This window comes from Megascapheus bottae, chromosome 6, assembly GCF_031878675.1.
Source record: "Megascapheus bottae isolate mThoBot1 chromosome 6, mThoBot2.hap1, whole genome shotgun sequence".
Classification (NCBI taxonomy): Eukaryota; Metazoa; Chordata; class Mammalia; order Rodentia; family Geomyidae; genus Megascapheus; species Megascapheus bottae.
Window position 1 is genome coordinate 39,226,466 of NC_143514.1, and position 144,179 is coordinate 39,370,644.

The 144,179-nt window shown below is 41.4% G+C and overlaps 2 protein-coding genes across 5 annotated transcripts; one reads left to right on the forward strand and one right to left on the reverse strand.

The window, feature by feature from the left end:
- Positions 1 to 35,330: 35,330 nt before the first annotated feature.
- Serbp1 (SERPINE1 mRNA binding protein 1) lies at positions 35,331 to 50,958 on the forward strand. 4 transcript variants are annotated; one of them, XM_090334637.1, is made up of 8 exons: positions 35,331 to 35,760; positions 39,253 to 39,403; positions 39,875 to 40,015; positions 40,125 to 40,214; positions 40,899 to 41,018; positions 43,976 to 44,153; positions 48,628 to 48,801; positions 50,353 to 50,958. In XM_090334637.1, exons 1-8 carry the CDS (start codon positions 35,448 to 35,450, stop codon positions 50,407 to 50,409), a joined length of 1,224 nt encoding a protein of 407 aa, XP_090190763.1. In that variant the 5' UTR covers positions 35,331 to 35,447; the 3' UTR covers positions 50,410 to 50,958. The 4 variants fall into 4 exon arrangements, with proteins under 4 accessions (XP_090190763.1, XP_090190764.1, XP_090190765.1 ...); XM_090334638.1 differs by having other exon boundaries at positions 40,143 to 40,214; XM_090334639.1 differs by having other exon boundaries at positions 35,332 to 35,760; positions 40,944 to 41,018.
- Positions 50,959 to 60,719: 9,761 nt separating this feature from the next.
- On the reverse strand, positions 60,720 to 120,600 carry Il12rb2 (interleukin 12 receptor subunit beta 2). Its single transcript, XM_090334641.1, has 15 exons — positions 120,503 to 120,600; positions 118,208 to 118,477; positions 109,229 to 109,343; positions 107,993 to 108,177; positions 106,453 to 106,595; positions 102,438 to 102,588; positions 92,987 to 93,066; positions 85,152 to 85,371; positions 79,630 to 79,833; positions 78,506 to 78,604; positions 78,257 to 78,415; positions 71,999 to 72,136; positions 70,308 to 70,398; positions 66,883 to 66,979; positions 60,720 to 61,822 (listed from the first exon to the last, which is right to left on the reverse strand). The coding sequence occupies exons 1-15, from the start codon at positions 120,576 to 120,578 to the stop codon at positions 61,286 to 61,288; spliced, it is 2,565 nt and encodes an 854-aa protein (XP_090190767.1). The 5' UTR covers positions 120,579 to 120,600; the 3' UTR covers positions 60,720 to 61,285.
- Positions 120,601 to 144,179: the final 23,579 nt, after the last annotated feature.

Consider the following 144,179-nt stretch of genomic DNA (forward strand, 5'->3'; position numbering starts at 1 on the left):
ACAAACTTTGAAACCATTATTTAATATTACTGATATTATTTAGCTCACTGTGGAGTGTGTATAACCTTGACATCCAGTGTTTCTTTCTTCTTTCTTGTGGGTTGAATACAAGGGCCTAGGCACTATCTGGGAGTTTCACCCTCCCCACCCTCCTCCCCATAGGATAGCCATACTGCTTGAACAACAGTTCCACTTCCATTTCTTTGGTGGCTAATTAGAAGTAAGAGTCTTGTGAACTCTTATGTAATCAGGTTACCATTGTATTTCAGTCCTCAGATCTCAACCTCTAGAGTAGTTAGGAATACAGAAATCTGCTCCCCCCTCCCGGCCTCACCCCTTCCCTCCCCTCCCCTTCAGGGACTAAGTGCTGTCCCATAGCTTTAACCTTAGATCTACTTCCTGTTTTTATAATCAATTGGAGATAAGAGTTTCTGGGAATTTCCTGCCTGAGGTAGCTTCAAACTTTGTCCTTCAGATCTCAGCCTCCTGAGTAGCTAAGATTACCAGCTTGAAGCCAGGCATGGTGGCTCACCCCTGTAATCCTAGCTATTCAGGAGGCTGAGATCTGACAATCGAGGTTCAAAGCCAGCCCAGGCACTAAAGTCCGAGAGACTCTTATCTCCAGTTAACCTCTTGAAGACAGGAAGTGGGGCTTGGCTCAAGGGTAGGGCAGTAGCCTTGAGCTGAAGAGCTCAGGAACAACACCTAGGCTCAGGGGTAGGGAGGTAGCCTTGAGTTAACAACACCTAGGCCCAAGGGTAGGGAGGTAGCCTTGAATTGAAGAGCGCAGGGACAGCACCCAGGCAAAGTTCAAGCCCCAGGACCCACAAAATAAATAAATAAATAAAAAAGATTACAGGCTTGAGCCATCAACAGGTAGCACTTGATAGTTACTAATGACAGCAGTTTCTAAGCACCTTGAGTGAGACTATAAAGATGTCAGCCATTAGTTCTGCTGACTTAGAAATGGGAAGGTAAGCCCTCTTGAGTCAGCCATTTTTTGTGGGCTCTGGTTCTCCAGAATGGCCCTTCTAGTTAGGTTTTCCGCAGGCCTGATGATTGCTCTGTCTATAGTCTTCTTGCTTTGTAATGATTTAAAAGGAAAATAAAAGTGCAGGGAAAAAATGTTGGCATATAGTTATTTTATTATTTCATTTTAATTTGCATTTTAATTTTTTTGTCAGTCATGGGGCTTGAACACTGGGCCTTCAGCTCTTCAGCTCAAGACTAGCACTCTACCACTTGAGTCACAATGTTACTTCCAGTTTTCTGGTGGTTAATTGCACATAAGAATCTCACAGACTTTCCTGCCCGGGCTGGCTTTGAATCATGATCCTCAGATCTCAGCCTCCCAAGTAGCTAGGATTACAGATGTGAGCAACTGAACTTTTATTTTTTGGTCATGGGGCTTGAACTCTGGGCCTGGGTGCTGTCCCTGAGCTCTACAGCTCAAGACTAGCACTCTACCACATTGGGCCACAGCACCACTGCCATTTTAGATTTTTAATGGCAGGCTTAACCGAAGTTTAAATCTTCTCAGCATTGTCCCAGAGAGTAGAAATGAGATTGCTGAGAAAGGTAAAGAGGCATGTTTTAGTATTTCTAAAGGCATCAATCAAAGACTGAAAGAGAGCTGGAGATATGGTTCAATGGTTGTCTATTAAGCATAAGGTCATGGTTTTGATCCTGGACTGGACTCTCTCCTCTCCTTCCCTTCCTCTCTGTCTTACTCTGTCTCTGTCTGTCTGTCTGTCTGTCTGTCCCTCCACCCCATCTCACTCTCTGGCTAGGCTATTTTCATCTGAATAAAAAGACCTGAATAATGTTGTCTTATTTGGACCAAGCAAGCTGGATGAACATCGAGATAATTAACCAGGACATGGCATTATGTGGATACTGTCACTAGACATTTAAGGATTATCCACTTTGAAAGCTCATAAATTAAATTACAAGTATACCAAGAGATAATCAGATGCTAAGAGACTAATATACCCAACTCTCAAGAGACAAGAAACCTAGACAGTTTTTTTTTAACTCATTCCCTCTGAGAAATATAACTCTTCAGCCAGCTAATTAACTCCATTATAAATGGTAAAGAGAAAGAACAGGAATTAAACATGTCTAAAAATCCCGTGGATACATGTGTACTGTGTATAGATCATAGAGATTTTGTCAGACTCTTATTTTAAATTATATTTTATTTATTTATTACCAGTTCTGGGACTTGAACTCAGGGCCTGCGCGCATTGTCCTTGGACTTTCTCAAGGCTAAAGCTCTACCACTTGAGCCTCAGCACCACTTCCAGTTTTTCTGTGTATGTGGTACCGAGAAATCAAACCCAGGTTTTCGTGCATCCTAGGCAAGCACTCTACCACTGTACCACTAGGCCACATTCCCCGCCCCTTGTCAGATTCTTAGTACCATACAAACAGAATTGACCTCAAAGCATATAAAACTAGTGACATCCTTTAAGCATAGTGACTTTTTGGAACATGTTTCCAACTTTGATAATAGCTATTTTATTTTGCTCTTCTAGAATAATGCCTGCCTTAATGTGTTTCATAGAAACATTTCTTTTTTTTTTTTTAGTTGATCATAGGGCTTGAATTCTGGGCATGAGAGCAGTTCCTGAGCTCTTTTTGTGCAAGGCTAGATTTCTACCACTTTGAGCCACAGTTCCACTTCCAGTTTTCTGGTGATTAACTGGAGATAAAAGTATCATGGACTTTTGTTACCTGGGCTGGCTTTGAACCGTGATCTTCAGATCTCAGCCTCTTGAGTAGCTAGGATTCCAGGCACAAGCCACTAGCAAGCACCCTGCTTAGAAACATTTTTCATAAATGATCTTCTCAGAAAAATCTGAGTTCAATCAATTCTCCAGGAAAAGCTTGCAGCTCAACCCTGTACTAACTACAGGGTATCAAGTTATAAAGTAGGAAGCTGTACCAGAAGACCCTAACAGTCTTTCAGGACCCAGATTTGATTATTTTATAAATAGAACAAGTAAATGAAATAGCTACAGAAAAGCCTGGGAGTTTTTTCCAAGGGAAGAGAATAAGGAGAGAGCTGGACCTGATTTACTTAACTAAAGAAATTATGTTTACTGAGGGGAGAATCATGGCATTCTGTCCATTGAATTTTCTGTTTTCATTGTTCATCAACAAATTACACATTTTGCAGCTGTATATCCAAAGAGGCTCCTTGGTGAAATAGACTAGGAGCTGCTCATAGCTCAGGAACTGCCTGTGGCCTGGGCCTCACTGGCAAGGATCCGCTCACCCTGCTTCACCCCAAAAGTTCGCTTACTCCACACACCAATGGTTTGCTCTCAATTCCATTTAGCTATAGCACTTGCTCTGGCTAGTTATTAATTTGGTCAAATGATTTTCATTGAGAACTAAAACAGTTGGCAATGTAAAAAACAAGTAAGAAATTGCTTAGAAAGAAGAAAGATCAGATGAAGTGTTGTTTTTTTTTTAATATATATATATTTTTTGCCAGTTCCGGGGCTTGAACTCAGTGCCTGAGTGCTGTCCTTAAGCTTTCTCAAGGCTAGAGCTCTACCACTTGAGCCACAGCACTGTTTCTAGCTTTTTCTATCCATGGGGTACCAAGGAATGGAACTAGGGTCTTCGCACATGCTAGTCAAGCACTCTACCACTAAGCCACACTCCTGGCCCTTAAGTGGTTTTAAAACAGGACAGTCAATGTTTTGGGAAAGGAATAAGTAAATGCCACGGAATTCGAAAAGACACAGCAGGGGCCAGGAGTGTGGCTTAGTGGTAGAGTGCTTGCCTAGCATGCACAAAGCCCTGGGTTTGAATTCTCAATACCACATACACAGAAAAAGGCAAATATGGCGCTATGGATAAATTGGTAGTACACTAGCCTTGAGCAAAAGAATCTCAAGGACAGGGAAGGGTAATGGGTACCAAGACATGTGAAAGGGTATCAATGTATGTGAATTAATGCACCTTCTATCTGGCAAATATGTAACCCTTTTACTAATTACAATAAAAAAAAAGAAAAAAAAAAAGAATTTCAAGGACAGTGCCCAGGCCCTGAGTTGAAGCCCCAGGACTAAAAAAACTCACCAAAAATAACACCAGAGTCTTCAAGCACTGTTTTAGTTGTATTCCACAAATTTTGATACTTTTATGAATTTACCTCCCTCCCTTCCTTCCTTCCTTTCTTTTTGATCTATCTTGATAAGTCATGTATACTTAGGAAGCATGTGTATTTTCCTGTTATGGAGAGGAATATTCTACTAATATTGATTAGTTCCTGTTGGTCAATGGTGTTGACCAATTATATGCTTGATAACTTTTTGTCTACTTGTTTTAGTTGGTAAGATAGATATATTGATACTTCTAACTATAACCATTTTCGGTTTTAGCAGTTGTGTTTTATGTATTTTGCAGCTTTATTGTAGGTTACATATGTATTTAGTGTTGCTATATTCTCATGGTGCAGTGTCCTTTAGTCATTATATATTGCAGCCCTTCCCCATTTTTGATAATTTTCTTTGTGCTGGAGTCTGCTTTATTAGATCCTAATCTGTGCCCTTATGCCTTCTTTCAATTAATGTTTATATGATATCTCTTTCTAGTCTTTGAATTTTAATCTTATAAATTGCAATATTAGAAAGGAATTTCTTATTAACATCATTTTGTTGGATTATGTTTTTAGAGTCACTCTTCCAATATCTGTCATTTGATTGGCATATTTAGACCATGTATATTGAATATAATTGTATTTTAGAACTTTGGGTGCTATTTATTTCTGTTTTGTTTGTTGTTTGTTTGTAACAGGATCTTGCTATGTAGTACACACTGGCTTGGAACAAACTATGTAACTAAGGCTGGCCTCAAATTCATGACATCTTGGCTCAACAGCCGGAGTGCTATGATTACAGGAATGAGACACTAGAACTGGCTGCTCTATTTTTACTTTTTTATTTGTTTTTCTTTTTCATGCCCTCCTATTAGTTAGTTGAACACTGTTGTCATTCCATTTTAAATAATGTATGGCATTTTTTCTTTGTGTGTGTGTTTGTAATACTAAGGGGCTTGAACTCAAAACCTATGCTCTCAGCTTTCTTGCTCATGGCTGGCCCTCTACCACTTAAACCATGACTCCCTCTACCACCTTAAACCATGGTTAATTAGGTCATATGTGACTCACATTGGATGGTCAGACAGCATTCTCAGAAAATTGGTATGAACTGGATGTTTGGCTTTAGGGAAGATGATGAGATTTTTGTTGGTTTGTTTTTGTATTCTGTGCTAATACTAGGGCTTGAATTTCAGAGCTTTGGGCTTTTGTTCTCTACAATAGGCTGGTGTTCTACCACTTGAGCCATGCTTACTTCGGATATTTTGGCTAATTGATTGGAAATGGAGTCTTACAGGCTTTTCTGCCCAGTCTAGCTTTGAACTGAGATCCTCTAAGTCTCAGCCTCTTGAGCTTTTAGGATTACAGGTGGAAGTCACTGGCACTTGGCAAGATGATGACGTTTAGTGTCACCAAGCTCTAGCTTTGCTCTTTATTAGTTATGTGGCATCAGATAAGTTGCTTACCTTTTTGGATAGTTTCTTTTTAAAATTCTTCCCTTGGTAAGTTTCTGTTGACTTCCATGGATTAAACCAAATACTAGGCTTCTCTTACAACCAAAGGTTATATTTATATCATCTTGACTTCTAAGTATAAGGTTGCTATCTGCGAGCAGAAAATATATTGATACATAATATGTTCGGAATATTAAAGAAGACATTTTTTTTGGACAGTCCTGGGCTTGAGCTCAGGGCCTGAGCGCTGTCCTTGGACTTTCTCAAGGCTAGAGCTCTACCACTTGAGCCTTAACACCGCTTCTGGCTTTTTTCTATGCATGTGGTACCAAGGAATCGAACCTGGGTCTTTGTGCATGCTAGGCAAGCACTCTACCACTAGGCCAAAGTCCCAGCCTAAAGAAGACATTTTTCTAAAGAATGAATTTCTTAACACCAGCATTTACTGATCACGTGATAGCAGAAATGGCACTTCAACATTCACCTTCATGGTTTCCTTGGATTTTGCATGGCACATCACTTCTGATATCCAGGAGGACAGCCAGGCAGGCACAGAAGAAACTGAACCTGAAAACTAAAGTCTGAGATCCAGACCAGATTTGCTTAAATAATCATTTGACCTGGGATGGGTTAAGTAAGCTTCTTTATGCCTCAGTTTCCTGGTTGTTAAATGAGGCTAGACCTGTCTTTGGGGGAAGTTGTGAGGGTGAGTTAGGTCACGCCCATAAAACACTTGAGATCCTTGGAAGAAAAGCATTTACAAACCAATAAATAGCATAATGAATGTCATCGCCACCATTAATATTGTTGATGAGGGGGAAGAGTTCAATGCACATGCTGACTTCAGAGTTGGGAATATTTGTTACAACGAATGGGAATCTGACTGTGCAGCATCTTTTTCCCACTCTCTTGCGTGCTGGACTAAAACATCCCTCTCCCACAGAAATACTTTGGCTCATAGAGTTGGCATTTTATTTCCACCAACAAAACGCGAGCGTACTAAGTCCCCTGAGTCAGCACTCTATTTCACAAGGCTTCAGGGTCCCTTAGGAGAGTCGTTGGTGAAATGAGACAGATTCTTAACCTGTTGCAGTGTTGTCAACAATAACCCAGAATTCCTTCAGGACTGACACATACAGTATGGATCCAGAAGCCAGTGTATTCTAGGTGCTAAAATTTTTCCTGCATTGTCTCATTTAATTCTTGACAATCTAGAGACTTTTCTTTTAGATATTGTGCAGAGGACACCTAATTGTGGAGGATGTTAGAGTCCCTATATAAAAGAGTAACTGCACCAGTTGTGGTGGCTCATGCCTATAATCCTAGCTACTCATGAGGCTGAGATCTGAGCATCCTGCGGTTCAAAGCCAGCCTGGGCACTAAAGACCCTGAGACTCTTATCTCCAATAAACCACTAGAAAACAAGAAGTGGCACTGTGGCTCAGGGGTTGGGTGGTAACCTTGGGCTGAAGAGCTCAGGGAGCATGCCCAGGCCCAGAAGTAGGACGGTAGCCTTGAGCTGAAGAACTCAGGGACAATGCCCAGGCCCAGAGTTCAAGTCCCACTACTGACCAAAAAAGAAAAAGAAAAAAAAAGAGTAACTGCTCCCTCACTCCCTTATTTTTCTCCATAGCACTCTTCACTCTCCAATGCACTCACAATTCCTGGTTTAGTCTCTCCTCTCACATTAGAATGCAAGGTCTATGAGAGCAGGATTTCTTTCTTGTTACTTCTGTCCCCAGTGTCTATCAGTACCTGGTGTATGATGGATGTCACAAAACATCTATGAGCTAGGCTCAATGACTAACGCCTGTAATCCTAGCTACTCAAGAGGCTGAGGTCTGAGGATCGGTTCAAAGCCAGCCCAGCACTAAAGACCCAGAGACTCTTCAATTAATCACTAGAAAATGAGAAGTGAGGCTGTGGCTCAAGGGGTAGGGTGGAAGCTTTGAGTTGAAGAGCTCAAGGATAGCTCCTAGGCTCCAAGTTCAAGCCCCATGACCCTCCCCCCAAACACACAAATCGTTGAGTAAATTAATGACTCTGTTGAGTTAGGTAGTCATATGATTTCACGGATGATCAAATGGAAACTCTGAAATATGCCTATGGCAACATAATATGTGTGGAGCTAGCCTCCAGGTCTACTATCTTCAGAGAAGATTGCAAATCTGATACTTTCTGGCTGTGGCATGTTTCTGTCAGAAAAGTTGTGAAGGTAATGGGACTTAAATAAAGGCAAGGGCTGTGACTTAAGTGTCAGATAAGCTTGAGGAGATAAGTTAGATTCTTTCATATTGTCCTTTCCTCCCCTTCCAACATTTTTCATATCTAAAAAAGATATCGCAGTCAGCTTGCTCTTCAGGTTTAGTAAAGGAGACCTGTGCTTTCAAATCTTTCTCACCTTTCTCTACCTTTTGTAACTTCTGTACCAGTTTGCTGATGCCACAGTTCCTATAAGTAGAAAGAAATAACTTTAAAATATTTTTCATATATTTTTATTGTAATTAATAGAAGGGTCACATTATATTCACCAGATAGAAAGTTCATTACTTCACAAACATTGATACCCTTTCTCATGTCTTGGTCCCCATTTCCCTTCCCCCACCCCTGTCCCTCATCTTGTTTCCCCCCCTTCCCTGTCCGATTTCAAATAACCAAATAAAAATATATACAATATATCAGATAACAAGGTAAAATATCGTAAAAATATGAGATAATCAAGGGACAGCAAAAGAGATGAGAGATAACATAGTATGGCTTTTGTTTCTATATCCTGGAGGTCCTTTCATTTAGCGTCATACTATATGGCCTTATATATCTAGGTTTTGCTCTATTGTAAATCTCTGCTAGGAGAGCCCAAGGTTTCTACTGATTATGACAAATGAGGGAAACCATTGAGCTTCTGTTCCTTTGAGTCTGGCTTACTTCACTTAATATGATTTTTTTCTAAGTCTTTCCATCCTTACAAATGGGACAATGTTGTTCTTTTTGACAGCAGCTTAGAATTCCATTGTGTATAAATACTACATCTTGTTGATCCACTCAACAACAGAGGGGCATCTGGGTTGGTTCCATATCTTTGCTATGGTAAAAATTTATTATCTGTAAGTAGTTGTAAAAATGAGTTGTCTTCAGCAAAGTTAGTTCTAAGGGGCAAATTTATCGCACTAGGAACGCATATTAAAAAAGACAGAAGAAGAGTGTGTAAACAACCTAAAAAAGAAACTGAAACACTTAGAGGAGCAAGAAAAAGTCAATTCTAAAACAACTAGAAGGACAGAAATAACAAAAATAGAATCAGAAATATCAGATTGAAATAAGATCTAGTATACACAAAATTAATAAATCAAAAAGTTGGTTCTTTGAAAGAGTCAATAAAATAGACAGATCCCTGGCAAGATTAATCAAAAAAAGGAGAGGGGAGATGCAAATAAACAAGATTAGAGACCCCACGGGAACAATCACAATATCAGAAGAAATTCAGTCCATAATGAATAAGTACTACAAAGAACAAGAAAATCTAGTAGAAATGGATGATTTCTTACATAAATATAGGCTACCCACACTGAACAATGAAGAGGTAAACAAATTGAACAAACCAATCTCTTACAATGAAATTGTGGAAGCAATCAGGGAAATGCCAACCAAAAAGAGCCCAGGTGCAGATGGTTTCACTGCGGAATTCTACAAGACATTTAAAGATGAAATAACACCTATTCTCTTGAAACTCTTCTGAGAAATAGAAGCAGAAGGAGCCATACCAAACTCATTTTATGAAGCTAATATTACTTTCATCCCCAATCCAGGGAAAGACCCAACAAAAAAAGAAAACTACAGACCTATTTCTCTAATGAACACAGACACAAAACTTCTCAATAAAATATTAGCCAACATAATTCAGAAACAAATTTTAAAAATTATACACTATGATCAAGTAGGCTTTATCCTACAGATGCAAGGCTAGTTTAACATTCACAAATCAATCAATGTAATACATCATATCAATAGAGCTAAGGATAAGAATCATATGATAATTTCTCTGGACGCAAAGAAGGCATTTGACAAAATACAACATCCATTCATGTTGAAAGCACTAGAAAAAAATAGGAATAAGAGGTACATTCCTCAAAATAGTGAAAGCCATATATGAAAAACCTACAGCCAGTATTATACTAAATGGTGAAAGACTGGAACCATTCACCTTAAAATCAGAAACTAGATAGGGATGCCTACTCTCTCCACTTCTCTTCAATATAGTGCTGGAACCCTTAGCCAGAGCAAAAAGGCAAGAAAAGGACATCAAAGGGATCCACATAGGTAAAGAAGAAATTAAACTATCCCTATTTGAAGATGACATGATCCCCTACTTGAGTGACCAACAAGCTCCACTCCCAAACTTCTAGAATTAATAAACCACTTTAGCAAAGTGGCAGGATACAAAATTAACCTTCAGAAGTAAGTAGCCTTCTTGTACACCAACAATACACAAACAGAAGACCAAATCAAGAAAATGATTCCATTTGCAATAGCCCCCAAAAGAATAAAATATTTAAGAATTAACTTAACCAAAGATGTAAAGGAATTATTTAATGAAAACTATAAAAGCCTAATGAAAAAAATTAAAGAGGACACTGGGAAATGGAAAGACATCCCATGCTCATGAATAGGGAAAACCAACATAGTGAAAATGGCTATACTGCCAAAATTGATATACAAATTCAATGCAATCCCCATCAAAATCCCAAAGACATTCTTTACTGAAATAGAAGATATAATCCAAAGGTTCATATGGAACAAGAAAAGACCTAGAATAGCTAAAACAATTCTAGGCAAAAAGAGCAATGCTCGTGGTATTACAATACCAGACTTCAAGCTCTACTATAGAGCCATAATAACAAAAAACACTTGGTATTGGCACAAAAACAGACCAGAAGATCAGTGGAATAGAACAGAAGGCCCAGAAATAGAACCACATACCTATAGTCAACTTGTATTTGACAAAGGAGCCAAAGATATACAGTGGAACAAACACAATCTATTCAATTATTAGTGCTGGCAAAACTGGGCAGCCACATGCAGAAAACTAAAAATTGACCCTAGCCTTTCACCATGCACAAGCATTAACTCAAAGTGGATCAAAGACATCAACGTCAGACCAGAAACCATGAAACTGCTACATGATAGAGTAGGAGAGACACTGGAACTCATAGGCACAGGCAAAAGATCCCTGCACAGAATCCCAGGGTCACAACAGATTGGAGAGAGACTCGATAAATGGGACTACCTAAAAATAAAAAGTTTCTGCACAGATAAAAGCATATTTACTAAAGTAGAAAGATAGCCAACCAACTGGGAAAAGATATTTACCAATAATACATCTGACAAATGCTTAATATCCAGTATCTACAGGGAACTCAAGAAACTACCCCCCCCCCTCAAACCCAACAAACCATTCACTAAATGGGCACGGGAACTAAAGAGAGACTTATCAGAAGAAGAGATTAAAATGGCAGAAAAGCCTATGAGAAAATGTTCATCATCCATGGTCATAAAGGAAATGCAAATAAAAACAACCCTAAGATACCACCTTACCCCAACAAGAATGGCCAAGATGTTGAACTCAGACAATGACAGTTGCTGGCGGGGTTGTGGAGAAAAAGGAACCCTACTGCACTGCTGGTGGGATTGTAAACTAGTTCAGCCACTCTGGAAAGCAGTATGGAGGTTTCTTAAAAAACTGAAAATTGACCTTTCCTATGAATCTGCCATACCAGTCTGGGCATCTATCCTGAACATCATAACCCAAGATTTGATAAGGACACCTGCTCATCTATGTTTATCTCTGCACTATTCACAATAGCCAGGCGATGGAAACAACCCAGATGCCCTACTGCAGATGAATGGATACAGAAAATGTGATATATATATATACAATGGAATTCTACATAGCTAACAGACAAGATAAAATAATGGCATTCGCAGGGAAGTGGATGAATCTAGAGTGAATCATGTTGAGTGAGACAAGTCAAGACCAAAGGAACAAAAGGCACATGGTTTCCCTAATATGTGGCTATTAGATCCAAACAGTACAAGAGAGAGGACCCAATATTTGCATACCCAATGCTATGGACATGGTATTGGAAATATAAACATAACTAAATAGACATAAAAACCTATGACTCTATAGACATAATGTTTTATTTCATAAATTAATATGTATCTATGATATACAAACAGCCTAATTTTGATTATGTTCTAAAAACTAAATGCCAGTGATTGTATATAGAGATTCCCTTCTTGAATATTCGTTTGTTAAACATGTCATTTGAAATATGATGTAAAAATCAATGTTAATAAATTCTTTAATAAAAAAATGAGTTGTCTTTCAACAAAACAGTTTATGAATAGAATATGACTTGAACAATGTTACCCCTTTCCTCATTCTCTCCCACCCCTCCAAACCCATCCCTTCCCTCACTTTTCTTAATTTTGTAGAATATACATTGAATTTGTTACTGCATTCTTCTCCTACTTTACTCAGCACTTGAGTCAGGCAGCAGTGGCTCATGCCTGTAATCCTAGCTACTTAGGGGGAAGAGATCCAGAGGATTATGGTTCAAAGCCAGTCCAGGAAGAAAAGTCCATGAGAATCCATCTGCAACCATTCAGCAAGAAAAGCAAGACTGGAGGCATGGCTGAGGTAGAAGAGTACCAGGCAGAAGCAAGAATGCTGGGCAATTGTTAGGCCCTGAGCTCAAACATCATTGCTGGAAAAAAAAAATTATTTGGTATATACCTCTACTGCATTAGGAAATTGCTCTGTGTGTGTGTGTGTGTGTGTGTGTGTGTGTGTGTGTGTGTTGATTCTGGGGCTTGAGTTGGGGGCCTAGATGCTATCCTTTAGCCTTATTTTGAACCAGAGCTCTCTTTCTGGCTTTTCGGTAGTTAATTGGAGATAAGAATCTCATGGACTTTTCTTCTATGGCTGGCTTCAAACCTCAATCCTCAGATCTCAGCCTCATTAGTAGTTAGGATTATAGGTGTGAGTCACTGGTGTTCAGCACACATTGCAATCCTTGTCTTTATTATTCACTGGGTAGATTTGTTAGCAGCAAATTATTTATTTATTTAGTCGGTAGTGGGGCTTGAACTCTGAGCCCTACACAACTTAGGCGCTGTTCCTGAGCTCTTCAGCTCAAAGCTAGTGCTCTACCACTTGAGTCACAGCACAACTTCCAGTTTTCTGGTGGTTAATTGGAGATAAGAGTCTCAAGGACTTTTATGCTGGGACTGGCTTTGAACTGTGATCCTCAGATCTCAGCCTCCTGAGTAGCTAGGATTACAGGCGTGAGCCACCATGCCCAGACAGTTTTCTCATAGTTAATTAGTAAGAGCTTCATAGATGTTTCTGCCCAGGCTGGCTTTGAGCATCTATTCTCAGATCACAGCCTCCAAAGTAGCTAGGATCACAGATACTTGCTGCCAGGCTGCAGCAATATTTTATTTATTTATTTATTTATTTATTTATTTATTTATTTATTTATTTTTGCCAGTCATGGGCTTGAACTCAGGGCCTGAGCACTGTCCTTGGATTTTCTCAAGGTTGGAGCTCTACCACTTGAGCCTCAGCACCATTTCTGGCTTTTTTTCTATGTATGTGGTACTGAGGAATTGAACCCGGGTCTTCATGCATGTTAGGCAAACACTCTACCACTAAGCCAAACTCCCAGCCCCCAATCTAGAGATTTTTATCTGTACAGATTAGAGAAGACACACACTGGGGATGTTCCCACTGTAATTCTTTTTGGTCTACTAGGGTTTTGTTGACCAATGCCAGTTCTTAGGTATGACAAGTACTTTAGATCATAGAGATTCCAATGCAGAGTCACATGACAAGACTGCTATCTTTTTTTTTTTTTTTTAAGATTGCTATCTTGATACTTGGTTGAGATGTGCCATTCTTATCTTCCATGCTTTGTTCTCAGGTGCTTCTCCACCTTGGGGGGAAAAAAAGCCATCTTGGGCACTTGATGCTTTGTTCTCTTCAGAGAGGATATCTCTGTTTAGGATGCTTTTCATTAAAATAAATTATAGGAGAAATGGCTTTGACTCTGGAACTCAAATAGCCAGCCAGAGTGGAGAGGAAAGGTGACACTACGAAAAGTAACCAGGACCCAGGAGACTGAAATGAGAGTGAATGCTTTCCTCCCCATCTATCACTCATTTTCCCTGCTTCCTCTCCTGATCTCTTCCTCTCCAGAGGGAAACAAGTGTCTGGGGGTAATACAATGAAAATATAAGAAGAAAAGTTGTCAAACCTCTCTGGAAACCTAGGAAATAGAACTTTAAAGAAAAAGATAACAAACCTTGAAAGAGGAAAACATCTTACAGATGATTAAGTCCAGCACCTTTTTTTGTTTTGTTTTTAGATGCTTGGCTTTTTGTTTTGTTGTTTTGGTTCCAGAGCTTTTGTGCTCAGGACTAGTGCTCTTGTTGTTGTTCTTGGTTTTTTTTCCCCCCCAGTCCCTGTGCTTGAACTCAGGGCCTGAGCAATGTCCTTGGACTTTCTCGAGGCTAGAGCTCTACTACTTGAGCCACAGCACCATTTCTGGCTTTTTCTATGTATGTGGTACTGAGGAATCAAACCCAGGTCTTTGTGCATGTTAGGCAAGCACGCTACCACTAGGCCAAACTCCCAGCCAAGGCTAGTGCTCTATCACTTGATACTCATGGACTTTCTTACCCAGGTTGTCTTTGAACCATAATGCTCACATGTTAACCAACTGAGTAGCTAGAACACAGACAAGCATGAGACATCAGAGCCCAGCTTCTAAAAGTTTTTTTTTTTTTTTAGGTGAAAATTAGTGTCCATGGATTAAGAAGCTCACAAATGGTGGCCAACATCTTCACACCATCTCTCTGATTCTGGAGAATTTAATTCAGGAATGGTACCTATACTGTCTGAGCCTCATCTACCTTCTCTCAGAGGTTGAGAGGTCATGTGTCATGTGTGAACTTGATAATCTATCCATCTATCCATCCAGCCATCACTGGACTACCCCTGGATCATTTGCTTTCCTATTTTAATGCTAATCTGTCAACTACACAGAGCTTTGTCTCTGAAGCTGTCCCAAGTTGAGTCCTTCAAACACAGACCTTCCCTACATTACATAGTTCTATTTCTGAATGTGTATTTTTCATGAGCCTATTAGAAAAAGAACAGTTATCAGGAGTCATGACTCTTATTCCACTTGAAATCTCTCTAAAGGATCTAAGAATCAGTGACTATGTGTGTCACAACTGAGACTGAAACTCAGGGCCTGGATGTTGTCCTTGAGCTTTGTCATTTAAGACTGTTATTCTACTACTTAAGCCACAGCTCTGATACTGGCATTTATTTTGGGTGGTTAACTGAAGGTAAGAGTCTCATGAATTTTTCTCCCCAGGTTGGCTTCAAACCTTGAGCCTTAGATCTCTGCTTCCTGAATAACTAGGATTACTGGTATGAGACACAAACTGCTGCGCTTCACTGGCTCTTTTCTACCTCACAGTGGGAAGATGAGCTGTTAAGACCTTTGTGTTTAAATCCCATTGGAACTGGGTATGGTGGTGCTGTCTGTTAATCTTACCATGTAGGAGGCAGAGCAGGAGAACTGTGAGTTTGAGGGTTGTTCTACCTTATATAGCAAGTTCAAGGCCAGTCTGAATTACATAGTGGGTCTTTCTCTCAAAACACCATGAGCTAGAGATACAGCTCAGTGGCAGAACATTTTCCAAGCATGTACAGAGTCTTGGGTTCAATCTCCATACCTCTATGTGGTAATGGTAAATGTGGTGTGTGTGTGTGTGTGTGTGTGTGTGTGTGTGTGTGTGTGTGTGTGTGTAATATATATATATATATATACTCAAACATATGTATTTATTTAAAAATAAAGGGAGAAACAAACAAAAGCCTCTCTCCTGGGCCAAGTGCTGCCTGGGAACTCTTCTTTTGCTCAAAAAGCTTTTCCTTTTGGCTGTTTCCTGCCTCTTACTGTTATTGTCTCCCTGGCAGAGGAACCACCTGCTCTAGTTCTCTGGGGAGTGAATATAGCCAATTGTCCTAAGGTTTTCCATGTAGCTACTCCATGCTTAGCCTTTATAAGCTGTGGTTGAGAGAGGTTAGGTGATTTCCCTAAAGTGATACCACCAGCAGGTTGCAAACCAGTGCCACCAAAATCCATTCTTCATTCCACAGTACTAAATAATTCACTAAGTTTTGGCATGGTTTGTTGCGTAACAATAGTAATTGGAATATCACACAAAGCTGCTGTTGCAACTCCAGACCAGAAAAGCTGCACAGCTGTGAAAGAGATCCTGTCTAAGCATATATATCAAGAATGCTCATTGAGTGGGCTATTCCTTCTGACTTTTTGTGCTCATAATGATTTACTTAGTTACACTACAAAACACCTAATGTTACTGACCTGTGTGTGACCCATGTAACTTTTTTTTTTTTTTTTTTGCCAGTCCTGGGCTTGCGCTCAGGGCCTGAGCACTGTCCTTGGACTTTCTCAAGGCTAGAGCTCTACCACTTGAGCCTCAGCACCACTTCCAGCTTTTTTCTATGTATGTGGTACCTAGGAGTTGAACCCGGGTCTTCGTGCATGCTAGGCAAGTACTCTACCACTAAGCCGACTCCCGGCCCCCATGTAACATTTTTTCCTTGAGAAATTTGTGAAATGAATTGTTGAATGCCATGAATTCCTTATGGAATGTGGGATAACACCATAAAAAAGATATATGACCAAGCATAATGGTTCATATCTATAATCCTGTACTCAGGAGAGGCTGAGGAAGGGTGATTGTGAGTTCTAAGCTTTTTGAAGGCTAGCACTCTGCCACTTTTGAGGCACAATGCCACTTTCAGTTTTCTTTTCTTTCTTTCTTTTTTTTTTTTTCTGTATCCTGGGGCTTGAACTTGGCATGAGCGCTGTCTATGAGCTCTTCAGCTCAACGCTACCGCTCTACCTCTGGACCTAGTGTTGTCCTTGAGCTCTTCAGCTCAAGGATACCACTCTACCCTTGAGCCAAGCCCCACTTCCCATTTTCTTTCTTTCTTTCTTTCTTTCTTTCTTTCTTTCTTTCTTTCTTTCTTTCTTTCTTTCTTTTTTTTTGCCAGTCCTGGGATTGAGCTCAGGGATGGAGCACTGTTTTAGACTTTCTCAAGGCTAGAGCTCTACCACTTGAGCCTCAGCACCATTTCTGGCTTTTTTCTATGTATGTGGTAATGAGGAATCGAACCTGGGTCTTAGTGCATGCTAGGCTAGCACTCTATCTCTAGGCCAAACTCCCAGCCCCAACACTTATGTTTTCTAAAGGTAAATTGGAGATAAGAGTCTCAGGTACTTTTGTGCCGGGGCTGGCTTTGAACCTTGATCCTCACATCTCAGCCTCCTGAATAGCTAGGATTATAGGTATGAGCCACCATGCCCAGCCAGTTTTCTCACAGTTAATTAGTAAGAGCTTCATAGATGTTCCTGCCCAGGCTGGCTTGAGCATCTATTCTCAGATCACAGCCTCCAAAGTAGCTAGGATTATAGATATGAGCGACCAGCACCCAGTGACATTGTCTTGAGGGGGTGGAGGAAGAGAAAAGAAAGAGAGAGAGAGAGAGAGAGAGAGAGAGAGAGAGAGAGAGAGAGAGAGAGAGAGAGAGAGAGAGAGGGAGGAAAGAAGGAAGGAAGGAAGGAAGGAAGGAAGGAAGGAAGGAAGGAAGGAAGGAAGGAAGGAAGGAAGGAAGGACGACCAAAAGTGTGGCCTAGTGGTAGAGTGCTTGCCTAGCATGCACAAAGACCCGGGTTCGATTCCTCAGTATCACATACATAGAAAAAGGCAGAAGTGGTGCTGCAGTTCAAGTGGTAGAGTTATAGCCTTGAGAATGTCCAAGGATAGTGCTCAGGCCTTGAATTTAAGCCCCACAACTTCCAGAAAGGAAGAAAGAAAGAGAGAGAAAGAAAGAAAGAAAGAAAGAAAGAAAGAAAGAAAGAAAGAAAGAAAAGAAAGAGATAGAAGCCAGGTATCGTGACTCATGCTTGTAATCCTAGCTACTGAGGAGGCTGAGATCTGAGGATTGTGGTTCAAAGCCAGCCTGAGCACTAAAGTCCATGAGACTCTTATCTCCAATTAAACAGGAATTGGCTCTGTGGCTCAAGGGGTAGGGCTGCAGCCTTCAGCTGAAGAGCTCAGGTTACAACACACAGGCCCAGAGTTCAAGTCCCATGACCAGAAAAAGAAAAAAAAAAAGGAAAGAAAGGAGGTCAGGCAAGCTGTGCTGGAACAGGCTTATCCCAGTCCAGCAGTTACAGAAATAAAAGTAGACTCTACTTCTACTTGTGGTTAAAGCCAGCCCAGGCAAAAGGCATGTGCCCATATCAAAATATAATTAAAAAAAGGACTGGTGGCATAGCTTAAGTATGAGATTCTGCATTCAATCCCTAACAACACACCCACACCCACAAGACAGAGATAAGAGAGGGAGGAAGGGAGAAAGGAAGGAAATAAAGGAAGTATTTTATAAAGGAAGTATTTTTCTAATACATACTGTGTGTCAAACCCTGTTTCTACCAAAATTTATGTTTAATATAAGATGTTAGGGTATCAGTGGCTCATGCTTTTAATCCTGGGTACTTGGGAGGCTGAGAACAGAAGGATCACAGTTCAAGGTCAGCCCAAAAACAGAAGTTCAAGAGATCTTATTTCAAAAACTCAAAAGGAAACAAACATAGCAAAAGATAAGATCACTATTCAGGAGGCTGAGATCTGAGAATCACAGTTCAAAGCCAGCCTGGACTAAAGTCTGTGAGATTCTTATCTGCAATTAACCACCAGAAAACCAGAAGTGGTGCTGTGGCTTAAGGCGCAGAGCATTAGCCTTGAGCTGAAGAGCTCAGGGGCAGTGCCCAGGTCCAGAGTTCAAGCCCCAGGACAAATAATAATAATAATAAAGTCAAAGGTGTGGTTGAAGTCATAGAATGCCAGACTAGCTAGCTAGAGGCTCTGAGATCAAACCCTATAGTACCACAAAGAAAAGATCCCAGTGATCAACTCCTTACTTAGTAATTCACAATTGTTCTTTTGGCTCACTGCTCCAGAATCTTGTCTCAGATGCATATTGAAGTAACTCAGGTGTCATACAAGTGTCATATATAAATAATTTTTGTGTGTGGGAGGGTTATGAACTCTGGGCCTGGGCTCTATCCCTGAGCTCTTCAGCTCAAGCCTACTGCCCTACCCCTTAGCCACAGCCCCACTTACCTTTTTCTAGTGATTAATTGGATATAAGAGTCTCACAGTCTTTATTGCCCGGGATAACTTTGAATGGAGATCCTCTGATCTCAGCCTCATGAGTAGCTAGGATTACAGGTGTGAGCCGCCATGCCCAGCCTAAATTAAATTTTTGGTGCCTTTGAGAAAATAAGACTGTGAACAACCTCCTTTTCCCTGGTACTTGAAAGACATAATCAAACATTCCCAGTTTTTTTTTTCCCTGTTGCTCCAGTGAATCTAATTCAGAGTATGACTCCATTTATACTTGGAATTTTTATTTCTAGAGGTAATGTCTCTTCTTGTAGCTAGTTCCGAGGACAGTTCACTGCCTCCCTCTCTTGTAGTATCTATCCAAACGAGACTGCTTCAATGAAAGCCCTACATATGAATCTGGGCTTTATGTGTTTCACTATGTATAGGCAGGGGTCCTTTTCATAAACTTGTTCATTTTTCTGGGTAGGGCTACTTGCAAGAGTCTCATGGCAACGTTCTGGTTATCTATTGCTGCCATTAAAAAAACCACCCCAAACCTAATGGACTAAAATAACTGTGTCATTGTATCTCACGGTTCTGTGGGTTGACTGGTCTCAACTGGGAAGGTCTCTCAAGTATCTTCTCGGGCCTGAGTTGGCTTTATGGCATGTTGCCTATTCAATCCCTCAGGGCCCCATGCTTCAAAAGGTATCATGCTTGACTCAATGCTCTGTTGTTGATGTTTAAAATCATTCAAATCTCTGAATTCAGAACTCCAAATTCTTGTTTTGCACTGAGCCCTGAAAATTTTGTTGTTCCTCCTGACTGAGGCTGCTCTCCTTTGAAGACCTGAGTAGAGTGGACATCCAAGATGGCCAGCTCACAGGATTGACAGCTGAGGTTAGCTGTTGACTTGGAGGTCTCCCAGGGTTGTCATTTGCTGACTCCATATGACTTGTATATGAGTCTTGAATTTCTCACTGAGAGGATCTCAAGGAATGTTCCAAGAGCCCAGAGCAGAAGCTGACCCCACCTCTCAAGATCCAGAATGTCACTTGCAACACATTCTATTGATCAGGCAAGTCCAGATTCAAGGATAAGAAAATGAGATGATGCCACCTCTTTTGTTTTAACTGACAAACAAAATTTGTATGCATTTATTGTGTAAAACATATTGTTTTGAAATATGTAAACACTGTGGTAAGTTGAATTTACAAATCTACGTATTACCTCACTTATAGATTTTACCTTTTGATGGAAGATTTGCAAGATCACATTTCAGAAGAGCATGTGGGATGAGCATTGTTGTCTTTATCTTTAGATAATACTTTCCACCAGGGGGACATTTGGGGCGTGTCATTGCTTGATTGGAAGCTGTGCTCCTCAGGGCTTCTCTATAAGCTCTGCCCAATCTGTAGGCATTCGTTGTCACGTGAAGGATAAGACAGCTTGAGAGTATTGGTCCTGTCTTTTGATTTATTTCCTTTTGGGGGGGTGGGGAGTGGAACAATACTGGGGCTTGAACTCAGGGCCTGGGAGTTTTTCCTTAGCTTTTCAACCAAGTTAGCACGCTATCATTGGAGCCACAGCTCTACTTCCAGCTTTTTGGTAGTTAATTGGAGATCAGAGTCTCACAGATTTTCCTGCCAAAGCTGGTTTGAATCTCAGTCCTCAGATCTTAGCCTCCTAAGCAGCTAGGATTATAGGCACAAGCAACTGGTATCCAGCTTTGGTTTCTAATAGGATGAAAAATAAGTCTTTCTCAGAATATCTGCCATCTAAGCATGTGCTATATTGAGAAGAATGATTAAGGAAGACATATCTCCAGATGGGGTCAAGGGGTACTAAGGAAAATTTACTATTTGAGTTCTTACATAGATGCATGTTAGGAAACAATACTGAGTTTTTCCAGATTGTGCTGTTTAATCTTGAAGATTTTATCTCCAAGACTCCAAAAAAAGGAAGTTTGGAATTTGGCAATACTAGTAATAAATCCTACCCTCCACTTTCCTCAGTAGGTAAAGCCTTTGAGAGTCTCAGTTTCTATATAAAATAGGAGTAATAATATTCCCAGGGGTAATGCATTTACTTAGAAAACGATAGATACTATGACTAAGTACATCACTTACCTGATTGTAATTATTTACTTTTAGAAACTAATTTTTCCTTCCCTCTGAAACTGGTTGAGTTCCAAACCTACTGTTTCTCTGGGGGTGATTTATTGTTGTAACCAGAACAGAAATAAACTTATAATAGTCCAGAACCTTGTGCTAAACATTGTAGAAAAAGGGGTTGATCTTTTGCCTGTAGATGTTGAGAGCTGGCAACACTTAAGATAACTAACATTTACTGAGTAAACAGCTTATTCTTAGTTTTTTTGTTTTTTTGCCAGTCCTGGGCTTGAGCTCAGGGCCTGAGCACTGTCCTTGGACTTTCTCAAGGCTAGAGCTCTACCGCTTGAGCCTCAGCACCACTTCCGGTTTTTTTCTATGTATGTGGTACCAAGGAATCGAACCCGGGTCTTCATGCATGCTAGGCAAGCACTTTAACCACTAGGCCAAACTCCCAGCCAAGCTTATTCTTAGTTTTACAGACAGAATATATAGCAGGCACCAGTGGTTTACAACTGTAATCCTAGCTACTCACAAGGCTAAGATCTGAGGATCATAGTTTGAAGCCAGCCCAGGCAGGGAAATCCAAGAAACTCTTATAGCCCCCCCCAAAATAAAACAGAAATGGGGCAGTGGTTCAAGTGGTAGAGTGCTGGCATGGAGCAAAAATGCTCAGGGTGGCACAAGGCCCTTAGTTCAATCCCCAGGATTAGCACCAAAAAACAAAAAACACACCACAATAATAAATACAGGGTTAAGCAGGTATAGTGGCTCACACCTGTAATCCTAGCTACTCAGGAGGCTGAGATCTGCAGATCATGGTTCAAAGCCAGCCCAGACATGGAAGTCCATGAGACCCCTATTTCCAATTAACTACAGAAAACTAGAAGTGGCACTGTGGCTCAAGTGGTAGAATGATAGCCTTGGGCTAAAGAGCTCAAGCACAGCTCCCAGGCCTAGAGTTCAAGCTACATAGCCAGAAAAAAAAAAGAAAGAAAAGAAAAGAAAAAAGAAATACAGGGTTCATGGACTTGGATGTAGCTCAATGGCAAAACACCTGCATAGCAAGTGCAATGTCTGGGGCTTGATCCCCAGTACCAAACAGAAAAGCCAAAATTATACAGTTTAAAGAAATACAGGATTTGGATTCAGCTTAGAGCAGAGCAATGTCCTGATGGCAAGATAGAGACAGGATAGATAGATAGATAGATAGATAGATAGATAGATAGATAGATGTAAGTTTGTATTATATAAGCAATTTATGCAAAATGACCAAGGTGGTAAACAATGAATCAGGATCCAAAATGACAGATGCTTCCTCTTTTTTTTTTTTTTTTGCCAGTCCTGGGCTTGAGCTCAGGGCCTGAGCACTGTCCTTGGACTTTCTCAAGGCTAGAGCTCTACCACTTGAGCCTCAGCACCACTTCTGGCTTTTTTCTATGTATGTGGTACTGAGGAATCGAACCCGGGTCTTCATGCATGCTAGGCAAGCACCTTAACCACTAGGCCAAACTCCCGGCCCCCAGATGCTTCCTCTTGATGCTGTGTGGTCTCCCAACTGGATGAAAGCATTTGTATTATCATGTGATCTAATCCAATAGGCTTTTTAGGGACTTATTGAGAAGTGTACAGCTCTAATATATCACCAGGTCTGCTTGTAGCACCTTGGTAAGGAAGAGTTCCTAGAACCAGGCTATTCTTAGGCTGTGGTCTCATACCAGGTTACTCTGTGATGGGGTACTTCCTTTCAGCATGACCTCTACCATGTGCCATTTTTCCTGGCTGGCAGCCAAAGGGACTGAATATTTCTCTGTTTTCTTTTATTTTCATTCTTAGCCATTTCGTTGCAAAATAAACTAAAAGGAACTTAAGGACTTTGCTAGTGCATTAAAAAAAAAGTTGTTTGTGGGGAGATAGCTGGAGATAGAAGAGGGGAAAAAAAGACTGAAAGGAGACAAATAAAGCCTTAAATTGTCCACAGAATTTCCTCTGAGCCGGAAAGGTTCTCATTTTAAAGGCTATTTAAATTCCTCATAAGAGAAGTGTTCCTTAAGCATCAGAATATGGTGAGGTATTTTTTAGTGATCTGGGGAGAATCTCTGAGGTGGTTGGTTGTATTTGATGTCCTCAACATTTCATATTAGTGTTTCCTAACTGAATTTCAAGACTTACTGAAAAATTACCAGGAGTGGCTTAGACCCTTTCTTCCTTCTCTTATATTTGTCTGTCAAAGGTCCTGGCAGATACTGAGACAGTCTTTTGGCTCTGGTGCTCTTTCCCAAGTAGAAAAACATTTTCCTTCTTTTTCTTTGTTTTTCCTTCCCTTCTCATTTCCCTTTTCTTTTCTTTCTTTGTTTTTCTGTCTTGATTTCCTTCTTTTTTTCTCAGACCTTAACTATATGCCTGTTTGTTACACATGTTGTAAATGTGCTAACTCACTGCATAGTCACACAGTCTTAATTACACCCCTACTTAATAGATGAGACAATAAAGCTTGGAGATATTCAGAACTTTACTCCAGGTCATATGGTTACAGAGTAGGGGATAGTTTGATAGGAGTCTCTTTATCTTGGTAGCCAAGGAAGTCTCTATTTCTTAGGAGAGCCAAGTTTGCATCACCTCTTCATACAGACTAGAGGCCAGTGGTGTGGCTCAAGTGGTAGAGCATCATAAACTATGGGCAAAAAAGCATGAACCTTGACATCAAGTTTTGGTTTCAATAAAATAAAACTTCCTCTGTGTATAGATGAGGCTCTGTTATCTCTGTCAGAAAAATCCTAAATAAGGTAAGATTATTATACTTTTGAAATTTTATCCAACAAAATATTAATCAAAAAAATAATCTTCCTTTATTTAGGCTTGTTGGGGGCCGAGTAATGCCATGCCTAATAACTTTCTGCTCAGGCTTGTAGTAAGGATAAAACACGTGGATCTCTTTGTCCTGTCCATCTTGTATACTGATGGGCTCCCTCACCCAATATAAGGAGGAGGGATTTAGGGAATAAAGGAAGAGACAGATCTTCCTGCCTTGATGAAGCTGCGTGGCGTCTCTGTTCGTGCTCCGGGGTAAGAAGGCTGGGTGCGGGAGGACATTGGGCCCCTTCCTCTCCTGGCTTGGCCTGGTTGGGGTGTGCTTTTCCCCATCTCCCTACTAGTAGAGGGGGACCGGGGATGAAGGACCCCAACATACTGGCGCCCAACGTGGGGCACGAAAGTGGCACAAAAGAGGCATGAAAGGGCACGAGAGTGCTTAAAAAGAAAAACCAAAAACTTCTCCCAAACCTAAGACTAAAAAAAAGACTGAAAAACCAGAGAAACCTGAAAAAACCCATAGAGAAGGCAACCCCCCCCCAAAAAAAGCTGCAGCTAAAAACTTTTAACAGATTTTTCCCAGTGACCTCAAAGTGCAGGTCACTTCGGGTATGGTTGGGAGGAACCTTGCGGGAGTCTCTGGCCAGAGCAGTATAAGGGCGAGGATGTTTTGAAATAGGACCAGATGGGTTCAGACCGGATCGAACGATATTTTAGAATAGAACCGAATGGGTTCATACTGGAACGACCGCGAATGTGTGTGTGAAAGGAGTTTTGATTTAAAAAAAAAAAAGCCGAAATAACGGGTTCAGATGTTTCTAAGATCCGAATGGTTAGAGTTATAAAAGATTTACTTAAAGCTAATGGTACTGCAGTAAAAGAAGCCACGGTTGAGGCTTATGTGGCTATGATAGCAAAAGTAAGTCCTTGGTTTTTAAAGGAAGGACTTCTTAATGTGCCACAGTGGGATTTACATAACTTAGATTTGGAGAAAGCATTGAAACAGGGAGACCTCCCCCGAGGAACATTTCTTATGTGGCAACTAATTCGGGAATGCTTACTTTCGCCCAAAGAAACAGCTTAAGAACAGGTGAAAAGAAGCGCAGAGACACTTGGAAAACTACTTGAGAAAGAAAGATTTAAGTGGTAGTGATTTAGAAAGCCTGTGCTCAGGTTCAGAATAGTTGAAAACAGGTTAAAGCTTTTTAGGGTCCCTGGCAAAATATAGAGACAACGCCCCTGAGTCAGCTTGAAGAAGTTACAGAAAATGGATCTTCGCCCATAACCCCCTTAAAATGAAGGGACCAGAGTCATTTTTGAACAGTAGTTTAAAGCGAAGGGACCAGAGTCATTTTTGAACAGTAGTTTAAAGCAAAAAGGGGGAGATTGGAAGATTCCCAAGGATAGACTTGCTATGGCCCTTTTTAAACTTTCTAACTCTTGATGCTGAAAGACGTTCTGCAGGAGATAGACATTTTAATCCTTCTAGAAGTCATAAACCTTTAGTATTGTGGAAAGATATTCTCTCTGGAAACTGGAAAGGACCAGACCCTGTCCTCATGTGGGGGCGAGGAAGTGTTTGTGTTTTTCCACAGTATGCTGACAGTCCCATTTGGGTGCCAAAGAGACTGATATGTCAGAAGGTGGAGACTGCTTGGAAGCTCGTCGGTCAAGATGAAGACTCTTCTACGAGTGCGGTTCCCCAAATGAATCCATGCGGCAATGACGACCCTATCAACATCGCTGAGGACCACGCTGCTGGGACCTGAACAGCCTTGGCCACTTCTTCTAACCAATACTTCTTCAGTATTTCTAATTCTTCTATTGCTTTGCTATAGTTTGCTTGTGTGGTAGTCTTTGTTTTTCTATTGGTTTCAATCTCTATTAATAATGTTGTTTTCTTAATGTTGTTAATAATGTTGATGTTGGAATGCATCCCTGTTTTCTCTGGCTATTGTAGTCAGAGCCCCTCAGTATATACCAGTGCCTGTACAGGTGGAGGAGAATGCTTTCCCGCTCATCAGTAAAAGAGACTTTGGTATTTTCCTGACTGTGGTGGTGGCGGCCATTGCCACATCTGCAGCTGCTGTTCCTGCTGCGAGTATTGCCCTAGCCGCTGCAGTTTCTACAGAGAGTGCTTTGAATACTGCGTTGTAGATCTCAGAAGCCATTGATCAGCATGTGAGGACTGGAATTGTTCTGCTTGATCAATGAATTGATTTATTGCAAGAACAATTGAATATTCTGGAGCAGGTGATCAGCACGTTTTGTGTAGCTGCTTGTTCCAGATTTTGCTTGATGGAATTGCCATATAACATTTTCAGTTGAGCGATTAATCTGTCTAATGTTTAGTTTGACAACTTGATGATTTCTCTACGTACACAAATAATTATTGTTAATCAGATATATGTTGAACTTTAAATGATTGGTTATCTTTACTAGAGACTATTTTAGGACTTGATCAAAGATGGGCAGGACTGATCAGTTTGGATTTGTTTTTGTGTGCTATAATTATAATATGTCTGATATTGCTTGCCTAAAATAATACAAAGTCAACACAGAAAGTGAATGCTAGTGTGACAGGTGTTTGCTCCAATGGAAATAGGTGCATCCCCTCAAGTCTGGTTTGCTTAAATAGAGGGCTAGTAGTCAAAGATGGGAAAGTCCCAGCCATTAGCCTATCAACCTAAGACAGGAGCCACGTAAAAAGGACTTGGTGATCCCATGACGGGTAAGAAGACTAATGAGCTTGGAGACACCCAAGGCAGGTACAGCTGATCTAATATGGTGGTAGCCCCACATATCCTAAGTTTTGTCTTTTTTAAGATAAAAACGGGGGAGATTTTGGGGGCCGAGTAACGCCATGTCTAATAACTTTCTGCTGAGGCTTGTAGTAAGGATAAAACACATGGATATCTTTGTCTTGTCCATATTGTATACTGATAGGCTCCCTCACCCAATATAAGGAGGGATTTAGGGAATAAAGGGGGGAGAGATCTTCCTGCCTTGATGAAACAGCGTGGCATCTCTATTTGTGCTCCGGGGTAAGAAGGCTGGGTGCAGGAGGACATTGGGCCCCTTCCTCTCGAGGCTTGGCCTGGTCGGGGTGTGTTTTTCCCCATCCCCCTACTAGTAGAGGGGGACCGGGGATGAAGGACCCCGACAAGGCTATACCTTCCAACATCTACAGTAGATGCCTGAAACCATGGATAGTACTAAATCTTGTATATAATCATTGTAATAGTCATTCAGGTAACTGAAAGAACTTCTAAATGACTAATAAGAGGCAGGTAGCACACACAGCATGGTTACACTGGACAAAGGGATGACTTATATTTTGGGTGGGACAGGGCAAAATAATAAGATTCCATTGTATTATTCAAAGCATAACAATGAAAACTTATGGGGGTTGGGGTATCATTTAGTGTCAGGGTAATTTCCTAGCATACCTCAATGTAAAACAAAGAAAAGAGGAAAAAGAAAAAACAAATTGTGAATTGTTTTCTTCAGGAATTTTTCCATTCAATATTTTCAGAATGTAGTGATGGAGAATTAACTGAAACCATGGATAATTGGGGGTATAACAGCTAGCCAGGTAGACAAAGGACAACCATTGGCTGTAATACTGAAAAAGCATGAGTTTTTGGAGCTCCATTCAAATGAATTCCAATTGATTCTCTACCACTTGCTGGTTATGTTTTCTGTGGATAGCAATCCTCCTTTTTAATGTGTGTGGCGGGGGGGGGGGGGGCGCGTGGGTCATGAGGCTTGAACTGGGCGTGAACATTGTCCCTGAGCTTTTCAGCTCTACTGCCCTAATCTTGAGCCAAGCCCCACTTCTTGTTTTCTAGAGGTTAATTGGAGATGAGTCTCTGGTCATTTTGCGCCTAGACTGGCTTTGAACCTTGATCCTCAGATCTCAGCCTCCTTAGTAGCTAGGATTACAGGTGTGAGCCACCTCGCCTGGCTCCTCCATTTTTTTTATGATCTATTATCCATAAAGTACTTTTATAAACATTTAATATGGGAGTATGGTGAGATTTGAAAATAAACCATGGTCAGATGTTCATGCCAGAGAGCAGGTGGGGTTTTGAATGAGGTGCTTTTGTTTTAAAATCTTTCATCAAGATAGAGTTCACACTACATATAACTCGCCCATTTGGAGTTCAAGTCATTGTTATTTATTGTATTCAGAGTTGTGCCATCACTTTTACAATCTAATTTTAGAACAGTTTCATCACCTCTAAAAGAAACTCGAGGGGCCGGGAGTTTGGCCTAGTGGTTAAAGTGCTTGCCTAGCATGCGCGAAGACCCGGGTTCGATTCCTTGGTACCACATACATACAAAAAAAAAAAAAAAAAACTGGAAGTGGTGCTGAGGCTCAAGTGGTAGAGCTCTAGCCTTGAGAAAGTCCAAGGACAGTGCTCAGGCCCTGAGCTCAAGCCCAGGACTGGCAACAATCAGCAGACAATCTTCCCCAATGACCCTCCACAGTCTTTAGTCATGGGGCTTTAATTCAGGGCCTGGGCACTGTTCCTGAGCTTTTTTTGCTCAAGGCTAGCACTCTACTACTTGAGTCACAATGCCACTTCCAGCTTTTTCTGTTTATGTGGTACTGAGAAACTGAACTCGGGGCTTGAAGCATGCTAGGCAAGCACTCTACCATTACTCCACATTTCCAGCCCTCCTAAATTTTTTTAAATCCGGGTCTCACTAAATAACCAAAACTGGTCGAAAACTCATAATCCTCCTGCCCCAACCTCCCAAGCAGTGGAATCACAAATATGCATCGCTGTCACACCTGACTTAAACTATCTTTCTCTGTAGATTTGTTCTTCTGATGAAAGTAACTTCCTTCCTGAAAACATGCACAAATCTGGGGCGTAATTTCTATGTAGGAAGCCTCAGATTAAAATTTACAAAATAATACTTGAAATACTTTACTGAATTGGTCCCAAAGAGAGGAATCTTTGTGCTGGTGTAGGGGGCAACAGTGAACCTTGGTAATTTGCATATGCACAATTTGCTCCCAAGTTTCCACAGATGAATCTCCACTCTGGATGTCAGCCATGGGACTCCATCTCATTTACCTTAACCATCTGTTTCTTCTGAAAGCAGCAGAAATTTAAAGGATTCTGGCTAGCAGTTGATACAATGTTACTCCATGCTTATCACTAGTAAGCATTGCGCTTACAATTATTGATTCTGTTTTTCAGGTCTAGGAACATTTCATATCACTATGAAGGTAGCTTCTGTCAACCCTATTTTGTATTATTGTTTCTAATTCATTTAACAGAAGCCAAGAGTATAGAGAGTAAACTCAACCTTAAATAGTTAAAAACAACAAAAAAAGAAAGCAATGTTTCAGCTCGTGTTGGAAGAAGTAGATTTGTCTTTACATTTCCATTACTTAAGATCTCAGATTTGCACTTTAAGAAGTCATTAATCTGGTCTCTTTTAGAATAAATGAACATTTGGGTTACAACATGATTTCTCAGTTTAGATTTTCTTATCATTTAAAAGTTCTTTTTTTTGAAAAAAGAAAAATAGAAATAATGTGAAGCACGTAAGGACTGAAGTACCTTGGTTTACACATGGTCTCTCTTCCAGCTCAACTTCTCCAACCCCAAAGTCTTTACAATCTTTTCACTAGAGGCAAGAAAAGAGTTTTGTTTTGGTGTTTTTACTAATCTTAGAAGGTGCAAACTGCTTATTTAATGCTTTTTTGCTTGATTTGATTCCCTTGCTTTTTTCTTTTCTTTTTTTGTGAATCATGGGGCTTGAACTCTGGGTCAGGGTGCTGTCCCTGAGCTCTTCAGCTCAAGGCTACCACCCTACCTCTGGGGCTGGGTGTTGTTCCTGAGCTCTTCTGCTCAAAGCTATCACCTTACACCTTGAGCCACAGCTCCACTTCCCATTTTCTAGAGATTAATTGCAGATAAGAGTCCCAGATCCTTTTGTGCCTGGGCTGGCTTTGAACCTTGATCCTCTCCAATGAACTACCAGCTGGAAGTGATGCTGTGTCTCAAAATGGTAGAGAACTAGCCTTGAACAAAAAGAGCTCAAGGACAGTCTCCAGGTCCTGAGTTCAAGTCCCATGACCAAGCAAAAACAAAACAAAAGAAAAATCTTAACATCCATCATAGTGGCCAGATTATTGTATAGAATATAATGAGTAATAATAATAATCCTTCTCTAAAGTTGTTATTCTGGATACAACAGTCTAAAATTAAGTTAGAGTATATGGAACACAAAAATTAATTTAATATAGAATATAATCCCAATTATAAAATCTTAAATTATAAGAATGTTGGGTTTTTTTTTTCTTGTTGCTGTTTTTGCTTCTGTGATATGGATCAAAGACAGGGCTTTCTCTGTGCTAGGCAAGCACCATATCACTGAACTATGTCCTCAGCCACTGGCTCTTTGAGAAAGTGACACTGAAAAAAAAATATATGAGAGAGAGAGAGAGAGAGAGAGAGAGAGAGAGAGAGAGAGAGAGAGAGAGAGAGAGAGAGAGAGAGTTTATATAGCCTTGATCATCCTGCATCCTACTTCCTCCTGGTGGGATTATAGGCCTGTGCTATTAATCCTTGTGATATAAAAAGTTTCGAACAAAACACAGAGATAAATCTTTGTGAATTTGGGTTAGACAAAATCTTGATTAGAAGCTAGATGCTGGGGGCCACCCCTAGCACTCAAAAGGCTGAGATCTGAATGAGGATTGGGATTTGAAGCCATTCCAGTCAAGAAAGTCCAAGAGATTGGTTTGTTTTTTTTTTTGGTGAGTCATGGGACTCCGCCTAGGTGCTGTCCCTGAGCTCTTCAGCTCAAGGCTACCACCCTACCCTTGCACCAAGCCCCACTTCCCATTTTCTAGAGGTTAGTTGGAGATAAGAGTCTCAGGTCCTTTGGTGCCAGGACTGGCTTTGAATCTTGATCTTCAGATCTCAGCCTCCTGAGTAGCTAGGATTTCAGGCATAAGCCACTGCTCTCAGCTAGTCCAAGAGATTCTTATCTCCAATAAAGTGCCAAAAAAAGGCCAGAAATGGAGCTGTGGCTCAAGTGATAGAATGCTAGCTTTGGGGGGGGGGGGGGGAAGGACAGTACCTAGGCTTTGTTTTCTTGCTCCCAAACCAGGAAAATAAAAAAGTTAAACATAGTTAACATGTAATCCAGTAATTCTCCTCTATCTTCTTCCCCTGTTCCCCCTCTCCCTGTCTATCTGTCTATTTATCTAGTGCTATGTCTCTGAAGGAATTGAACATAGATACATACATTTATAAACCAATATTCATATCATTATTTCTAACAGTTAAGACATGAAAATAGCCATCAACTGATGACTGTATAAATTAAAGTAATCTAGGGCCTAGAGTAGAGTGCTTACCTAGCATGCACGAAGACTGGGTTAGATTCCTTGGTACCACATATAGAAAAAGCCAGAAGTGGTGCTGTGGCTCAAGTGGTAGAGTCCTCAACTTGAGAAAGCGCAAGGGCAGAGCTCAAACCCTGAGTTCAAGCCCCAGGACTGGCTAAATAAATAAATAAGATGTAATCTATTCAAGCAATGAAACATAAGAAGCAATGAAGTATTGACTCATGCTACAAAATGCGTGAACCTTGAGAACATCATGACATCTGAAAGAAACCAGGAATAAAAAAAAATCACATATTGTGTGATTCTATTTATTTGAAACTTGCAGAATAGGCAAATGCATGAAAAAGAAAGTACATTAGTGGTTGCTTAGGGCTGTGGAGGGAGAAAAAAAGAGTGACTGTTAATGGATATAGATTTATTTTTTTGGATGATAAAAAGCATTCTAAAATCAGATAACTGATGGTTGCAAAAGTTTGTGAATATATTAAAAACTACTGAATAGTATTCATTAAGTAGTTGATTTGTATATCTGAATTATATCAATGGAATACTTTAAAATTGTTATTATAAAAATGTTACACAGAGGAAAATAACTTTTATTACTATTTTTAGGGTTTTTTCTTTTTGTTTCAAGAGAGCCTAGAATAGGAAAAAATAGAGGTTTAAAACCAAGAGGCTCAGGCTTCAAAGTAAACTTGAGATAGCAAAACAGCATGCAGTATTTCTATATTTAGCTTTGATATTCTAACTTTAGCAAGAACCCCAACCTGCAATACTATCCTTAGCATTCCAATCTGAGGCATAGAAGGTCTGCACTCACTAGAAGCTGAACCATTTTTATTTATTTTTTAAGTCTGCTAGGACTTCCTCCCTTGAGGATTTTTCTATCAATATTTTCCTATTGAATATAGTAGGAAGTTGTTAATATTTTAAACACTATATTTGGACTAGGGTGTGTGGCTCAGTAGTACAGTGTTCAATACCTGAATTCAATCCCCGGTTTCACTAAAAAAACATTGTATGTTGTGTGTCTTTGTGTACTGCTTGTGTTGTATGACTCTGGTTTTAAACCAAGGTCTGATATATATATTAAGTAATTACCACTTAGCCACTTCTTCTGCCCTAAACACTATTTTGATTTCTTAGAATAAAGAAAACATTAGTAAGAATAGCTACATACAATAATACCTCAATAATTAATAACATGTAAAAGGCTTACCATGTGTAGCTTTACTTACATACCTTAAAAATGCATTTTGAGCAGGTGTGGGTGGCTCACTCCTAGCTACTGAGATGGCTGAGATCTGAAGATGACAGTTTGAAGCTAACCTGAGCAGGAGTCTGTGAGATTCTTACATTCAACTAGCCACCAAAAAAGCCAGAAGTGGAGCTGTGGCTTAGTGGTAGAGCAGAAGCCTTGAGCAAAAAAGCTTCAAAGGCAGTGCTCAGGCCCCGAGTTCAAACTCTATGCCCCACACAAGGGCTTTGAATATTTTTCTGGATTTCAGAATTTCAGACACACAAAAAAAGGAATTCGAAAGTTCTTACAGTATTCTTTCCTGTTCCTCATATGTTTACTTCTAACATTCCAGTTATCTCAATGGATAAATTCTCTGAGAAGCTAAATTTAATCTTATAAAGTCCTAGTCAGCAAAATCCCAGCTTATCTTCACTTTTTGTTGTTGTTGTGTGGGACTAGAACTCTGGGACTGGGCACTGTTCCTGAGCTCTTCAGCTCAAGGCAGCCCTACCCATTGAGCCACAGGGCGAATTCCGGTTTTCTGGTGGTTAACTGGAGATAAGAGTCTCATGGATTTTAGAGTCTGGGCTGGCTTTAAACCTCCTTCCTCAGATCTTAGTTTCCTGAGTAGCTAGGATCACAGGTATGAGCCACCATGCCTAGCCACACTTTTTTTTTTTTTTTTGCCAGTTGTGGGGCTTGAACTCAGGGCCTGAGCACTGTCCTTAGGCTTTCTCAAGGCTAGAGTTCTACCACTTGAGCCACAGCACCACTTCCAGCTTTTTCTATGTATGTGGTACTGAGGAATCGAACCCAGATCTTTGTGCATGCTAAGCAAGCACTCTACCTCTAGGCCAAACGCCCGGCCCCAACAATTTTTTTTTTTTAATTACAGTAATGATTGTGAAGATCTGTTTGTGAAAACCAATGCTCTGTGATGGATGAGAAAAACTTGCTACAGACAAGATCTCTCCACTCCCTCTACTATAGTGTGGATGAGTACACTTCACAATTTTTTTGCTTCATTTTTTTTCACCTTGAAACAGCAGTAACTTCTTTATGATAGAGTTGATGTGAGGATCATGTGAGATCATGCATACAGTGCAGTTAGCACCTGGCTTAACTATCAATATTGTTTTAGTGCTAGTGGTCTGAAAGAGTTAGGAAGAGGAGCACACAGCTTAGAACTGCAGATACTAATAACCCTTATTTGGTGAATAGGAATAATTTAAGTATGATCTTGTAAACTGTACCTGAACTATTTTTTCTATTAGCATACATGGGGACCTTTTCATATAAGTATACAATCTACATCAATGTTAACTCTCTCATATCCGCAGATCTCAATTTCAATGTTCTCTTTTCATGCATACAAACTATTTGGTTCATATTCATTCTCATTCACTCCCGTTTTGACCCAGCCCCTTTCCATGTCCCTGGCTCCCCCAACAAAGCCTGTTTTACTTTCCTGTATTAATTGCCCCAAAAGTTTTCAGCATGGTATTTCAAATGACCATTTTTTTGCTCAGAATAACATTTTCTATTGCTCAGAGCTAATTTCAAAACACGGGAAAAGAATCGTGAAAAACCCAGTCTCTTGGTAAGAGGCACAAGAATGAGATCCTCCAGAAGGGAGGATGAGGGGCGGGGGGTGAATGTGGAGAGGCAACAGAGAATTTGAGGAGTGGGAAAGGACTCAGAAAGAAATTTGGAAGACTTTGCTCCTTCATGCTTGCAATGTGTCTTCTACTTTCATTAGAAATTTGCTCAGCATTGCTGGTGCAAACCCTAACAGACTACCAATAATGTTTACACTTGTTAGCTACTGGAAAGTAAACAATTGTCCGATTTCCATCTGGGCAGTGTCTGGATTAGAGGCCCTGTTCATGCCAGGCTGGAGCATCTTCAGAGGGTGTAAACCTGGTAAGTGATTTCGTCTCCGAAATGGTTCCATCACCTGCGGAGAGTAGTATCTACCACTCAAGAGACACACATTTTTTCTGCCGAGGCAGAGAGGTTTTAAAATTAAGACACATCAAATGTGCTTAAACATTCGTCGACACCGTATTGCCTCAACGGGACTCACATTCTCAACTAAATCATTTCTTAGGTCTTCCCTCCTTCGAGGCCGCACACATAATTATTTCTCCGCGCATTTCACGCACACCACCAGCCACCTAAGCGCCGGGTGGTCAGGGACGGGTGGCCAATTAGTTGGAGGGAGTCTAGAAAACGTTCTGGAGACCTGCCCAGAGTCTGGTGTTCGGCAGGGATGGCTCCATTTGGCAGACTGATTTGTCCCGCTCCCCCAGTGCCCGGTCCCCGGGAGAAGACACCACGCACTCCGCCTCCCAAACTGAAGCCCCGCGACTCGTGGTGCAGGGCGGCCGCTCTTCCCGCCTCCGGCTCCGGCCAGCGCGCCGAGCCGACGCAGCCTACCGGAGGCCGGTGCGGCGCCTCACAGCTCCCACCCCCGGAAGTTTGTCTCCACTCGTGAGGTTTCCGAGTCACCTTGACTCTCCCCCAAGAGGTGGAGAAAGTTAGCCCCGGTCTGACAGGGCCGGCTGAGTGAAACCGAAGACACACAATACTTTCATAAGCCAAAGCTGCCGTCACGTTTTCCGGTGTTCACCGTCAAGACCTAGCGAGTTTCAGGGTGACAAGAGCAGGTGGCAGGACTCCGCCCACCATCAGGCTTTAACCATCCCCCCCCCCCCCCCCGCCTCTTCCCCCCCCCTCCGGCCCCCGCTTCGGCTCGCACGCTTCAATCGCTCCCTAAGATCCCGCCTCTCGGGCGCGCGCGAAGAGTGTTCTCTCGGTGGGCGCTGGGAATTGTAGTTCCGTCTCGACCAGTGGCCTCAGTACAGACGACTGCGGCCTACACATCCCGTGGTGCAGCGCGGCACTGGCCGCTCCCGGATGTGTGCCTGGCGCCGGAAGAGAAGACGGTCCCCCTCTCTCAGCCCGGCCATCTTGTGGGAAGAGCTGAAGCAGGCGCTGTTGGCTCGCGCGGCCCGCTGCAATCCGTGGAGGAACGCGCCGCCGAGCCACCATCATGCCTGGGCACCTACAGGAAGGCTTTGGCTGTGTGGTCACCAACCGATTCGACCAGTTATTTGACGACGAATCGGACCCCTTCGAGGTGCTGAAGGCAGCAGAGAACAAGAAAAAAGAAGCCGGCGGGGGCGGCGTTGGGGGCCCTGGGGCCAAGAGCGCTGCTCAGGCCGCGGCCCAGACCAACTCCAACGCGGCGGGCAAACAGCTGCGGAAAGAGTCCCAGAAAGACCGCAAGAACCCGCTGCCCCCCAATGTCGGCGTGGCTGACAAGAAGGAGGAGACGCAGCCGCCCGTGGCGCTTAAGAAAGAAGGTAAAGCCGGGGAGGCAGGCAGGGAGCATCGGGGGATGGAGGGAAGGAGCCGGGGGACCCCAGCCGCCACTCGCTTGTAAGACCAGTCCCGAAGACCGCTCGGAGAGACCCGGCCCTCCTCTCCGCACGTTTCCCCCACGCGACAAAAGCCAGGTCCCGCGAACGTGCTGGCAGCGTGGTGGCCGGCCCCAAGTTCACGCCGCCGCCTGCAGGACTCGGGGAGCCACGCCGTTCCCGCCTGATCCTGGGCGAGGAGCCGGGTCTTGCGGGCCGGAGCCTTCCCGCCGATTCCCCGCGCGGGCGGGCGGGCGGGCTCTTCCTGCAGCCTTTGGTTCCTAGGAGGAGTCTCAGTGGCCACGGCTTCTTCCCGGTCAGAGAGCTCTTCCCTCGGCGTGGTGCCGGGAGGAGTGCTCTTGTTTGCTTGGGGCTTCTAGCTCTGCCATCTTGCTCCCACGACGGCGCGGGGCGCCCTAAAGTAGAAAAACTGGGGTTCGGAGTTGACTACACCTGAGGTTGTCAGGTGTGATCGGAATAGATGTTGTCTGGAGCACCACGTGTGCTTTGTTGTCCCCACTCCTAAGTCCCCTGACTCCTGGAACCTTGTTTTAGCTTGCTGAAGTGGATTAAAACTGTTGAGAAGGAAGGGATTTGGCTCTCTTTGGTGAAGCGGGAGTTTCCAAGTTGAAGATTGGTGACATTACAGAGTCGTCTCGTGGCCCATCCTTTCTCTCGGTTTCCTGCGTTCACGCTGGTCTGGCCTGGTCCTCGTGGGTGAAACGAGGGCCCAGGGTGTCAGTGTCCCCGCAGCAGAGCGGGTATAGTCCCCAGCTTGCCCTCTACATGTGCGTGACGCGTGGTCAGGACTTTGCTAGTGCAAGTTTCATTTTTGCATTCTTGCTTGTTACTGGTTAGTTGTGGATGAAAAGGAACTGAACAATTGGAATAAGAAAGCATGAATAATCTGTAGCAAGTAGATGTGGGACCTAAGACCTAGGCTCTGAATGTTTGAGAGTGCCATTCATTATACATTGAAAGTTGAAGTTAGCCTATACTACCACGTGCTCATGGAGGGACTTGTTTCTCGATAGCTTGTGTTAGGCCTTGGTGTAGGGAATTTTTTTAAAAAAAGAACTTAACTGAGGCTTGGAATACAAAAACCTTGGATCTAAATGATGAATTAAACACAAATTCTTGAATAAAATATATTTGGAGGGGAAACATTGGAGCATTGGGAAGAATTTATACAACATTAAGGATATAAAGTAGTCAACCGATACCACACAATTGTGAATAAAGCGTTTAATTTCTGTGTTTGAAGGAGCGCACTTGATGTAATCATTTAAACTGCTTAAACTTAACTCTTTGATCACACTAATTAGAAAAAAAACATGAATGAGTTGGATCTTAAAAATCTAAAGTACTAGGTAGACATGTTCACTTTTAGTGTTTAAAACCTGAAACATGGTTTCCGTGTCCCAGTTTTGGTTATGAAGTCCATCTCTGAAGAGATCTGCTGTTGTAAATGTAGGGAAATAATTTATAGATTGATATAACTTGATATAAGGATTAAAGTTTGTCATTTACATAATATTGTGTTCCTTAGTATTTTAGAGACTTCCCTACACCTCCCTACCCCCCAACGTGTTAGCTATTGAAACCAGTGTTAGGCATGCAGCAGTTCTCAACTATCCCCCCCACCCTCAAAACACTTTTTAACGTGAAGTTGAAAAAAAGGGCCCACTTGAATGGAAAAATAACCATTTTGGGATTTTATTGCCTGTTAGTGGGTGAATTGGGTGACAGACCTGTAAACAAAGTTGCTTTATTCTGTGCTGTGTCTTTGGTAATAGGGCCCTGTCACAGGGCCCTAGATGTTTGGTATTTGTCTCACATGAATTTTGTATTATAGCTTGTTGCTAGTCAGTTGGTTTAGAATGTCACTGAGTGCATAAAAATGTCAAGTGTAAGTACCTCAAAATAAGCTTAAAAATTTAGTCACTTTTCATTATGAGGTTTTTCCTGTGGTTCTAATGATGGAACTCAACAGATTATATGGTAGGTGAGTACTTGACTGCTGAACTATATCCCCAGTCCCATGCTGAGTTTCAAGATTTTTAGATACTGTAGGCCTAATGTTGTATATTGGGCGGGGAAGCAAGCCATTGTTCATTGGGTGTGTTTGGCTTGGATATTATTATGAGGACTGGTTACATAGCTTCTCCCTAATACCATATGCCTCTTATGAAATTTATTTATTTAAATGCTTTGGGTTAAGATCTGTATTTTTTGTTTGCAGAGAATGAACTGTAAAATTTTATTAAAGAAGTACATAATTGTGCATGGTTGAAGAACAGTTGGGTGTGTCACGATAGTGATCCACTTTCTTAGAAATAGTGAAATATTGTAAGATTTGGGAATTACAGCATACTTGAAGTACTAGTCATATATCTAACAAACTATCTTTAAAACTACGAGTAATTAATATTGGTTCCTTTTGTGGGGGGGCTCATTGATTCATTCCAGTTACTTTGGAGGAAAATCATAAAAGGACCGTCAGTAATGCTTTAGTTATTACATGTTAATGCCACAATTTTCTTTTATTCTTGTGCTGGTATTTAAACCCAGGGTCTTGTGCATGCAAACATGCCACTGAGCTGTGTCCACAGCTCTCTTACTAAATTTTACTTATGGACTGAGTCTTTCTGTGTCTGTTTAAAGAGACTATTTTAATAGTTGAATTACTTCCTAGTGATTATGTAAGTTGCAACCCCCCTCCCCCCACACACACAAGAATTTGGTATCTAATACTTTTGCTCATTGCCTGCCACTCTACCATTAAGGCATGCCTCCATCTTCACATAACAGCATTTTTTGAAAAATTGTGGGAGGACTGGGAATGTAGCTTGGTGGTAGAGTGCTTGCCCAGCATGCATGAAGCCCTGGGTTCCATTCCTTAGGGTCACATAAGCAGAAAAGTCTGGAACTGGTGCTGTAGCTCCTTTGGTAGAGCCTTGAGCAAAAGAAGCTCAGGGACAGTGCCCAGGCTCTAAGTTCAAGCCCCAAGACTGGAGGGGAAAGTGTGGGAGGGCATGTACTTTATGTACTTATTTTCTGGTTAAATAGACAGGGTCTCTATAACTCAGAAATCCTGTTTGAAACTTTTTCTTTCACATTTGTACTTTTAAGGAATTACAAGTATTCCATTTCTTCCTGGAATACATATAATATAGTACACATGTTCACTTTTTTAGCTGTTATTCATTAGAAACTGCATGTGACATCTTTTAAAAAAAATCCCTGAGAGGAGTAAGGGTTACCCAAATGACTTCAGAATGATTGTAGACTGTGAGAGATAACTTGGCGAACAAGAGAGAAAACTAAAACAAGATCTTCAATACTGAGGAGTTTCTCTAACGTCCTTTGTTATACACATTAATTGTACCTAAAGTTAAATTGCAGAAATGACTTGTTGCACTGGTTGTTTATTATTAGGAATAAGGCGAGTTGGAAGAAGACCTGATCAACAACTTCAGGGTGAAGGGAAAATAATTGATAGAAGACCAGAAAGGCGACCACCTCGTGAAAGAAGATTTGAAAAGCCACTTGAAGAAAAGGGTGAAGGAGGCGAATTTTCAGTTGATAAGTAAGTATTTCTTCATGTTTTATTACTTTGCAGTTACATCTTAACATGAAGCTATAAATAGGGCAAAATTGCCATTCACACTGTAGCTGACTGTTTGTGTACTTAGATTCTGAATAAACGTGTTGGAACTTAAATCTCTTGTAATACAAGCTTGGTTACTGATCGCTTTTGCTCTCCAAATGATGGGTTAAAAGGAAAATAGTGATTTATTGCAGACCAATAATTGGTTGTATTTACACTAGCAACAATATTTTGCACTAGCAACAATGTTTTAAAGAAGGCTAAATTTGTTTCAGAGGTCTTTCTAGATTCTGGTTTCCTTTGTATTTGGAAATAGACGTGAATTTTCTAAAGCATGTATTTAGTTGTTGAGTTATGAGTCAGTAAACATTCTACATTTGCAAGCTTTTGAATGAGTAGCATTCCTTTTTCTGGAGGCTCTGGAGGTGTAATTGTCTATTTGTATTGTAGACCAATTATTGACCGACCTATCCGAGGCCGTGGTGGTCTTGGAAGGGGACGAGGAGGTCGTGGACGTGGTATGGGCCGAGGAGATGGATTTGATTCTCGTGGCAAACGTGAATTTGATAGGCATAGTGGAAGTGATAGATCGTAAGTCTTATGTTGATTATTTCATTTCTTAGATATTATTACACTTATTTAATAAACAGAATTTGAATTTCTAGAACTAAAGAGTATTATGTTAACTCAGTTTTGTTAGTTCTTTTTCACATTACAGTGGTCTGAAGCATGAGGACAAGCGTGGAGGTAGCGGATCTCACAACTGGGGAACTGTCAAAGATGAATTAACGTTGGTATTCTGAATTTTAAGTTAATTATTTCAATAAAATTGAACTTAGAATTTTTTAGAGGCTTACTGATACTTCTCTTAAATTTTGTTTCTGAGTCAGGAATGAATATTTTATCAAAGTTATTGTAAAATAATGTCTTAAGAGATAGGTTTTGTTTATATCATGACCAGTTATTCTATTCTTGTGTTTTGTTTTGTGCGAGTCCTGGAGCTTGGGCTCAGGGCCTGAGCACTGTCCTTGGACTTTCTCAAGGCTGGAGCTCTACTGCTTGAGCCACAGCACCACTCCTGGCTTTTTTTCTATGTATGTGATACCAAGGAATTGAACTGGGTCTTTGTGCTTGCTAGGCAAGCACTCTACCACTAGGCCAAATTCCTGGCCCAGGTTATTTTATTCTTAAGTATATGTGATATTAATGTACCTTTTCCTGAAGCTCTACACTTGACATTTGGGTATTCTCATTCAATTGTGCCTGCTATATAGTTGCTTAAATTTTAGCCCTTCTCATTTTTAAGTCAGTAAAGCTTTATTTTAAAACTCTTACGTTTAGTTTACCTTAGAGGACTTCTAGGGGGTAATTCAGTGGGAATGTTTAAGAATATAAAAATTTCTGTTTTTGTATGAAGAACTCTTTGGTTACATATAAATGGACCTAGATGCCTTTCTTTTCTTTCTTTCCTTAGAGAGTCCCCCAAATACATTCAGAAACAAATATCTTATAATTGCAGTGACTTGGATCAAACAAATGTGACTGAGGAAACACCTGAAGGTGAAGAACACCCAGTGGCAGACACTGAAAATAAGTAAGTGGTTTATGTGAGGGTTCAAACACTGAAGTGTTTTTTGTTTGTTTGTTTGTTTTTTTGCCAGTCCTGGGCTTGAGCTCAGGGCCTGAGCACTGTCCTTGAGCTCTACCACTTGAGCTACAGGCACCACTTCCGCCTTCTTTCTATGTATGTGGGTACCGAGGAATCGAACCTGGATCTTCTTTGTGCATGCTAGGCAAGCACTCTACCACTAGGCCAAACTCCCGACCAGTGTGTTTGGTTTTTTACCAGTATTCAGTACTATTACTTAATGATGGGGACGTGTTGTATATGTATCCCAGAATGTCTTGAATCCACTTGCTTAAGTTTATTGAGTTCTAGAATTTCCTGGCGTATTATTTCTGTTTGATTAGTTATTTTACTACTCTTATGCATCCTAGAAAGTTAAAACATGCACTGTTTTAGTAAAACTTACTAACACAAATCACAAAATTAACCATTGAAAGCCAAGGATGGAGAATAGTAACAGTTCTATGCATTCTGTAAGAATCCTGATTTTTGAAAAAGTTGTAGCAATACTAATACTAGTGGTCTTCTCAGTCCAGTGCTAAATTCATCCACTTTTCCTAGAAATATATATATTGAAAAAACAGTCCTTTCTTCAGTGTGTATTCTTGATAATCTTTGCAAAAATCAACTGACTATAAATATGGCTAGTAAGAATTTTTATATTCCATGGGTTAATGTCTTTTACATTTTGAATAGTTACTATTCTCAACTGGACCATCTGTAAATTAATCAAAGGGATTCTCTTTCTAAATTTTTTTTTTTCTGGGAAGAATTGCTCTTAGATAGGGTACAACACTAGTAGAGAGGGATTATTAAATTCCTTGACTTGCTGGCATAACAAAAACTGGTTTATTCTTGGAGAGAGCACATCAAAATACAGGGTGATATTTTGTACTTGGGGTGATATATATATAATATATATATATACATGAAAGTGTAGAGTCTTAATTTTGTGTTGTAAACAATGAAATTGTAGTGGTGATTTACATGAACGCTGTGCAGGATTAAGTAACCCCAGAGTGCTGAAAACAGTTGTTTATTAGAAAACCTGTGTTTGAGTCTTTTTCAACGAAAAAAAATTCTGTTTACCAGAAGTAAATGCTAACGTTGATAGAATATTAGATAAATATCTCTGGCTAAATATGCAGGAATAAATAAATTTGGGGATCATAGGTCTACAGAATATTCTTTTAAGCCAAGAGTTTGGCCTACTGGTAGAGTGCTTGCCTAGTATACATCAAGGCCTGGGTTCGATTCCTCGGTACCACATACTTAGAAAAAAGCCAGAAATGATGTCGAGGCTCAAGTGGTAGAGCCTCTAGCCTTGGGAAAACCCAAGGACAGTGCTCAGGCCCTGAGCTCAAGCCCAGGACTGGCAATATACATACACACACTATTATATCTTGTATGTGGTAATACAAATAAAACTTAATTCTGAAGCTTCTAGAGCTTCTATGTGGTTTATTATTTAGACCTTACATAAGTCCTTACAGGTGGGTGTCATAACTCATTGTGTTCAAAGTTATGCTAAATTCTAATCTTAGATGTGTCAATTGATACATAGCCCATGTGTCAGTCCCTAGTAAGCTGACAAGAGTACCTAAGACTCTCTGACTTAATGTAAACTTGCTTTTGGAAGTTTTAAGATGGGATTTGTCAAGTAGTAAAGGGCAGCTTCGAAGATTCTTGAAAATATAAGTAAGGTTAGCTCAATTTGCTGTCCTTGGAAAGAGGGCTTCCCAAAATGGGGAATGACTTGTTTATTGACAATACTGAGATTAGATTAGTGCATTCCTAGGCTTGTATTTCTATAAGAATTATATTTAGAAATAACTAATTTGGTATTGTGTTGAAACCAGTTTGGAGAAATGACTAGTGAAACAGTCTTCTGTTTCTACAAGTTGGCTTAAAGGTTAGGTTATACAGATTTTAAGATTTGTAGAAACTTGGCTTTGGGTTTATTTTGCATTAAGTGCTGGTGCTAAAGTGAAAAGGGATCCATTTTTTTTATTGCATAATATGAAACCTGGTAGCTTTGCCATGTGTCCTTACTAAATTATTGCTTCATGTATGCTATGAGTTATATATTGGGGTTTTGGAAAGTTAAAAAATGTCCTTCAGGAGAATATAGGCCAAGGATATTAATTACATAAGAGCATTGGAAGTGGTTTGTGTCAGTGCCTTTTGCCGGCTCATGAGGCTAAAATGTGGAATGTCACAGTTTAAAGCTTGCCTGGGCAGAAACGCCTGCAGTAGTCCACCTCCACTTAACCAGAATGCTACAGAGTGGTGGTGTGGATCTTTTGGTAGCCAAGACAAGAATTGAGACCCGGAGTTCAAGCTCAGGCCAATGACAAAAGTAGTTAAGGTTTGGTTTCAAAGAAATGTATACTAAAAGGTTAAGGTCAGTTCAAGATTGTTTTATTATTGATAAATGATCATGTAAGAATTTAAGTAAGTAAATTGTATATTCCTAGACTATGTACACCGATCAGAAGAAAAATCTGATCTCAGTTGTATGCTGGTGGCTCAGCGCTTGTGATCCTAGCTATTTGGGGGGCTGAGATCTAAGGATCACAGTTCAAAGCCAACCCCGGGCACGGAAGGCTGTCAGACTCTTGTCTCCAGTTAACCACCAGAAAACTGGAAGTGGTGCTGTGGTTCAAGAGGTAGAGCACTAGCCTTGAGCTGAAGAGCTCAGGGACAGGACCCTGACAGAGTTGAAGCCCATGACCAGCAACAAGAATAACAACAACAAAATGACCTGTTGTCTACCGTGTTTACATGTTAATATTGGATTACATAAATAATTAGGACTTAGCAATCATTCTAGCTAGATTTTTTATAATCATAAGATTAAAATCTTAATAAATTACAATAGCTACTTATCTCTCAGACATAAAATTGGAACATCTTTTTTGCAGGGAGAATGAGGTTGAAGAAGTTAAGGAAGAGGGTCCAAAAGAGATGACTTTGGATGAGTGGAAGGCTATTCAAAATAAAGACCGGGCAAAAGTGGAATTTAATATTAGGAAACCAAACGAAGGTGCTGATGGGCAGTGGAAGAAAGGATTCGTTCTTCATAAATCAAAGAGTGAAGAGGTAAAATTTTAGATTTTACATGAATAATTGTATTGAAAAAATGTTTCCATATAGATTGTGGGGTCAGATAAAAATTGAACCTATTTTTGGAATTTTACTTGTCATAAAATGATTCTTAGGTTGAAATGTTGGCATTTTCCTGTAGTTCAACCTAAAATATTAGGCTTTCTTTTAGTTAATACCTTTGAAGATTATGTCTATATTGTATAAAATAGTTAGGACTTGGTAAATAAGACTAAAATGAGTAACTTACATAAGATTTCCTTCATTTAAGAAGCATGAAAATTAGTGAAAACATTTGAGAAATGCATGTTGGTGTCTTAAGTCTGTAGCCTTTATAAGCCTTGGGGCATGTTTTTAGAAAAAGGTCACAATGCTACCTCTGATTAAGGTTTGTTAAGTATGAGGTGTTAAGCCATTTTTTTCTTCTAAATTCCTTTTCTCTATCAGCTTCTTTTGACCTTTTGAGATACGTACTTAGATCATAAATTGACTACAGCAGAAATATAGAGTATAAACCCTATTTGCCAAGGTAAAGTTAAATGTTACATAGACAAAATAGAAAGATTGAATAATATTCTATTTGTTTTTGATGCTGAGGATTGAACTTAGGGCATTTGGCGTGCATGTGTTCTACCACTGAACACCTTTACACCCTACTCGGTAAGATCTTAAAAGTGATTTAGTTTAGTAAGCAAAGATAGCTATGAGACACTGGGTGAATATTACGAAGCAGAGAAGTGGTTTGTTTGAAGTTAGAGGAGACTTTTTGGAGAATATTTGTTTTTAACAAATCCATCAAGATAACAAATGAAAATATGTCTTAATTGTCTTACAGAACAGACTATTTTGTTCCATTAGAATTCGATTTGTTTTGTCTTTGGTGCCAATACTGGTGCTTGAACTCAGGGCCTCAAGCTTTCATTCGGGTTTTTCACTTGTGATTATTTTTTTACCTCTTGATCAACATATCCACTTCAGCTTCTTCCTGGTGAATTGGAGATACCAGTCTTGTACTTTGCTACCCAGGCTGGCATTAAATTGTGATCTTCAGTTCTCAGTATCCTGAATAGCTAGGATTATGTGCTTGAACTTGGGTTCTGGGCACTTTCCTGAGCAATTTTTTTCAAGGGTAACGTTCTTCCACTTGAGCCATAGCACCTTTTCCAACTTTTTGTTTATGTGGTTCTGAGGAAGTGAACCCAGGGCTTCATGTAGGCTAGAAAAGCATTCTATCACTAGGCCATTCCCAGTCATGTATACCATTCTGATAGTTGTGGCATCTCAACACTGTCCAGTCCTTCTGGATGTGAGTTACCTTTTTGTCCAGTGTCACTCTGCATTGTATATACTACGTGCCTTAGTATATACTACTAAGCAACTAGTATCCTAGGTGTAAAAAAAACAGTGCATATATAGTACAAACTGGTCTCAAGTACCCGATGAGTGGTGGTGGAATTTACCCTCTGCAGTTAATGAGGACCACCATATCATGCAAAGGAAGTATGCAACTACATGTTTTGCAAGTTACAAAGTGTGAAACCTACTTATGATGAATTTTGAAACCAGGACCTTTTTTGTTTGCTGTTTTTGTTGTTGTTGATTTTGGTCTTGGGACTTAACTCTGGGCCCAGGCACTGTCCCTGAGCACTTCAGCTCAATGCTAGTGTTCCAGGTTGAGTACAGTATCACTTGAGTTTTCTGGTGATTATTTTGCCCAGGTTGGCTTTGAACCAAGATCCTCAGATCTAAGCCTTCTAAGTAGCTAAGATTATAAGCATGAGCCACCAGTGCCTGGTGGACTTTTGTGTTATTAAATCACTAAAAACCTTTTATGCCCTTGTGAAGTGGATAGTTAAAACAAGTTACTGCTATGTATGCTTTCACCATTTGAATGTTTAGGTATTCAAGTATGCTGTATGTAGTACAGATAACTTGTCTTTGTGACAAAGGAGGTTGAGAAAAAATGATTAGGAATTGTGAAATGAGATACCTACTATGTTACAGCTTAATCAGAGCTTGTATTCCTTCTTCAAAATTCCTATTCAAGACACTTAGAAAACTGTTGCACTAAAGTAACTATTTACTTAGAAATGTAAATGTACAAACTTTCTCTTTCCCTCCATCTGTGTACAAACTTCCTCTTTCCCTCCATCTGTGTGCATGTACTAGTAGGGCTTATAGGGCTTGGGCACTGTCCTTGAGCTGCTTTGCTCAAGGCTAACACTTGAGCCATAGCTCCCCCTTTGGCTTTTGTTTGTTAATAGTAGATAAGTCCCTTGCTTTTGTTCGTTCCAGCTCATTTTGAACCACAGTCCTCAGCTCTCAGTCTCCCAAGTAGCTAGGATTACAGATATGGGCCACCAGTATTCATCTTCAATCTCTTTAACTGTAGTCAAAATCCTCTGGGCTGGGCACTGGTGGCTCACACCTGTAATTCTAACTACTCAGGAGGCTGAGATAAGAGGATCGGTGTTCAAAGCCAGCCCAGGCTCGAAAGTCTACGAGATTCTTTGCTGTTGTTGTTGTTGTTGGGGTAATGTGTAGAGAGGTTACAATTGCAGATAGTAGATGCATTGCTTCTCATACATTGATAACCTCTCCTTGTGGTTTTTGAAGTCTGCCAGATTCTTATCTCCAGTTAACCACCAGGAAACTGGAAGTGGCTCAAGTGGTAGAGTGTTAGCAGCCTTGAGCTGAAGGTCTCAGAGGTAGTGCTTAGTTAGGCCCAGAGTTCAAGCCCCACAACCAATAGCAAACCCTGTAAGGCTTTTTGGTTTTGGTTTTGTTTTTTTTGTTGTTGTTGTTTTTTTGCATCTAAAATGTTGTAATAATCAATGAACTGGTATAAATGATTTGAGATAGAAGACATGTAAATTCAATACAGTATATAGAATTAATTTGTAATTTTTAGAGGGTTTTTGTTTTTAATTTCCTTTAAGTTGAAAGCACTTAGTACTTTTCCATTCAGAAAGGATTGTGCATGTAGTTAGAGAAAGGAAAATTAGCATAAGCAAAATTTGCATCCAGCAGAAAAAACACCATTCCAGAAATTCAAGAAAGTTGATAGTAAACAAAATGATGATGCATGTATTCATCTACATTAAGCACAGGTTGGATAGTTGGGCTGATTCTGTTTTTAAACAAAAAAGCTTATTTACATGTTTTGCTTTCTAGTTATATTACTTAATATCTCAGTCATAGCTTACACATACAGAATATATGGATTTCACAAATATTTTATTTCCAACAAAGTTTTTTTGCCTACAAGTGATTGCTTAAACCTAGATATGAATTGGGATTGTGGTCTGACCAGTTTACGCATAAAAGTTTATGAGTAACATGGCGGGGAAGCATGACTAGGAATGGAGGATCTTAACCCAAGCATGAAAGTGACATCATATTTCAAATAAAATGCAAAAAAAGAAAAAGGGCCAGAAGAGTGATAAAAATTCCTGTCTAACAATAAGTCCTTCAGTTCAATTCTTGTTATCAAAAGAAAGATATTTAGGTATGTTTAAGGTGTGGTTTTATGTGTTCATAGTTTTTCAAATCAGATTTTGAGCTTCATAGGTTGATTGAACAATTTGAAATCTAAACTTTGGATTTTTTTTTTTTTTGCCAGTCCTAGGCTTAAGCTCAGGGCCTGAGCACTGTCCTTGGATTTTTCTCAAGGCTAGAGCTCTACCACTTGAGCCTCCGCACCACTTCCAGCTTTTTCTAAGTATGTGGTACCAAGGAATCGAACCTGGGTCTTCATGCATGCTAGGCAAGCACTCTACCACTAGGCCAAACTCCCGGCCCCTGGATTTCTTTTTTGTTTGTTGTTGCTGGTGGGGCTTGAACTCTGGGGCCTCGGCTCTGTCCCTGAACTCTTCAGCTCAAGGCTAACACCTTGAGCCACTGTGCCACTTCTGGTTTTTGAGTGGTCAATTGGAGAAAGTAGTCTCATGGTCTTCAGTGCTCTAGCTGGCTTTGAACTGCAATCCTCAGATCTCGCCTCCTGTGTAGCTAGGATTACAGGCATGAGCCATCACGCCTTGCAAAACTTCAGATTTCATATTTAAAGTTGCCTACCATGTATATGAATGGACAACTGTATATATCTGTATATGATATATTCCCAGGTCCTACTTCTTAAAGAGTTATATTATTGCTAGTGGATAGCTTAGGTGCAGTTTCACACATTTCACTGCCAAAGATTACTGTTCAGTAGATCTAGAGTGGAGACCAGCCACTTTAAAGACTGTCGGTAGCACTTGGAATTCAGGGAAGTCTGAGATAGAGAAACATTTAAGGAAATGCTAATGGTAGCTGGTAGCTGAACCCAAAGCTAACTTTTATCTTTAGAGATAGATTTCACGTCAAGTATGCTGGTCTTTTTTTTTTTTTTTTCTTATGAGAAAGCTCATGACTTAGAAAATTTTGCTTTTCTAGTATTACCCAGTATTAATTCTTTACTTAACATTTTTAGGCTCATGCTGAAGATTCGGTTATGGACCATCATTTCCGGAAACCAGCAAATGATATAACATCTCAGCTGGAGATCAATTTTGGTGATCTAGGCCGCCCAGGACGTGGTGGCAGAGGAGGACGAGGTGGACGTGGACGTGGTGGACGTCCAAACCGTGGCAGTAGGACTGACAAGGTAATTGTAGAATTTTAAATAAATCACTGGCTGAATTCTTTCAGAACATTAGAAGCTTTTTTTTTTTTTTTTTTTTTGGTCGCTCCCAGGACTTGAACTCAGGGCCTGGGCACTGTCCTTGAGGTTTTTCAAGGCTAGCATTCTACCACCTGATCCCCAATTCTGGCTTTTCTGTGTATGTGGTACCAAGGAATCAAACCTGGGTCTTTGTGAATGCTACTCAAGCACTCACTAGACCAAACTCTCAGCCCCGTCAGTTGTGGGGCTGGGCACTATCTGAGCTCTTCAGCTTAAGGCTGCCATCCTAAAACTGGGCCACAGCGCCGCTTCCAGTTTCCTGGTGGTTAATTGGAGATAAGAGTCACGGACTTTCCTGACTGGGCTGGCTTTGAACTGTGATCCTGAGGTTTTAGCCTCTTGAGTAGCTAGGATTATAAGCGTGAGCCACTGGTACCCATCCTGGGTCTTGAACTCAGGGCCTAGGCATTATCCCCAAACTATTGCTCAAGGATATTGATCTGCCACTTGAGCAACAGTACCACTTTGGCTTTTCTTGTGTAGTTTATTGGGGCAAGAATTTCATGGCCCCGGGTAGGGAGTTTGGCCTAATGGTAGAGTACTTGCCTATCATGCATGAAGACTTGATGGTGATTCTTTGGTGGTGCATATATAGAATAGCTGGAAGTGGTGCTGTGGCTCAAGTGGCCCTTCCTGCTTGCCCTGTTTTTTTTGAGTCTTTTTTCTTTATTTTGGCAATTGGTCATTATTTTCACAGCCTGTTCATTCCACTAATCATTGATATGTTTGTAAGGCCACTTTGACATGGAGTATGTGGCTAGGTGGTTTCTTTCTTTTTTTTTTTTTTTTTTTTTGCCAGTCCTGGGCTTGAGCTCAGGGCCTAAGCACTGTCCTTGGACTTTCTCAAGGCTAGAACTCTACCACTTGAGCCTCAGCACCACTTCTGGCTTTTTTTCTATATGTGGTACCGAGGAATCGAACCCGGGTCTTCATGCATGCTAGGCAAGCACTTTAACCACTAGGCCAAACTCCCGGCCGTAGGTGGTTTCTTGTTAAGTGGATTCTTAGCCTGTGTGCCACTTGTACTTAACATGGACAACTGCAAATACTAAATAATCCACAGATCCAGTGAATCTCCTTATGTGATTTATTAGGAAAATAAACTAGAAGTAATGATAAACACCTATTCCAATACTCAGTAGGCACTTAGTAGGAGGATCTCAAGTTTGTATGAAACTAGCCTGGGCTACCTAGCCAGACCCTGTACTGTAAGGTAGAATGTTAAAACTAGCTTGCCTTAAAAATGCCCTGGAGTTTCCCCCTGATACTATAGTGGTACAAAGGAAAAGGAGACAGTCTGTGCTACAGTAGGGATTTTAAGTCTTGACAGAAATTGAACAAAGATTCATTGAAAGTAATTGTGATTGCCTTATGAATCCAGTCTATTAATTGTTTGTTAGGTATGAACGTTTGATAATATATTTTTAAATTTTAGAGAATTGTGGTTAATTTTGTTTTGTTTCTTTATTTCAGTCAAGTGCTTCTGCTCCTGATGTGGATGACCCAGAGGCTTTCCCAGCTCTGGCTTAACTGGATGCCATAAGACAACCCTGGTTCCTTTGTGGACCATCCTGTTCTAAAAGCTTTTGCATGCTTAAGGATCCCAAACAACTAAGAAATTTAAAAAAACAAAACAAAACAAAAAAAAGACTGTCATTCATACCATTCACACCTAAAGACTGAATTTTATCTGTTTTAAAAATGAACTTCTCTCGCTACACAGAAGTAACAAAAATGGTAGTCAGTTTTGTATTTAGAAATGTATTGGTAGCAGGGATGTTTTCATAATTTTCAGAGATTATGCATTCTTCATGAATACTTTTGTATTGCTGCTTGCAAATATGCATTTCCAAACTTGAAATATAGGTGTGAACAGTGTGTACCAGTTTAAAGCTTTCACTTCATTTGTGTTTTTTAATTAAGAATTTAGATGTTCTAATATACAGACTGGTATAAATATCGGACATTATCAGTTTTAATACCTGCTTTGCATTTTCACACATAGTCAACTGGGACATGTAAACTTTGATTTGTTAAATTTTATGCTGTGTGGAATACTAACTACTTTATGTATTTTAACTTAGTTTTAATCATTTTGGGGGAGAAATCTTTTCACTTCTCATAGCTGTTATATACGCTAAATCTTTATATACAGAAATATCAGTACTTGAACAAATTCAAAGCACATTGGTTTATTAACCCTTGCTCCTGCATGATTCATTAGGTTTGAATTATATCTGATACACAATTACATTTACCTTGAAAATGTGTGACTTTCCCATCTAAAAGTTAAACTTAGATACCTTATTAGTGAAAGTTGTTTAAGCTACTTACTCTTGATAGACAAGTGTCAAGTGAAGTCATTTTATGGGTATAAATCTCTCCCCATCCCCAAAGAGATTGGGTAGAATAAGTTGGGTTAATGGATAACATTTAAACTGCATAAAATAACTGTCTAACCACTTGCTATGATTGGTGTATTAAAGATCCCCAAATCAAAATGGTACATACATAATCAATAACTTCTGAGGACACTCAAGGGCACTGGTTAGTGTGGTGAGATAGAGTACTTTGATATAGTATTTGGAAATTAGGCAGCTTTACATGGTTGGAACAGCAGCACCATGCATAAAATAAAAAGCATTAGTGCTTATAACCTATATTTTTTGGCCTGAAGTTTATAGGTGAATGTTCCACTGGAGGTGATAAGTATTTTACTTCTTCCTCCATTAGAAAGTAAGGTAATGAATTAATTCCTTGAATGGGAGCAATACCACTGATTTTAAAAATACGTAAATAGAATTATTAGTAGCAGTTTTTTAGGGTATTTTAAAGATCCTGCCACATTATTGATTTGACAGGGAGGAATTTTAAGTTTAAACTCATCTGTTAATTCAGTTTTATCAGTAATTTTCTACCTCTGTCCTGTTTTTAAAATATTGAAGAACTTAAATCATAAACATGTCTGCTGTTTAGTAGATTTGTTTTCACATGCCCTTCTAGAAAATATTGTACAGTACAAGTTATTCATTTGATAAGATTTATCGATCTAGTTACCTACTAATAATAGTCTTGACATTTTAGAAAGGGGGTAATCGTTTTTAATGATGGATAAACGTGTGCTGGTGTTTTAGAACTTTATGATGTTCTGCATGTTCTACACTGGTGCTATTGTCTAATTTTATAATCTGCAGACATACTTGCTATCCAGAGGCAAGTATGAATTTAGTCCATATGGGCTATTGACCCCTTCTGAGATTGCAGCATATGTATTCTTAAATCAGTGTGTTTCATCTTTAAAGTATCTACTTTATTTCTGAACATGTAACATTTATAAACCCCAGGAATATTTTACAAATTAAAACACAAGTTGTATTAGCTGTCAGCTATTGTCACCAGAGAACACACAGCAATATTTGGTATGTTGCAAGCTTGAAGGTAGTTTAAACTTGAAATAGTTGGTCCATTAGTTGTATCTGATGGATGTGAATTTGCCTCCTAGTTCACTTTGTGTCAAGAGCTAAACTGTGAACCTTTATTGGTGGGTAATAACTGAAAATAAAGATTTATTTTCATGCTCACTTCTTAAAAGTCATAAAAGGCAATCAAATAGGAACCCATTTATCATGTTTTCTGATTTCTGATCTCTGTGTACCCCCAAGGCAATGCTCAGTTTTGGCTTCTTCAAAATAGATTTTTTAAGTTGGCATCAATTAGCACATACTAACACAATGCTTGTTGATTGTGATTCCTGCCATTCTTTCTCCTATTCCCCTCCCCTTTAGAACATCAGGTTTCTTTATGGTCATTTTAAACATTTTCAATATTTAAAAAAAATCATAGGTTTCTACTTAATAAGCAGGATGTCATATCACACTTGGGAGAAATAAGTATAGTAATGACAAAGGTAGATAAGATATTTAGGTAAAATGAATTTCAAGCACAAGGGCTGAATAGCTATTTTCTGTTATTAAAAGCTTTTTAGTGACAAACTGGGTGTGAACATCCAGAGCTGGAGCAGTGATTGGCCAATGCATGAACCATGATTATTTGGAATGTAATGGGACAGCTTACTGGCTCCCAAGGTATCTTGCCAGTGTTGGTTTTGTGTTGCCCTTGGCAGAATTCAAATTCTCAACCACTGCTCTAGGGAGATTACCTTGTAGGATACAGATTCCTAAGATACTGGCATCGCTTTTTTTTTTTTTTTTTGCTATTCCTGGGCCTGAGCTCAGAGCCTGAGCACTGTCCTTGGACTTTCTCAAGGCCATATCTCTACCATTTGAGCTTTATTTAGCACTACTTCCAGCTTTTTTCTGTGTGTATGGTACCAAGGCACTGAACCTGGGTCTGTGCATGCTAGGCAAGCACTCTACCACTAGGCCGAACTCCTGGACCCCAATGTACGCATACATTCACATCTGTTCTTGGGCTTGAACTCAGCCTGAGTAATGATCCTGAATTTGTTTTTTTGTTTTTTTGTTTTTTTTGTCATGGATGCTTTCCTTGAGCTCTTCAGCTCAAGGCTACTGCCTTACCCTTTGAGCCAAATGCCACTTACGGTTTTCTAGTGGTTAATTGGAGATAAGCCTCACAGTCTTTACTGCCCAGGCTAGCTTTGAACTTAGATTCTCAGATCTCAGCCTCATAAGTAGCCAGAACAGGGCTAGTGCTTTACCTCTTGAGCTACACTTTTTTTTTTTTTTTTTTTTTGTAAATTGGAGATAAGATTATCAGACTTCTTCCTGGGCAGGTTGCTATGATCCTCAGACCTCAGCCTTTTGAGTAACTAGGATTATACCCATGAGCTACCAGCGTCTGGCCTTCATTGAATTTTTATTTTCCTTGTAAATTGAAAAACTGAAGCTTTAAGACATTTCCAACTTATATCGAAATGGTTGGGATTCATACTTGATTACCATAGTATTCTTTTTCAGCCTATGGAATTGTTGAAGTTCTTTTACTCAGTTTTGTGTTGAAAGTGAAATATTGTGAGGTATATTTCTGGTTTGGGTTTGAGGAAGAATATATTTTCTAACTGCTAGTCATAATTGCTAAAAATGCTAAGGATTTGCATGCAACATCTAAATATTGCTTGTTGAGCTTTAAAAGTCTAAGAAAGCTCTTAGGTGAAGGAAATCAGTAGACATTTTATAAATGACAAAGCTTAATAGGTAAGTTGATATGGATATTTTAAGGGGTGTATGGCCTCACATTAAGCTAAGTGAATACATTCAAGAATGTAGGGAAAGCACCTGAGAAAACTGCTCCGTTCAACACCACCATCAAGGCTTCAGAATCAAATTCACTGGAACCTGTCGTTTAGATCAAATGTTATAAGATATGAGCAGATGTCAACCTGTGACCTTTGACATGTTTCTGCACTACAAATGGCCTGTATAGTTTTAAGGGGTTTAAAGTAAAATTAATGTCTTTTTAAAAAGTTTGAACAGCTTGCTGCTTAAATATTTTCCAAAGTCAGTCTGCTGTAAAAGTAATTTGAATGCCAAGGTTATGTGGTGTTGAGAGGTACCTCAAATTGCTTAATGCCAAGCTTTCTGTTCTGTGAATTACATTTTTTCCATGAGACTTAATGTGTATAGGCAAGAAAAGGTGTTTTCCTTCCATATGTCTGTAATTAATGTGCACTTGAGTTCAGAATACACATTTAATTTGGAGGTTAGACAGGAAGATCTTGAGAAACCAGCATGGTATATAGTGAGAAATGTATAAAGAACATAATGGCTGAGATTCATATGGAGCCAGCAGGAGACAAGAGTCAGCTTTAACTCTTAAGTCAGAAATTGACAGGACTCAAGAGGTAGAGTGCCAGAGGAAGCTGGGGCTTAAGGCCAGTAATTCAAGCTTCTAGACGTGTACCCAAAAAATGACACAGAATGTAGATAATTATATATTCAATAGCTGAGTCCTCTAGTGGGAGAAAAATGACATGGCACTTGTTTGAGCTATAAAGGTATATTGGTCCTCCCCCTCCTTTATTTGGGTAACTCAAGTGTGATTAGTTGGAACCATGAAGGAAGATATATACTATAAATATAGACTGGTTTATGAGCTTAAACTCTTATTGGTCCCTGACTGATAATGAGATGATGGCTTCTGGCTTTCCTCTATATCACATTCCTGCTAAGAAATGGGGAAAATTATGGGCTGATAGGCTTTCCATGTGTTGCCAAATGAGGGAAAGTAGGATTTAGCTTATCTGTAGTTTTTTAAATTATTGGCTTGTACTATATAATTGAAATTGCAACTGAAGCTCAGCCATTCTTCATCCAGAACTTGGAACCTACAAATACTGACTTCCAGAGTGTTGGTTTTCTTATACCTAGGTGAAGACCAAAATACGGTCCATGTTACAATTGAGCACTGTAATTTTCGATCCTAAGGAAGCTGAAAACCATTTGGAAGTCAGCTGGGGCAGAAGGATTCCATTTCTAACATAAAAAGCTAGGCTAGAGGTATGACTCAAGTAGTGGTGTACCAGCTAGTAAGTTATGGTGAGCCCAAAGCCCAGTATTAACAAAACAGCTCAACTTAATTTGGTTTCAGATATTTAACTGCCTTACAAATTTTTTCCTCACATTGGACTAAAAGTAATAATCTGAGAAAATTGAACTTTTATTTGTTCTTTCAAGCCTGGATGTTCTACCAAGGTATTCAGCTATGCACTGACAACTGTCAACACTAATACAAGTTTATGTTGGTTTTTTTTTTTTTTTCATCAGTTGTGGGACTTTAACTCTGGGCCTGGATACTGTTGCTGAGCTCTTCAGCTCAAGGTTAGTGCTCTCACACTTGAGTCACAGCAACACTTCCAGTTTTCTGGTTAGCTTTCTGGTTAATTGGAAATAAGTCTCACAAGACTGCGATCCTCCAATATTAGCCTCTGGACAAGCTAGGATTACAGGTATGAACCACCAGGGCATAGCTAACATTTTATTTCTAATTGTTTCCGAGACTGTATAGGCTTTTTTTTTTTTTTTTTGCCAGTCCTGGGCTTGAGCACTGTCCTTGGACTTTCTCAAGGCTAGCACTCTAACCCTTGAGCCTCAGCACCACTTCTGGCTTTTTGCTATGTATGTGGGGTACCAAGGAAGCGAACCCGGGTCTTCGTGCATGCTAGGCAAGCACTCTACCACTAGGCCAAACTCCTGGCCCCCTGTTTAGGCTTTTTTATGAAAAGGTCTACCTCCAAGAGAGGGTGAATGGATTTTTAGTACCTGTTGTATAGTTTATGCCTCTGATACATGAAATTAAGCACACGTATCTATTTTTTAGAGATAGTCCAGTATCAGGGTCTTAGATGTCCCAAGCCATGCTTAAACTCAAGGGTTTTCCTGCCTCAGTCTCCTGAGTGTTAGAGTGTGTTCTCACGGCAATTCATTTGTTTCCAGGTTTTCCCTTGAAATTCAGCATCCCGATTTTCAGTTTAATTTCTATCTGTGTTTTAGTTTCTAGTCAGATTTTTCCTTTAAAAAAATTTGTATTGTTGGATTCCTTGCATGGTGGCTCATGCCTGTAATCCTAGCTACTCAGGAGGCTGAGATCTGAGGATCAAGGTTCAAAGCCATCTCAAGGGTAGGGCTGTAGCCTTGAGCTGAAGAGCTTAGGGCCAGCACCCAGACCCAGATTCTAAGCCCCACAACCTACAAAAAAATAAATATATGCAATATACCCGATACCAAAGTTTCCTTTAAGGGGAAAAAAAGAAATGGCTTCATATTAAGTGAAATAAGTTCTATGGTTTCCCTCATTTGTAATAATTAGTATACATCGAGGATTTTCCTAGCAGTATCATAATAGATAAAAAGCTATGTACATATGTCTGTATAGGATGAAGACAAGCAGAGGGAACTCCAGGATATGGGAAGAAGAGATTTATCCTTGTGATTGTTAATGTTTGTATTTTGCTAATCCTTGGGCTTTTACTCAGTGCCTGGGTCCTATCCTGGAGCTTTTGAGCCACCACTCTACTTCAGGCTTTTATTAGATTGGACCTATGGGGTCTCATGTACTTTCTTGCCTGGACTGGCTTTGAACTATAATTTACCTCAGATCTCAGCCTCCAGTAGCTCAGATTACAGGTATGAGCACCCAGCAACTTTCCTGGCCATAAGGATCTTTTTTAGGCCATTAGTAGCCACAAGTCATGGGAAAACATACTTAGCCAAGTATATTGTTTATGCCTTGTAGAGTAAAAGGCCAAGTAAACACATCATTTGTCATCAGTTTTAATTTCTCATTAATAGTTTTTTGTTTTTGTTTGTTTTGCTTTTTTATATGCCAGTACTGGGGCCTTAACTTAGGGCCTGAGCACTGTCCCAATCACCTAAATTCCTCATAACAAGGTAAAATTTCTAGTAATTTTAGTGGGAATATTATATATACTTCTATTTAAATGGGAATTGGTTTTAAAAAGGAAAAAGAAAAAACTTGCTCTGCGAACTGGATATCAAACATTTGTGTCCGTGGAGTTTGGCCTAATGGTAAAGTGCTTGCCTAGCCATGCACAAAGGCCCAGGTTTGATTTTTACGGTACCACATACGTAGAAAAAGAAGTGGTGCTGTGGTAGAGCTCTAGCCTTGAAAACCTAAGGACAGTGCTCAGACTCAGCTCAAGTCCAGGACTGGCAAAAAAAAAAAAAAAAAAAAAAAAAAAAGACGTGTTAAAATTTTAACATCTCATTTGAGATCTTTTTCTTATCTATGGCCTGATGGCCTGAAAGAGTACGAAGAGTCAGTGAAAATACAGACAGAGGAAGAAAGCTAAAGATACATGGGCCACAGCTGGGTGTGCTCACTTTTCTTTTTATTAAAGAATTTATTAACATTGATTTTTACATCATATTTTAAATGACAAGTTTAACAAGTGTTCAAGGAGGGAATCTCTATTTATAATCACTGGGACTTAGTATTTAGAACTTAATCAAAATTAGGCTAAGGGTTTGTATGTCATAAAAACAGGGTGTGCTCACTTTTAATCCTATATGGGATTCAGAAATCTGAGGCAGGAGGATGGAGAGTTTGAGACCAGATAACACCTCTAAGACCTAGTGGCCCAAGTTTGAGTAGAAATTTATAATACTTATATGGACTTAATGAAGTTTATAAGAGTAATGAGTATTTTTGAATAAAAGAAATTATAATCTATAGCTAGCTATAGCATTTTTGAGATTTCAGGTTTTGTGTTGGTTTGTAAAAGCAATGTTTTTGTTACTTGTAACTGACCATCTTTTCAAATACTTATGCTGTTTTTCTTTTCATTGTTACTATGCTTTTGTCAGTTCTAAGCCCTATCCTAATTTCAGACATGCTCCTTAATTTCAGACATACTAATTTCACATATTCTAATGTAAAACAAAGGTTAGGGATGTTGTTCAGTGATAGAATGTTTGCCTAGAATGCACAAAGCTGTGGATTTCATCTCTAGAACCGCTTAAGTGATCTGGAGCTGGGAGTTTGGCCTAGTGGTAGAATGCGAGCTTAGCATGCATGAAGACCTGGATTCGATTACTCAGTACCACATATGTAGAAAAGCCGGAAGTGGTGCTGTGGCTACAGTGGTAGAGCACTAACCTTGAGGAAAGCCCAAGGACAGTGCTCAGGCCCTGAGTTCAAGCCTCAGGACTGGCAAAAAAAAAATGTACTTAAGACATAATGGCATAATTCACAATTAGCATTTTTTCTCTGTTTAGAGTTTATAAAGTATTGGCATATCTAACAACTGATAGAATCAGATTTTGTGAAGTTTAGTGTTTGATTATACAGGCATTATTTCATTAGGTCCTCTACTAAAGGGCATTTGAGACTCTAATTCTCTACCCTTTTAATCTATGCTGTTAAGAAATCCATTCAGTTTAGTATATTTACACTCCCTTAGGCTACATTGATGGGGACTGGAGGTGCTTATTCAAATTTTACTGAATAATTATCCAGCTGCCCTTCAGAACTAACACCATTTTCCCTGATTGATACTAGCTTACATAATACTGATATTGCTGGCTAGATTATAGTAATTTGTTAATCTGCTTAGAAATATCTAGAATTTAGTATCCATTTCTTTGGCTATGAATGACTTCACATGTAGTGGGCATTAGTATCTTGTGAGTTCACTTAGGCTGTCTTTGAAGTGTTGACTTTAATCTGTAAAAGTGACTTATTAAGAGGTTATTTATGACATGTTTCAGGTACCTGAATTTTACAAATTTAAAAACTTTTTAAATACGTTCTTGTGCTTTGGGGACTCAGCCTTATAATTGTTAGATGTTTTGCCACTTGAACCTCCAACCTTTTTTTTTGCTTTATTTTTCAGCACAGGGTCTTAGATTTTTTTGCCTGGACTGGCTTCCAACATGAGTCCCCCAGTCTCCACCTCCCTTGAACCATGGTACCTGGCCTGTGAAATTTACTTTTAGTCTATTGGAAAACTTTGGTTTGTTTTCATTACTCAGCCATTTTGTTTTCCACTGCTGAAGACCAAAATTAATACCTTTTCTTGGTAGGCAAGTACTGTACCACAAGCTACAAACCTATCCTAAATTGCCTGTTTTGTTTTTTTGTTTTTAAAAGAGGGGAAGTAGAAACTTTATTGTTCTCTTATTTGAAGGAATGCTTTCATAAAATTGTCAAATGTGAAATAAGCCTCTTTGCAGGGCTTGAAATTTAATACCAGGAGTGGGACAAACTGCATCAGATAGAAAAGTACTTGGGAAGCAAAATTAACTCTCAGGATAAAATTTGGGGAGTTGACTATCTTGGCATATCTCTTTCCCTAGACCCAGGACATTAGTGAGTTGTAGCTGTAGAATATCACTGGACACTGAAAAGTTAGGACTAGGATGAAAAATCAGCAAAGGGGAAAAAACAAAAACAAACCTTACCTTAGTGCTCACCAATGTCTTTTATGCCCTCCATTAAACCAGGTCAGTTAAAGAGAAAACATGGGGCTGGGAGTTTGGCCTAGTGTTGACTGCCTGCCTAGCATGCACGAAGATCAGGGTTCAATTCTTCAGTACCACATACATAGAAAAAAATGGGAAGTGGTGCTATGATTCAAGTGGTAGACCTCTAGCCTTGAGAAAGCCCCCAAGAACAGTGCTCAGGCCCTGAGTTCAAGCTCCAGGACTGGTTTAAAAAAAAAGAGAGAGAGAAAACACTTGTGAGAATTGTCTTCCAGGCTCAAGTTGAGCTGTGTGAGGGCCAGCTCAGAACCACTAGTAGTAAAGGCAAAGTGGCTTCAGGGAAACTGGCAACTTGTAGCAGAAAGGGAAGCAAGGTCTCTTGCAAAGAGACCTTGAGTAGACCTAGACTGCAAAGGTCCTTTGGTGGCTTTAATAGCCTTGCAAGTTGTCAAAGTTCTACAGAGTTGGTTAAAGAAAACAACTTTTAAAACTAGGGACTGCTGGGGGCTGGGGGCTCACACCTGAAATCCTAGCTACTCAGGAGGCTGAGATCTGAGGATCGTGGTTTGAAGCCAGCCTGGACAGAAAAGTCTCTGTTAGACTCATCTCCAATTAAGCACTTAAAAACTGGAAGTGGAGCAGTGGCTCAGGTAGAGTGCTAGTCTTGAGCAAAAATGCTGCAGCTCCCAGGCCTTGAGTTCAAACCCCACAAGTGCTAACAACAACAAAAATCCACCCCCAAACAGGAAAGTTGGGTAAAAGGTATCTAGACCTGCCGTCAGCCATCTCAAGTGCCCTTTTACATTAGAGTTTACCAGTCTTAGGTATCAACCATGAAGCTAGGTTGATTGAAAAATACTTTATTGATATATTGTTGATCATAAAGAGTTTCATCATATTTCATTAATGTATGTGATAAACTTTGGTCATATTCACACGTTATTAATCTTGTTTTGCTTTAAAGGTTTTCCAATTTATCTACCTTCTAGAGTTGCCTTTTGTGTAGCAGGTATAAGCCATGTATGGCTATTCACTACAAAAATTCATTTCCATGGTCAGGCTAGCCAGTTTAAGGGATTAAACAGCCGATGTGAATAGTGTCTACTCTATTTACTGCAAACAGCATTTCTATGATGTCAATCCTGTTGACTAGTACATACTTTATAGGTAGTTGTTACATAAATGATCTTCTGCATGTTGGCCATTGCTCATCAAAGTTTGATTTCCGTTCCCCTCCTTCTTTCCCTTCCTGGTCATTATAGCTAAAAAGTTACCAGGATCCCAGGCTCCAGTCCCTTTGTCTACATGTTGGAGGATGTAATCTTAAGGCCCTGGAAAAGGCCAACTCTTAGAGCTGAGAACTGGCTGGCCTATCCTCTAACTACAGCCAGAGCTGATACTGCCAAAGATGGTGAGTAGGGTTGGGTAGATAAGGCATGTTGGGCTGATGTGGGGAACACATTGGCTTTCCAGATTTTAAGCTTCCCTCAGTGTAGGAGGGAGTCACACCCCATCTTTAGCTGATCCAGAGTCAGCTTTTCACCACAGGAGGTGAGTGGGTGAAGGGAACAAGATGCAAAAATAGAAAGAGAGATGTGCTGTGGCACCAATTCTTCCAAAGGGTCCATGAGAGGAGCCTCCTGTGGTGGGAGCTCCTCTATGTTGGAAGGTAAGTAGCCCTCATGGTTAGGTAAGTAGTCCACCTGGAGGACCATCAAGGGATTAGCTGGGTTTCCTGGCTTTGAGTCAGTATCCCTGCTTCCTAACACCTTGTACAGATCTGCTAGTTGTCTTGTCTCAGCCGTCAGAGCTCTTGAAGGTAGTAGGCTAGAGGCACTGTATACAATGTCATCCTTAGAGGTGAAGTGCCCTTGCACACCTCGTCCCCTTTCTGGCCACTTTGTGCATTGTGAGTGTCGGAAGATTGGGGTCACTTGAAGAACTTCATTGATGGCCAGCGGTTCAGGCTCTTCAGGAACACACCAGGCCGTCTGGATCCAGTCCCAGGGCAATGGCATGTTTTCCTGAGAGGAAGAAAAGGCTTATATTACAGAGTAGATCACCTTGACAGGGTTCTCAAAGGTCTGACAGCATGCACTGCCATAGCTACAGGTGAGACACTGGGCCCATTTCCTGCTTAGTCTGCTCAGAGTTTCTACTACTCTCTCCACATTCTGGCTCTTTCAGCCCCAGGCCAGGCTTACTTTGTCCCCACAGCATCACCCACCTACTCCCTACTTTCCATCATCCCTTGCTTGGCTCCTGCCCCTTTTATTAAGCCCTTAATGATCCTTCAGCAGTGGAGAAAGCACCCTTTAGATTCTTGACACATGGTGATATATATATATATATATTTTTTTTTAACACATATTGGCAAGTAATTGCTCATGTGGACCAGGTGTTAAGGGAGGAGAAAGATGATGAAAAAATAGCCTTGGGATAGGGCAAACCCTAAAAACTAATCCTAACTCCTATATTCTGGCCAGAGGAAGCTCAATCAACCTCTCTGGGATATAGTTCTTAGGAAATGACCAGTTATGTAAGGATTGGGTCTGATCAGCCTCTGCTGTCCCCTCCTCATGCTTGCTCATGGCAGGTGTGAAGAACGTCAGCTAAGGGGGCTGTCAGGCTTCCCTAGTTTCTCATAAGCCGGAGGAAAGGCATGCATGTGTGTCTTTTTTTGAAGTCTGTCCCATTTTACTCACTATCCAAAGTGGCATTGGGCATATTGATCTGGATGAGAATATAGCTGGCAGCTGTGGAAAGTGGAGCTGCCAAAAGCACTGCTGCCAGAGCTACGGTAGTGATTACACTGCTTTCAGGAAGAGATGGTTGTTTGCAAAGGTGATGAATTAAAGGCTGACAACACTGACCACTGTTGTTCAAAGCTTTCACAGAACAGGCTCTCTGGGAAGCCTTGCAGGAAGCCTTTGACCCTCCCACCCCACCCCTGCCCCATTCTCCCATTGTCTAGAAACCTCATGAGCACTGTTTTAAGTTTTTACAACTGAATAACATCCCCACGATGTCTTGTGATTTGGCCTTTCCATCAGAGCTAGATCTTGAAAGGCACAGTTTTTTTTGTTGTTGTTGTTTGGTTGGTTTGTTGGTTGGCTTTTTTTTTGTTGTTGTTTTAGTTACATCTTAGGAAATGGTAGGAATGTAAGTCCTAAGAGCTCAGAGCATATTTGCTGAAGGTGAAATAGTCTGATGTCTACCTCAGGCAGGCATCAGGAGAACATTAGATTCTTTTTTTTTTTTTTTCAATTGTCCAGGTGATGTACCCAAGGGTAATGTATTGAAGGGTAACAGTTACATTTATTTGGTAGTGGGTACATTACTTTTTTTTTTTCCATCGTGGAACTTGAACTCTGGGCCTGGGTGCTGACCCTGAGCTCTTCAGCTCAATGCTACTGCCTGGGACCCCTTGATCCACAGCACCACTTCCCCTTTTCTAGTAGTTAATTGGAAATAAGAGTCTCTCAGACTTTTTAATGACCGTCAGACTTTTTAGTGACCTGGCTGGCTTTGAACAGCAATCCTCAGATCTCAGCTTCCTGAGTAGGTAGCATTACCAGCATGAGCCACGACCCTGGCTAACGGATACATTACTTCTTGAACATTGTTACCTCTTCCTATGTTTTTCTCCCATTCTCCCCACCACTTCACCCCCTGAACATTTGATTCTTTAGAGCCGTCATTTGCCTGGTGCTGGTGGCTCATGCCTGTAATGCTAGCCCCACAGGCGGCTGAGACCTGAGGATCACAGTTCAAGCCAGCCCAGGTAGCAAAGTCTGTAAGAGTCTTATTTCCAATTAACCAGTAAAATGCCAGAATTGGAACTGTACATCAAGTACACCAGCCTTAAGCAAGAAGCCTTAAGCAAATCACCAGCCTTAAGCAAGAAGCCAAAAGTGTGAAGGCTTGAGTTTAAGCTTCAGGACCAGCACACACAAAAAAAATAGCTCACCTACTTCAAGGCTCAACCACAAGTAGTTATGAGGCTGCTTAATAAAACTTTTTGGTCTTGAAATCATATTTAATCTTATTTCTTTCCCCAATTCAAGGGATTGAACTCAGAGCCTGACCACTATCCTTGAGCTTTCTCAGGGCTAGCACTCTATCCTTGTGTCACAGTACCACTTCTGGCTTTTTCTGTGTATGAGGTACCAAGGAATCAAACCCAGGGGTTTGTGCATGCTAGGCAAGCCCTCAACCAGTAGGCCACACTCCCAGCCCTTATTATTTTTTTTAACTTTCTTAATACACTATTTTTGCAGAAATGTATTGAGGTTGTGTGTGTGTGTGTGTGTGTGTGTGTGTGTGTTGTTTTTTGTTGTTTGTTTGGTTTTTTTTTGTGGGTCATGGGGCTTGAACTCTGGTCCTGGGCACTGTCTCTGAGCTCAAGGCTACTGCCCTTCCCCTGGAGCCACAGCCCAATTTCCCCTTTTCTAGTGGTTAATTGGAGATAAGAGTTTCACATTCTTTAGTGCCCAGGCTGCCTTTGAACCGCAATCTTCAGTTCTCAACCTCCTGAATAGCTAGGATTACAGGCGTTTGCCACTGCCCTGGACTATACTGAGTTTTCTAAATTAAGAAAAAATTTAATATTAATATATAATGAAAATCGAATGGTTTTTATATTCCCAGCTTTTTCCATAAAGGCAACTACTAAATAGGTTTACTATGTATCCTATATAGGCTTCTGGAAAAATCCTGCATACATGTGCAGATGTATGGGTACATATAAAATCTTTTTGGGCCTGGTGCCTGTGATTCACGCCTATAATCCTAACTGCTCAGGAGACTGAGATCTGAGGATCGAGGTTCAAAGTCAGCCTGGGCACTAAGTCCATGAGACTCTTATCTTCAATTAACTACCAGACAACTGGAAGTGGTAGAGTGCTAGCCTTGAGCTGAAGAGTTCAGACACAGCGCTCAGGCTCAGAGTTCAAACCCCACAACCGACCAAAAATAAAGAAAAGAAAAGAAAAACAAAAATCTTTTTGTTTCTCAACAACTGAAACCCACTTCAGACAGTTAAGCTTCTTTTAGTTTGGTGGCTCGAGATAATGCCTCACTATGTAGCTCAGACTGGACTCAAACTTACCATCCTCCTGCATCACCTTCCTTGCTGCCAGGATGACAACACACGCCTAAACTTTGCTTTTTATTCACTTTTAAGTATGTTGATGATCTCCAAGTACATGTAGGCCTAGCTTGCCACTATCCTGTCGTTTGGATATACCTGGATGGGCTTTACACCGTGCTCAATGTGTTACTTCTATGTATAATGCTTTGACGAATATACTTAAACTCCATGACTTTGGGTGTATGTATGCCAGTCTCAGTTACCTTCCTGTCTTACTGATTAACCCTTTGTGCTTCTTTCTGAGCACTTTAGGCTTATGGATCTGTATGCCTCTGTATCTTTAAGGCAGAGTCAGATAGAGCCTATTGTGCCAAAGCAGCAGCTTGGAGGCCAGTATCCATACCTGTCTAGAGCTGCTTCCCCCTGTGCTAGTTTAAGCATTTAGGACCATGAAATCTCAGCACTGGAAGAGATCTTCAAGCTCATCTGGTTCAACTGCTAGCACAGGTAATGACAAACTCTAAGCTTCGGTGTTTATGAAGTGTTCCCAGATTTCATGTTAATATTTTTATCTCTTATATGGATACCTCTTTACTATGGGTAGACCATTAGAAGCACTGTTGATCCTCTGTTGGATTGTATAGTATGATGGTCTACAATGTAGTGGTGTGTAGCATAGCTTTCTTCGATTTGAATATAGGATCTACATGCATTCCTAATGTGTTGGCATGTTACTTAGTCCTCTGTGCTTCAATGTTCTCATCTGAAAAATGAGGCTAGTAATAGCCCAACCTATTACAGCTATTGTATGGACTGTTAAGATGTATGCAATATTTTTTAAATGCCTGCCACATAGAAAGTAGCATGTATTATATGAATTATACTAATACATATATGAAATACTACGATTACAGACTAATGTGTAACACATACTTCTCTCATAGTCACTATTTGTGTTCTTGTCACAACTTGGCCAAACTCCCTGAAATACAGAGGAATCTTGACATATGGGTCTTCCAGGGAGGAAAGTGACTCATGTGCTCTCTAAGACATCTTAATCCTCATGACAGTGCATAAGAGATGTTGATTCTTGCTTTCAGAGGATGAATCTAGGATTTAGAGTTGGGAAAGTTGCCTGCATATGTAGACGTGATAGAAGTACATTGACTCCAGGCTGGATTCCAAAGATACTAAAGCTCAGAGAAGTCTGGGATCAACTTCTTCCCTCAGCAGAAGCTGGGCTACTGGTTTCTGGAGTGAGGAAAGGTGTGGATGACAGAAGCTACTGGGTAATTCATGAGAAGAATATTGGAGGAGGAGGGCTATAAGAGTTGAGAAAGGGAGCCTGAGGCTGCCAAGAGCCCGGGCAATGGAAAGGAGTTTTGACATGCTGCTACCCTCCCCTGGCTTCTCTGCTTAATCTCAGTCTTACTCCATAATTTCCTTGCTTTAAGTTTACAGACTTGCCTCAGAGATGATCCGTCTTGCTTGCTATGAGCTGTTCTCGCTGCTGTCTTGTACAGCAGCAGCTCCCTCTCCTCTCAGTTTCTCCTCTGCCAGCTGGGTACCTCTCTTTTAAAACCCATCCTTTGCATAATGGGATGACTTCTGCTTCTTACCACATACAAAAGTGTACTATGCTCAGACAGGACTGGGAAAGTCAAGAGCTTGCATTATCTTGAATGTGGCTGAGTTTAATGCTCAGACTAGTGCAATGGCAAAAATGGCTTGCTAATGACAAAAATACTTGCTTCTTTTGAAATAAGTTGAGGTAAGGAGGGGAATGTAAGGCCTGTGGAGGACTGAAACATTATGTGCCTTTTAGTCTTTTGTTCATAAGCTTCAGAAGTCCCAGTGCATTAGGTGCTGTTCAGTCCAGGAAGACAACCAAAAGCTATGTCATCTGTCATTCATGAGTGACACGAGCCTATAGTGACAAGAGATCCATAGGATCTGAGCACTGGAATCCTACTCTACCCCTTCCTACCTTACCTCCACAATGGGGTATTTCTTGGCCCAAGTGCTATTTGCTGGATCTGGGATTCCTCTGCTCCACTGAGGTCTGAGGGCCGAAAGGAGAACAAACACCCTACAGAAAAACAAACAAACAAACAAATGACACTGGGTCAAACCTATGCACAGTGGCATGAAAGCCCAGCTTTCGAAGCAGTGATTTCAGAGAGGTTTGCCTCTGTATGGGAAGGATAAAATACAAACCTGAAAGGCAAAGATGACACATTAGCCAGGGTTAGAACACTGTTCTGTGACATTTGGCTTGATGATAATGAGTCATGAGGCAGCTACTTGGGATTTGTAAAATAAATTATGGAATTTTGACTGACATAGTTTTTAGCAATCTATCCCTGTCCAGCCATGCATTCATTCAGCAAATATTGACTACACCCCTAAACATGAGACTATCAGTGTCACATGCTGGGCTTAAAAGTGCAAACAAGAAGGCATGGGCTGTGCCCAGAGGTAACTATTGTTGAAAATTAAAATGTTTAGGAAGTTTGCAATGACTGATAAATGATGTGAAAATGTACATTAAAAAATAATCAGCCAGGTGCAGTGGCTCATGCCTATAATCCTAGCTACTCAGGAGGCTGAGATATGAGAATCACAGTTCAAATCCAGCCCAGGTACTAAAGATTCAAAGCCAGCCCATGCACTAAAGAATGTGAGACTCTCATCTCCAATTAATCATTAGAAAATGAGAAGTAGGGCTTTGGCTCTAGGGGTCAGGCGGTAGCCTAGAGCTGAAGAGTTCAGGGACAGCGCCCATGCCCAGGGGTAAGGGAGGTAGCCTTGCATTTGATAGGCAAAGGAAATAATTTTTTTTCTTTGTGGGTTGTGGGGCTTACTCTGGATCTGGGCAATGTCCATGAGCTCTTCAGCTCAAGGCTATTGCTCTACCACTTGAGCCACAGTGCCACTCCCAGTTTTCTGGTAGTTAATTAGAGATAAGAGTCTCATGGTCTTTCATGTCCAGGCTGGCTTTGAACCTCCGATCCTCAGATCTTAACCTCCTGAGTAGATAGGATTACAGGCACGAGCCACTGGCATCCAGCTAAAATAAAGGTTTTTATGATGTGGAAAGAGAAAAAAATATTAAAACTTTTCTTATGGATTAAATAGTTTGCCTTCTAAAAAAAACTTTAATATCAAATATTTATAAACTTGGCTTTAATAGGCTTTGATACAGAAAAGTAAACTACTATAACTTTTTAACTTTTGGGGGAAGATGTGTTGTATAATGCAAACAATGTGTTTTCTCTGCAGAAGTAAGGGCAGAGAAGTGTCTGTGGTCTGGCATAGACCATGTTCATAGAGACAATGGCCAGGTGATGGTTGGCCAATAAGATGGAGGAAAAATAGGTTCACAATGACTGTGTGGAGCACAGCTGACCACAGCTAGGGAAAATTCTTACTGAGGCCACTGAATTTTGGGTCTTCCTTTTCCCTCCCTCTTGCTCTCTCTTCCTCCCTCCCCCCTCTCCATCCTGCTTTCCCCCCTCTCTTTTCTTTCTCTCTCTCTCTCTCTTTTTTCTTTCTTTCTTTCTTTCTTTCTTTCTTTCTTTCTTTCTTTCTTTCTTCCTTCCTTCCTTTCTTTCTTTCTTTCTTTCTTTCTTTCTTTCTTTCTTTCTTTCTTTCTTTCTTTCTTTCTTTCTTTCTTATAAATCAGTTGATTAGCCTTCACCCTACTTGACTGTTTCCATGAAGAAAGTACATGTGCTCTCGAGTTAAGCTGTTCCAAAGTCTACCTAAAGAGATCTCTGAGAAGAGCCATGTACTGGATCTTCAGTAAATGTATGGTCTAGCAGATAAGTTCAATTGTTGGTAGAATGACCTTATATCGATCCTTTTATTTGGCATCTGTAGGAAGCATTGTATTGAACCATAAACTAATTATTGTGTGTACTGAAGAAATTTTAGAAAATACAGTAAAATTTTAAAAACATTTCCTATGAGTCTATCACCAGATAGAACCAACATTGCTATTATATTCTGTATCTCTGTGATAGTTATTGCTACCAGATATTTGTGTCCCCTACTTCCTAGAAGGAGGATTCTGATTTATTCAGATGACTAAGAACCCTGCTAAAGACCCTAGCTGTTTTTGTGTGGTGTGTCTCTGTGTGTGAGTGTGTGTATGCACGCGCACACACTCGTACCTCTCCTTGCACTTGAACTCAGGGAGTGGCCACTGTCCCGAGCTTCTTTTGCTTAAGCAACTCCACTTTTAGCACTTTTCTTGGTAGTTTATTGGAAATGAGAGTCTCATGAACTTTCCTGCCTGGGCTGGCTTTGAACTATGTTTGATCCTGAGATCTCAGCCTCCTGAGTAGCTAGGATTTCAGGTGTAAGCCACCAGCACCCAGCTAAAAGACTACAATGTTAAGATTCCTTTGCCTTATGAAATGCTGTCCACTTTTGAATGCTACCAAAAGTGTTTAGTATAACTTCTTCATGGCTTCTTGCACCTTCCTTCCTCCTGTGGTTGTAGACTGCAAGCGTGGTGGCTGCAGTTTCTGTAGCCAAGGAAACGAGATAAAGTTGAAGATGGACACTGTATCAGGATAGTGGAACAGAAAAGTAAAGGATCCTAGGTCCGGGATCTACTTCCTTTACCTGGATAAGAACTGATAGTTGTTTAAATCTTATTATTTTGACGGTAGGCAATTAGTTTATATATCCTTTATATGTATGTGATTATACAGTATTTTTTAAAAAATAACATGTTGTAACCTGCTTTTTAAAATGTAATGTAGCAAGCAGTAACATTTAATTATGTTTATGGATTCAGAATGTGTTTTGAGATATACAGAGTTAGGTTAACCAATTCCATATCATTGTGCATTTACTTTGCTTCAAATGTTCCTTTCTGAAAAGCATTTCAGTAAACATTTCTCATTAAGTATTTACATACATAAGTAGTAATCTCTAGGTCAAAGATACACATTTAAAATATGACACCCAAAAGGGATGGGTACATTTATTGTGCCATCAGTAATGTATTAGCATTTCTTTTCTTTTTCTGTGGGTCATGGGCTTGAACTGGGCCTGAGCACTGTCCTGCAGCTCTTCAGCTCAAAGTTACCACCCTAATCCTGGGCCTGGGTGCTGTCCCTGAACTCTTCAATTCAAGGCTACCGCCCTACCCTTGAGCCAAGCCCCACTTCCTGTTTTCATTTTCTAGAGGTTAATTGGAGATAAGAGTCTCAGGTTCTTTTGTGCCTGGGTTGGCTTCGAATCTTGATCCTCAGATCTCAGCATCCTGAGTAGCTAGGATTACAGACGTGAACTATCACCCAGCTTGTATCAGCATTTCTATTTGCCTGACCCACAGTAGCAATAATTACTAATACTATTTTTTAAACATACATATACCAAATTGGCAAGTAGAGCCCACTCACTTTTGCCGGAAGTACTGCGTGGAGAAGATACCCACGATGACAATGGCAATGCAAACGCTTGATATCACAAATGCTTTCCAAGTACCTTTACCTGAAAAGTTAGCAAATCCTGTTAATGAATTGTCTTCAGTGATTATTTAAAATTCTTTGTACCCTAATCACAGCTCCTGGGTATCTGGGCACAGGAGAAAAACCCATCTGTTTCTGTCCACTTGCTTAGAGACTAAGGGCTCTTAGGCACATATTTTGTGGTGCTGTGAAGACTCCAACCTTAAAGGGGCTCTCCCATCTCACAGGCACAAAAACAGAAGTGTGGTGTACAAAGCGCCATTGTGATTTGAAACTCCAAGTTCTAGTCTCAGCTTTGTCACTAATAGATGTGAGATCTGTGGGCCTCAGGTTATTCACTATAATGTGCAAATGATTATCTACTGTGCAGTTATGAAGACAGTGTTTAGAAAGCATGCCAAAGTATCCAAACAGAAAAAAAAATCCCAAGGACTGGTAGTTTTTAATTTTATCAAACCATGGGCTGAGGCTTCCATGCAAGCCAGGTCTTTGAAATTGTGCCTATTTCTGCCCTTGAAGAGAAATAGAGCATTTCACTATTTTTTTTTGGTCAGTTGTGGGGCTTGAACTCTGAGCCTGGGTACTGTCCTTGAGCTGATAAGCTCAAGGCTACTTACCTACCTCTTGAGCCACAGTGCCACTTCAGTTTTCTGGTGGTTAATTGGAGATAAAAATCTCACGGACTTTTGTGTCCTGGCTGGCTTTAAATCATGATCTCCAGATCTCAGCCTCCTGAGTAGCTAGCTCTACTTCTGTTTTTTTTTGATGGTTAATTAGAGATAAAAGTTTCACTTACTTTCCTACCCAGTCTTGCCTCAGAATAATGAGCAATCCTCAAATTTCAGCCTTCTGGTAGCAGTATTTACATGTGTGATCCACACAGGTACTAGGGATTCGTGAATAAATACTTGGCATAGATACTGAGTAAGTACTGTGTACTGAACACCATTCTAAAGACAGAGATAGCTGGGTGAGGTGTCTCACACCTGTAATCCTACCCAGGATGCTGAGATCTGAGGACTGATGTTCAAAGCCAGCCCAGGCACTAAAGACTGTGAGACTCTTATCTCCAATTAATTACTAGAAAATGGGAAGTTGGGCTGTGGGTTAGGGGGTGGGGCAGTAGCCTTGAGCTGAAGAGCTCAGGGACAGTGCCCAGGCCCAGAGTTCAAGCCCCATGAGAGAGGAGGGGGGGGTGAAGGGGAGAGGGAGGGAGAGTGGGATGGAAGGAGGGAGAGAGGGATGGAGAGGGGCAAGAAAGAGAGAGAGAGAGAGAGAGAGAGAGAGAGAGAGAGAGAGAGAGAGAGAGAGAAACAGGATATGCAGTTGGAATAGGGCTATTTGACCCCTTTGACCCCTCCCTACTCCATTATGAAGAGAGGATGGAATGCATCTGAGAAGGCTTCTTGGAGGAGGAACCATATCTTATCAGTTTTGAAAAGTTGACACTGTCTCCAAGTGACAGTGACATGGGAGGGCTCTACAATTAGAGGAAATAGCAAGAATGAAATGTGGCAATGAGAAGTAATTAGTGAATCTAGGAAAATCTGATTCTCTCTGTGGCCACACTTTGTATACCAATGTACTCCTATTCGCTCTCCATCTTCAGAGCCACCTCTTACCTTGCAGACAAAACTCCCTCTCATTTCCCTGGGGACTTTCACCAGCAGCTGTCAGAGCTGTCATCCACAGGACATAGGTCACTCTGGCATGCAGCTTATTCATTGGGAGTGAATTTTGGAAGGGTCTGTAAGGAATTTCTGGAAGGCAGATAAAGAAAAAAGCCATGAGTTCAGAAAACAGTTGGATGCAGCCTCTTGGTTTTTTTTGTTGTTGTTGTTGTTGTTGTTAATGCTTCATTTAGCTTGAAAGAGGAAAACAGCATATCCCTACTTTCAAAAACCAATATCCTTAGTTCCCAACAGTTCATAGTCTAATAGGTCTCAGCATGGTCAATTGTAGAGGCCTCCTTATGTAGTATTTCACATACTTTTCCCAGGGTAAAATCTTCTGAAAGATTTTTTTTCTGTCATTTTGCCCTTGAAATTATTTACGTGGAACAATTTCTCTGGTTTTCTCTGAATAATGTAATCAAGTGTATTTGTAATGTGTGTGTGTGTGTGTGTGTGTGTGTGTGTGTGCTTTTTCACTCAATACCAGCTCTACCACTTGAGCCATGCATGCAGCCAGCTTCTTGCTGATTAGAGATAGTCTTCAACTTTATTCTTTTTTTTTTCTTTTGCCAGTTGTGGGGACAGAACTCAGGGCCAGAGCACTGTCCTTGGGCTTTCTCAAAGCTAGAACTCTACCACTTGAGCCACAGCACCACTTCTAGCTTTTTACTATTTATGAGGTATGGAGGTATCGAACCTGGGTCTTCATGCATGTTAGGCAAGCAATCTTACCAGTAGGCCAAATTCCCGGCCCCAACTTTATTCTTGAGCTGACTTCAAACCTTGATCCTCAGATCTCAGTCTCCTGAGAAGCTATGATTACAAGCATGAACCACAGATTCCAGCTATATGTGAGCATTTTTGAGGAGGGAAGTCAATGTACAAATTGGTTTCAAAGTAACGGAATTTTTTCAAAACCAAGTTTAGCAATTTATGAAATTTGACATACCCACATTTCAAAATTGACTTTTGTTCTTTTTTTTTTTTTTGGATCATGGGGCTTGAATTCTGGGCTTGAGCCCTGTCCCTGAGCTCTTCAGCTCAAGGCTACCACCCTACCCCTAGAGCCACAGCCCCACATCCCCTTTTCTAGTGATTAATTGGAGATAAGAGTCTCATGGCCTTTTGTGCCTAAGCTGGCTTTGAACCTCGATCCTCAGATCTCAGCCTCCTGAGTAGCTAGGATGACAGGTGTGAGCCACTGCACCTAGCTTCTTTTGCTTTTAATGGTACTGGGATTTGAACTCTGAGCTTTATACTTACTAGGGAAGCATTCTGCCTCTTAAGCCATGCTTCTGTTAATTGTGTTTCCATTATTTTTTGGATAGGACTTCACATTTCTACCCAAGCTCACCTTAGCTGTGATCCTTCTGTTCACCCTTTCTGCATAGCTTGACTGACAGTGGAACACCTCTACACTCAACCCTTTCTGTTGAGATGGGGCCTTGTGAACTTTTTGCCCAGGCTGACCTCAAACTGTGATCCTCCCATTCTCTCCCTCCATGGAAGTTAGGATTATACATATGAACCACCATGCTTTAGTTTGATATAAGATGATTAACAATCAGAGCAATGGTTCTGAGAGGAGATCTATTCAGCAACGTAAGTTGGGACTTCCAGTTCCTTATGCTCTAATACTCCTCCAGTTTCTCTGCGGGGAAGATTTTGCTTTTTTGAGCAGTGTTCCAATGCAGTTTTCCTCTTCCAAGAAGCACAGATGTTGGTGGCCTTTAGTAGTACATACCTACAATTCCAGCAAAGGTTGTGGTTCAAAGCCAACCCAGGAAGAAAATAACCATAATAACCAGCACAACGTCAGACTGGAGGTATTGTTCAACTGGTAGAGTATCAGGACAGCAAGTTTGAGAGTCTTTGAGCTCAAGCCCTAGTGCTAGAATAAAAAATGCTAGGGAGGATTATAAAGTCAAGACCAAAACTTGAGCAGTTTGTAGATAGCTGTTAGCTCCTTCAGATGTCCTAGGTCTTTGCAGGTGATTAGTCTGGAAACAGAACTCAGCACTTGGTCTCAGTCTCACAATGTGGCTCATAAACCCTAGGCATGCTCAATGACCTTTTGCATGTCAACTTTATAGGAATAACGAGAACCTTGGTGACTGACTGTGCTAGCCTCTGACATACAAAGGTAGACTGTTTGCTTCGAAGAGTATCTATCATTTAATGATAGATACTGACCATGTCCTTAGTCTATCCACTCTTGATTATTATGGGTAGCTAGAGATGGAGTTCTGGGCTGGTCCACTCCACCCACAGAGGCTCGGCCCAAGCAGATCATTTGACTCTTTTCATTTTATATCCTAGTGGGAAAAGTTGTCTTCTGGAAAATTCCCAAGTCTACTCTAGCCCAGTGAAATTGCTTGCACAGACTTAAGCCATATGATGGAACTAAAAACATAATAATAATACAACAAAAGAACAAAAAAAATCTTTTCCTTTTTGTAAAGGAAGGGATTAAAAATTAATTTTAGAATGAGCTTCTGCTCCTCTTGCTACAGCAAAGTACCAGCGGGCAGCAGGGAATCCACTGCCCAACTGTGTACAGGAGTCCAGAGCCCAGCTGAGCTGGGAGAGTGAGCAATGGAGGAACAGAAGGGTAAGGAAGGGATTGGTTGGAGGCTGGGCTCATACAGCTTGTTCGCACACATGTGTATTTGAAGAACAAAAATAGCAGCTCTATAGGGGGAGCAGTGGTGAGGCTGATGGAGTCAGCAGTTTGGTTGGAAAAATAGGCTGAGTTGTGTAATGGGAGGAAGAAGTCAAGCTGGAAAAACTGGTCCTGCTTCCTCTGGACTGTGATGTGCTGCAGAGATAGAGGAGGCCCTTCAAACCTTGGCAGAGGGCATCACTCAGGTGGTTCCATTTAGGAAGATGTGGGCTCTGTCTGCCATCTGAAGGGCTGTGGATAGGACCACCCAAGGGACCAGGCAAAATAACTGCAGTGTTTGTGGAAATGAGTTTTTGATCAACATTGCCTTCAACAGGGAGCATCTGTCCATTCACTGTCAACTCATGGAGGAAATGGTGGTGAGCCAAATGTATAGCTCCTGCCCTTTTACTTATGCTGTTGGCCAAGATGATTGGCTGGGAAGAAAGCATAATGTGCTGTTGGGAATGGGGGTGCACTTGCCACTGTGGCATTGTATATACCACTCTGTCTACAGATACCTCAGTGGAAAGGCTGGACTGCAGAGTGCCCCATGGAGCTCACTGAACTGCAGATGCCAATCTCCCTGTGCTCCCTCCCTGCCCCCGCCCCCCTTTCTCCATCTAAGCAGGGTCAGGTCCTCAGCTATCAGTTCCTAACAGCACCTTAGTGCTACTGCTGGGCCAGGAGTAGTAGGACTATGAATCCATATCCTCCCTCCATTTTGACTTTTTTTTTCTTTTTTTTAGTGAGAGGCTGGGGGTTTGAACTTAGGGCCTGGGTGTTATTCTTGAGCTTTTGTCAAAGCCACAGCTTCATAATCAACTTTGTGGTAGCTTTTTGGTAGTCTGTTATCATAGACTTTTCTGCCTGAGCTGGCTTTGAACTGTGATTCTCAGGTCTCCGCCTCCTGAGTAGCTAGGATTAAGGCCTGAACCACCAGCATGGGCACCTTCGATTTCTTTTAAAGCCCTTAAGAAGCTTTAGATGTATCAGATTTGTGGCAAAATAAGATGTGGATTTTCTTCCACATCTACAAGACTGACCACATTGATTGTTCTAGTTGTAAGCAGACACCTCAGTTTAAATTTTGCCAAAATGAAAATAATTTGGGGGCAAATTTTACCTGAAGAATTCCAAATGGCCTACAACAAATCAAATGATTAGATGATGACCTCTTGGGGCACATTTCAGAACTGCTAAGCTTAGTGGGAAGTAATGCTTATCAATCTAATCATTCATTCTGTTTATTAATGCTAGGCTAATTGAATAATGACTGTAAGGCTTTGTAATGGGATACTACAGAGCTTGTTAAAAAAGGAATAAGAACTCATGAGGCTAAGAACTGAGGATTGAGGTTTGAATCCAGGCCAAGCAGTAAAGTCTGTGTGCCTCATCTCAAATTAACAGAAAAATGCTAGAAGTAAAGCTGTGGCTTAAGTGGTAGAGCACTAACATTGAGCAAAAAAGCCCAGGAACAGCACCTTGGCCCTAAGTTCAAACCTCAGGACTCCCTCTCACACACAAAATAGGATAAATCCACATGGACTGATGATGTGGAATGGTTTTTTTGGGGTGTGTTACTGAATGCTAAACGTAAAGTGTAGATCAAAATACAGAAAACAACTCCAGATGTATTCTTGCATATGCATTCATTTTTTTTTCTTGGAGAAATGCATAAAGGACTGCCAAGAGCATAAGTGAAAAGAAAGGAAGAATTTTCACTTTATATCTTCTGGAGATATTTAAATGTTTTTTTTTTTTTTTATCAAGGGTAATGTTTTTTTTTGGGGGGGAGGGTCTGTTGTGGGACTTGAACTCTGGGCCTGGGCATTGTCCCTGAGCTCTTCAGCTCAAGACTACCACCCTACCCATTGAGCCACAGAACCACTTCCAGTTTTCTGGTGGTTAGTTTGGAGATAAGAATCTCATGAACTTTAGTGCCTGAGACTAGTTTGAACCACAATCTCAGATCTCAGCCTCCTGAGTAGCTAGGATTATAAGTATGAGCCAATGCACCCAGCTTTAAAGTTTTTTGTTTTGTTTTGTTTTTGCCAGTCCTGGGAATGAGCCTCAGGGCCTGAGCACTGTCCTTGGACTTTCTCAAGGCTAGAGCTCTACCACTTGAGCCTCAGCATCACTTACGGCTTTTTTCTATGTATGTGGTACCGAGCAATCTGGGTCTTTGTGCACACTAGGCAAGCACTCTACCACTGGGCCAAACTCCCAGCCCCAGGTTTTTGTTTTTAATGTTGTTTGTTTTTGGTTTTGGTACCAGACAGAGTTTGAACTCAGGGCTTCCCACTTGTTCAGCTTGCTTGCTAATGGATGATACTCAGCCAGTTGAGCCAGCTTTTGGCTGGCTATTTGGAGATGAAATCTCAGATTATTTTTTAGCCTTGCTTTGAACTGTAGATCTCAGCATCCTGAACAGCAAGGATTACAGGTGTGAATCATCATGCTCAGCAAGATTTATGTAATAAAATAAAAAATTAACTTTGAAAGCTATCAGTTTTAGCAGACTAGCACTATGACTCTCCTTAAGGTCAAGAAAAAAAGACAAACTACGAAAGTTTGCTTGGGAAAGTGCTACTGCAGGCATCTTGGCATGGCTTCATTTATTCTTGGACCTATTAACTCACATGGAAGAATAAAAATGTCCCCTTCTTTATGATACATACCACTGAAAGCTAGCCAACAGCTTATGAGATAAAGGGAAGGTCAAGCCAAGAAAAAGTAAAGCTCTGATTAAATCAAAGATTGGAACATCCAATCCCTTAGTGACTAAGATAGCTACAATGTAAGTCATCAAATCATTTGAGATAATACTTGAGCCAGAATTTAATTGTTTTGATCCTAGAATGATAGAATAATTATAGATCAGACTTATTTAAACTATACTGTATTTTTTCCAGCTATGAGAGTGATTGAAAATGTAGGGATTTAAGAAGACCTTTAAATGTATTCCTTACAAACTTTAAGGGTCTATACAGTTAGTATTGATGTAGCTTTATTGCTCTTTTAAAAATTCTATCAGGGCCAGGAGTGTGGCCGAGTGGTAGAGTGCTTGCCTAGCATGCATGAAGTCCTGGGTTCTATTCCTTAGTACCATATACAAAGAAAAAGCTTGAAGTGGTGCTGTGGCTCAAGTGGTAGAGTGCTAGTCTTGAGAAAGCTCAAGGACAGTGCCCAGGCCTGAGGTCAAGCCCTAGAACTGACCAAAAAAAAAATTTACCTATCTACCTACCCTCATTACATAGTCCAAATTAGCTTCAATCTTGATATTCCTGATTTAGTGCCCTGAGTTCTGATATTACAGAAGTGGCTTTTTATGGCTTCATGCAATGCTCCCCTGCCCTGTGAGGAAGTCCTTTGACAGCCTCATCCATTTACTTCATTTATGTACCCTTAGCAATTTGACATATACACATAGTTAATTTTATATATGTGCACTGAAGGGTCTTCTATATTTTCTTCACTTACTCATTTTGTGTTTTCCTGACATCCAGGTAAGGAGGTTCCTTGAACTTGGTTTACACACTTACCACAGAGCTCAGGCTGGGATCTGGAGTCTCGCTCCTTCCAGTATATCCTGTAATGGAGGATGCAGCCCATTTGGTCTTGGGCTGGGATGTGATTCCAGGAAACAAAAGCACCCCCACTTTCCTCTGTGATGGCACTGATGTGGGGGCCACTCAGTGGTGCTGCAAAGAAGACATAAGAGATCTGTCACTTTCTGAGTCCCACTTGTTGACTGACAGCAACTAATACTTGGTAGAAGTTGCCAGGCTCACCTTTGTTGCTGGAGCTACCCTGGACACAGCTGCATCCTGCTCCGCCCTCCGACAGTGCATGCACGCAGATCTCATAACACACGTAAGGCTTTATGTTCTCTGCAAGGAAAAGATTTTTTTTTCTTTTTTTGTCAGGCCTGGGCACTGTCCCTGAGCCCTTTTGCTCAAGGCTAGCATTCTACCACTTTGAGCCACAGTGCCACTTCTGGTTTTCTTGTGGTTAATTGGAGATAAGAGTCTCACAGACATTCCTGTCCAGGCTGGCATTGAACTGAGATCTTCAGATCTCATCCTCCTGAGTAGCTAGGATTACAAGGGTGAGCCAACAGTGCCTGGCCAAGTATGTTCTTAAACAGGCATGCTGAGTCACACAGGAGCTATTTTATTATGTCTAGGGACTGGGGCTTGAACTCAGGACCTGGACACTGTTTTGCTCTAGGCTAGTGCTCTACCACTTATACCACAGCTCCACTTTTGGGCTTTTTGGTGGTTCATTGGAGATAAGAGTCTCTTGAAAGTTCCTGCTTGGGCTGACTTCCAATTCCAATTCTCAGATCTCAGCCTCCCAAGTAGGTAGGATCATAGCTGTGCCACCAGTGCCCAGCTATTCTATTACTTTACTATAATTTTCAGCTGCTTTCCATCACTTGACTCTAACTGCTAGCATCAGGAACCAAGGATTATAGATGCCAATCTTCATATACATAACTCTGGATTAATTATCACATAGTAACAAGTAGCAGAATTGGGAATAGAGCTATCCTAATTTCCTAACTGTGTGACAGTTTAAAATAATGACAATGCCCAGGCTTGCTTTAAATTAAATGAATTTCCAAAGACAAAGGTACCTATCACATAGACAAAAGAAAAATGGAATCATGGCTGTATAGCTGACCTCAGCTATACAGCCATGATTCCATTTTTCTTTTGCCTTGTTGGCACTGTGCCAGCTGTGTGGTATTTTAGTTGAGCAGTTGTTCTATGGCTGTAGTAGTGGATTGTGCAGTGTTGTTGTAATGGGCTCATTGTGATCATTGAAGGCATGCTTTGGGCCTCTGCCTGTAGCATCACCAAACCAAACTGGACATGGTAGCCCTCTAAAAGGAAGGTGAAGTATTCCACACCTGTGATCAGAGCTGACATGTTGTAGGAGGGAACCCGCAGCCAGTTTAGAGGGGGTTGCATGCTGGCCTCTGGATGCAATGACTTCCATTCTAGCACATACTCCTGAACAGCAGAGGTAGCCTTCTTGGGAGGCTGCCAGGCCACCACAATGGCCCTCTGAGTTTCCTCTGAGTTTACAGAGACCTCACGAGGAGCCAGAGACCCTTTATGGGGGAAGAAAAGAGGAGGGAAAAGAAAATCAGTAAAGATAAATATAGCATAAATCACAGCAGCGCATCCCAGCCACCATTCAGGAAGAACCAATCTGAGTACTTCCAGGTCACCCGTTGAAGTTCACCCCATTTCTTGGGCATTGGAGAACTAAACATCATGAGCTTTGCAGAGCCCCTGTGGAATATTATTTGTGGAATTATTTTCCCCTTTACATTTTATTTCTGTGTCCTCATACATGTTCATTCTAGTGAATTTAATGAGAAGCCTTCTAATTCACCTTCTATACATCTCTGTAGACCTATGAATCCTTGAGAATTAGTGTACTTTTGTGGTTTGTTGGATTTTCATAAAACATACCTGACAGATAAATATAACACATTTTCTTTCTCCCTCCCTCCCTCCTTTCCTTCCTTTCTTCCTTCCTTCCTTCCCTTCTTCCTTTTTTTTTCTTTTTACTTGATCTTGTGTGTCTGGCATATATCCATACTCCTGCTTTGTAAATCTAGTTCATTTCTGCAGACTGATCCCCAAACCCTTTATGTGTACAATCTCCAAGTGACTATGAGGAGTTTCTTCTAACTGTCCGTACAGACCCAGGTGTGGAGAACATTCTGTTGCATGTCTTTGATCAGCTCTGGATATTCAAACCCAGAATTACTTGGTTATAGAGTAAACCTTCATATCACTCATATATTATTATTTTATACCACCAGACTAATCTCAAAGTAGCTAGTTGATCTAGGGGTACAGTTCAGATGTAAAAGGTTTCCTAGCATGCATGTGGCCCAAGGGTCTGTCCTCAAGGCAAAAGAGAAAAGGAGAGGACCTCAGTTCTAGCATCAGCCTTGAACTGGGATTTTCCTGATCTCTATTTTTTGAGTAGCTAGGATTATAGTACAGGCATGAGCAGCATTGTGCTTGGTTGGTTGGCACTCTACTACTTGAACCCTACCTCCAGCCTGGATTTTTGCTGGCTTTTGTTTTCTGACTTCCAACTCTTTTTTTGTTTGAAGAGTTCTTGTGTCCTAGTACTAGGTCTTTTACATATTGATATGTGGGTTTTATACATCTTTATTATTTTTTAATTATTAAAGTGATTACACAGGGGTTACCATTTCCTAAATGAGGTAATAAGTTCTTTTGGGCAATGTCACCCCTTCCTCTTTCCCAGTTTCCCCTCCCATATATCTATAATTTTCCTGACATGCAATGCTGTAGCAAATTCCTTCTGCCAAAATAAATTGTACTTGCTTCCTCCAAATCAATACAAACCCACATAAATTATGTTAAGGCATTGTCTGTCCCTTTCAAGCAGGAACACACATGGGGAGGTAAATTCTAGAATGATGGATGTGTCACTTTGATAAATTGTTACTAAATCTAAGTAAATAACCTGGAATGAAGATATCCATCTTACAAGTTTTATAACTTTCAGACCTATATGCAGTGAGGTTTGAGGTTCCTTGAGATAGTTCTAATATTTATCCAGGCTGGCCTCAAATTCGTGATCTTTCTGACTCCACATTCCAAGTACTAAAATTACAGACATGTGCCATCATGTTTGGCTTTAACGTAGTGCATTTTTTTTTTTTGCTAGTCCTGGGCTTGAGCTTAGGGCTTGAGCACTGTCCTTGGACTTTCTCAAGGTTAGAGCTCTACCACTTGAGCCTCAGCACCACTTCCAGCTTTTTTTCTATGTATGTGGTACCAAGGAATCAAACCCAGGTCTTTGTGTATACTAGGCAAGCACTTTAACCACTAAGCCAAACTCCTGGCCCAATGTAGTGCATTTTTAAAACAGTAAGCTGGGAGCTGTTGGCTCACACGTGTAATTTTATCTACTCAGGAGGTTGAGATCTGAGGATCATGATTCAAATCCAGATGAGCAGGAACGTTAATCTCACAGCCAAAAAGCCAAACGTAAGAGCTGTGGCTTACTAGCTTTGAGCAAAAAAAAAAGGTAGACTTGACCTGAAAATTTTTCTGTATGATGCCTATTTATTGAAGAAAAATGGAATAATTACAACAATGAAGGAGCCAAGTATCGTGGTACTCACCTGCAATCCCAGCTATTTGGGAGACAGAAATAAGAGGATCTTGGTCTGAGATTGGTTCAGGTAAAAGTGCAAAAATGTGAAACCCTTTCTGAAAAATACACTGAAAGTCAAAGTATTGGGGTGTGTGTCGCTTGAGTGACAGAGCACTCACCTAGCAAGTGTGAAGCCCTGAGTTCAATCCACAGTACTACCAAAAGTGCAAACTGGTAGAAAGATCACCTGTAATCCAATGACACAAAGAGAAGGTCTGCTAACATTTCTGTGTTTTCTGAACTCGTTTTTCCTCTGTGGGAAACACAAGCTCAGGTAAATATTTACATATTTAAAATGGCATTGTCCTGTGTACACTTTTGCATACCTATTCTGTCACTTAGGCCATGTATCATTCCATGCCAATAAAAATATATCCACCTTAGCCGGGCGTGGTGGCGCACACCTGTAATCCTAACTACTCAGGAGGCCTCTGAGGATCAAGGTTCAAAGCCAGCCTGGGCACAAAAGGACCTGAGATACTCATCTCCAATTAACCTCTAGAAAATGGGAAGTGGGACTTGGCTCAAGGGTAGGGTGGTAGTCTTGAGCTGAAGAGCTCAAGGACATCAAGGCCCAGGCCCAGCGGTAGGCTGAGTTCAAGCCCCATGACCCACCAAAAAAATTAAAATTAAAAAATATATATATGTATCTATGTATCTACCTTGTCACTTGAGTGCTGGTATGAGATTATAACAGTGAGGGTCCTGATATATTAAACAGTCCATTCTCTATTACTGTACTATTTTTGGTCACAGTGTTTCACCATGTGAAACAATTTTAACAAACATCTTTGCACTTACATTATAATACTTATTATTTGCAGAAGATGAAGTCCTGATAGTAAAATTCCTTGATGGGGGGAAGGAAAGGGGAACAAAAACATGAGTAGGGGTATCAAGGTTCGAGAAATAATGTACCCATTATCTGACTAATATAACTGTAACCCCTCTATACATTATCCCAACAATAAAAAATATGTGCATATTTCAAGTTCATTATTTATTGTCAAATGGCTTTCCAGACATTGTACCACCCAACAGCTGACAACAGTATTTCTCCCCCTACACTGTCACCATCCTACTTATGCTGTCAATCTGATTTGGTCTTCCATGATTTTCAGAGTTTGCATTTCACTAATTCCTAGTTATGTCAAACATATTTTTATATATTTATTGCTCCCTTTATGACTTTTTTGGTGTGTTCATGGTGCAGTTACATAGTGCCTTAAGTATGTTAAGCAAGCATTCCCCACCGCAGCCCTCTCCCTTGAAGTCTTTTGCTTTAATTTAGTTTAATTTTTTAACTTTTGCCTGTTCTGGGGATTTGAACTCAGGGCCTGAGCCTCTTTGTACTCAAGGCTATTTGAGTACAACTTGAGCCCCAGTGCCATTTTTCTTATTAGTTTATTGGAGATGAATCTCACAGACTTTCCTGCTCAGGTTGGCTTTGAACCACGATCCTTAGGTCCTAACTTCCTGAGTATCTAGGATTACAGCCATGAGCCACCAGTGCCTAGCTGCAAAACTCCTTGAGAGTGAAGCTGAGCGCCCTTATTCCTTCCTTCTATTCTATTGCCTAAAAGGAAACACAGTTTTGGCAGCTATTTTGGACCGATTCCATGTTGGGGATTGAGAGCCAGGCTTGGCAGAGAGAATGGAAGAGGAGCCTGGAGGCCTGAAGTCACAAAGCTGTCACCCACCCCAAGCCATCTTTCTGTGAACATCTTTCATGTAAGAAGATAATTAAGTTTCTGTAGTCAGTCCTTTGGTAAGAACAGTTCTAACTGCGAGGGGCCATGTCCGGGTGTAGCTTTTCTGCCCCCAACCATTTCATTATTCCCCAGTCATTTCAGTATATGATCCTTGGCTTTTTGATATACAACTGAGAAGAAACAGAACCAAGATTTAACAGTGAGTATGGGATCATAATGTTTCGGTAGATATTTCTTTAAAATGATTGTGGTAGACCCACATATAACTAAAATTATTATACTGAATTTTAAGAAAGGGTAATTCTACTTTTATTTGGTTTAGTCATTAGTTTTTATGGTAGGTTGATTGACAGTGTTGACAGTGAATTCTTCTAGAATATTGGTCTTGAGTGGTAGTGTTAACATCCATTTTCTTGGATAATCATGCGTTTTTATTATACAGAGTTATTTTTCGAGAATGTGACTATAAATGGAGTTTTTTGATGAAGATAACTAGATGTATATCTAAGTTTGTGTAGTAAAAAGCCATGATGGAATAGAGTTTTACTACAGTTTTATCACAGACAGAATCTCATTTTAATATTATTGATTGAAAAATACATTCTGAATGGTAAATCCAAAAATTTTTATGTTGAATTTAACAGTATGTATGAATCTTACATCTATAAAACAGTGTAATTGAAAACTGTTAGTATTTAATTTGATATAACTAATATTTTCCTAAGTAGTATTTTATTAAGTACTTGCTATATATTTAATCTTTTAAAATCTATTTATTTATTTATTTTGTACTGGGAGTGAGGGTTTAACTCAGGACCTTACATTCTCATCTTGCATTTTTCTGCTCAAGGCTGGCACTCTACCACTTGAGCCACATTTCTACCTACTTTTTGCTGTTTAATTGGAGATAAGAATCTCATGGATTTGCCCTCCTGGGATGGTTTTGAATTGTGATCTTCAGATCTCAGCTTCTTTTCTTTTCTTTCTTTCTTTCTTTGTTTTTTTCTTTCTTTCCTTCTTTCTTTTTTGTGTAGTCATAGAGCTTGAACTCTGGGCCTAGGCATTGTCCTTGAGCTCTTCAGCTCAAGGCTACTTCCCTACCCCTGGAGCCATAGTACCACTTCCCATTTTCTAGTAGTTAATTGGAGATGAGTCTCAGGAGTCGTTAGTGCTTGGATTGGCTTTGAGCCACCATCCTCAGATCTCAACCCCTGAATAGCTAGGATTACAGGCATGAGCTCAGATCTCATCTCTCTGAGTAGCTAGAATTACAAGTGTGAGCAACCAATGGTTGGCTTTATGTATTTAATCTTATGATGACCTGCAAGATAGGTAAAATATTTCCTTTTTTAGAGAGGAAGAAATTGGAGTACAGAGATCTGATATCACTTGCCTAAGACCACTCATAGCGGATTGGAAAAGACAGCTATAGATGCCAGGCTGTGGACTGGGCCTGCAGGAAGTAAGAAACAGTTTCCACAGGTGAAGACAAAGAATAAGTACTCACCAGTATTGCACAGGTCCATTATCTTAATATGAGTGGGCAAGGAACTTCCTCTTGAGTTGGCTGCAGACACAGCCACAGTCCAAGTCCCAGTTCTGGGAATGACACATGTCCAGGAGGTGTGGTCTGTGATGTTCTGTAGTGTAATTTTCTTCCCTGTCACCTCCTGTAAGGTCACTTGATAGTATAGTATTTGTCCTCTTGCCTCTGACACACTCAGATTCTACAAAAAAAAAAATCTACTTACTCTTTTCCCTCTAGCAAGGTCACTGAATGCTCTCAGTCTAGGCCTGCATGTGCCTGTATTAGGTGGCTGTACCTGAGTGGTCTTTTAATTTATGCCTTCTCATCTTCAGTTCATTGTTCTGCACAAGAACCCACATTTGAAAGACAATACTCCAAGACACATGGATTTTTTTTTTCTTCTAGATGAAACTTACTAGTAGAAAGCAACTCAATGTGATCAGTAAGATATCATGGGATCTGAACGATAACACAGAGCCAGGACCAGGCTCTCAGTCCTTATAGGTATCCATTTCCAAATTTGTGAAGCACAGACACAGACACAGACATCCCCTCACCACACACACACAGAGCTTTCTATAGAAAATATAAGGCTGATCAAAACATCAAACCTAGGGCTGGGAGTTTGGCCTAGTGGTTAAAGTGCTTGCCTAGCATGCATGAAGACCCGGGTTCGATTCCTCAGTACCACATACATAGAAAAAAAGCCAGAAGTGGTGCTGAGGCTCAAGTGGTAGAGCTCTAGCCTTGATAAAGTCCAAGGACAGAGCTCAGGCCCTGAGCTCAAGCCCAGGACTGGCAAAAAAACAAACAAACAAACAAAAAAAACCCATCAAACCTAAGATGTTCAAGAGCTGAACAAGAATCTATACTTGGTGAAATGAACTAGCTATCTGTGCTAAGAAAACAAGAAGCTGCTCATAAATGTGAGTCTAGTAAAGTTTTAGAACTGGGAAGATTCCAATTGGGCTCATTTGGAAGTAACCCCAGAAAATAAGGTGAAAACAAATGACTTGGAACCTTGTTTAAGAGGCAGAAGCCAAGAAAACAGACTTTTGGAGGGAAATACATAGTGCTCGTCCTCTCCCAGTGCAGGGGCTCAAGCTTTGTCAGCTGAAAGAAACACCTTAGGCACAGCAAATGCCTCCTGCTCTGGTTCTGTGCTCACCATGAAGTCTAATAACTGGATTTCCTAAGTAGTCCATCTATCAAAAAGTCTGGGCTATCAGGAATTTTACTCACTTCCTATCTTTATTTTTCACTTTAAGTGAATTAAATGACTTTCTGATTATAATTTGACTCCCAAAGCAATTAACATTCTGGGAGAGAATGTTCCTATTTGTTGACTCAAACCTTCTGTTTGGCCCAACAGCTGCAGTCTTGTTGTGAATTCATCCTTGAGCCTCTGGCTTTTTACACTGTTGTTTCTGGGAGCCAGATAAATATGACACATTGACACTGGGGACTCTCTTGGATCCACAAGGCCTGAAATCAAATCTTCAACCATGGTTATCTGAGCACCAGGGACTTAAACCTGTACTTGTAGCTACTAAGACCTGGAGGCTCACCATTTAAAGCCAACCTACACAGGAAAGCCCACTAAACTCCATCTGTAGTTAAGCAACAAAATGCCCGGCTAGACATGTAACTCGAGTAATAGAGAACCAGCTGAGTTGGCAAAGCTGAGTGAGTGTCAGGCCCTGAGTTCAAGCCCTGGTACTAGCAGAAACAAACAAACAAAATAACTCTGTGTAGTATACCAGGTGAATGGCAGGTTCTCAGAGAATCCTTTGGGTGTCCATTCTTCTTCTCCCTAAAGTTCCTAAAGTTAGCATTATTGAAGACAATCTCTCAGTTATTTCTCACTCTATCCTTCCATCTGCTCTGTAGACAAAGTGGAAGTCTATTGTTCCTCCCCTGTACCTCACCCCAGCACTCCCCATGAGTGAGCCCAAGTTCACTAAGGTCCTTCTTCAAGAGCTGGGCACCAGTGGCCTCTGCCTCTGCCTCTAATCCTAGCTATTCAGGAGGCTGAGATCTCAGGATCACAATTCAAAGCCAGCCTGGGCAGTAGAATCCATGAGACTCTCCTATAGATTACCAAAAAAAGGCAGAAGTGGAGTTGTGGTTCAAGAAATGCTAGAGTGCTAGCTTGAGCAAAATAAGTTCAGAAACAGTGCCCAGGCCCTTGAGTTCAAGCCCCATGATTTCCCCCCAAAGAGATGAAAACTCTAATAAGAAAACAGAGACTAATAGAAGAAAACCCCACAGCACCTTGTAAATCAGCCTGTATGGTCTTCTTCCTTCCTATACCCCGACATCTCATTCTATTCAGGAGTGAAATACTGAAAGAGAGGAAAAAGTTACAGGGAACATGCCTAGCAAGCCTGGCAGAAGTGAAGCTGGTCATAACATCTGGTAAGTGGAGGGGCAGGCCAGAAGCTTATAAAAATCACCAGAACATGGTGAAGGCCCTGGACTGGGGCTTCTGGCTCTCCCACTTTAGATTAGAAAATGAGTGAAAAGATGAAGTGAGGTTGAAGTGGTTAGACAGGTGAACATGGCATCGTGGGGGTTATGCTTATCTATGTCAGGCTTGGCAATGGGTTAGCCTCTTGTGGAAAGTTGGTCTCCTTAAGCAAATTGGGAAACACACTTAGTGTTCTAATAGGGTCTACGGAATAAAAACCTTAAACAACAACAACAACCACAGGAAAACAAGTATTAAACTAAATTGGCTCTTGGTCTCCTTAAGTTGCTGGAAACAGTCTGGTTTTAATAGTGTAGAAGAAGGAGAAGAGAGAAGAGGAGAAGGAGAAGGGAAGGGAGAGGAGGAGAGAGAGATGAAGGGGGAGGTAGGAGAATGCAGAGCTCTCTCCTTCCCATGAAGTAACAATTGTCTGTGAACTGGTTCAGGACTTGTTTCAGCATTGGGATCCCAGCCACCTTCCTGCCCCAAGTAGCAAAGCAGCTTCTCTGATCCAGCTGTTGTGATGCTCTCTGTCATAGCCTCATCAGAGGTCATCATTCAACAGATTGGGCAGGGGAACCCCAGAATTAATTTTCTGGCAGGATCTGCAGGCTCTAAGTTATAGGAGGCAAGCTGAGAACCTCGAGGATTCTGCCCTGGGGCGACTCTCATCCTGCTTACACAAGGTGACAGAAGGAAAAGAAACATTTATTGGTCATCCCAAGCCAGGAACTTTGCGTCTATTGTCACATTTAGCCCGCAGGGTGCAAGAGAAGTTAAGAGCCCTCTCAAGCAGGCTCACAAGGGAGCACGTGAGATTTTAGGGTGCCCTCTGGTGGATGCAAAGGAGAAGGAAGTTACCCCAAATAGACCTCCTATGTTCCTAGGAATATCCTAACATTCTTTCTTTCTTTCTTTTTTTTTTTTTTTGCCAGTCCTGGGGCTTGAACTCAGTGCCCGAACACTGTCCTTGGGCCTTTCTCAAGGCTAGCACTTTACCACCTGAGCCACAGCACCACTTCCAGCTTTTTCTGTGTATGTGTACGGAGGAATCGAACCTGGGTTTTCATGAATGTTAGGCAAGCACTCTGCCACTAGGCCAAACTCCTGGCCTCTACTTTCTCTGACCAGTGGCCCTACTGTCTGTCTTTCCTATGGGTCAGAGGATGAGAAAATGGAAAGGCTGTCCTGCTAGTTCTCTCCTTCCATTTCCGTACTGCTCTGTTACCCTGGAGGAAATGACTGAAAGCTGGTATGGAAACTCTCTGATTGAGGTGCATCTGAGAAATGGTGAGTGAATGTGTCTCTTAATAAATCTTTTGGAACAGCTCTATCTCAAAAGCCTATCTACATGAAAGAATAGCAGTCTAGAAGAAAAAAATCTCACACATGTCACAATGTGCTTGTTTTAATATTGTCTCCATTTTTAGTGTACTGGGGCTTGAACTCGGGGCCTTGGCACTATCCCTGAACTTTATTGCTCAGAGTTAGTGCTTTATCACTTGAGCCACAACTCCACTTTTGTATTTTTTGGGGGGGGGAAAGGAGGGCTAATTGGAGATCAAAGTTGTAAGAACTCTCTAGCCTTCCAATCCTGATCCTTTTATCTCAGCCTCCTGAGTAGCTAGGATTACAGATGTAAGCCACTGTTCACCTGGTGCTGAACTGGTAAGTCATTTTTCTTAATATTTAAACCTTTTGTAGTTATAAAGGAATGTATTTTTCTGGTATCTATTGATACAAATGATAAAAGAAAAGCAAAACATGTAAACCTTTACCTATATCAGAGAAAAGTGTCTATTCAAGACCCCTTAGAAGGTTGAGAAAAGGTGAACAGATTAACCTCTCCTCTTTTTTTTTTTTGCCAGTCCTGGGTCTTGAACTGAGAGCCCAAGCACCAAGCAAGCTGTGAAGGTGAGCATTATGCAAATTTTTCTTGTTCATTTTTTTTTTTCTGGTGGGGGTCTTGCTTGCTATGTTGCCTGGGTTGACCTCTAGTTTTTTGGGTGGTCAAGAACTAGAGGGAATCAAGAGATTCTCCCACCTCAGCCTTCTGAGTAGCTGGGACAAGAAGTGAATGCCAACTACTTCCTCCTTGTGAGATGCTGGTCACTGATGGTTTATTCCTATAGTCCCTGCTACTTAGGAGGCTGAGATGTAAGGATTGTGGTTCAAAGTCCCAGCCTAGGCAGGAAAGTCCCTGAGACTTACTTCCAATGAACCATCCCCAAACCAGAAGTAGAACTGTGGCTCAAAGTGGTAGAGCACCAGCCTTCAGCATGAAAGCTCAGGGACAGTTCCCTAAGCCCTGAGTTCAAGCCCCATGACCAACAAAAGAAAGAAAAAAGCCTGATCAAAACATTGGCTGCCTTCATAGGCAGACTTTTGTCTTTCCTGACAGGAGTAGACTGGACATTTATGAGAGAAAGGGTAGATTGGAAGGACATTGAGGTCCCTTAGAATTTGAGGAGTCAGTTAACAACTTAGTTTTCTAAACCAGACCAAAAAAGCAGCAGAGATTTGCATGTGCACGTTTGCTCAGCTAATTGTGGTTAAGAAAGCATTTGTTTGACTTCCATCTGACATTGCTTCAAGAGTACCATGCAATGCAGGGTAGAAAATCTCTTTGCCACTATGAAGAGCACAGAAGCATGGCACAGGGCAGGTGACTCTGACTGTTAGGATAGACATTCATGATGTAGCAGTGTCTACCTTTACATTAGTGGTAGCACTTGAGATTTTTTTTGTTTTGTTTTGTCAGTCCTGGGGCTTGAACTCAGGGCCTGAGCACTGTCCATGGGCTTTCTCAAGGCTAGTGGTCTGCCACTTGAGCCACGGCACCACTTCTAGCTTTTTTTTTTCTTTTTCCTATGTATATGATATCAAGGAATCGAACCTGGATCTTCTTGCATGCTAGGCAAGCACTCTGCTACTAGACCAAACTCCCAGCCCATCACTTGGGATTATTATTATTTTCTTTTGCCACTCCTGGGCTTGAGTTCAGGGCCTGAGCACTGTCCTTAGACTTTCTCAAGGCTAGATCTCTAGCACTTGAGCTTCAGCACCACTTCCAGCTTTTTACTATGTATGTGGTACTGAGGAATCGAACCTGGATCTTTGTGCATGCTAGGCAAGCACTCTACCACTAGGCCAAACTCCCAGCCCATCATTTGGGATTTTTAACATCTGTGTCCTCTCATTTATTGGTCCCTGCTATAGCTTTATTGGTTTGGTTGCTTGCTCATGTGGTGACCTTCTTTCTGCTGTGGAAAATCTTGAGAAAAGAGTCATGAAATGAATCAACATGGCAAAACTTCTAGATTACTGTGGAGGACTCTTTTAGGGGAAGAATCAGGGAGGAGGAATTTTGCTTTTAACCAGTTACTTCCTTGTGAAAACGAGTACTGACAGCCAAGAATCCAGCTGGATTCCTTATACAATATCCACAAATCGTGGCTGCTTTGCAAGTCCTGCTTTGAGAATCACCTTATTACAAGTGGGTTTTATTTTCAAATAAATGTTGAGCTGCCATGTTAGTTTCAAAGAGTTTGATCATGATTCACCAAGCTATTTTTAGTAGTCTTTCTTATACCAGACACTTCATGTGTAGAGAGAAGGCCAGAGGAAAAGAGGAAGAAGGAAGTCATGTCTTTACCTGGAAGAGGATGGCAATGATCAGAATCCATGAGAGGACTTCATCATCACCACTGTGATTCTAGGCGTCCAGATCAGTGAGTGAATAATTCAAAATGGGGAGGAGGAGTGAAAGGATGTGAGTTTTAAGAAGGAAAGTGGAGTGTGCCTCACCAGGAAACCTCTTCTCATGAGCATGCCAATCGGTGGTTCAATTCAGATAGTTTCAACAAAGAAGAGTCATGGTGTAATAGGAAAGGTCCAAGATGGGGCCTCTGTCCCATTCTGTATACACACTGGGTGGGTGGCTTTGGGCAGGAGCCTCCTCTCTGACACTGGGTTTTTCCTGCTAAAGGAATATTTCTCCTCACCCCACAATGGGGATCTTCTGAGGATTAAATGAAATGGGAATAGTGGCTTTCAGCACTTGGAGAGACTTTCAGCCACTGTATTCTAGAAAGCGGTTCAATTCATTTCTGTTTTGCCACCATTCTCAAGGAAAGACCACTTCCTGTTGCTATTCATGTTACTTTCTACTATTAGCATTCTGGAGTCTGGAGCTTTCTTTCAATGATGAGAAAACATATTTCTTTCTTTTTTGTTTTGGTTGGTTGGGGGACTTGAACTCTGGGCCGAGATGTTGTCCCTGAGCTCTTCAGCTCAAGGCTATTGCCCTACCCCTTGAGCCATAGCACCACTTTCGGTTTTCTGGTGGTTAATTGGAGATAAGAATCTCAGGACTTTACTGCTCAGGCTGGCTTTGAACTGCAATCCTCAGATCTCAGCCTCCTGAGTACCTAGGATTATAGGCCTGAGACACCACACTGGGCTTAGAAAATATGTTTTTTTTTTTCTTTTTTTTAATGGTTCATGGGACTTGAACTCTGGGCCTGGGCATTGTCCCTGAGCTCTTTAGTTCAAAGCTACTGCTCTTTAGCCATGGCACCACTTCTGGTTTCCTGGTGGTTAATTTGAGATAAGGACCTCACAGACTTTAGTGCCCAGACTGGCTTTGAACCATGATCCTGAGATCTCAGCCTCCTGAGTAGCTAGGATTACAGACATGAGCCACCACACTTGGGTCATGGGGCTTGAAATCTGGGCCTGGGCACTATCTCTGAACTCTTCAGCTCAAGGCTACCACCCAACCCTTGAGTCACAGCCCCACTTCCCATTTTCTAGTGCTTAATTGGAGATAAGAGTCTCAGTTCCTTTCGTGCCAGGGCTGGCTTTGAACCTTGATACTCAAATCTCAGCCTCCCGAATAGCTAGGATTACAGACGTGAGTCACCGCCAGGGAAAATGTTTTTCTAACAATGGTATCCACAGCTTCATTCATTCCCCAGCAGGTGAGTGAAGAAGGCAGCATGGTCACAGCTAGGCATAATTAGGGAATGGAGTTGATTGGGAAAGGTGACTAAGAGTCAGAAGGGTTTAGCTGGAGTCAGAGGACTAAAATGCCAGTGACGTGGAAGGACTTTGATCTGACTAGAAGGGGAAGGAAGGAAGGAGGAGACTGTGTAGAGGAAGCTCTCACTCTCACCTGACAAAGGAATTCTGGATATGTCTGAGAAAATGAACTCTAATAAAATCAGAAGCTTCATGGCAAAGGTACAGTGGGAAAGAAGGTCCCTTTCTGTCTTGAAAATATATGATCATTTGTATAGAATTTTTTTGCATTTTAAGTTTTAAGTTGACCTTGAAAACGTACCTTCCAGAAAACAGAAATTTGTTGTCTATTGTGGCTGATGTGCTGCTTCATGTACCAGACTTCTAATGTCCCAGTAGGCTCTGATTTGTAGAGAAGAAAAGTATTTTATATAAAATAGGAAATTTTTATAAGTCAATTGGTCATTCAACAAATGATTCTAGGAATAGCATTATAGGATACAATCAATGTTTTGTTTACCAGTATTTTCTTTTGCCTTTCTTTCCCCAAATTAACATACAACAACAAAAATTAGCCATGAACATGTATATCTTTGGCCCAGAAGTTGTGAAAAAAAATAATTGTTGAAGAATGATGAGGAAATTCACTTCCTAAATTACCCTTCAAACATATGAATGCATCATTTCATATATATACAAGTAATCAAAACCTAATGGATAAAAAATAAAAATGATAAATGTGTGGCTATTTATTTGTTTGTTTATTTTTGGTCACTGGTGTGGCTCTAACTCTGGGCCTGAGCACTGTCCCTGAGCTCTTCAGCTCAAGACTAGCACTCTGTCACTTTGAACCACAGAACCACTTCCTGGCCACTTACTTTTTTTTTTTTTTTGCCAGTCCTGGGCTTGAGCTCAGGGCCTGAGCACTGTCCTTGGAGTTTTCTCAAGGCTAGATCTCTACCACTTGAGCCTCAGCACCACTTCCGGCTTTTTCTAAGTATGTGGTACCGAGGAATCGAACCCGGGTCTTCATGCATGCTAGGCAAGCACTCTACCACTAGGCCAAACTCCCGGCCCCTGGCCACTTATTTTTATAATGAACTGGGAAAGAACTCTTAACAGAAAAGTAATGACACAGGAAAAAGGTGTTTAGGTATAATAAAAAACACAGAACACAAATACAAATGTCAAACTTTGTATTTATCTCTGTTCCTGAATACATACTATGATACAATTGTTGGGTTTTTGATCACTAGGAGAATGGATGGCTTATATCTTTTATTTTGAATGGATACTGTATATCTTTTTTCTTTCTTTCTTTTCTTTTCTTTTTTGCCAGTCTTGGGGCTTGAACTCAGGCCCTGAGCATTGTCCTTGGGCTTTTCCTCAAGGTTAGAGCTCTTCCATTTGAACCACAGCACCATTTCCAACTTTTCTATGTTTGTGGTACCAAGGAATCAAACCTAGGTCTTTGTGAATACTAGATAAGCACTCTACCACTAGGCCAAACTCCCAGCTCCAATGCTCTGTATCTTTTATCCTATCATTCTTAACACCCAGGACAACATTTAGGATGCCATGTGCTTCAAATAGTTGAATAGTGAGTGACCAAATGAACAAATTGGTCAATCTTATCTTTATAATGCCTAAATATTGGCTGAACTGGTAAAAGAAATGAGAATCAGGCTGGGAGACAGTGGGGAAATCTGGTCTAATCCCTTAACAGTGAGAGTCAGCATGTATGTGAGGTGAGGATGCATGTCTTGAGCTTCCTTTGGAACAGAAAGTTCCATTCAGGCACATGGGATTTCTAGGAAGTTAAGTTCTACCACCTGCATAAGAGAAAGCAGCAGAGATAAGAGGTAAAGGAGAAAAGGAAAATTCTGTCTAGAATTAGTAGAGTCTACTGCTGTGGGGTGCTCAGATATCCTAGTTATTCTGAGGTGATTGTAGTGGGGGTAAAAAATTTAACACAGGCCATAGCTGTTGAAATTGGGTATAGTGGAACAAATGCCTGGTTGGAATAGATAAAATATCTGTTTGCACTTCAAATAAAAGCGATAGTTGCACGTGCAACAGGTAGACCACAACCTCAGATTGTCCCCTTTCCTCTGAGATGATGTGGCGCGCCTGGTTACTCTCTTCCAAGGGTGGTGCCACTACTGTTTCCTGTAATCAATGAAAGCCTCCTAGTCTGTTAAATCATCACCCCATCACTCTAACTTCACCTCATGTCTCTCTAGGCAAGGTGGGAGCAGTCAAGTTCCTGGGAAATGTACCCCCAAGTGCGGTGAAAGCCTGTCTTCTGAGGAAATGGGGATACACTACTCTCCCCACTGCTAGAGCTGGTGTCTGCTGGTATTGTGAGGGACGTTTGCCTGAGGCTTTTCTGGGCAAATGGAATAGAACTTATACTTTGGTTCAGTTGGCATTTCAAAAATCAAGTCTCCCTTCCACAAAGAATAGACAAAAAACAGGACCTCAGCCTGTGAATCATTGGACCTCTAGGTTAACACGGATTCCACTGTACTCTGAGGAGGGGGTCCTGATCAACCTAAGGTTAGGAATCACATAGCTGCTGAATTTGAGTCAGCACTCTGTTGATAGGTACTATTAATAAAAACATATACCATAACCAACAGGGGTTTGTCAGTTATACTATGGAGGCAGCAAGAAGAATTGCAAAACAATTAAATCCCACTAGCAAGACAGCATGGGAAAATCAAATGGGTCCTGATATAACTCTGGCAGGCTTAGGTGGGGAGGTATAGGTCCTGGTGTTGTACTGTCACCCCCCAAAATATAGCTCCAGAGGAGAATGTCAACTAAAACTTCAGAGGTAAATGACTCCCTCACTAGCTGGCTAGAAAATGGAAGGGAGTGTGAACTTCAATTCTAATATCCTTCCTTGTTGTAATGAGGACAAGGTCTTTAACTGGGTGTTGTGGGACTAATTCATAGACTTATAGAGGCTTCCCTATCAAAGCTTCTGTATCATATTAATTGTCCAATACAGCTGAGAATCAAATAATGTTAAAAGAGTTTGAAGAAAATAGAAACTGGGCCGCAAGTTTTGCCTAATGGTAGAGTGCTTACCTAGCATACACCCCAGGTCAGATTCTTCGGTACCACATACATAGAAGTGGTGCTATGGCTCAAGTGTGGTAGAGCTCTGGCCTTAAGAAAACCCAAAGACAATGCTCAGGCCCTGAGTTCAAGCACCAGGACTGCCAAAAAAAAAAAAAAAAAAAAAAGAAAGAAAGAAAGAAAAAAGAAACTAAAAATGAGGGAATTGTGAAGAAAGTCTTCTATCAAAGTGGATTGCTTGAAAAGTTTCTGCAGACATGGTGTTGTGGCTCAAGTGGTAGAGTGCTAGCCTTGAGCACAAAGAGGCTCAGAGACAGAGCTCCCAGGTCCTGAGGTCAAGCCCCACAACCAACAAGAACAAAACAAACCACACCCACCACAACAAAAAAAACACTTAAGGCAACAGGTTGAGAAAGTGGCTTAGTGGTAGAGAGCCTAGTATACATGAAGCCCTGGGTTCAATTCCTCAGTGCCACATAAACAGAAAAAGCCCGAAGTGACACTGTGGCTTAAGTGGAAAAGTGCTAGCCTTGAGCAAAAGAAGCTCAGGGACAGTGCCAAGGTCCTGAGTTCAAGCCCCAAGAATGGCGAAAGCAAAAAAGCCAGAAAGCAAGAAAGAAATGAAGGAAGGAAGGAGGAAGGAAGGAAGGAAGGAAGGAAGGAAGAAAGAAAGGAAGGGAGAAAGGAAGGAAGAAAGGAAGGGAGAAAGAAAGAAAGAAAAAAAGAGAAAAGAAAGAGGAAGGAAGGAAGGCCTGGTAGCTTGGTTCTTGTTGATTATTCTGATAAGACAACATTATCAGCAAGAAAGGGAAAGAGGAACTGCTTTGGGATAAGGATTTTTGAAATGTAAGATTTTATCTTAAGACCTATGTCAGATCGTTCAAGAAAATAGCAGAGGGTCCATCTTCTTAGGCTGCTTGTGTACTGTTAATCTTATCTCAAAGTCTTTTTGTCAGTCTGAGGGCTTGAACTTAAGGTCTGGACTGTCTCAATGGTCATTTAATGCAAATATATCTTACCTTCTTCACAGTAGCCAATTTTGAATCAATTGTGAACCTGAGCTGGGCCAATACGAGCAGAGGGGGCAGAGCCTGCTACATTAGGAATAGAAGGAGAGCAGCCTGTGTGCTTGCTTGCCTGAGCTTTGGCTAATAGTGCACCTTTCTGCAGAAGTAAACTTTGCCTGGGGGAGAAGTGGGGAGAGCAAAAGGGAAAGGGAAGGGTCTACATGGCAGCCCTTTCTGGATGGGCCACCGTGGCCATTCCTCATGTCACACCCTGTAAGCACGTGATGGAGCTTCCGAGAGGGTTGGTTCACACAGTGGCTAGGAGCGCCTACAAGCCAAACTTGGCTCTGTGATCTGCCCTTTTGCCAGCTTCCTCACCTGTCAAACTAGAATGACATTTCATGTGAGGCTGCCTTGAGAAGTTAAACAAAAGAGTACAGGCACCTAGCAAACTCGGAAATTCTAGTGGTTTTTGTTCTCTCCCTTTAGAAAACGGAACTGCTGAGAGGTTAAGGACTTTGTTGAGTATCCAAGAACTACAAATTCAAGAAGCCACAGGGACACTTGATTCTAGTCCATAGTTTTTGCTCTGTGTAACATGATCACCTGGTTCTGAGAAAGGTTGTGCTTCTCTATCCTCTTCCATTCTTCTCAGGTGAGTCTCTGGATGGCTCTTGGTTTGTCATTTTTTCTGCCTCTGTACCTTCTTTTCTTTTTGCTTTTTAAAAACTTCCCTAAAGTTTTTTCCCCCTACCTCCCCAACGATTCCATTTACCTTTGCAGAGAAGACTGAGAGGCAAGTTTCCACTAAACATTCTGAAAACTACTTTTCAGCACCTTAAAGACTGGCTCAGGAAGCATACTTGGGACACTTATATACTAATGAGCTCAGATACAAAAAGGAGAAAAAGGCACAAGCAACTAAAGAAAGGAGACAATTTTCAATGACTTCCTGGGCTCATGTATTTTCTGGGATGCTGAGATCACAGGACTCTATAAAAACAGTACATATGAAAAACAAAGTCAAACCAGGCCCTGTGTTGTTTCTCAGACCTGCATCCACAGCTGAAATCAAGACAAGTACAAGCTCTGGGTATCAGCAGTGGTATCACAGGGCTGAAAGCAATAGCTCTAGGAGAAGGAGGAAAGGGCATAAGAAAGTCATAGAGGTATGAATCTGATAAAAGTGATGTCTGTGGAAATGTCATGATGAACTCTCTTACAGTGTTCCATTTAATATACACCAATGTTATTTTTTTTAAAAAGCTAAACAAAAGAAAGTAGTGGTTGTACACGTTAATCTGTTTGTTGCTATTTGTTGTTTTAGTGGATGCTGAGGAAAGTGGAGAATTCTCAAAGTGAGATTGGAGACTTGAGTTAAGAGGAAAATGGGTTTGAACTCAAGGCCTGAGCACTGTCCTTGGGCTTTCTCAAAGCTAAAACTCTACCACTTGAACCACAGCACTACTTCTAGCTTTTTCTAGTAAGTGATACTGAGGAATCAAACCAGGGAAATCGAGCATGCTAGGCACTCTACCACTAGACCAAACTCCCAGCCCTCTGTGTAACTCTTATCTCCAATTGACTATCAAAAAAGAAAAGGAAACAACAAAAACCACACCAAGAGCCAGGGTTGTGGCTCATGCCTTATAGTCCTAGCTACTAGGGAGGCTGAGATCTGAGGATTGAGGTTCAGAGCAGCCTGGCACAAAGTCCATGAGACTCTTATCTCCAATTAACCACCAGAAAAAACTTGGAAGCAGTGCTGTGGCTTAAGTGGTGGAGTGCTAGCATTGAGCTGAATGAAGAACTCAGGGACAGTGCCCAGACCCAGGGTTCAAACCCCATGACGGGCCAAAAACAAAACAAAAACCCTTCAAGAGAAAAAAAAAGTTAAAGAGAGAAGGAGAAAGAGAGAGAGAGAGAGACAGAGAGAGAGAGAGAGAGAGAGAGAGAGAGAGAGAGAGAGAGAGAGAGAGATCATAAATCATTCACCGTTTTAGAGTGTACCTAAAAAAAGCTTACGAGTAATTTTTTAAATGTCAAGTTACACATGAGTATGCCTTCCAAGGGTTAAAAGAAAGAAGTGTGAAAAAAAACTTCACACCTTTTAAGTTTACATCAGTTAGTGTTTCATAAAGAAACTGATGACAGAAACAGTGGTAAGGGGTGAAAACCGCATGGTGTAGAGTAAGAGCGAACAGCTCGACAACAAGCCACAGAAAGATCATACAGAGGAAAGGGAGATGGAGACTTGAAAGGGAGCCATGGAGTGTGGTGAGACCTAGGTAAGGGCAAGGTGCCGGCTGCCATGTGTTGAGTGTGGCTCACAGCCTCTGATGATATTTGCTCTGAGAAAATGCGCCCCTGGGCCTGCCTACAGCCAATAACCGGGTTGTAAACCTCACAAGTTGCTATATGCTTTATGATTGAGGTTGACGTCATAGGATCTCAGATTTACCACCTTGTCTCAAAGGAGTTATACATCCAACAGATAAATGCTTAAAAGAGGTCATCACTAAATATGAGTAAGAATGACAAGAAGTCACAAGTCTAAGTCCCACAACCTACCAAAAAAAAAGGACTAATAACCATTGAGTCACACCTCCACTTCCAGGTTTTTGCTCATTAATTGGAGGCTGGCTTTGAACCAAGATTCTTTAGATCTCAGCCTCTTGAATAGCTAGGATTATAGATGTGAGCCATCAGCTCCCAGTGTATCTGTACAAATTTACTTCCCTTTTTTTCTCCCCTCCCCCTTTTTTTTTCCAGTTGTGGGGCTTGAACTCTGGGCCTGGGCGTTGTCCCTGAGCTCTTCAGTTCAAGGCTACCACCGTACCATTGAGCCACAGTTCCACTTTCAGTTTTCCAGTGGTTAATTGGAGATAAGAGTCTCACCCACTTTAGTGCCTGGGATGGCTTTGGACCGTGATCTTCAGGTCTCAGCCTCTTAGGTAGCTAAGATTACAGGCATGAGCCACTGTGCCCAACTCTATTTCCTTTCTCTTTACTTGTACTTTATAAACTTGAATATTTTAAGTTAATGCACCATGTTCATTATATTAGTGAGATTTAATTGAAGTAGGCATACTCTTTCTTATTTCTTAGGAATAGCTCCTGTTTCATGTAACAAATTATCTTTCCTACACTGTTATCTCCTTGAGTAACTATGCCATGAGTGCCTCTTCTCTCAAATTTGGCAATGTGTGAGTACAGAATTGCCATTTATAGCATCAGTAACAGGACCCATACCCTAAGCTCCAATTTATGTCAGATCTCACAATGATCTGGGGTTTCCATGGGAACTTTATGTATTTTAGTCACTTTTACATGTCCAACATCAATTGTCAAAATTAAGGTATTAATTTAAAGACATGTTGCAAATCCCAGATTCAACAATGCTGCAGCTGCTTGTGCAATGCTGGGAGAGGCCCTGGTTAGTTATTGCTTCCGGCTCAACACGGAGGGCCTCCTCTAGACACAGCAGCGTCCTGGAAAGTAGCTTGAGAAAGAAATTTGCTCTCAAAATGCTGCTTGGACATTCCAGTGGCAGGAAGGCAGCCACTCATGTCAGCCAGTCAAACAATCGTTTCCACATTAGTGAAGGCCCAGTATGAAGTTTTCAGAAATTCAGCATGTTTGTAAGAGCTGGTTTAGTTTATTCCTTTACTGGCACAAGCTGTAGAGGACCTCCGAAAGGGTCCACACCTAACTGTTCTGAAATGGAATAGTCCTGTTGACCAACGCAGCTCCAACCTATTGATCAAGGGCCACTGGGTCCTTTGGGATGTAGATACCCTTTGTGATGAGAAGTGGCATAATGTAGTCCCTGTTGGTGAAGCAGCTCCTCTGCCAGTTCTGTCAGCTTCTCACCCACTGACTGACCCCGAAGAGCTAGGATTACAAATGTGAGAGCTACAGACTCCTGGTCAAATAGCTACTTATTGTTCCTTCAAGGATTCGTTAATATTAACATGAAGTTCTGTGTTTGTGTTTCAATGAAATGTCCACTTTACACCAATAAAATCACAGTATTTAGCAAAAAGTCCATCTGACCAAAAGTTACATCACATCTGCTATACTTTTCCTAGCTGTGTATGGTGTGCTCATACAAGCACCAAAGACTTAAAGAATCTCAGTATTATAACATTTGAAGGAGGGAAGATTGCTGGATATTACTTTTGTTTTAAAATATTGTCTTCAGCTGTAACTCAGTGGTAAAGCACTTGCCTAGCAAGTAGATTGTCCTGGATTCAATCTCCAGTACAAAAAAAGAAAAGACCAAAAAAAAAAAAAATATATAACAATTAGGGGGCCAGGAGCATAGCCTAGTGGTAGAGTGCTCACCTAGCATGCACAAAGCCCTGGGTTCAATTCCTTGGTATCACATACACAGAAAAAGCTGGAAGTGGCACTGTGGCTCAAGTGGCAGAGCTCTAGCCTTGAGCAAAATGTGTCCAAAGACAGTGCCCAGGCCTTGAGTTCAAGCCCCAGGACTGGCAAAAACAAAACAAAACAAACAAGCAAACAAAAAACCAGTTAAAATATTGTCTTCAGTGCTTACTTTCAAGTTTTAATGTGGTTATAGAGTCATTTTAAGTATCACAGAAAAAAAAGGTAAAATGGCTGGACATGGTGGCTCACATCTGTAATCCTAGCTACTCAGAAGGCTGAGATCTGAGGATCACGGTTCAAAAGACTCTTATGTCCAGCTAATCACCAGAAAACCAGAAATGGCGCTGTTGCTCAAGAGGTAGGGCTGTAGTCTTGAGCTGAAGAGCTCAGGACAGTACCCAGGCCCAGAGTTCAAGCCCCACGATCGACCAAAAAAAAAAAAAAAAACAGTAAAATGAATCAAGGTTTTCAAAGAAAGGAATGAGATTCGTTATTAGTTATAGCTTTGTAGAATCAGAGTTATGTAGCCCATAAGGGAAATGGTGAAAGGGTTTAATGAAACATTCCCAGTGATAAGCTTGTACCATTGTGACTAGGGACATTTTATCTAATGTTAAAGATTTCTAGCTAACTGATGAATGGACATAAAAATGTGGTACATATATACAATGGAATTGTACATAGCCATCAGACAAGATAAAATAATGGCATTTCCTGGGAAGTGCCTGAAACTAGAGCAAATCATGAGTGAGATAGGCCAAGACCAAAGGAAAAAACAGCACATGGTCTCCTTGATATGTGGGTGTTAGATCCAAATAGTAGAAGAGCAATGATTCAATACTCTGGTACTCAAGGTCATTGACATGATCTTGGAGATATAAATATAACTATATAGACATAAAAATCTATGATGGGATATATATTCCATAGACATATGTATCTATGACATACAAACTCTCAGCTTAATTTTTAATTTTGTTCTTAAATTTATGTGTCAGTGGTTTCATATAGAGATTCCATTCTTGAATACTTGGTTGTTAAACTTGACATTTGAAATATGATAAAAAAATCAGTGTTAATAAAATCTTTCAATGAAATAATAAAAAAATTCTATCTATCTATATATGTCCTGGCACAATTTCAGTGCTTAAGATAATGCCAAAATCTATTTGTCAAGATTAATTAAGGCAATCATACTTTTAAATTCAGTACCAGTATTTCAGAGTTTCTAGTCTGAGGAAATCATTGTATTTTCACTTCTCCCTCCCCTCCTCCAACACTTACCTGCCTCTGGTGTTTGGATTCTCAGTGATTCACTCCACCCACTCCAGCTTCCTTTATAAAGATGTAGCTTGGAGGATATTTGAAATTCATATTCTGTAAATGGCTTCAGATCCAGCAAATCATGTTTACCTCGGGCATTTGTGACATTAACCTTCAACCAGACAAGATTTTTTTTTTATTGAACATATATTTGTATGTTTTTATGGGTTACATTATGACTCAATACAAGTATACAGTGTGTTATAATCAATCAGGCTAACAAGCATTTCATGTCTTCAAATACTAATCTTTCATTTGTTTGTTTTGGTTGGTTGTAAGGCTTGAACTCGGGGCCTGGATACTATCCTTGAGCTTTTGTGCTCAGGGCTGGTACTCTACCATTTGAGTCACAGGTCTACTTCCAGTTTTCTGGTAGTTAACTGGAGATAGGAGTTTCATAGACTTTCCCACCTGGGCTGGCTCAGTTCTCAGCTTCTGAGTAGTTAGGATTATAGCATGAGTGACCAGCACCTGGCTCAAATACTAACCTTTATTCTGTGTTGGTATTTTATACTCTTCTGGTTACTGGAAATGCATCATAAACTATGTCAATTTGTAGTTCCTCTGTTGGGCTGAAGAAGAATCTGAAGTGATCTGTCTAGTCCATTATGCTTTGATACATCTTACTGAATGTTTTTTCCTTCTAAGTCTAGCTGATCCCCAGTGATAAATACCACATGGTATTTGTGAGAACTAATTAGTTTTTCTCATAGAAGAACAGAATGGAGTAGCTGAACAAAGGTTTTGTTTTTTTTTTAAAGCACCTGTTATACTAAATGAACATAAAGACATAACATAAAAGGAAGAAACCAAGCCAGGAGCTGGTGGCCCACCCTTGTAATCCTAGCTACTCAAGAGGCCAAGATCTGAGGATTGTAGTTTGAAGCCTGTCCATGTAAGAAACTCTGTGAGACTTTTATCTTCAAATAAGCATCAGAAAACTGCAAGTGGCATTGTAGTTCAAAATGGTAGAGTACTAGCCTTGAGTAAAAGAGCTCAGGGACAGTACTCAGGCTCAGAGCTCAAGCCCTAGGACTACCACCACCAACAAAAACAAAACAAAACAATACAGAAGAAAGCAGAACCCTTTTGACTCCACTGTTCAATGAGAAGTACCAGAGACTGGTTACTGAGTACACCAAATGTAAACTTAGAATAATAACTTCTTGTTAAAGAGCCAAAACAGAAACAAAATCTCTTGAGACAGACCCCATCTGTTCAGGTTCCCAGGGGGGTCATGAAATCTTTTGAGAACTGAGCAAAAGTTGAAAGCTATCCATTTTCAAAAGCCTTGGAGAGGTTTCTACACTAGAGATTATTATTTGTTTGGTTACAGCTAGCATGTGATGAATGTTTTAGCACAGACATACAAGTGACTTCAAAAGAACACTTTAATTAGTTAACCCATCTCAAGTATCAGCTCCATGTGGAACTGATTCTTTGTGATTTTCATGTTTTACAGAAATCCTGGAAGGAATTGGAACCCAATTCATTTTATTGCAAAAAAAATGCTATTCCTTTTTTATAGCAAATTATAGATCTCTTTATTTGGAATATGTAGCTCTCCGTAAGGTTCTGTGAACATTCTCCCTCTAATATTTCTTTCTAATGTTTAAAAATGTTAAAATATAATAATATGGCAAGGGAAAGAAAAGCAAGGAAAATAATTCTTTCTTTAAAATAACTGTAGAATATTAATATTGGTTTTCAAAAACTTGTGAGTTAAATTCAGAATGACAATACATATCCTTAAGAATTAAGAAAATGGAGGGAGGGGGGTGAGCTGGGAGGAGTGGGTGAGAATGTGAAAAGATGACATAGATCAAGATACACTGAACTTTTCTTGAATGGCAACTATTTTGTACAACTACTTAAAGAAAATAAAAATATTTTTAAAAATTCAGAATCAGTCCTTAAATTTATGTGCCAGTGATTGCATGTAGAGATTCCCTTCTTGAATACTTGTTTGTTAAACATAACATTTGAAATATGTTATAAAATTATTGTTAATAAAATCTTTTAATTAAAAAAGGAATAATAGCAAAACCAACAAACAAAAAACCCTTAGACATGTATCCATCCATTCACTAATTTGGAACAATAGGCCAAGTTGAGGTACAAAAAGTCAATAAACGTTTTCTGAAAAGAAACATATAAATAATGTAGATTTTGCAGAACACAGGTGGCCTACAGACTGTAGTTGGTTAACTCCTATCTAGACCCATGTACACAAACCCAGCTTTCTTTATCCCAGCTTGAAACATGTATCTTTTAGTTAAGAACTCATTATTCTCTCTCTCTCTCTCTCATCCAGCTTTATATATATTTTACTTTCCATTATGTATAAATAAATTTCTTCCTCAAAAAAGAAAATTCAGAATCAGTGATCATGATTTATTATATTTATTATTATTACTTTTCTGTTCAGTCCTAGAGCTTGAACTCAGGGCCTTGGAACTGTCCCTGAGCAATTTTTGCTCAAGTCTATTGCTCTACCACTTGAGCTACAGTTCTGCTTCTGGCTTTCTAGTGTTTAATTATAGATAAAAATCTCACAGACTTTCTTACCCAGGCTGATTTCAGACTGAGAGCCTTAGATCTCAGCCTCCTGAGTAGCTAGGATTATAGCCATGAGAAACCAGTGCCTGGCCAATATTTCTTTTTTTAATAGATAATTTTATTGTTATTATTAAGGAGTTATACTGAGGAGTCACAATTCTTCTTGGACAAGGTCATTCCTTCCTTCAGTTTCCCTCTCCACAAGTCACATAGTTCATTTTTTACAAGCTTCATAGTTAATTTTAGTGTATAATGGATATCATGACTTCACCCTGTCCTCCATTTCTGTGCCCTACTTTTGTCCCCTAGAGAAATAAAAAACCTGAAAACAAAAGCATACAACAATGAAAATCCACATTTCCATTTTCTGGAATGTGTTTGGATAAATAGTACGTTAGATGTTCTGAGAGTTCTGTCTTTGGGTTCCTCCCAAGAGTACCCTCCTTCATTCTGTTTGCTTACAGTCCTGTTGTCTACTTGTATTTTTAGATCTAGTTGTATTTAGATGCACAAATAAGAGAAAATATGTGGCATTTGTCTTTTAGAGCTTGGCTTACCTCACTTAACATGATTTATTTTAGGTCTATCTATTTCTCTGCAAATGAGATATATTGTTCTTCCTAATGAGTAAAATTCTATTCTGTATATGTACCTCATTAAAAAATATCTACTTGGATTATTTAATAATAACATAATAAAAGAATAATCTGAAAAAATCTACTCGGGGCCTGGAGTTTGGCCTAGTGGTAGAGTTCATGCCTAGCATGCACGAGGACCCAGGTTCGATTCCTCAGTACCACATTCATAGAAAAGCCAGAAATGATTCTGTGGCTCAAGTGGTAGAGTTCTAGCCTTGAGAAAACCCACGGAGAGTGCTCAGGCTCTGAGTCCAAGCCCAGGACTGGCAAAAAAAAATCTACTCATCTACTGTAGGGCATCTAGGCTGTTTCTACAACTTGGTTATTATAAATAGTACAGCAATGAGCATATGAGCAATGAGCAATGTGCAAGTATCTTTACCATACAGACTAAGTTTTCTTAATAAATAGAAGTATGCATGTCTATCTGATATATCTCCAAGGTATACTTTCAGGCTGTGTATCCTCCTCCTTCTGCTTCTCTTCCTGCTCCTCTCTTTTCTGCTCTCCCTCCTCCCTTCCTCTTTCTCTCTTTCTCTTCCTTCTTTCCCTCCCTTCTTTCCTTCATTCTCTCCTTCCTTCCTTCCTTCCTTCCTTCCTTCCTTCCTTCCTTCCTTCCTTCTGACAGTGCTTACTTACTATACATCACAGGTTGATACTGAACTTGTACTCAGGCTAAATATTCTAAACCCCATATTTTTCTCATATAACAAGCCAGAGGTCTGTGCAACAATACTGAGAGTCCCTTAATTATGTCCCCTCTTTTTAAAGAACATTACCATAGTCCAGAACTTGCTGCTATAGGGCCGATATCTGAGTCGATTCAGCAGCACCCAGTCCTCATCTTTCCATTGAAGGGTGCATCTGCTCGAGGAAGCACTGGGAAAGTTGGTTCTGATGTCCCATGGAGGGAGAGGCCTCACTAGTGACCAAGACAAACAACAGAAAAAGCATAAGCTAGACTTTATAGTCAGTAAACACCTCATATACTGATATGAGCTATAAAAAGGGTTTTTTTAAACCTACATATCCCTTAATTCAATTTTACGTTTATGAAATAGCGGATGTGTTGACTTTGCTTATGTCAGTAATTTAATGAGAAACAACGTGCTAGTCCCAAGAGTACCCAGGGCTGAAAGGCGGAGGTGGCCAGTGGTGATTACCTCAAGAGGAAAAGAAATGTTGGTGGGTTCATAGCAATGGGAATAGAAGAATAGAATAGGGGGCTGAGTTAGTGAAGGTGGCTGAGAGATGAGTGCTTGTGAAAAGATACAAGGCAGGATGGGGAGAAGACCTCTGAGCAGATGTATAGGTAGCAGTATGTATGAAGAGAGGTATGCCGGGAAGGGAGAATCTTCAGCTCTCCACTTTTGGAGTAACTGGGATTATAGGCAGGAGCATCTAGCTCTAGCTCTGGTTAGTTCTGAGACAGGATTTGTTTTTTTCCTTGTTTGGTCTGGACTACAGAGCTCCCATTTACACTTCCTGAAGTATGTGGAATGATAAGTGCATACTACCATGTTCAACTGGTGTTTGCTGAGACAGTGTCTTGTCATCAACCTTTTGCCTGGGCCTGGAACTATAATCCCCCAACCTCAGTCTTCCTCTTAGATGGGATGATAGATGCACAACACATACTCCGCTCTGGTGAGATGGACTTCGATGGACTTTTTTTGACTTGGCCTTGAACAGTGATTCTCTTCATTTCTATCTCCTAAACAACTAGAATTACAGGCAGGAGCGACTGTCCCCAGCCTATACTTAGCTCCTTGAGTGCCTCTTTCAGTGAATGGTATCTTATAGGTGACTGATGCTTTCATGAGACTTGAAGCCAGGCATCTTATTTCTCCAATAGAGCTCCTTTTGTAAAGTCATCTCTTCATAGTTCTAGAGTTGTGAGCCTTTTACTTACATCACAGTAACTTTTATCTGTGCCAGTGCCTATGGGCTATTTGCTGTCAACCTTTATCCCTCATAACTGCATAAGGATGAAATGAATGATTTTAGCTGGGTGTTGGTGGCTCATAATCCTAGCGACTCAGGAGGCTGAGACCTAAGAATCATGGATCAAAGCCAGACCAGGCATAAAAGTCCATGAGACTTTTATCTCCAATTAACCACCAAAAAGCTAGAAGCGGAGCTATGGTTCAAGTAGTACAGCTTTAAGCAGAAAAGCCAAACAACAACACAAAACTCCTAGTTTAAGCCCCCAAAGCAATGTTTACACACACACACACACACACACACACACACACACACACACACACGATGTTAAATATCATATGTCAATGAACGACACTGACAAAAGGTCAAGTGTACCTATGTCTGAGAATGTAAATGTAGACAAACGTGAAGACGAGTTTCCAAGACTGTTGGTGACTGTGACCTTGGCTGTGAACGTGGGTTCAGGTAACTCAGGGGTTAGGTTGACTCCAAGGTCCAGCCACTCACAGTAATTCTCCCTGCATTGCTTCTGCCACGTTAAATTTTTTGGTCCATTTAACCTATTAACAAAACACAACTGTATTTAGCAAAATACTTTAAGAGCTACGTTCTCTTTTTAGTGGAAAAGAACAAAACAAACATTTAAAACTTCAGAATTTTTCCCCTTCCTTCCTTCCTTCCTTCCTTCCTTCCTTCCTTCCTTCCTTCCTTCCTTCTTTTCTTCCTCCCCCCTCCCTCCCTCCCTCCCTCCCTTCCCTTCCTTTCCTTTTCCTTCCCTCCTTCCTTCCTTCTTTCTTTCTTTCCTCCTTTCCTTCCTTTGTTCCAAAATTGGGATTCCATCTCAGTATCTGATGCTCATTGGCTGGTGCTCTATCAAGCCATATCTACAACCCCTAAAACTTCACAGTTTTTGAAGCTTAGTCTTAATATTAATATGAATATTCCATGGGAATATTCGCATCATATTCTCATAAATAAAACTATATTTCATCCATCACTTTTATTTAGTATAACAGATTTATTCAAGTTTTGATGCTCATATAAATGAGTAAATGTGCCTACAGTGAATTCTCAAAATCAAGGCTGCCATTTGGCTCCCGAGGGCAGTTCCAACCTGTATCAAAGGCTCTGTGACCACTGCGTCATCTGGTGCAGAGAAATGTCAGCTCCTGGGTCCTCAGGGAGCCAAAACAGTGTTCATACAAGCACTCTTCCCAGGTCCTGAATGCTCAGCCACAGTCCCATCAGCTTGATCTGTGATGGGATCCTGAAATCTGCTCCAAGGAAGAGGGTCTCCCCAGACCCTCTTCCTGTGGACTCTACCATAAGCCAACTATGTCTTAAAGAGAAATCTCTGACTACAAGAAAGAGTTATGACTCCAAGACTGCAACTAGAGTAGGGACGAGCATCCTCCATTTGAGCCTTGGTGACCTACCGGAGACTGGGAGCTCAGGACCAAGAGGTCAGGTTTCCCAGTTTGGATAAGTGAGGGAGAATGCATTGATGAACCCTGGGGCAATTTTCTCCTCAGGAATCTTATTGTCTAGAGTATCCAGTTCTGCTTTCCCCTGGTAGAGATGAACTGGTGGGTCATGCCATCTCCCACTCACTGTAACGTGTACTCGGTGTACAGATGTGTGTCTCGTCCTCGGCTCCATGTGCAGGCCACAGTCCCATGTTCTCCCTTCTGCTCACAAGATAAGTTCTGAGGCTGCTCTGGAACAACTTTCAAAAGAAATAGAAAGATTTTGCATTTTGAAATACCATGTGGGAGAGAGTGCTGTCTGAATTATTATTCACCAACCGATTCATAGTAACTCCTCACAGATCCTCCTCAACCGAGACAAAGACAGCTTCCATCAGGCTCAAATTTCCCCTACAGGCATGCATTTCTTATAAGTAGAGTAACAACAGAGGCAAACATCAATCAATTGATCACTTACTATCTACAAAGCCCTGGCTAGGGATCTTATGTGCAGCTCTTCTTAATGAGATAGCTTAGTACTCTGTGATACTAGTATCAGAATTTTTTCAAAGATAAAATCAAAGACTCAGAGAAATGCACTAATGCTGTCGATGAATACAAAATTAAGTGGTAGAATCTGGGCTCGGCCCAGAATGTGGCTGAGAAGTCCAAACCTTTGTTCCGTATTCTACTATGTAAAGGGACAGGTGAGTATCCAGTACCAGTTCCAGATTCCTGAAGCTAATAAAAAAGTTTAGCATAGGGCCGGGAGTTTGGCCTAGTGGTTAAAGTGCTTGCCTAGCATGCATGGAGACCCGGGTTCGATTCCTCGGTACCACATACATAGAAAAAAGCCGGAAGTGGTGCTGAGGCTCAAGTGGTAGAGCTCTAGCCTTGAGAAAGTCCAAGGGTGGTCAGGCCCTGAGCTCAAGCCCAGGACTGGCAAAAAAAAAAAAAAAAAAAAAAAAAAGTTTAGCATAAAAAGTTAGCATCCCAGCACTAAGAAGGCTGAAGGAGGAAGATCATGAGTTTGAGACCTACCTGGGCTGCATAGTGAGATCTGTTTAAAAGGAAACAAATCAACCCAAACAAAGACTCCAAAACACCTGGCTCCAGGTGGTGCTTTTCTGTAATCCTAGCTACTCAGGAGGCTGAGATCTGAGGACTGTGGTCCAAAGCCAACCCAGGCAGTAATGTCTATGTGACTCTTATCTCCATTTAACCACTAGAAAACTGGAAATGGAACTGTGGCTCAAAGTGGAAGGGTACTAGCCTTGAACAAAAGAGCTCAGGAATAGCTCCCAGTCCCAACTTTAAACCTCAAGATCCATAAAAATAAAAATGAAAAAAAAATAAAGTCTCTGTGTCCATTCACATGATAGACACTGCCAAGAAACTTCTACCCACTTATCCTCATAGAGGCTCTACCACCTATACCTAATTTCTACAGTATATCACTTGGCCTACTTCATAAGCATTTATAAATTCATTCTATGTGGCCCGGAGTTTGGCCTAGTGGTAGAGTGCTTGCCTAGCATGCATAAAGACCCTGGTTCCCTTTCTCGGTACCACATATGTAGAAAAAGCCGGCAATGGTGCTTTGGTTCAAGTGGTAGAGCTCTAGCCTTGAGAAAGCCCCCAAGGACAGTGCCCAGGCCCTGCGTTCAAGCTCCAGGACTGGCAAAACAATTTATTCTTTATGCACATAGACATTAATAGACCAGGCACAGTGCTCACTGAAGAAATACAAAGGTGTATAAGAAGTATATACCTGGTCCCTTCTATTGCAAGGCTAAAATATTTTTATTTTGCTTTGACTATTGTTTGGACTTAGATGAGAATTGCTGCTGTTCTCAATGGCCTGGAGTCCTTCTTCTTTCTCCTTCTCTCTCTGGTGGGAGAGGAGGGGAACAGTGCTGTGATGCAGCACTGTGAGGTAGGCACCTGCTCTACCTCAGAACCACACTTCCAGTGCTTTTGCTTTTAGTTTGTCTTTCAGACAAGGTCTCATACTTTTGCGCAGGCTGGATCCAGACCACAATTCTCCTACTTCTGCTTCCTGAGTATAGTGCAGTGTGCATGACCTTCCACTGAGGTCCGTATCATTTATCCTTCTGGATCCTCACTGCATTAATATTCCACGAATGCTGGTCTTTCCATTTGAGAAAATGCCCCTATATTATTTATGCATTGGTTCTTTCCTTTATTTTCTTCTAAATATCTCTGTGTTTCAGAAGTTAGATGTATTTTTGTTGTCCTGTATTTTCCATCAATTTCTGACCATCTGTCTTTTTTTAAGGGTATACATTTATATTTTTCTATTTTCTTTTTACATCATCTTTTTTTTTTGGTGTGTGACAGTCCTAGGACTGGAACTCGGGGCCTGAGTCCTGAGGGTTTTTTTGCCTAAGGCTAGTGGAGCTACAGCTCTGGCTTTTTGGTGGTTAACTGGAGTTAAAAGACTCATAGACATTCCTGCCTTAGTTGGCTTCAAGTCTTGGTTTGATCTCAGCCTCCTGATGGGCTAGGGTTACAGGTATGCATCGGCATGTACTCTTTCTGAGGCTCTACCTAAAAGGCCAACCAACCAGGTATACTGTTGGGGCCTAGCCTCCATCTCTGAAGCCTGATTCTGGCTCAGCTGCAATTAAAGGGCATTGTCCAGGCATTTGGTCTTTTGCATACCTCTCTTAAGGCTGTGTACGTGACTCGATTGAACCCCCCGCAGTTTCGCGGGTCTCGCAGCAGCTCAAGTCTCGCGCGCTTTCCTGCACCTGTCCTGCCCACTACCTGAAAGCCCACCCAGACCCTTAGTGGTAGCACAGGGGCCCTCTTCCTATTGGCTAGCTTCCCGGTGCCCACCTTCTCCTACCCTAACAGTATGTAACTAATTGTCTGACGCAATAAAGAAGGAGAGCATCGGAGAGATCAGCAGAGAGATCTGATGCGCTTTCATGGTTAACACTGCTTCTGACTCAGCGTGGTTTTTTCTTCCCCGGTGATTGGGGGAGGGCTGGGTCTTCGACACTTACCATCTCGCTCGGCTCCCGGGGGACTACAGGCTGGCCCTGTGTGTCCCTCCCCGTTCCTGTGTTGCTGCCCCCGAGAGGAGCAACATCTGGTGCCCCGTGTGAGGAAACTGCCGCCCCGTGTGAGGGCTCCACGTGCTCGAGAAACTCACCGCCGACGAGCTAATCGGACTGCGGGTAAGTGTACTCCCATCAAATATGGGAAAGAACCTTTCTAAGAATGACCCTTCCCTTGACTCTCTTAAGCTCTTCCTTAAAAGTCGAGGGTTAGAGATTTTAGTTGCACAGACATGTAAAGTTTGGGATACTTTAGTTAAAATTGCCCTGTGGCTGCCAACTAGCAACTTGGTAGACTGGAATACTTGGGACAAAATTGAGCATCTAATCAGAAAAGCCCAGATTAATCAAGGGGAGATTCCTCCACGAGGCGTTTCTAGTTTTTCTCCTCAACTTTCCAAGGAGAGGCCTGAGTCTCCTGGGGACACAGTTAACAAAGAGGGGCCAGATGCCTCCCTTACTCCCTGCGGAGATGCTAATCTCTCATTGTCTACTGAAAGGCCAAGTTCCCCTCAGGGAGATGAGAAGGAGCCACCCTTTACCCCTCCCCCATCAAACCCAGGCCATGAGCCCTCAGTAGTCTCACAGGAGGGTCCGGGCCTAGTGTGCCCTGTTAGCTTCCCAACCCCCACAGCGCCAGGGTTCCATCCACCCTCAGTAGTCTCACAGGAGGGTCTGGGCCTGCCAGGGCTCCATTCACCAGACAGGCTTCTGCACGGTGCTTCTGAGGTCCACAAGATATTGCAGCCTTTGAATGGAAGTGTGTCAGAAAGGCCGGAGAGCGTGACCCCAACAGACAGTGTCACTAGTGAGGCACCATTTGAACCTGGCCCTGAGTACTGCCAGCTTTTCCCTGTTAATATTGACCCGGGTGGTAACCGCCCTGCAACCGGGTATCCCTGGGAGCCTGGCGACCTTAAGGAACTCAAAAAAGCTGTCTTAGAAGTTGGCCCTAATGCTTCTTGGACGGAAACCATCCTCCAAGGCCTTGCTCATCAACCATGTACTGCAGCCGATTGGATGGCTCTAGCCAAAGCAGTTCTTCCAGGCCCACTGTTCATTAACTGGTGTGCCCTGTATATAGAAGAATGCCACCAACAGGCGGAGAGGAACCAACACGTGCAACCTGTAATCCCCATTACTTTGGGGATGCTTACAGGGACCTCCGATCAGTACTCAACGGGGGTCCAGCAGGCAACCATACCCCCTCCCTATCAGGATCAGATTAGAGCTTTGGGCCTAGCGGCCTGGAGAAAACTGGAGGAGGGTCCCTCTGAGTCTCCTATAGCAGGAACTAACCAAAGACCAAGAGAGGACCTGTCTACTTTTGTTGATAGAGTTGAGAAAAGCATAAAAAGGAAGTCTTTGAGCCCTTGGAACTCCCCAGTATTTATGATTAAAAAGCCTAATGGCAAGTGGAGACTACTCCAAGATTTGAGAAAAATAAATGAGAGGATGGAACTTTTTGGGACCCCCCAAAGGGGGATGCCCTGGATACCTGCCATTCCTAATGACCAATATCTCATAGTCATAGACATCAAAGACTGTTTTTTCTCTATTCCTCTCCACCCAGAAGATACTGAGAAGTTTGCCTTCTCCCTTCCTTCATTAAATTATAAAGGCCCTGATTTGCGTTTTGAATGGACAGTTCTACCTCAAGGTATGGCCAATAGTCCTCCTATATGTCAGGACTATATGTCTAGAGTCTTATCCCCTCTTAACGAGGAGACAGACTCACTTTTCTATGTATATATGGATGATATCATTATAGGAAGCCCAGACACTCAGCATTTAGATTGTCTTTTTAATAAATGTCTCCAACTGTTAAAAGATAATGGCTTCCAAATTGCCCCAGAAAAAATCCAAAAGATACCCCCCTTTAAAATCCTGGGATCTGTCCTAACACTGGATGTTGTGTCTCCTTTAAAACCCCAATTGGCTATCCAAGATACTTATACCCTGCCCCAACTTCAAAAACTTCTTGGTGAAATTAATTGGATGAGACCATGGATCCCTATAACCACTGCAACCCTCACACCTCTTTTTGATCTCTTAAAGGCTCTTGATCTGACCTCCATAGTAACATTGTCAGCTGATCATAAAGAGGTTCTAAATAAAATTCAATTAGCTATCAATGAAGCAGCCTTAAAGAGGTATGATCCTGCTATGCCCCTAACACTCTATGTCCTATCAGGACAGACCCTCTTTACTGCCCTTTTAGGCCAGGAAGGGGAACCTCTTCACTGGATTCACCTGTCAGTCGGAGGAACACCTAGAGTTTACTCCATGACTGACCAGATGGCAGATTGCATTGTCAAAGGACGAGACTTATCCACTCGTCTTTTTGGGAGTGAACCCCACTCTCTTATCGTCCCTTTTAGGATTAATGATTTCTCTTGGCTACAAAGAAATAATGCTAGACTTGCAATAGCCATGGAAGGCTTTCCAGGTAAAGTGGATTGTCATTATGGTCCCCATAAATGGATGCGCTCCTTTAGCCAGCTGGAGTGGCGACCTCCAAAACTTTTTCTAGGTGAAGCTGATCCCTCCTTCCCCACCGTATTCACGGATGGAGGAAAGAAGGGGGCTTCTGTTGTTATTTTCTCCCCAGGTAAAGGCAATTCTCCTGCAGTGACCCTGTTTCATGAAATACAGGATTCAGCGCAATTTAAGGAACTTTATGCGGTGGTCTTAGCTCTATATGAGGTTACTGGTCCTCTTAACCTATTCTCAGATAGCCTGTATGTGGTCAATTTGTTACCTAACCTCGTAGAAGCTCATATTAAACTTGATAGCAACCCCATCACTCCTTTGATGATTCAAGCTAGAAATTTGCTCAAACAAAGGATTGCTCCTATGTTTATTCAACATCTGAGGGGACATCAAAGCCTTCCAAGTATTTTGACCAAAGGCAATGCCCTCGCTGACCAGTTAGCCTCTAATTCTGAATGTTACACTTTACAGGAGGCTATCTCTTTCCATCGGCTCACGCATGCCAACTGGAGGGGACTACACCACCGATTTCCCCAAGTTGCTATTAAAGACCTAAAAAAGATTATTAGGACCTGCAAGTCATGCCACCCTTTCTTACAGGTTCCACCACTCCAAATGGGTGTTGTTAACCCTCGAGGCCTTAGGCCTAAAAATCTGTGGCAAACGGATGTTACACATTTTCCCTTTTTTGGAAAACTTAAATACATTTTTTTAACAATAGACACCTTTTCCCATGCCTGTTGGGCTACAGCCCATTCTGGGGAGAGAGCTAAACATGCTATCAGTCATTTTCTTCAATGTTTTGCTACTCTCGGATTGCCAGACCAAATAAAAACCGATAACGGTCCATGTTTTGTAAGCAAGTCTCTTGATGACTTCTTTAAAAAATGGCAAATTACCCATACTACTGGCATCCCTCATAATCCCAGAGGACAAGCAATAGTAGAAAGATATAACCATGTCCTTAAATCTCAATTAATAAAACAAAAAAGGGGGAATACACTCCCCCCCCATGATCAGCTAAAGATGGCTTTGTTTACTCTCAATATTTTAAATTTTGCCAAAGGGGAACATCTCTCACCCTTCCAGAAACATTGGACAACTTCTATTCCCTATCGAACTGTCTATGTCCGGTGGAAGGACCCCCTTAATGGGGAGTGGAGGGGCCCTGACCCCCTCATTACAGCTGGAAGAGGATTTGGTTGTGTTTTCCCCACTGATGAAACAAAGCCAATTTGGGTCCCTACAAGGGATCTTAAATATTGTCCCCAAATATGGAGGGACCCCAATAATACTGATGAACACCCAGAAGGCTCTCTGCCTCCTGAGGATATCTCTCTCTCTCTCTTCTTTTTCAGAATAAATGATGGACCTTACAGTGCTGATCCTGTTTCTTCTTGGAGTCAAGATACCCATCATCAACATCCTCTGGACCGGACTGCATAGATGGCTACCCTATGTCCTTCCTTGGCCCTATACTCCTCTTCTTCTTACTCTTAACTTTTGGGCCCTGTGTTATCAATAAGGTTACAATTCATTCAAAGCAGGATAGAATCCATTCAGTTGATGAACGAATCCACTCAATTGATGATCGTACAGGTGCATTACCAGAGGCTTGCTACCAATGCCAATAACTCCTATGACCAAGGAGAGCCCAATAACGAGGAAGGATCCCTTGACTCCCCTTAGATGTCTCCCCGAGAGCCAATGACGGGTAAGATCTCTGGAGCGGGGACAACCTAAGACAGGCCCGGGGGTGATCTGTACTGTGGGACAGAAGGCCGCAGAGCGCTCAATGACGGGTAAGATCCCCTGAAGGGGACGACCTAAGACAGGGGTTTTGCGCGCTTGTCCCCCCCTGTTCTAATAAACAAAAAAGGGGGAATTGTTGGGGCCTAGCCTCCATCTCTGAAGCCTGATTCTGGCTCAGCTGCAATTAAAGGGCATTGTCCAGGCATTTGGTCTTTTGCATACCTCTCTTAAGGCTGTGTACGTGACTCGATTGAACCCCCCGCAGTTTCGCGGGTCTCGCAGCAGCTCAAGTCTCGCGCGCTTTCCTGCACCTGTCCTGCCCACTACCTGAAAGCCCACCCAGACCCTTAGTGGTAGCACAGGGGCCCTCTTCCTATTGGCTAGCTTCCCGGTGCCCACCTTCTCCTACCCTAACAGTATGTAACTAATTGTCTGACGCAATAAAGAAGGAGAGCATCGGAGAGATCAGCAGAGAGATCTGATGCGCTTTCATGGTTAACACTGCTTCTGACTCAGCGTGGTTTTTTCTTCCCCGGTGATTGGGGGAGGGCTGGGTCTTCGACACTTACCATCTCGCTCGGCTCCCGGGGGACTACAGGCTGGCCCTGTGTGTCCCTCCCCGTTCCTGTGTTGCTGCCCCCGAGAGGAGCAACAGTATACTTCCTGTGGAAACTACAGTAACATCAGCACTTTATACCATGTGCCCCCACGATGATATGTCAGTCAGTAACAGATCACACATATAGCAGTGGTCTCATGGGATCATAGGGCCTAATGATGGCATAGCCATTTAGTTAGGGAAAATACTCAGTGATGTTTGCATGACAATGGAATCTACTAGTGTCACATTCCTAGAACCATCCCCAATGTTCCATGACACATTAGTCATATTTGATTCCCCTTTGCAAGTCCCTTCCCCTTTGAAGTGTTAGCATGTTCAAGCAGTTTCCCAGAGAAGCCAAGAAAAGACCATAAGCATGGTCACTGCTTTAACCTCTGCTACCACTGATAACCAGGGGGTGGGGGAGCATGGATGAAGACTGACCACGTGTGAAGTGAGGGAGGGGAGCGGTGTTCAGCCGTGAGCCCTCAGCCTGGGCTGCATAAAGCTGAAAGAGATATTCTTTTTTCCTTTGAGGAGGGTGCAGCTTTAAACCAAGTTCCAAAAGTAAATAGGGACCATGGTATGACTGAAGGCATCTATTTCCTTCCTAGCACTGAAATTCAAGGGCGGCAGTTCAATAAGCGCGAGAAGGGGAAAGAGAGGGAGCAGAAAGAGGAGAAAAAGAGGAGGGGGAGAGAGAAAAGAAAATGAAGAGAGATGGAAGAGTGACGAGAGAGGAGAGAGCAATGAGAAAGAGGGATGAGAGGAAGGGAGGAGTGAGAGAGGAGAGAGAACAGGGAGAAGTGAAAAAGAGGAAAAGAGAAGGGAGAGAGAAGGAGAGAGAGGAGAGAGAAGTGATCAGAGAGAGAGAGGGGGAAAAGCTAAGGAGAAGAAAAAAAAGGAAAAGAGAAGAGAGAGGAAGAGATGAGTGAGAGAGGAGAGAGAAGATGGAGAAGCCAGAGAGAGGGGAAAAAGGAGAAGGGAGGAGGGGGGAGGGAGAGAAAGAAGTGGGTGGGATAAATAAGACCCTAAATAAGACCCTGGCCATTCCACACTGAGGCTTTCATGCTGCGATCAAAATAAAATACTTCGTGTGATGAGAGAAGGGAGAATTCTGGCTTGGATTTGGTTTCTGCTTAACGCACAGCAAGCACCATCATTTCTTTAGGAATTTGGAAAATTCATTCACCTCCAACTGAGACCACTACTCCACACACGCGACTCTCGGCCCTGTGGGCAGAGGCCAGCTTGCAGACAAACAAGGTCGTCCCCAGGGGAAGATGGGTGACCTGCACACTGACGGAATCCCCGCGGTGAGAAGCAATTTCTCTGTTGGACCTGTAGAGGATTAACTTGTGAGCACTGGAATTGTTCTTCAGAGAGCAGGAAATATTGACAGCTGATCCAAGTGAAATCACACGGGAAGGCAAAGCCGTGACGTCGCCTTTTGGGCACACATCTGCAGGTGGAAGGAAGATGTCATGTCAGCGCAGAGGGCTTCTGTGCTCCTCCAAAGCAGAACACAATGAAGCCACTTCATAACCCCCATTGCTATGGAAGAAGTGGTGAGCTACCATGAGAAGAAAGGCAGCCATCGTCAAGCTGAATTGTGCTTGACTTAAGAATGCATATCCTCCTCCAAACAGTCATACTCCAGTTAGAACTATCAATGAGAAAATGGTGACCAAATAGAGTTGGAAGAACATTCAGGAACACAGTTCCAGGAAAATATCAGCCTCTCTTATAGCCAAATCAGGCTTTCTAGAATAAATCACACTGCTTGGCACTACCATGTATCATTTATAATGCTTACTTCAATCCTCATAGCAAGAACAAAACACAGGAGACAGGTTTGAAAGACTACTGCAAACTTCAGGAACATTTTCAAGGAATAATTCCTTTTCTTACTTCAAATATAAGCACTATTAAATAGATGTCACTTACATTGTTTTATCAGTATAAAATATGTATAATTTCTCACATTATTTTGTGACAAAGAAAATATTGAAAGGCTCTGTTGTGTGTACAGTTGGTGTCAAGGGTGGAAGCTGGTGGAAACCTGGGAGCCTGGCATGGCTGTCATCCCAACATTTCAAGGCTGAGGCAGGGGAATTGAGAGTTCCAGGACAGCCTTGGCCATGTAATGAGAACCTGGTTCAGAAAAATAGAAAGAGAGAGAGAGAGAGAGGGAGAGAGAGAGAGAGAGTCTGAGAGACAGAGTGAGAGAGAAAGAGGTATAAAAGGAAGATAAGGGGGAAAAAAGGAGGGGGTAAAAAGGAGGGGGAGGAAGGAAATTAGGTCTTACAATTCATATTTTGATATTTCTTTCAGGTGATACAAATGACAGGAATACTCCTATTTCAGAAGAGTACAATATAATCTATCTATCTATCTATCTATCTATCTATCTATCTATCCTGTATTCTAGATGCCATGTTAAATCCCTGTTTAAATCAGAAGTCTTTTGCTTATTTCTAGAAGCCTTTCAATGACAAGCTTCAATAAAAAGAACCTAGGAGGGGCTGGAAGTGTGGCCTAATGGTACAGTGTTTTCCTTGCATGCACAAAGCCCTGGGTTCAATTCCTTGGTACCACATGCACAGAAAAATCCAGAAGAGGTGCTAGCCTTAAGAAAGCCCAGGCCCTGGGTTCAAGTCCCAGGACTGGCAAAAAAAAAAAAAGATTCACTCTCAGTTTTCAAATGTACTATGAAGTCTCCATTGACAATCTTTTTTCAGGATGAGTCAGTAACTTGAGGAGTGCCTGGATCAACTACTAACAAGATGATTTTTTTTGAGTTATTTGAGTCAAGTAAAGAACATAGTGAAAATTATTTTGCAATAAAAATGAAGTCTCATTCTAATCTTACATGTTTGATCTTCTTTGATTTGAATAGGCTTGAAAACCAAAAACAAACTTTCAATCTTAAAAAAAAAAATCCAGGGGGGAGGGAAATGGGGACCAAGACATGAGAAAGGGTATCAATGTTTGTGAAATAATGCACCTTCTTTCTGGTGGATACAATGTAACCCTTCTATTAATTACAATAAAAATATATGAAAAAAGCCAACTTTTTTTTGCTTGGCTGGTATTCTACCACTTGAGCCACACTTCCACCCTAGCCTTTTGTTGTTAATGTATATGGAGTCTTGTAGGCTGTCTGCACAGGCTCGCTTTAAGCCTCAGTCCTCTGGATGGCATTCTTCTCTGGAGTAGCTTAATGATACAATGGACTTTCACGTACAGCATCCATTCATGATGCCTGAGTTTCCCAGCCACTTTCTTAAGAGCAATAGATATAACTGGAGTCTTAAATTAATCCTTAACCTAAATGAAATAAATGCATATTAGTTATAGAACTAGAGTCCTACATTTAAGTGACAAAAGACTGGCTATAAAAGACCACTTGGGACCGTGAATACATCTATAACTGAGAGTTTAAGGAACAAATCCTTATGTCGGCCAGCTTATGGAAGTTTCTTACCTATGTTTGCTTGAATCAACAGCCACATGGTTATAAAAACAAGTGCCAGTGTGCATCCTCTAACAGCAAGTGCCATCAACAGTCAACTCTGGAATACAACTCTTGTTTTTTCCTTGGAAAAGAAAACAAATTCGTTCATGTGAAATACATCTAGGAAATACCAGAACCCAAATGATCTACAAGAACTTAAAGCAGCACTCTCTGTTCCTCCATGTTAAGATTTTGTTATTTTTGTTTTTTAATAAGAGAAATAAGCTGAAAAATCTCAGCCACTTCACAACCCCCATTTTAATAAAGCTTCTTAGAGTCAACAGAAGTGCAGGGGCATTTATGCATAATGCCAGGCAGTAGGTTTGAGAGGTCAAGGGCAGCCTGGAATAGAGAGCACAAACTACAGACAAATAAAAGAAATAAATTGAGAAGGCCTGGAGAGGAGATGGTGTGCCATATACATGTTGCCATCCGAGACTGAAAAGTCCCAAACCAAGAGGCTACGTGTTTTCTGTTTTTTCTTCTTCTTGTTTTCTGGTTTTAATACTCTCCAGCTGGGTCCTTGTGCAGTAGACAGAGCAAGGCAGCTCAGGCACTAATCAATTTATATGGGAATTGCCCTATGATCTAATCAGCTCCCAAAGACTTTATCTTCTAATTCCATAGAAACTCCTCATTCCTGCTCCCTAGAGGGCTTTGTAGCCGCTCCCTTTAACCCCTCCTTTATCCTGGTCACCATTCTGGAAGTAGTCTAAGCATCTTGTGTGCTCTGCTGGCTGCCTTCTGTTGATGCAACACTATGAAGACCTCAGCACACTCAGGACCGGCTTTTGCTTTATTTCGACTTTCTCTATAGGAATCTCATCCAGTCTATTGGCCTTATCATCTGTAAGCTAAAGCCTTTCAGGGGCAGATCTACAACTCAAATATACTTCTAAGCTCTGGTCCCCTACCGTCACCACCTCTCCTCAACTGAAGAATTCTGCTAGGACCACCTGGAAGAAGTGAGTTCTTCCCTTGGCGCTCTCCCCCTACTTCCTGGAAATCCCCACCCAGCACCTGTAACCCTGGCAACTGGCATGCCTGAGGGCAGTGGGAGGTCCCCCAGTTCTGAAGTATTTCCCCATCCTCTGAGATCACATCCACTTCCACTGTAGCTATACCCCTCCCCCTATATAATCTCTCACTTCCCGCCATAAGCTCTCTTGCTCGCCTAACTCCATCTTGGGCGGTAGGAGTCTGCTCTTTCCTCACGCAATAAACCCTCTTCTCCTGAACTGCGTGGAGTTTCCTTTCGGCAGACCTTACAGATTCGTCCTGTCTTATTCTCCAAGGTCAAGCAAAGCACAAGGTGCATGCCAGGGGCTAGTCAGCGGGCAGTCTTGGACCCCCAGGGGATAATAGCCCCCACCCCCAAGGCAGAGCATTCCATTGTGGGCCTGGCCAAAGACACCACCCTGGCCTCCCAGGAGACCATAACCCATTTTTTATTTTTTGCTTCCTTGTTAAGCCCTATATGAGCCTACCCCCAAATCCAGTCCCTAGCACAATCTCCAATCCCAGGGCAAGGTCTGTGCTCCTTGCTGTTCCTCCATAAACAGTCCTCGCTGTTTCATCATTGAGTCTGGCCTATTCCTTTTCTTTATAACAACATTAACAAACTCAAGTCAAATTCTTGGCCTCTCTCTCCAAATCAGCTCTTCTACCAGTCTTTTCTATCTCAGTGAATGAATGATTCATGTTTCTGTGCTGCTGCAATCCTAGCAGTCACCATTAATTCCACCCTGTTCCTCCCCCACACAATGAAACCATCTTCTCTTCTGTCATTTCCCCTCCCTGAAATACCAGAGATCAATCCACTTCACGCTACAGTCCCAACCAGGGCTATCACTCCTTAGACTATGAGAGTCCTCTAACACGTCCCAGCACCAGAAACACAGTCCACAGACCACCACATCAAACTTTCCAGTAGGTTCTCATGGTTGTTAGAATGCAATCCAAAGTCCTTATCATGCAGGATATTTTGGTTAGTGCAAGACTTCCCTCTCTTGCATCATGTCCAAATCACTCTGTCTCCCTTACCCTGGCCTTTAGGTATTCTTGGAAGGGGATAGGCTTTGGTGCCTATGCCTTCTCACATCCTCTGACTGACTTATGTCAGTTCACATCAGAGGACTTCTCCTTGGTTCTCTTTGACCAGCATGATCTTCCTAATTATTTTCTATTCATTTCCATCAGGGATTTAAACTCATAGTCTCATGCTTGCTGGGTAGTAGCTTTTCCAGTTGAGCCATGTTCCCACCTCATTTTGCTTTTTATATTTTTGAACAGGATCTCTTTTTATTTGCCATTCCTGGGGCTTGAATTTGGGGCCTAGGCATTGTCCCTGAGCTGCTTTGGCTCAGAACTAGCACTCTGCCGTTTGAGCCACAGTGCCACTTCCAGCACTTTCTGTTTATGTAGTACTAAGGAATCAGACCTAGGGCTTCAGGTATGCTAGGTAAACACCCTACCTCTAAAGCCACATTCCCAGCCTCAGAGGCTCATTTTTGCCTGGGCTGGCCTAGATTATGACCTTCCCATTTACACGTTGTGGGTATTTAGGATGATAGAAGTATACCACTACATTCAGCACCCAGCTTTTTTTTTTTTTGTCCTGGTCCTTGAACTCAAGGCCTAAGCACTGTCCTTGGGCTTTCTCAAGGCTAGAGTTCTACCACTTGAGACAGCACCATTTCTGGCTTTTTCTATGTATGTGGTACTGAGGAATCGAACCCAGGTCTTTGTGCAGGTTAGGCAAACACTCTACCACTATGCCAAACTCCCAATCCTCAGGACTCAGCTTTTTTGTAGGTTAAGATGAAATCTTGCTAACATTTTTTGCAAGCCAGATCCTCCAGATCTCTGCCTCCTACATAACTAGGATTACAGGCATGAGTCACCCTTCAGTCTTTCCCTTCCCTTCCCTTCCCTTCCCTTCCCTCCTTCTTCCCTTCCCTTTCCTTCCCTCCTTCTTCCCTTCCCTCCCACCCTCCCTCACTCCCTCCTTCCCTTCCTGCTTTTCTCTCTCCCTTCCTTCCTTCCATCCATCAGTCTGTCTTCTTCTCTGTCTGTCTTTATTTTTTTGTTGGTCTTGGGGCTTTAACTCAGGGCCTGCTTGCTATCCTTGATCTCTTTTGCTTAAGGTTAGCCCTCTACTACTTATAGCCACAAGTGGAGCTGTGGGGGGGGGGAGTGGTTAATTGGAGATAAAAACCTCCTGGGGGCTTTTCTGCATGCTGGCTCAGAACAGTTATCCTCAGATCTCAGCCTCCCAAGTGTAGCTAGGATTAGAGGATTACAGGTGTGAGACACCAGTGTACAGCTTGCCTTTTGTTTTTTGTTTTTTTAAAGACAATATTTCACTAAGTAGCCTAGGCTGGTCTTAAAGTCAGGATCCTTCTGTCTTAGCACCCTGTATGCTGAGATTAAAGTTGTTCTGTACCATGCCTAGCTGAATTTTTCAACATGGATTGAGATTTTCTGAACATGTGTTGGGATTAGTCTTCAAATAATGAGATAACTTAAATGATCATTCCAAGGATTAATGTCTTATAATATGATATATATGTACATAAATCTTTATAGTTAAATAGATTAAAATGCATGATCTACATCACATGTAACATATTATATATGGTACTTAACCTAAACATCACATGCCAAGGTAAAATAGGTATTTTGACTTTAGGTAGCATGTTGATCTGAACATAAACATTAATTTTCCCTAAACAGTAAGTGAAAACAAGTCCATTTATGAGAAGCTCAGAATCCCCCAAGACCTTCAAGTAAATGAGGTATCTTCCAATAAAATGAAACCTCTTAAAAACTGTAAACATCCTTCCTATAGCTAGCAGAGAGGGTCCGTAGTAAAACTACAACTCTGTCATGAATCAGAATCAAAGAGTGCGCCATGTCATTGAGTCATCACTCACGCGGTTGACAGTTTCCAGACAGTGACAAGGTCTCAGGAGATGGGGGTTGGGGGGGGAGGGAGCCAAGCATGAAACACCAAGTGGCAGAAAGGCAGAAGCAAACTTCTCCTCCGCAACCGCTCTGTCTCCGTGGCTCCAGAGAAAAACACAAGAAACACAGCTGTTGTTTTATTCTCCGGTGTGGTCTCATGTAGAAGCACACTGCGCTTTCACATTAGCTAACTTCTGTTCAAGGAAAAGGATGATCTTGTACAAAGGAAAAGACTAGGAACTTCCAGTTCTATTGCAGGTTATGACCTGTATTTCATCCACCAGCTAGACAGTTGATATGAACAAATGAACAGAATCACATCATGGACCCATGCAAACATCACCCACAAAATCAGCTCTTCACAGACACTATGTCCTTTTTCTCCTGAATCTTCCTTTTAATTTCTTTCACAAATCATTAAGACTTTCAATGTACTGGAAATTTTTTCATAAGTGTGTGTGTGTATTGTATGTGTGTATGTGTGTATGCATGCTAATACTGGAGCTTGAATCCAAGGTGTTGTGCTCTTGTTTTCTATTCACTCAACTCTGGTGCTCAGCCAGGCATCACTGGCTCCTGGTGGCTCTTGCCTATAATCCTCGATACTCAGGCTGAGTTCTGAGGATCATGGTTCAAAGCCAGTCCGAGCACAAAAGTCCAGGAGACTCATATCTCCAATTAACCACCAGAAAACTGAAAGTGGTACTATGGCTCAAGTGGTAAAATGGTCGTCTTGAGCTGAAGAGCTCAGGGACAGAGCCCAGGCGCAGAGTTCAAGCTCCATGGGTGAAAAAAAGTCTGGTGCTTTACCACGTGAATCATAACTCTTCTTCTAGATTTTAGCTGGCTAACTGGAAATAAAACTCTCTTAGTTTTTCTGTTTGGGATGGCTTTGAACCTTAATCCTTAGATCTCTACTTAGTAGCTGGGATTACAAACAAGAGCCATAAGTGCCCAGCCATGGGCTAGAATTGTATGTTTTATTTTAGCCGACAAAACATTGTATGTGGAAAAATAAGGAAAGAACCTCAGAGATTACCTGGTAACTGTTATGCTTCTATTGTTCCCTTTGCCTCCCCGTGGCTGACATTTCTATCTGGGATACCTCAGGACTACCAAACAATGGTTCTGAATGTGCAGCCAGACTGGTTGGCTTACAAATGTATTATCCAGTGTAACAGCAGACTCAGGGACACAGGGTGCCCAATTTTCCCCTTCTGTCACAAAGTTCCCTGCAAACATGTCTTCCTGGTGGTAGGTCAGTGCTAAGACAGTGTGCTGCCACTTTTTCTCTTTATAGATGGATAAGTGAAGCCTTGGGCAAAGACTTGCTGAAGGTCATGTGAATAGCAGGAACCAGAACAGAAGCTAGGTTTCCTGATTTCTAATCCAATATCACTCCTAGCATGTGAGACCAGTGCTGAACTGTAACAAGAATAACATCACACTAAAGATAATGTGAGCCACTTAAAGATAATTAAAAAAATTATGACCTAAAAAAAGGTAATATGTCGTCAGGGCATGGTGCCTCATGCCTGTAATCCTAGCTACTCCACAGGTTGACATCTGAGGATTGTGGTTCAAAACCAGCCTGGGCATGAAAGACTCTTATCTCTAACCTCTAGAAAATGGGAAGTGGGGCTTGGCTCAAGGGCAGGGTGGTAGCATTGAGCTAAAGAGCTCAGGAACAGTGCCCAGACCAAGTTCAAGCCTCATGACCCACAAAAAAAAATTAAAAAATAAAAAGGATAATATGAAATCTAACATCATTTCTAATGCTTAAGCTATGCTCTGTGGATCTCTTACAGTACTAGGTGTGTTACATACCATCTTTTTGATCCCAGGAAGCAGAATCCTTATTTCTGATACCCAGCACTCTCATAATGCAAGAAATAGCAGAGCCCCCCACTCATGCTACCATCTCCACATATCTATTCCCTAGTAGGGATGAGAAAGCCAAAATCTACCTTTAGCTTAGTCATCAGAGCCAAGTTTCTCTTTTCCATGGCTTTTAATGAGCTATGTTGGGAAATCCAGTCTCCTGACTGGAGTATAATGAATGTCTTTTTTTTTTTTTTCCTTTGTGAGTCTATCACGTGAAGCAAATTCTAATGGAAGATCACACAGACCAACTCTGTCCTGTCAGATTCCATCATCAAATCAGCGCCTGCCTTCGTAATGCCCTGTGAAATGGCCTTAAGAAGGGAAAGATAGCACATCAACTATCTCTACTTTTTCCTTTCTGTCCAATAGTTGAACACCATACACATGAGCTACAAGAACAAACATCCATGTAACAATAAGAAGGAAAAGTAGTAAAGATAGACAAGGCATGGATTGAGACTGGAAGAAACAAGGCATGTGCAAGCACACTGGCAATTGCTGCCTGGTCTCTTTCCTTTCTCTGATTGACTCCTGTAAGTGTACTATTCTCATGATTCTTGTTCAGAAAAAGTTGTAAAAATCCAGCCTCTGTCTCCTTTGCTTGCCTCATTGTAGAACTGGAGGGAAAACAACAGTGGCTTCTGTTCAGGAAGATGGAAAGGCATCCAGGGCTAGGAGAACAGGGTACCTCCCTGTTTCTTTCCCTTTATCCAAGAGATGGTGAATTGGAAGAAGCATGGAATTCAGGGCTAGGGGGACTTGGTAGCAGGTAGTAGGAGACTGTACCACCAACCTCTGTCTTTTCCTAAAGTGCCACGAAGCACTGAAAATATGTCAGCATGTTACAATCACACTTACTTGGAGAGTTTTCCAAGAATCTCATAATTATTTCAAATCTCATTATTTCTTGGGAACAAGTTTAAGAAAAAAAAAAACTAAGACTAATGACAACCCCACAAAGTTTCTTATATAAATTAAATATTTTTTGGGGGGGTGGTTATGGGGCTTGAACTCTGGCCTGGGTGCTGTCTGGAGCTTTTCAGCTTAAGGTTACCACCCTACCCCTGGGCCTGTGCTGTCCCTGAGCTCTTCAGCTTAAGGCTACCCTACCCTTGAGCCACAGGTGCACTTCCTGTTTTCTAGTGATTAATTGGAGATAAGAGTCTCACTGCTTTGTATTGCCCTGGCTGGCTGTGAATGGTGATCCTCAGATCTCAGCCTCCTGAGTAGGGTTACAGGTGTGAGCCACCATGCCCAGATAAATTAGTAATTGAACAGAAGTTTCTGTAGTAATTTACCTTTCATTGCCACCAGATGTTTGCACAATGCCTTTATTTTCCTGGCCCACAATACAAAATAGATGCTAAGTCACAATTCTAAACGTAATCAATGTTTCTGGCATTTTTACAGTACAGAGATACCATTTTGCTATGCACAGTTGGCCATTATGTAAAACATCTCTGGTCTACAGGGGAGAAATCTGCACAGTGACTAGAAAAGCTAGAATGAGAACCACAATTAGGTCACAACTGTTTTTTGTTTTGTTTTGTTTTTGTTTTTGCCAGCCATGGGACTTGAACTCAGGGTCTAGGCACTGTCCTTGGACTTTCCTCAAGGCTAGAGCTCTACCAATGAGCCACAGACCACTTCCAGTTTTTTCTATGTATGTGGTACTGAGGAATCGAACCCGGGTCTATGTGCATTGTAGGCAAGCACTCTACCACTAGGCCAAACTCCCGGCCCCACAACTGTTTTTGATGCTTCCCTTCTCTACTATTACCCAGAGACAAACAAACGAACATTCCTTTTTTCTTTGCTTCCTTTTTGGCAGTACTGAAGTTTGCATTGTAGCCTCCTTCTTGTTAGGAAAGTACTGTACCCCTGGCCCCACACCCTGAGCCTCCTTTGGTCTTAGTTGTTGTTGCTGAATTGCATTACCTCTTTTGTCCTTTGAACCAGAATCCTCTGATCTGCACCTACTGAAAAACTGGGATTAAAGATGTGAGCTGCTGTGTCTGGCCAACCTAACTATCTATTCATCTCTCCTTTAAGTTCTGTGGAAAGTAACTTAGATTCATTCACTCAGCAAACCCCAGTGCTGCCATGCTGATGATGCCACAGTGTGACCAAGTGAAAGATGAATAGCCACATTAGTTCTCTTCCCCTCAGTGCAAGCTCCCAGAAGAGCCCTTCTCAGCTTAGACACTCTAGCTTTGTGGCCAATGACCCTGAGCCTGGGTTTTCTCATTTGTAAAATGGGAATAAAATTGTAGCCACTTCACAGGTTACTGTGGGTGTTAAATGAGATGCTCCCAGCATAGTGTCCTATCCATAGCAAGAGCTCAGGAAATAACACTTGCTTTGTGATACTGATAAGAGAAAATACAATTGTCATCTACCTTTCAAAGACATTGTTAAAATTAGGTGAGCAGCCTTTCTTTTGATTAACCACTCTTTTGCCTGTTCATCTGTATTCTGTTAATTCTTTTTAAATTATTATTATTATTATTATTATTATTATTATTTGCTGGTTCTGGGGCTTGAACTCAGGGCCTGAGCACTGTCCTTTGGCTTTACTTAAGGGTGTCACTCTACCACTTGCGCCACAGCACCATTTCCAGTTTTTCTATGTATGTGTTACTGAGGAATCGAACCCAGGTCTTGGTGCATTTGCCCAGCAAATGCATTGGGAATAATAGGTGGCTGATGCCTATTTGTATATGAATACCCCCCTGCCAACAAGGAGCTGCAACTACTAATAAAGAATATTAGAAATTACCCAGATCAAAGGAGACATGTCCTGGCTTTCTTTTCAAGAAACTTTGTCTATTTTTATGTAGATAGTAGAACAGTGCTACAATTATAAAAATGTCAAATAATGTTAAAGAGCACAAAACAGCTGAACTAATATAAAAATAAGTTCAGTTCTAATTATGACTTGCAACACTTACCTTTCGATGAAGATTCTTCTTCTTTAAAAATCCTACCTGTGAAGGCACGGTTCTGGTGGCTCACTCCTCCTGTAATTCTGTCTACTCAGGAGATGGAGATACAGAGAACTAGCAAACTGCCTAGAGGTGTGGCTCAAGTGGTAGAGCCCAAGCCATACAAGCTCAAGAAATCCCCAGCCAAAGGGGACTGGGAAAAACTATGCTTTAGCAAAAAAATTCATACTAAAACTTATTCTACGAATAAATACTGAGATTCAGAGCTGGAAATTTACCATCCTACCTAATCAGAATAACATTCAAGAACTATGACACATGCTCAAGTGCCTATAGCAAACTCTTTCAGGGCCCACTGTACCTAAGGAACAGCTAAGAACGGAATATTTCACACTGAAATAGAGGAAAGTGTCAACTCTTAGCCACAAAGGTCCTTTCAGTTATGTGCTGCACAGGAAGCTGGCATTGTACCTCTCTTTACTGAGGGAGAATAAAAATGTAAAGTTTATTGGCTCCTGTGGAGCTGGACATAATATTAAAAGCCAGCAATGCAAGCCAAAGGAACACAGAGTTTGCAGCCACAAACCTGTAACTTACTCTCTGTGTGTACAACTTTCCATATGTGTAAAATGGAAACAATGATAAGTGCTTCACTGTGTTTATAAACAATTTTTATAGGATAACAATAAAAACCCAAGGGTCAAGTATGTGGTGGATATTCAACAAGGAGTTCCACTCATATAGAGAACACACAATGCATTATAACAATTACCACAGTGAAAGAAAGGAAGAAGGGGAAAAAAAGAATGAAAGAAGGAAGATAGGAAAGAAAACTGACTCATTTTGCCTTATTCTTTAAGGGGCCTGATCTCAGGGCTTGCACTTTCATTTAGCTTTTTCTAAGTTGGTGCTCCACCAAATTTGAGCCAGAAGCTCTCCTTCTGACTTTTAGCTGGTTACCTGAAGATAAAAGTCTCAGACTTTTCTTCCTGGGGTTGGCTTTGACCCTCACATCTCTGTGGCCTGCCTTTAGAGGCCCCCAAGGAGGTAAGAAAAGAAGCTCGCATTTCACATCGGGAGAGAGAAACTGGCTCGGGCAACTGGCTTGGCAGCTCAGGTCTGTGCTGGTAACTGGCCAGGCCCGGGAAAGCGCTTTGTGGGAAGGGAGACCTCCCACTGTCAAGCAAGGAGCTATGCCTGTGGGCCTGGACCCTGGCCTGGGCCGGGGGGGGGGGGGGGGGGGCGGGGCGGGGGGCTCTGCTCTGTCCAGCGTGCCCTCCCCTTCTTTCCTGAGAACTCCAGGTGGGCTCCGTCGGGTTGGAGCGCGCCTCCTCCCCGTCCAGCCAAGCTCCTAAGCCATCAGGACTCGGTCCAGACTCCGGGGCTCCTGCTGGGGATCCCCGGCTCCCTCGGCCCACCTGAGCCACCCATCAACTCACCGCGCGTGGCCCGCCCATGAGCCCGCGGGCACCGCACCGAGGTCCTGGGCCACACGTGCGTGGCTCTCCGCTCTCCTGCGCTCGCCGCCAACCCGGAGCAGGTGCACCGTGCCAGGACAAATGCCAGGGTCCGGCCGGGACCTGACCCTGACCCTGACCGTGACTGCGACTGAGACCGCAGCCGCCAAGCGGGAAGAACCCGGCTTCCCCAGGAGCGGCCCGACGCGGCTCGGCCCGCGCTGGCCGGCGGTGCTCTGCTCCCGCTCCCCTCGTCCACCAGGGCACCGCCGCCGCGTCGCCGCCGCACGCCAGGCTGTCCTCTCTCTCCCCACGCCGCCGGTGATCTGCGGAGAGCCCAGACCACCTCCTGAGACCGAGCACAGACTGACTCACCGAGAGAGGATAAAGTCATCTTCTCGGCTCCAGCTGCCACACACAAGTGGCACCTTTGTGGTCACCAGCCTCAGGGTAATGTGTCCCTGAGCTGGAGCTTCCTCTGCGCCCAGGACCGCAGCACCTACCGCTCTCTAGCTTGCGCTCCCCAAAGCAGCAGTGAGGGAGCACTCACCCAGACGGGCAGGGACTGCCAGAGCCTTCCTTAAATGTGCCAACCAAGAAGCCAGGAAGAAATGAACCTCTAATGGGTGTCTGGACAGAAGTGCGATTCGGAAAGGAAGGGCAAAGACTGCCCCAGTGCAGGTGCCATCCAGCAGAAACTATGACACACTGCTGCGTCCTCACCCGCCAGCTTAGACATTTCAGTGCATTCATTTCAAGGATTTTTTCTTTTTTTTTTTTTAGACGAATACGGACCTGTGTTTAGGATCTAGAATTCTTTTGCTTAAAAGGGGGGGGGGAAGAAAAATTTTTTCCATATAGTTTTATTGTAATTAATAGAAGAGTTACATTATATTCACTAGATAGAAGGTGCATTACTTCACAGACATTGATACCCTTTCTCATGTCTTGGTCCCTATTTCCCTTCCCCCACCCCTGCCCCTCATCTTGTTTTCCTCCCTTCCCTATCTGACTTCAAATAACCAAATACACACACACACACACACACACACACACACACACACACACATATATCAGATAACAAAGTGAGATACTATAACCATATGAGATAACCAAGGGACAGCAAAAGAGATGAGAGATAACATAGTACATTAAGGACAACAATCACTCATTATATGGCTTTTGTTTCTATACCCTGGAGGTCCTTTCATTTAGCATCATATTGTATGGCCTTATGTATCCAGGTTTTGTTCTATTGTAAATCTCTGCTAGGAGAGCTCAAGGTTTCTACTGATTATGACAAATGAGGGAAACCATTGAGCCTATGTTCCTTTGAGTGTGGCTTACTTCACTTAATATGATTTTTTCTAAGTCTTAAGGAAAGGGAAATTTAACCAAAATAATTTAAAATATTTTTAGATGTTCACAGTCTGATACATCTGATAGTAACCCATTAATAAAGCAGCATTAAAAAACAAACAAACAAACAATGCTGATGCCGGGAGTTTGATCTAGTGGTAGAGTGATTGCCTAGCATGCAGGAAGACCTGGGTTCTAGTCTTCAGTAACACATACATAGAAAAAGCCAGAAATGGTGGTATGGCTCAAGAGGTAGAGCACTAGCCTTGAGAAAGCCCAAGGATAGCACTCAGGCCCTGAGTTCAAGCCCTGGAACTGGCAAAAAGAAAAGAAAATCTTATTTATGGGGCTGGCAACATGGCTTTAGTGGTAGAGTGCTTGCCTAGCATGCATGAAGCCCCTGGGTTCGATTCCTCAGGATCAAATAAACAGAAAAAAGGCTCAAGTGGTAGAGTGCTAACCTAGAGCAAAAGAACTTCAGTACCCAAACCCTGAGTTCAAAACCAGGACTGGGGGCCAGGAATTTGGCCTAGTGGTTAAAGTGCTTGCCTAGCATGCGTGAAGACCTGGGTTCGATTCCTTGGTACCACATACATAGAAAAAAGCCGGAAGTGGTGCTGAGGCTCAAGTGGTAGAGCTCTAGCCTTGAGAAAGTCCAAGGACAGTGCTCAGGCCCTGAGCTCAAGCCCAGGACTGGCAAAAAAAAAAAAAAAAAAAAAAAAAAAAAACCAGGACTGGCAAAAACAAACAAACAAAACAATACCCCCCCACACCCCACTTATTCTTCTGGCTCTGAGCAGAAAAAGTCTGTGTTGGTCTAGGGGGGTTAGGTACAGGGTTCCCACATGTGCAAGAAGAGAATTCCATCACAATTCCGCACAGGCAGTTACCTAAAGCTCAGTCCTCTAATACTCAATGTACATATGTGGAGATGGAACTAAATAAATTGAGGGGATGGGTACGAGAGATGACGGAGAATGATGAAAGGGGCGACACGAATCAAGATGCACTGTACTCACACGGACAAGTTGACCTGAAGCCCTTTTGTACAACCACAGAAAGATAATGAAAATATACATTGAATGAAGACGTCTCTCAAATTTGGTGATGTAAAATATGAAAAATGGCCATCAATGATTTGTAAGCAGATTGCTTTATAAGACATATATCATAGTTGATGTGCTTTAGTAATTTATTTATGTGAATACTTAGTTACAAATGCATCTTTTTAAATTGTAGAATTGCCATACTGCTTTGTTACAAGATGCTACCTGATTGTGAAAAGCATTGGAAACAATTCTGAATCATCTTGTCACAAAGTTTTCTTGCTAAGAAAACTACCTTAACCTGGCTCCATGGCTCACATCTGTAATCCTAGCTTCTCAGAAGGCTGAGAGCTGACGATCGCAGTTCAAAGCCAGCCTGGGCAATAAAGTCCATGAGACTCTTATCTCTAATTAATCACCAGAAAATCAGACGTGGCACTGTGCCTCAAGGGGTAGGGTTATAGCCTTGAGCTGAAGAGCTCAGGGACAACATGCAGACCCAGAATTCAAGTACCATGACCAACAAAATAAATAAATAAATAAATAAATAAATAAATAAATAAATATCCAAGGGCTAAGAGCATAGTCTAGTGATAGAGTGCTTGCCTAGCATGCATGAAGCCCTGGGTCCAATTCCTTGGTACTACACACACAGAAAAAGCCAGAAATGGTGCTGTGGCTCAAGTGGTAGAGTTCTAGCTTTGAGAAAGCCCAAGGACAGTGCCCTGAGTTCTAGTCCCAGGATTGGCAAATAACTAGCTAAATAAATAAATAAACTTTCTGAACCTCTCAGTAATTATATGTAGTTCTCAGTACTATGTTATTCAGTATTCAAAAAGGTTTTCTTAAAAACCTACAGGTAATTCTGTCCTTTCAAACCAATATTAACCCTGAGCTAGAACATACTGTGAAGATAAAGTTTGTATTATTTTTCTCTCCGTTGTTGGACTTCAACTCAGTGCCTGGGCAATGTCCCTGAGCTTTTTAAGTTCAAGGCTAATGCTCTACCACTTTGAGTCACAGTGCTACTTCCTGAAAATAATGTTTTAAGACAAATAGATCAAGATCTTGCCATTATTGTAGTGTGTGTGTGTGTATGTGTGTGTGTGTGTGTGTGTGTGTGTGTGTGTGTGTGTGTGTGTGTGTGCTGGTTCTGTAGTTTGAACTCAGAGCCTGAGCATTGTTCGTTAGCCTCTTTGTGATGAAGGCTAGCTCTTGAGCCACAGCATCACCTCTGGAATTTTTTCTGAGTAGTTTATTGGAGATAAGAGTCTCATGGGATTTCTGCATACGCTAGTTTTGAACCATGACCTTCAGATTTCAGCGTCCTGAGTAACTAGATGTGAGCCTGTATGGTATAGCTTTGATGGCAAAAAATTAGGCCCCTTTGTCACCTACACAAACAAGCTTTTTTAAAGTTGGAATCTATTTACTATCTTTCAGTCCCTTGGTTTTTTTTCCCCCAGATTCTATTATATTTAATTGAAACAAACTACATTTTACTAAAAATCAAAACAGAAAGAACTAAAAAAACTATGCAAGTTCATTGAAAGAACACATAGATGACTACCAATTACAATAGTATAATAACAGTTATATTTATTTATAGTTAAGTGAAAGAAAATGTTCTTAAGCAGCATTCAACTTTTAATGTAACAATTGAGCAGCTCTTGTTAACTTATTGACTTTGGGTTGGATAGACAACTTACACAAATGGTTATTGGCAACACTGATTCAAGAGAACCATGCTCTGCATGCGCCTTGGAATATTAACTCCATGAGCACACGATTCCATCTCATTTGTTTTGGAAAACCAAAATCAGAGATGTTGAATCTTCAAAATGTTCAACTGAGTTACACAGTAGTTGGAGAACTATACATAAATTTTCTTAGCAAGTCAATAGTCATTCCAGCTGTAGAGACCTTGATTTTACCCACTAGTCATTTTATTCCCCCTCTTCTTATTTTATTATCTAGGGAGGCTCAGTAGCAGAGACGTGCCTGTCAACGATTTCCTGTGTTGTTAGAGGAAAACCCTACTTCTGTACTTCTTGAAGAGCAAGCCCCAGACAATGGAGAAGAACCGAAGAAGCAAGAGCCTAACACAAAATGTCAGTCTTTGGTTTTGTGGGTGATAAAGAATCTGATGTCTCTGGGTGTAATGCAGTCTTCTCTCTGCACAGATGAATGTACTTGTAAATCAAAACTCAATTAAGCGAATAACTGCGGTGATAATGACAAAGTCTTTTCTAGGAAATATGAGTTCAGTTTCCATTTCTGATATGTTTCTATTCTTTTAACTGTCTATTTTGGTGCATTGTTGACACTAATTATCTTGAAAAGGCCTCATCACACTGAGTAATTTAAGATATCACTGAGAGTAAATATTAAGGGATGTTTGCCAACAGAAAGATTTGGGAGCATTAGAGGACTACTGCTACTAATTAAGCTTTGTAAGAAAATTTAATATACTTTTTTAATCTTGTAATGAGGAGACTCATATCTAAGACTGACAGTTCATCTTTGCTATCTCATTTTGAACAAGTATTCCTTTATAGTTTCCATGTACAGGAGTTTCATTTATCATTCCAAAGTATGAAACACACAGGATAGAAATTAATTTATCCCCTAAATATAGTCATAGTGTCATATGCTGAAGAAGTTTATACATAGAAGTGCAATGCATGGGGCTTGGAGTTTAGCCTAGTGGTAGAGTACTTGCCTAGCATGCATGAGGACCCGGGTTCAATTCCTTGGTACCACATACATAGAAAAAAAGCCAGAAGTGGTGCTGAGGCTCAAGTGGTAGAGCTCTAGCCTTGAGAAAGTCCAAGAACAGTGCTCAGGCCCTGAGTTCATGGCCCAGGACTGGCAAAAAAAAAAAAAAAAAAGAAGTGCAATACAGGATCCTCAGATTCTAGTAAACCGTGATTTTTTTTTTTTTTTGGCCTGTCCTAGGGCTTGAACTCAGGGCCTCAGCACCACCTTTGGGCTTTCTCAAGGCTAGAGCTCTACCACTTGAGCCACAGCACCACTTCCGGCTTTTTCTATGTATGGAGTACCAACTTGAATCTGGGTCTTTGTGCATGCTAGGCACTTTACCACTAATCCAAACTCCAGGCCCTTAAAATAGATTCTTAAAATGCAAAGGCGCAATTTCTCCTCAACTGTCATTCTGCAGGCACTGATGCTGTGGGGGTAAACAAAACATTTGGGAACTCCCTGTCTCAAAGAGAAGAGTTGCAGCCAGGTGCTGGTGGCTTACGCCTATAATCCTAGCTACTCAGAAGGCTGAGATCTGAAGATTGCCATCTGAAGCCCAGCCCAGGCAGAAAAGTACATCCAATAAACTACTGAGAAAAAAGTCGGAAATGACACTGTGGCTCACATGGTAGAACACTAACCTTCAGCCAAAGAAGCTCAGGGACAGCCCCTAGGCCTTGAGGTCAAACCCCAGAACTGGCAGAGACAGTAAGAGAGCAGGGTGGGGGGGTCAGGTATTGTCAAGAAGTCTGAAGTTGCCAAAGGCTTAGCTAAATGAAAATAAAGGCTAGAGAATAAACAGACAGTGAGACAAATTTAAAATGAAATGGACACACAATCCCGCAATATATAAACTTGATTCACAAACTAGCACTGTTGTTCATGGCTATTCGTAAGTAGAGACGTAAGAGTTGTCACATGGGGCCCGGGAGTTTGGCCTAGCGGTTAAAGTGCTTGCCTAGCATGCACAAAGACCCAGGTTCGATTCCTCGGTATCCCACATACACAACCAAGCCGGAAGTGGCAGAGACGAGACACAACCAAACCGGAAAAGTGACAGAGACAAGACTGCGACGGTGACAGAGAGCGAAAGAAGCGAGCTGAGCTGAAGTGAACAGAGCCCAACCGAGTGGCCGGAGCGAGCAGGACCGGAGCGTGCGGGAGCGAGCCGACCCAGAGCCAGCGAGGCCGGAGCGAGCGGGGCCAGAGCGAGAAGGGGCCGGAGCGAGCAGAGCCAGGAGCAAGCGAGAGCTGGCCGGGCCGGAGCGAGCGGGGCCAGAGCAAGCCAGGAGCAGGGCCGGGCCGGAGCGAGCGGGGCCAGGAGCGTGCTAGAGCGAGCCGGGCAGAAGCAAGCGGGGCCAGAACGAGCAGGCCGGAGCGAGCGGGGCCTGAGCTAGAAAGGGGGGCCTAGCGGGGCCGGAGCGAGCGGGGCCAAGAGCAAGCTGGAGCGAGCCAGGCGGAAGCGAGCGGGGCCGGAGCGAGCGGGGCCTGAGCGAGCGGGGCCAGAAAGAGAAAGGGGCCAAAAAAAAAAAAAAGAGTTGTCACATGCTGCTGGTTACTTGGCTCTCAGCAGCAAAACTTTGGTCCTAAGAGGGCAATTCATGTAAAGGGGAAATTTCTCACAAATATTCCTGTGTTAAACCACATACAGTCCTTGTGTGGGGGGTTGGGTTGTTTGCTTTTGCTAGAATTGAAGGTAGTACCTTGCACACACTAGGCAAGCGCTTGGTCATAGAGCTACATGCATCTTGTTTTCAAGCTTTTTCTTTCTTTTGAATCTAACATTTTTGAGTGTGTACGTTTAAGGAGCATTCTGGAATGTGACATTAACCTTCTTATCTTCCAGTCTTCCCTTTGCATGGGTACATGGAAAGCACTCTAATTTTCCAAGTGAGATGACATGGAAAGCACTCTAATTTTCCAAGTGAGATGACTGGTCATGAATCCAGCCCAGAGGCAAGCTTTCTGAGCAAGGAATGGTAGTGATGGTTCAGTGGTATATGTCTAGGTGTACAATGTGTCAACTAAAAACCCTCATGACTTGCCACCCAATCCTTCCTTCACTCAGCAAATAATATGGTAGATCCAGGATGGTGTAGCTTGTGCTTTGAAAAAGAGAACGATGTAAGTAAGACCACATAAGTCACTGGCCCAAAGCATACCAACTGTAGGGGAATGCTATCTATGGGGTTTGTTGTTGTTGAGAAGCTGAGGATCCAGCCCAACACCTCTAGGGTCTACTTCTGAGCCACACTCTCAGCCATATAGTAGAGTGTTTGAGTGGCCCCCAGGTGCTATGCTAAAACAAAAACAGGAAGCAGCTCAATTAACTGTCCTCTGCATGTCATACCCTTCACGGTAGCACTGAATTTTAATAATTTCACCTCCCTATCTCATATCTTCCTCATGTAATTGTTTTGTGAGAATCTTTCCACATGTCTTTATGCCTTTATAGATACTTAAAACCACAGTACTTTTGCTGGGCACTATGGCTCATGCATGTAATCCAAGCTACTCAGGAGGCTAAGATTTGAGGATTGCAATTCAAAGCTAGCCTGGGCAGAAAGACCATCAGACTCTTTTTTTAAAATATTTTTATTGTGATTAATAGAAGGGTTACATTATATTCACCAGATAGAAGGTGCATAACTTCACAAACATTGATACCCTTTCTCATGACATGGTCCCCATTTCCCTCCCACCCTCCCCTCGCTTATCTTGATTTCCCCCCTTCCCTATCCAATTTCAAATAACCAATTAAGCACATCTAAAATATATCAGATAACCAGGTGAAAAATTGTAACAATATGAGATAACCAAGGAATGGCAAAAGAGATGAGCGATAACATAGTACATTAAGGACAACAGTAACTCATTATATAGACCATGAGACCCTTACCTCCAATTAAGAAAAGAAAAGCTGGAAGTGGCAGATCATCAAAAAAAAGCTCAAGTGGTAGATCATCAGACTTGAGCAAAAAAAAAGTTGAAAGGACAGTACCCAGGCTCTGAGTTCAAGCCCCAGGATGGGCACAAACAAAACAACAACAACAAAAATCCAGTATTTTTCTGTATCTAAATGAAAGTATTCCATATATAAATGAACAGCCATTCTATCTACACAGGACATAAGCTTCATTTGGTAACTTATGTATGAGATTCATTCATTTTCTTCAACAGTTACATGATTCCATACTATCATATAATTTCATGGTCTTCTAGTTTACATTTGGTTTTGAGGGGAAAACAGTGTTAACTTTCTTCTCCTGATTATGGTTTTTTTTCTTTCTTTTCTTTTTGATGCCTTCAATATCTCCTTACCACTGTTTTTCAATATCCCACATCCCCCAGTGTGACTTCTTTGCTGTTTATTCTGCTTGGTTTTTGTTCAACTCCTTGGAGCTGTGGTTTTGTACCATCTGGCAAATCTGGGGGGGAAATTCACATGTTTCCTCAACTGTTTTCTTATGTTCCTCTTCTAGATTGCATTTGCTCAGTTTCAGAGTGTTTAGTAATATTTCATAGACCACTGGTGTTCTGCTCATTGTTTCTCAGTCTTCTTTTTTCCTCTCTGCTTTTCTCTCAATTTGGAAATTTAGCATTGCCTTTCCTTTTTTCTGCAGTGACAAATCTGTTAAAACTGTCCAGTTACACTGTGTGTGTGTGTGTGTGTGTGTGTGTGTGTGTGATCAAGGATCACCCAAATAACCCAAATAATCCCAGGTAACTTGACATCCTTATGTATATCTCTTGAGCATGACTACAGGTATTTCTCTCAGGTGTGGATACAGCAATGGAAGTGTTAGGTTGTAAGTGATACACACATGTGATTACACTAATGATGCCATGTTATTGCTGTTCAAAATATCCTGCACCAGATGGCCTGGAGGGATAACTGTTTTTCTCTCATCCCTTTCAGCATCATATATCATCATATTCACTTTCCATTGTTTTGCAGCAAATTACTGCAAACTTAGTGGCTAAAAATAATGCAAAACTTTCAAGTTCTGTAAAAAAAAAGTCCAAAATGAATTTTATCTAGTTAAAATAAATATGGTAGCTGGGCGCAGTGGCTCACACCTGTAATCCTAGTTACTCAGGAGGCTGAGATCTGAGGATCAAGGTTCAAAGCCAGCCCAGGCACAAAAGGACCTGAGACTATTATCTCCAATTAACCCCTAGAAAACGGGAAGTGGGGCTTGGCCCACGGGTAGGGTGGTAGCCTTGAGCTGAAGAGCTCAGGGACATTGCCCAAGCTGAGTTCAAGCCCCATGACCGACAAAAAAATAAAAATTTAAAAAATTTAAAAATATGTTGGTAGGGCCTCATTTTGAAAAGCTCTTCATTTTGGAAAGGAAAGAATCTATTTTCTTACCTTCTCCAGCTTCTAGAGCACAAGTGTGTGATTTGGCTCATGGCTTCTTTCCATTTTCAGAGAGAACCATGGCCAGCCTTCTCATGTGCTATAACACCCTCCTCTGTCCTCTCTTCCAAATAACATGGGGCCTGTTTGAGTAATCTCTCTATGTCAGAGAGATCATCAAGCTCTAATCAACTGATTAGCAACCTTCATCCCATCTGCAGCCTCTTTCCCACGATATTCAAAATATTCACAAATTTTTAAATTTGGAAAGTAAATATATTTGAGTAACATTTTTGTGGCTAGTCCATCAACTTTTGAATTTTTGCCCTGTCTGTAAACTATCTCAGTATGACTAAGATATACAAGAACTCCTGAGAATAACTGAGGAATACATTTCACATACGCATGATGGAAGATCATTCAGCAAAAGAGAAGGAGATTACTTTTCTCTGCAAGAAAATCAGTAGGACTGGACATCATCATGTTGAAAAAAACTAAGCTCAGAAAGACAAATGGAGCATTTTTTTTGTTTATACATAGGACATAGACCTAAAATGATGATGGTGATGATGTTAATAATGATGATAATGAGACATGAGTATAAAAGGAGACTATTTTGGATGGGGTGTTGAAATTACCATGAGTAGGAAGGGTAAAGGAGAAAGTAGGAGGTACAAGGATCAAAATATATTACACATATATGATAAAAAGACACAGTGAAAAAATCACATGCTGTTTGAAAAAGGCAAGGAGGAGGAGGATAACTAAGGACATAGAATAGAAGGGTAAATTTTGCATTTATAAAAGTATCACAATGAAAAGTGGGGAGTTTGGCCTAATGTGCTTGCCTAGCATGCACACAGACCAGAGTTCAATTCCTCAGTACCACATACATAGAAAAAGCTGGAAGTGATGCTGTGACTCAATCGGTAGGGTTCTAGCCTTGAGAAAACCCAAAGACAGTGCTCAGGCCGTGAGCTCAAGCCCAGGACTGGCAAAAAAAAAATTCTACCTAGTAATTATTATTAGCTGGGCATAGTGGTTCATGCCTGTAATTCTAGCTACTCAGGAGGCTGAGATCTGAGGATCTTAGTTCAAAGCCAGCCCAGACACTAAAGTTGGTGAGACTCTTGTCTCCAATTAACCACTAGAAAACCAGAAGTGGTGCTGTGGCTCAAGGGGTAGGGTGATACCCTTGAGCTGAAGAGCTCAGGGACAGAGCCCAGGCCTAGAGTTCAAGCCCCACAATCAAAAAAAAAAAGTATCACAATGAAACTCTTTTTTTTTTTTTTTTTTTTTCCAGTCCTGGGCTTAAACTCAGGGCCTGAGCACTGTCCTTAGGCTTTTTTTTCCTCTGCCACTTTTTTCTATGTATATGGTACCAAGGAATTGAATCTGGGTTTACATGCATGCTAGGCAAGCACTCTACCACTAGGCCAAACTCCCAGCCCTGAAATTCTTTTTGTACTCTTAATGTATCCTACTAAATTCTTTGAAAAAATGCACGTCGACATAAAGATCCCAAAAAAGGAAACATTAGCATCGAGAGTGTGCCCTCACTCCCTTCTCTTTCCCAAACTAGACAGACTTCCATGCTTTTAAAGATTCATAGCATCATTTAAAAATAAATTAATATTAACACATTTCTTTTTATGATCTATGATATTAAAAATTTCATTGACTATTCCAATAGTACTCTTGTCTTGGGAGAAAATTTCCCACAAACTTGCCTTAGGCATAGGATATAATCCAAGATCAGGTGTTGTGCTGGGAGGGGGAGCATGTACTTTGCATAATTCCTCTAGTTTGCATACGCACACACACATACACACACACACACACACACACACACACACACACACACACACACACACACCCCTGTTGACTTTCACAACTCTTTGATGTTATTACTATACTTTTGATGCTCTACCAAGAAGCAGCCACTAGATTTGAATAAAAACTTAAAGAAACAATTTAAATAGTAACCCTATAACCCTGAGGAATTCATAGCCTGGTGATGAATTAGATACATGGAAGATATCTGGAGGGGGTTTGTGTTCTCAAGCCCAATCCTCCAAGTACCAGATAGGTGATGCTGAGCAAGAGACCTCACCAATCTGCTTAGGTTTTCTCAGCTTTAAAATGGTGAAGATAATCTACCTTAATTGTTAGAAAGACTAAATTTAATAATGCATGGGAGGAGCACAGTAGGGAGTCACAGAACCTTCTTAGGCAGACATATTTTCATCATGTATGCGCTGAGATCTCATTCTGTCAAGTATATGTGCTAATGGTTATGGCATCTCATGCCCATTAAGCCTAGTCACAGCAGAAGATGTGGGAGGTGACGTGCAAGTCATCTCTTCCTTAGTAATCTTGCTTCTGTGCACAGACAATGTTTTCTTTTTTATATGCTACACCACATCAAACTTGGTACTGTGCAAAGGAACTTATGCTTATGTAGTCATGAAAAAGGAAATTTGCATCACTTTTCTGAACAAATGAAGTATGGTTAGCCAGGCTTTTATTCACATTTTGAAACTCAGTTATGAACTTTAGAGGGTTGTTCCCCCCCACCACCCTCTTAGATACTATGCAATGGCTTTTTCCCAGAAAACTGTTGAGTTTTTACCAACGATAATTGTAATCATTTGTTGTAACCATTTATAAAAGTAAATGAATTAAAACTTCCATTTTGACATTCAAATAGACACAACAATGAGTTGATTGTGGGACCCATTTTTTCCTCACAGGCTTTTTGTTTGTTTTATTTTTTAGCCTATGGTGTTTTCTTCAAGTTGAATTTTGTTTTTGTTTTTTTGCTAATTCTGCCATCTGCCTTTGCAAAGGGGTTGAAAATGGAGGACAGGTCAGTTCAGCTTGAGTTTTAACCCTGAACATTTTTTTTCTGGGAATAACTTCAAATACTTCATTATACAGTGGTCCTTGTTCAGTTTCAGGTGAATGAAAATACAAGATAAAAAACAAATTTTTCTGGGGCCAGGAGCATGACCTAGTAGAAGAGTACTTGCTTGTGTTTGATTCCTCAGTACCTCATACAGAGAAAAAGCCTAAAAAGATGCTGTGGCTCAAGTGATAGAGCACTAGCTGTGAGAAAGCCCAAGGACAATGCCCAGGCCCTGAGTTTAAGCCCTAGGATTGGCAACAAAAAAACAAAAAACAAAAAAAAACTTTCTACAGAGATCCATCAGGAGATTAAAGATTATATTCTAGTTGAGATTCTGAAGAATAAATAACAAGTCAAGTCTGTGTCACCAAATCAACTGACAAAGTTTTCTCATGAACCCTTAGGTGTGAATGTCACTGAATTTTATTAATAAAACCAGGTACTCAAGTGCATTTGGGGATCTCATTTTTCTTTTTGCTCTATTTTGTTTGTGTATTTAATTCTTCTTGCTGTCTGGTAGCATATGATCATCATCCTTCTTTTATCCTGGCCACATAGATAAAATAAGACAAAGACAGCCAATGTATCTGACATTCTGTCACTAGAAGTCTGTCTCTGACCTAATACTAAAATTACTACTTTGATTAGTCCAAACTGCCCTACCAATTGTTCTTTCCAGAAGCAGTTTCTGAGAAGGTCTCTGATTGGTCTAGCTTGGAACAGGTGTGCACCTCAGGCCAATCAACTGCCTAGATAGCTAATTAGACAAGCTAAAGGAATTCATGGGTAGGAACCAAGGAACAGTTCATAGGAAAGGGACAATGGTTGGGAAAACAATAGCTGATCACTGGATATATGGAAATATGTCTACCTCATCATATATCAAATCCCTAAACTCCAGTGTAAGCCATTTGGACAGAAGGTCTTTAGAGTGGGATTTGATTCTAAGCAAGGTA

Excerpts from the sequence above, each read along its gene's own strand:
- Serbp1 (XM_090334637.1), top strand. The coding sequence starts at position 35,448 with ATGCCTGGGCACCTACAGGAAGGCTTTGGCTGTGTGGTCACCAACCGA. Across the intron at positions 41,019-43,975 it reads GTGGCAGACACTGAAAATAA|GGAGAATGAGGTTGAAGAAG; the intron begins GTAAGTGGTTTA and ends TCTTTTTTGCAG. Across the intron at positions 48,802-50,352 it reads GTGGCAGTAGGACTGACAAG|TCAAGTGCTTCTGCTCCTGA; the intron begins GTAATTGTAGAA and ends TCTTTATTTCAG.
- Il12rb2 (XM_090334641.1), bottom strand. The coding sequence starts at position 120,578 with ATGGCACTTGCTGTTAGAGGATGCACACTGGCACTTGTTTTTATAACC. Across the intron at positions 85,372-92,986 it reads AAATTTCTGTTTTCTGGAAG|AATCTGAGTGTGTCAGAGGC; the intron begins GTACGTTTTCAA and ends TTTTTTTTGTAG. Across the intron at positions 66,980-70,307 it reads ACGCAGTACTTCCGGCAAAA|GGTGTTTGTTCTCCTTTCGG; the intron begins GTGAGTGGGCTC and ends GTTTTTCTGTAG.